A 140184-nucleotide genomic window follows, 5' to 3' on the forward strand; every position below is an offset into this window, starting at 1 on the left:
GAGTGATGTGGAAGGAACAGCTTTCTCTCTGTCTTTCCTTCTCCCTATAAATCTGCCTTTCCAATAAAAAATAAATCTTTAAAAAAAGAATTTTAAAATTAGTGTAAAAATCCTCATCAGATACTATATTTTCAAGAACTCAAACTGAGATCATCTTTGTTATTAATAAGATATTTCATGTCTTTACCATAGTCATGTTGTAGAATGTAGAAGGCAAATTATTTTTGTTTAAAGATTTGTGTCTGAAAGGCAGAGTTTCAGAGAGAAGGAGAGATGGGGTGACAGAGCCCATTCAGGGGCCCAATGACTGGGGCCATCCTCTGCTGCGTCCCCAGGTCACTGGCAAGGAGCTGGATTGGATTTGGGGCAGCAGGACTCGAACCAGTGCCCACATGGCTGTTAGCCCCTCAGGCAGAAGCTTAGCCTACCACAACATGCTGCCGGCCCTAGAAGGCAAACTATTCTGTAGACTTTTATGAGGTATAAATACTTTACAAACAAAATTAAAAAGTCAGAATAATATATACTTATAATTTACTTGAGAACACAGGATAAAAATCAACTTCAAAAAATAAGAAAAGGGTAGGAAACAGTCTCTACAGAGGATAAAGTTTCTAAATGGAGGGAGTGTCTGTTTGCCTCAACAACACTGCGACTAATGGAAATTAACTTTATATAACTTTCAAGGAATGAAGCTTTTTTCACAACAGTGTTTCGCAGTGAGAGCAAAACTACATGAGGAGCCTCTGGGCATCACACGTCCTTCGGGTGCATTTCATATCCATCCTCCAAATCTTAACTTGTTGGGTAAATACACTCTGGAGAGGTAGTCGGCCGACAGGCAGGCCAAGGCTTGGATTTCCGCCTTCATGTTGGAGTCTGCCATTATCCGCATCTGTCAGTGAGAGCAAAGCCCGCTCAGAGCAGAGATCTCTGCTTCCTGCCCAGCATCGCGGCCACCAGCAAATCTAGACTGTGTCATCTCCAGACTTCAGGCAGTCATCCTTGGGGCCAGCGCTGCGACAGCCAGCAGGTGGCTGCCTCCCATAACAAGGAGTATTCTGGGCCTTTGATAATGATTTGCCATTTTTCCCGGTCCCACAGGCTATGACACAGCCATTGGAAATAGATCTATACCCATGACCGGGACAGACCAGCTCCCTTCAGCACACCTCTTTGTGGGATAACATTTCTAACACCACTTACTGTCAAGCACTGCTCCCGGGAGCTACTGGCTATGGAACATTCTAAAAGGGTATTTTCAAGACATCATGTGAACAAAGTCGGTCAGACATACCACACTTGACACACAGAGGGAAACTTACCTCTTCCCTCCAGGACGGCTGGCAGGTCATGTAAGGTCTCCTGCGCATACTGTCCAGTTTTATGAGATCCTGTTTTGTCAGTGGAATCAAACTGTCTTTGGGTAGATTTAATCTGGAGAAAAAAAAACAACAGATGAGGAAAAAAACCAGCATACATCATTCTATAACTTGAACATCACATACATTTCATATTTATTGTATATTTATTGTATGAGCTCAACAAACGGAACTGACAGCTAAGTTAGTACACATAACCTCCTAAATCTGGGATTTTTCCTTCTCAAACAAAGGTTCGGGATCTGGCTACCGGTGAAGCTCACCAGGCCTTGGGAGGAGGGTCCCATAGCGGGATTAACACAAGTGTTACAGCATCTCCTGAGTCGGAATAAATGATTTGTTGAATGGGTTATTTTAGCAATAACTGGACTTATTGCTGTTACGGCAACACCTGCGGCCTTCAGAGTGGCACTTCATTCACCGATCCAGACACATCAATTTGTCGAACAATGGCAAAAGGATGTGCACATACACCATGTACTCGGTAGGCTTGTATTGATGAGGAAATAGAGTAAAAGTTACAAGATATTCAAACTGCCATTCAGTGGTTGGGGGAACAAATTCCAGATTTGCATAAACAATTGTCATTACAATGTGATTGGAATGTGCCATATTACTGTGACACCCCTGCTCATTTTAACCATAGCCAGTGTCTGGGAAATGTTGAGATATCATCTTTAGGACCTCTGAGGAAGTCTACCCCTCAATGTCCATGCCTTACAAGAGGTATTTCAAACATTTACTAAACAACTTCCTTCCATAACAGGCCGCGGGTTGGCTGAAAGCAGTACCACTGCCCTTCGAGGGATGGCTTGAAGCCTGGTGGCAGGTGTCCGCCACAGCTCTCTTGCAGCTACTGTAGCTGTCTTATTTGTCTCGTTTTCAGCTTATAGAATGTAAATGGTTCCTAGGATAACCGGCTGTTCAGAGTAATAAGGGGGTGGACATCGCTCTGATGTGATTATCATTAAAAAATTTAAAAAGGGAGAGATGTCAGAACGTATCCAACGAGATAAGCTGGGGTGACACATGCAAGGCTGGGAATCTGTTGAGAGAGTCTCCAGGGGGAGGCGGCAAAGGGCCCCTCGCCCAGCGTGCGTGCTGCCCCCAGTGCATCCTTGGGAGTGTTTTCATGCTTTCCTTGGGAAAAGGCGAACATCTGTGCTCTGTCTAGCCAGCCAACCGAGGGCAGACGGGGCTTTTTACCAGTTGCCATTTCAACCATGCTTTGACCAAGGTGCCCTGTTAGCTGTCCTTGAACTCCCCGCTTACAGCCACGACCTAGGTCTGAGTTGCGTCTGAACTATTGTTTTGCTGAGTGTATAAAAACTGGAATCCTGGAAATAAACTTTTGTCAGCAGCCCACAAGATCACTGTCCCCCATTTCTTGTCAGCCACACTCCTGCACAGGGTCCACAGAACAAACCTACAGGGATTAGGTGGTGGGGGTTGTATGGGAAAGCGGAAATCTCTCATGTCCTGGGTCAGCAAGTTTTCAAGTTCACAGTGGAAGTTTTGTCTCAGTAGTAAGCAAGAGTCTGTTCTAAGTTTTTGTTTCCCTCCTGTCACATGCATTGCCTGATGGCGAGAAGACGGACATGAACTATTAAGCCAAGGCCGGCAGCACTGACATCCTGGAGGTCGCGGCTGAGCAGCTGGTGCCATTCAGCCTCCCAGAGCCCCTCACCCCCAGGAGGTGCCACCCGTGGCTGAGGCTGCTGGGGACCTTGACGGGCCACTGCAGATTTAATTCTTTACAATTCACGGGGATTCGAAGCCACAGAACGTAGTCTTGTCACTTTTCACTTGCATGTACAGCCCCTATCTTACTCTTTTACTTTTAAAAAAACAATTTATTTATTTTTATTGGAAAGTCAGATATACACAGAGGAGGAGAGACAGAGAACAAGATCTTCCATCCGTTGATTCACTCCCCAAGTGGCCACAATGGCCAGTACTGCGCCAATCCGAAGCCAGGAGCCTGGAGATTCTTCCAGGTCTCCCATGTAGGTGCAGGGTCCCAAGGCTTTGGGCCATCCTCTACTGCTTTCCCAGGCCACAAGCAGGCTCTCTTTTACTTTTTAAAGATTTAGCTGTTTGAAAGGCAGAAACATATATAGGGAAGGGAGAGCGGGAGAAAAAGAGAGAGAGAAGAGAGAGAGAGAAAGAAAATGAATCTTCTGAGATCTTCTGTTTGCTTTACTTTCCAAATGCCAGCCAGGCCAAATCAGAACCAAAGAATTACCTCTGAGTCTTCAATGTGGGAAACACGACTTGGATACTTTGGGGCAGGCTCTACTGCCCCCTCAAGGAAGCAGAGGATCTGGGACTGGAACCACCACTCCAAAATGGGATGCATTGTCACAAGTGGTGGCTTATCCCACTAACCACTATGCTATTTTAAAAGTAGAATGTGAGTGGTCCATGGTATATTTGTGACTTTTAGAAGTCACAAATCCTAGATTTTCCAGGAAAGCTCAAGTTTCAGTGTTTCCAGTGTCCCCATCATTCAGGCCATTTGCCAGGGGCAGCTCCTGGCCCGGTGTTAATTGGCTTGATAAGGAAGACCAGAGCACATCCCTTGAAGTGATGTTTGTGTCACTCCCACGCAGCCTTGCCTTTGACAGCGTACTTTTTGGAATGGCTTCTGAGGAAACAGCTGGAAATTATGAGACAAAACTAGACCTTCTCTAAGCACTCCACTCGCGGTCATCCTCAGTTGCTTGTCTTGAACATGTGTTAGAAAAGCCCTTCCAACAGGTGGATCACTCTCAGGGACATCAGCCAGATACCCAAATGCATACCATCATGAACAAAACATTAATTTATTACAGTGCAAATGTTCAAAAGTCAAAATGAAATGTCTCATTTTGCGTCGACTCTTGATACTTGCATTTAGGGAAAAAGCACCCGTGACCATAAATTGCTCACTGGTCAAATCCAGTAAGCATGTTGAAATTTGTTTCTCATGAGCCTGTGAAAATCGTAAGAAAACCTTTCAACTATGAGGACAGTGGCAGAGGTGAAACGCAGATCACAGTGTCATACTGAAGGACAGTGTGCTGTGTGAGATACCTGGTCTCCCAAGAAAGCAAAGGGATGGATTCCCAGGGGGCAGGTAAGTTCTAGCAACCGGGCACTCCTTACCAGCAGTTCTCAGGCAGTGTAGCCCGAGGGACTGAGTAAAGAGCCAGGTAAGAGTTAGTTACAAGGATGGTCTGCCAAGAGCTACTGGGCCAGCTGTGGAAACCATTGAAACATCCAACTCAGAACTCAGTAGCAGAATGTTCACATGAGGCCCTCCATGTGAAAGTATCCATTGAAACACTGTTGTGTGAGTCGAAGCAGGTTACAGTAGAACAATGGGACATGACTCCATCTCATGCAAGGGTAGGGTCGTACACTGAAGGGATCTAGAATGCCAGACTGCTCACCCGTCTGTTAGAACAACTGACCTTTTAATGTCGGAAGGGAGGAGACCAAGCCACCGGATAGCTGGAACTGTGAGATGATGCGCTTCAAAAGACATGGCCTGCCACAGCAACCACAAGACATCAGAGGAGGCTCCTCGGCAGAGCCCCCGCCCGCAAGGTTTCACAGCCTCTACCAGCAAGGCAAGAAGTAAGGGCACCATGAGGACCAGTGAAGCGGGGCTCTCAGGGGAGGGACTGGCCTCTGGGTTTCCCGTACTGCTCCTCTGTAGGGCAGAACTACCGAGAAACCTCCCCAGCAAGCGTCCATCACTACCTGGGACTCCACTCTCTTGTGCCCTGTCAGGCACTGTGACAGGGCCGTCCCTGGGATGCTGCTCCAGCAGCTGGGCAGGGACTCAGAGCGCAGCACAGACCAGGGCCAGGTGACGGATGCCAGGGCCCTCGAGCACACTTTGAGAACCAGTGCGTATGGAAGTCGCAGACTCTGGTCATGAATTTTGGTGGTGTGTGCATTTTTTTCTTACAGCGGGGAATAGGAGACTGGCCAAGCCAGAATCCAAGATGCCATGTAACATACGGGCAAACTTGGTGAGGGCACAGGAGCTGATGTGGGTGAGCGCCGAATGACCGCCTCTGCATGGCTCAGCCCACAGCTGTCTGTGCTGCTCCTGGGCGAGCTGGAGGCACAAGCACAGCCCCAGGAGCTCAGAGGGCCTTGACCAGGACCTGCCGTCCACTAGGAGAAATCTCCCCAACGGATACAAAGCGTCTCAACAGCAGAGAAAGGCAAACTTTTTCTTTACTTACCAAAGAGCCATACTTATAGATACACATTATTTCTATGCCTGTTAAAAGAAAGTTAGCCTTATAATTAGTCTGGTATATATTAAGTCTAGGTAATTTATACTTTCAAATCTTATGTAACATTTGAAATTTTATTTTTGTGGCTTGTCAGTGAAATTTTTAAATTATTCTTTTATTTTGATGATCTTTACATAGTTGATTAGGGCACAAAGGGTCAAAGGCTACAGGAAAGTGGATAAGACCATTGTTTCCACATTTTCTTTCTTTTTCTTCTCTGTATCTGGGGTAAGGGAGAAGCCCCACCCAGTAGTCAGTGAGCATTTTAAGGAGCTTGTTTCAATACAGCAGAAAAAACAGCTCAATCATTATAACTTAATATTAATGTATTAATTTTTTCAAAACTACTTTATCAAAATGTTCTAAGTGCGAAAATGCCCCGACCCCTGTGGTTCAGCCCTGACCCCTGTGGTTCAGCCCCGACCCCTGTGGTTCAGCCCCGACTGTCGTGCGCACAGGCCGGGCAGGTTACCGTAGGGGTCTGCATCCATAAGCGTGAAGATGGGCATGTGAAATGTGTCCCACAGTTTCTTGACCAGCAGTCTGGTGTTCAGGTCAGGCACTCCCTTTCCCTGAAAGCAAGCGACAAATGGCATTTTAACTCCAGTAGAACAAAGGGGATACAAGTACATTTTTATTGCATTGCTAACTTAAAAATTAGATTTCTCCACCAACACCATCTTGAGTTTCAGGTGGTAGAAGACTGGCATTGATTGCAAAAAAATATATCTAGACATGAAATCTAGCAGAGGGTGGAAGAGCCACACACAGGCATTTCTTTGCCTCTGTTGTTGTAATCCTAGGAAATGGACCCAGGGAAATATTTCAGCAGAAATAGAAACAAAATCCTTACAGATGCTTACTGCAATGTTGCTTGAACTTACACAAATAGACAAAATGTAAACAAGCAGAGACATGGAGAGGTGGCCCAGGGCAGTGGGGAAAGGTGTGGGGCAGACAGCCTGGGCTGGCCATTCAATCCTGGCCCTTCTGGCCAGAACCCCTGTGGTCCTGAGGCTCCGTCACCCCTTCTACACCTGCTATGGGAATTGCAGTAAGCGCCCATCACAGAGCACCGAGAAGGTCTGGGTGGGAGTTGTGGTGTAGCTGGTGAGGCAGCTGCTTGGGACACTCAGGTCTCGCATCTGCGTGCTTGGTCCAAGTGCCGGCCACTGCACTCCTGCCCTGACTTCCTGATAACGTGTGGGAGGAAGCAGGCCCTGCCACCCACAAGGACACGCAAATGAAGTTCGTGGCTCCTGGCTTCTGCCCGGCCTTGCTTTGACTGTGGTGGGCATTTGGAAACTGAGTCAGGAGGTGGAAGAGCTGTCCTCTCTTTCTCCCTGTCACATTGCCTTTCAACTAATTCTTTCTAAAAACAAACTTAGGGTCTAATAAGCCTTAAGTGTTGGAAAATATTTTGAGGTCATTAGAACTAATTATGTAGAAAATCTTTAAGAGCAGGACAACTGTGCTGAGAAAATCGTAAAGCAAACAGGGGAAGGCGGCCGAGTGCAGGGCGGTCTGAGAAGCCTTCGGGCAGGCAGCTCTACAACCAGGGCCCTTCTGCTCATCACTGGTGCTGTGCTATCAGGCACATTTTAGACTTTTGTGTTCCTGCTTTTTCTATAAAATCAGGATCATTCTACCTGCCACAAAGCATTAGTGTTGCATTATGAGAATCAAGTGCTAATTTCAGCCCGTCCCAGGACTGTGGGAAGACATCTTCTGCCCATGCAGGAACTGAGGTCAAGGTCGCATATGCCTGCAGTGCATGGCAGTGTGCAAAGGTCACTCAAGCATCAAAGGACAGCCTGTGAACCATGGAGAGGCAGCTGCTGTAGGTCAGCTTCTCAAGGCTTCATGGAGTCATGGCGGCAGCTGATACAGGCCACTGTAGTGGCCGTGCTGGGGGAACTATGTGCACGTGTTCCAGCCAGGGGCAAGCTAAAGCCAAGGCAGAGCAGGTGAGGATGTGTGACCTTCCCTCTCAAATCAGATCTCCCTGCAACCCAAGGGTACCAGAAAACCCTGCCTTAGGGGCACCTCCAAAGCAGGTGACCCAAATGCCAGGGGCAGTGTGGAGCCCAGGGTCACCTGTGGCCTCCTCCGGCTGGCCTGGCCTCTAGTCAGCTGGCCAGGAGGCTGTGAAGCAGGACTGGACCAAGAGCTAGCCCCAGGAGAGAGCTTGCCTTTCAGTGCGCCCCCTGTCGCTCATGAGCAGCTTTACACCCTCAGGGGGAAAGCAATTTAAAAGGTGTCTGTTTTGATGCAGAGAATGTCATCTGTGCCTACATACGAGCTCTTAGGTCTTGTTCCTGAATTTCAAATTAGGTAACCGCCACGCGGGTTTTCCGCTACCACCACAAGTTCACTTGGGTTTTGATTCTGAGAGCTGAGTGGCCACCGGCTCTGACTACAGTGGTGACCCTGTGGCAGGCATCCACATGTCCACGCCATTTTGACTCACTTGTCATATCCTGTAGTCAGCAAGTCCTTTCAAATTGGCTTTGGAACTGTCCTGTTTCAGCTCTTTCCCCTGGCGGCCTCCCCCATCAGCCCTGCATCCAGATAACCCCCTGGAGCTTCCTGCCAGGCTCCGCGACTCCAGGTCTCTCCTGTCGCCTCACTGCACCACACTAAGCTGTCATTTCCCTGCCCGCCGGGCCAGAAGCTTGCATCCAGCTCCTGGTGTGCCTGCACTAAACAGGCACCTCCGTGGCACTGTCAGGCTTCCACGGCTCCCACCAACTGCCCATGCCCTGCTTTCTCTCCAGGGAGTTTCGTCACTGCTTCCACAAGCACATTTCACAAACACCATACTTGCTTAATCCCATAAGCCAGAAGAATTTTAAGTAGATGAGCTTGTTTTTCCTTCAAAGAGCTAGGTTTTTACAAAGATTCATAAAAGCAGAAGCCTGGGGGAAGAGCTTTTCCAGAACACAACCTGTTCCCGCTCCTACAGCTGTAGTCCTTCCGCCTTATGCACGCCGAGCAGGCTTCCTGTGTGTTCAAGTCGGCCTGTCCTGCTCTAAGGGGTTTCACTGGTCACTCAGGTTCATGAGCTCCTTTCATACCACTGTAGCAGGGAGCTTACTACCTGCAGTGCAATGAATTTTTGAGCTCCTCAGATTCATAGGTTGAAAACCCCACTCCTGAGACTGAAAGGTGACTAGGTGTTGAGGCTGGAGCCCTCCCAATGGGACTGGTGCCCTCACAGCAGGGACCCCAGGCAGTTCTAACCTTTGAGATGATGAGCATCGATGAGGTGCTGGCCATCCAGGAGTCAGGAGGGGGACCTTGCTTCTGGGACACAACAATCTATAAGCAACCTGACGCTGGATGTGTCAGCCTGCAAACTCTCCAACACATGCCGGCCCTCTACGGCACCCAGGCCACAGCCTGTTAGAGGGGCCGGACTCACCGTGATGCTCCCCTTTGCTGACTGGTGAGTCTGTGCTACCTCAACCACAGTTTGTTTCTGTGTTCTTTGCTACTCTTCGCTTATTTATTTATTTATTTATTTATTTTAAAGCAAGCCCTTTTTGACTGAATTGGTAAAATCACCTGGTGTAAAATCCTGTGTGAGGAGAAATAAATAGCCCTTGTTTGTCAAAGCCCAAAGCCCTCGTGTTAACATTAAGACGGCTGAGTCAAGCAGTCCCTGCAGCCGTGCTGTGAGAATGGTCTCAGGGCACCTTGGTGTTGAAAACCTGATGGTATTTAAGAATGACATTCAAGATGTAGAATATGAAAGTACTTCAAAAAGTTCTTGGGAAAAATAGAATTAAGAGCTTTATTTGGGTTCAAGAAAAAAATCTTGAAATCCCCACACAGCCTTTTCAAATACGCGTTTTTGCAACACACATATTTCATGTGCCTTTGGAGACCCTTCCTAGGCTGGTCTTGGAGTCGGTCAGGGTGGGTGGCATTACCGTGACCATGATGCATGGGGACATCCTGCTACAAAAGTTGTCATCCAGGAGTCGCTGAAATGTTGCATCCTTTTCTACAATTAATAGAAATCTCGCATCTGTAACTAAATCTGCGATGTTAAGGTTGAGAACTGAAGATGAGCATTTCAATGTAATTATACGTGGCCAAAAGCAACAGTAGATAGAATATTCTCATTTTACCTTCAAATATATGTACACCTATTCATAAATTTAGACTTCAACCCCTCCCTAGGTGCTGGGGTATTCATCTTGAGTGCTGAGGACCTAACTCAGTTTTTACACATGATGAAGGCTTGGTTTATCAAAGGAATGAATGAATGGACATTCCAGAAGCTTAAATGGCTTCCCCACTGAAAGGATACTATGAATTCCTTGAATATTAGATGGCACAGCAGCAACCTAAGTTAAAAAAAATGTTTTAAGTGAAAATCAAGTATAATCATAGTTGATAACTTAAGCACAGAATCTTACACTTTTCCTACTACACCAGTCATTGAAGACTTACTTCTCAGTAAGAAAACAGCAGGAAACAGATTTATCGCTCAGTAGCAAAACAGATACACGGGGAAATGGCTGGCACGTGCACAGTGGCTAAGCCACTGCCTGTAATGCTAGCATCCCACACGAGGGCCTGTTCAAGTCTCGGCTGTTCTATTCCCATCCAGCTCCCTGCCGACGCACTTGGAAGAGCAGCAGGTGACGGTCCAAGGGCTTGGGCCCTGCTCCCATGTGGGAGACCCCCACGGAGCTCTGAGCTCCTGGCGTTGGCTTGGCCCAGCCCCAGCTTTGAGGCCATTTTAGACAGAGGGTCAATCTCTGTTTTTCCCTCTTCTCTTTGTAACTCTTTTAGATAAATAAATCTAACAAAAACAACCATCATAGATCACCCACACTACTTCTCAGCAGGGAGAATTTCTTGGATGCTTTGTGCGTGTGCAGCCTCAAAGGACAATTCATGAGGAGAAGCTTCCTGTTATAGGCCCTCACTCCATCATCTTCCTCCTTCTTCCTCCTCTCCTAACTGCTAGGTTGTTCCCTCCCAGTGCTGCAATCTTTTAGTATAGTCAAGTCTTTACACACCTCAGCCCAGCATGAATTATAGCAGTTCAGGGGTGGCGCGGGCCAAGTGCCTAAGGCGCTGTTTCAGACACCCACATTTCATACTGGCATGTGTGGGTTCAAGACCCATCTCCTGCTAACAAACACTCTGAGAGGCAGCAGGTGTTGGCTCAGGCAGTCAGGTCCCTGCAAGCCCCTGGATGACCTGGATGCAGAGCCGAGCCACCAGCTTCGGCCTGGCCTGGTCTGAAGAGTGAACAAGTGGAGGGTGCCCTGCTTCTCTCTTTCCATTTGCCCTTCAAATACCATGCTGAAACGTCACACCGCACAGTGCTTGGAAAGGGCAGTGTGCTTTAAAACGGAAAGCGCATGGCTGCCAGCCTCTACAGGTCACAGATGTCTATTTGTAAGCCATGTCAGATTCAACCCCATAAAGCATGTGTCCATTCACCCACAGGCTAAGCCCTAACCTACACAACAGCAAGAAATTAAAACACCTGTACTCTCAAGCCCAAGGGACTGGACGTGAGCGAAAGCCTGTGGTGCTTACCGTGGCCCCGCAGGTGCAGCTCACTTTGGTGCCGTCTTCCTCCAAGTAGCTGAGATTGCCAGCAATTAACCCTTTCGACGTGGACAACTGAGAAAAGCACACACATGCAGCTGACGCTTCCTCAACAACCAGTTTATGCTTACAAATGACTCCTCATGTTCACCTGCTGTTTTGTTTTAACTCAGATTAGAATTTAAAAAATGAAGGAGAAACACATATTTATGGGTATTTAGAAACTTCAAATTATCTGGCAATTCATCTGCTTTGCCTTAAGCTAAAGGAATCCACTGAGAATAGATTACTTAAATCTGTAGTGAGCAAAATATGGCATCAATCCCAGAAGGCAAAGTTGATAATTCTATTACAGCTTTTCTGCTTAAATGCTACTTACTATATGGAGACTCCTCCTGGGCACTTTCAACATACAAGAGATGTCATTGATAATACTGTCCACGACAGTCTGACTGCCAAAGAGTTTGCTGTCAGTGTAATAGATGTCTCTATGGAAATTTAAACAATATATTTTTTAGTTAACTACTACTTCTTTGATTATGGCAAATATTAATTTTTTAAGAAAGCTCTAACTGAATGAACTCTAGAATGTATAAACACAGTGATATGTTAAAAGTAGGCTGGTCTTACCTAACTTTTCAAAGCATATATAGTAAAAAAGTTAATGAAACAAAATCATTAAAGAATGGCTTTGTCAAAACAATATATTTACCTTTTGGTTGCGTAAGTGTTGCTCTGTGCTAATTTATAAACCATGGACAGAACCTTAAGAATTAGAGCTGGAAAATGAGACACAACAAGTCAGGAATGTGGCGCTTACTTTCTTAGTTCAACTGATCCTGCCATCAAGCTGTTAACTGCCCCCAGTTACTTCCCACACCATTTAAGAAAACTCGTTCCAAAACAGAGGGGTTAAGCAAAGCATAACTGCCTGAAGAATCAGATAACATTAATTGTTCTCTGGGCAATAAAACAGAGAGAACAATTTTCCATCGGCCCTTATACCTTGAAATCATATTTATTTTAGATGACAATCTACTTCTATGGTTACTGACCATGTAAAATTCTAGAAATAAATTTGGAATACAAAGGTGGCATATTAAAGAAAAGCATAATTAATGAACTAGAAACAACTAAAAGCTAGACTGTAACAAAATTAATTCTTTATTACTAAAAGCTAAGAAAGACTTTTACCAAATTTCTGAACTGATGCTAGTGAATCGCTTTTGATTTTTCTCATGGCGCAGTGAGGTGCCATCTGGAGGCCCACTGAAGCGTCAAACCTGGGATTTTGTTGAAAGCAAGGGAATAAAATGAGAAGACTCATCTACTGAGCAGCAGACAGAACGCATCTCACACCTTTCTTGGCACATCACGAGGCTCCCACTTCTCTTCTTCTATCAGCACTAAAATGACAGAATCACCTGTGTTGTACAAGCAGAAGACTTCAGTGCTATGATAGGTAATTAATTTTGTGACATACAGAGGTACCAAGATCAAGTGTTTAAAATAAATAAATTCCTCGGCCCAGCACTTTGGCTTAGAGGCCAAACCCTCACCTGCAAGTGCCAGGATCCCACTGGGTGCCAGTCCCTGTCCTAAGTGGCTGCTCCACTTCCCCTCCAGCTCCCTGCTGATGGCCTGGAAAAGCAGCAGAGAACGGCCCAAAGTCTTGGGAGTCTGCACCCATGTGGGAGACCTGGAGGAAGTTTCTGGCTCTTGGCTTTGGATCAGCTCAGCTCTGACCGTTGGCGGCCATTAGGGGGTGAATCAGTGAATGGAAGATCTTTCTGTCTCTCCTCCCTGTAAACCCGCCTTTCCAATAAAAATAAACAAAATCTTTTAAAATGAACAAATTAATTCCTTTGATTATGGAGTGTGTGTGTATGCTCGGGTATTTCTTAGGAAGATAATTAGTATATAAAATGTTTCAAATATTCCATAGTTTTATTAACATTTATTTTAATGCTTTACTGATTTAATAATTACATTGATAGTAAAAAGTTTTGAAATATCTCATTTCTAATTTAACTGCAAAGTCAAATTATATAAAATAACAACTTGCACTCCCTTGTAAACTGAGCTGCCATGCCTCTCCTAAGGGCAGCAGAAGGTCCCAGGCCCAGACGCCAGGTGTCAGCTGCTGCAAGGCTGGGTGAACTGTGCCCGAGGCAGGCAGCCTGTGAGTTGCTTTCATTACAAAGTGACCAGGGAGTTTCAAACTCCTTTTACCTCCTTGAACTAAGTCCTTTTCCAGCTCTCACAAAGTACAGGAGAGCCATTATCACAATGTCTTCTGCATTTAGGGAGATTTTGGAGGCTGGAAAAAAACAAAAGCTTTTCTCCCTAGGCTCATGGACTGTGGTGAAGCTGTTTTTGAAGATGGTTTAGCAGGGCCTACAACCCCGCAGGCAGCTGACAGACTGCTCAGTGTGCTGCCTGTCCAAGAACCTGGTGCCTCAAGCTGGCTCTCGTCTCTGACCAGCCACATGCAGCTTGCTTCCACAGGTGGATGAAGGAGGAGCCGCCACACCACCCACACCCAAGCAAGCTCAGTGCCAAGCCTTTACACAGGCGTCTCAGATGGAACCTCTTAGGGCACTCCAGTCTGTGTTAGTGGCTGGCATCGTGTTCCTTTGCCTTATAGTTCACACCTACTCCTAGCTTCCAGTAGGTATTTTGTAAACTTTTACATCTTTCCTAGGCAGGGTGGAGACAGTAACAAGAATTTAATCTGACTACAGCTCAAGGAAATTCAAATTGACAAGAAAGACACTGCATAAAAACATCAATCCAAAACACCCACTTCATATTTTTCCAGCTGGATCTGTCTTCTATTGTGAACACAGGTGCCTCTTTGCTTGCCAGGCTAGCGACGATGTCTTGGATAACATTTTCTATAGCTGCACAGACCTCAGAACTGAAACCACAAACACACAGTGATTCAATCTTAATTATAAAGTTCATGTTCGCAATATAAACCACTTCCCAAGATCAATACTAAAAGTACTTTTTAAAATTGTCATTTTTTAACATTAGGTAATTCATCTTAATAATTCTTTCTCCCTCTAAATTCTGACATAAGTACTGCACTAAAACAGCTGTGTTTTTGGTGAAAAAAATTTCATTTGCTTTCATTCCTCAAATTACCAGTTGAATCATATTTCCTTTTTACACAAATGACTAGATAATGTAATTTGCAAATATACTTTTTATCTTTTCACATTAACCTACTTTAACCTAGTTGAGTTGCCAACACAAACTTGTTGGCTTGAAATACTGCTGATAAATGTTTTAATTAAAAATGATGTAATATCAACTTTGAATTTCTTTCCCAAAAATGTCATGTAAATCTATTTTAGAAGAAATACTTCTGATTGTAGCACATTACCCTAACTGAGCTCAGGCATTCAAATAGACTCTTCTGAATTTCAGATACAAAAGGGGAAAATTTTAATCAAGACCACGAAAAAAAATCATGAGATGTGCATTAAATGGCTGATTTGGCAGCTGTTACACCACTTTGCAGCAAAATATTAAGCCCAAGCCCAGATTTCTGTCAGATGACTTTCAATTTCACAAGCCATCAGCTTCAAAAAATGTTGCTCTAAGTAACATTAGCGTATTGTCTATGAAGGGAATACCAATCTAGAAAATTAGTACGAGTTTGAAATATTACGCACTCACAAAATGAATTTTAAAACAGTTAACATTGTCTAATGTTGACAGGCAATATCTGACCCAAACACAACACTCCGTTTGTCTTTTGGGGGGGGGGGGGGGAGGAGAGTATGGCCCAGCTGAGCTGTAATTAACAGTGTCTGCAGTGTGGACACGGGGTTGCCCTTTCTCTGCAGTTCCTAACCCCTCCCTTCAACTAAACCATCTCCTAAGACTTTGGTTGTGGGGTTTTCATTCTTTTTTTCTGTGTTAATTCATGCAGGATGAAAATACTGCTGATAAACCAGAAAAACGGAGCGAGGAAGCAAAGCAACAGGGCATTTAAGCCAAAGTGGACGGTAATACAAACATTTTCTGTAATTCCGACAGCTCGCTGGGGAAACCTGAGCCGATGCTAAACAAACCATTTAAAAGAGATTCTGCTCACTTCCAAGTTTTAAAAAAAGTTGTATTATAAACTACTTAAAACTCGTTGACATCTTGTCAATTTTAAGAACTCCACTAGCTTATTGTATAAAAACTCGCAAAATTTTCTTCCCCCAAACATCCTGAAAGCGCTTCAAGTTTTAAAATACTTGTAGAATTTTTAAAATGAAATTATAAAGACAAAAGGTGCCTCAAACTCGCTGCCTGGAAGAGAAAACCCGCAAACTCGGAGGTGGAGAACGCTCCTAGAACATTCTAGAACACTCTGGAAAACACCAATTGTTTTCTGTTCAATAAGAGGACTGAAAGCAGAAAAGTGGTGGCGAGGTGTAAGCAGGGTTCTCTGCCGGGGAGATGACGGGGCCGCCAGCGGACATCCCCACGTTTTCCAGGACTCCTGGGGTTGCTGTACCTGGAGGCCAGGCGGTCTGGGGGCTCCCCACTATCTCTCTTTTGTGTGGCCAACAGGGAAGCCCTATGCCGCTCCAAAACCTCAAAGAATGAAGCGTCCGGCCCCATGGGCGCAAAAGCCATGAGGGAAGCCGGCAGCGAAAACCTCTCCAAGCCAGCTCTGCCTTGCTTCCTGTATTCCACAAGAGCACTCCTGGGCAAGATGGCGCCTTGCGGTACAAGGGTGGGCTGGGTCAGTGCGCGTGCGCGCACACTTCCTGTGGGGGCGGGCCTGAGCAGACGCATGCGCCTGGCATAGCCCTGACAAGCCTGGGTGAGCTGGCAGTTGACAGCGTTCGGGGTGAGCTCGGTTGTGGCTTGAATAGGTTGTTGGACCTGGATTTCCTGAGGCAGTTCACTTTGTTTTACAGGGGCGGCTGTTTAAGACAGGAGCGTCAGTGAATTTTCATCAAATCAAGTCATTGTGAAGCTCTAAGTTCAGTTTTGATCCTGGCAAACGGCCCCCCGCCGCTTGCTAAGGCTTAGCCAGTAGCTGAGGGTGGGCAAAGCTGCCCTCACTCAGCTCCTCTCCTCTGGTTTTTCCACAGCCCACCGCGGGTCCCCACGCACTGGTCTGCCCCATGAGGAGGGCATGGGTGAAAACCTCGGGCTCCCTGCCCTTGGGGAGGGCCGCCATACAGCAAGTCAGAACGCGGGACACTCAGATAAATGCGGGTTTCAAACCCTCGCCTCCCCTTTTAAGGATAACTATGCCCCATATAACATTTGTTGAAAGATGGGGAGGGAGCTGGCATTTGGACGCAGTGGGTTAAACCATTGATTGTAATGCTGGCATCCCATACCCAAGTGAGGGCTCTAGCCCCTGCTGGTCTGGTGCTGCTACTCATGAACACGTGTGTGCATGCACACGTGTGTCCTGCACGTGCCACGTGCTGTGCCCAGAGCCTTGTATGGTTGTGTTCTCACACAAACGGCCTCACTGTGGACCGTGCCCTTAGGACCCAGCTGTGAATAGGCAGCGGTCCTTACCCTCAGGGAGCACACAGCCCAGGGCAGGGAAGGCAGGAGGAGAGATGCCACACTCCACAAGTAGAGGGACTGGAGCTGGGAGAGGCTGAGCCCCTCGGGCAGGATGGTGTCTCCAGGGAGTGACCTAGCTGGGTGGTCAGCCTTCACTCCAGCTCATGTTCTTAGCCGCTAGGACTGGAGGCACCTGTACCTGTCCCAAAGGGGAGGGGGACTTCCATGGTGAAGTGGCCTTGCCTCCTGGGCCTCCATTTTCTTAGATTCTCTGGAAGGGCAGGTGGGTTCACCCTTCTTGGCCCCAAGAGAAGCCGATAAGCCAAAGCCCTTAATGGAGGACTGGTCTGGGACAGGAGTCCCTGCTGTCCACTCTGTTGCTGGCTGCGGACAGATATTCGAGCATCAGGTTTGCCCTAGAGCCCACCAAAAGCCAGCAACGGAAGGGCCCACCCTGGGTGGTGGTTCAGCAGGGCTTCAACATTCGGCGAGAACAAACGTGTAACAATCTGGCATCCCCGTAGGGAGAACTTGCCAGGTAGAGCTTGAAAGCATCTGCAAAAGGATCCTACCCTTCCCACAGCTGCACCCCGCCTCTGCACACCTGTGGGGCCCCAGCAACTGTTGGCAGTACCTCTACATCAAAGCCACAGGCCCCAGTCCGAGGCTGTGAGAAGCAAAGTGAAGAACGTACTCTGCCCCGATACACCCCCTCTCCCCCGTAGCTCCCCAGTGAGCCTGGCAGCTGGGAAGGACACCCTTGCAGGGCAGCTGCCCAGCCCTCCCCCAGGCCCCACTAGTGGATGCTTCTCCCACTCTGGGCCTGAGGTCAGACACCTGAGGGCCAAGACTTCCTTGCAGAAGAGGAAGTGTCCTTCAGAGTGGGCTCAGTTCTCGTCCCATCTCTGACACATGCCCCAAAAGGAGGTAGGCAGGGATGAGGAAGCCCTTCCGATAGTGGGGACAGGCGAGGTGTGCTCTGCTGCACTTGGACCAGGTGCTGCCCAGCCGACAAATTCTGGAGCAGGTGCTGGGATGCAGCAGATGCTGTTGCCACTTGGGGTGCCTGCATCTCTATCAGTGTCTGAGTCCCGCCTCTGCCTCTGAGTCAGCTTCCTGCTAATGTGCTCCCTGATCGGCGAGGGGTGGGGGGGGCGGGAGGGGGCCAGCCCTTGGGTTGCCCGTGGGTGCCGGAAGCCAGGATGGCTTTGTTGCCAAGGTTCAAGGCCTCCCATCTGTCCCTTGTGGCACATCCTCCTCCCCACCCCCTCCCAATTATCTCTGGGTCTTATTAGAGTTTGGCGTGGGCAACAGGAGCTGGGGACAAGGAAAGAGCCCTGCCTTGGGCCCAGTTGTTTACTGGAGAAATAAATAGAGAAAATCAACCCTGCAGGTGCGTGGCCAAACATGGCAGCCCTGGGAGGCTCAGGCGGTGGAGCCAGCTGTCATAACACACAGAGCTGATGAGGAGCACTGAGAAAGTCAGTCCAAGCCCCAGACAATGAGGATGTGCAGCCCAAAGCAGAGGGGCCAGTGTGGGGGCTGGAAGGGCACAGCCCAGCCAGCCACAGCCTGTGGGGCATGGGAGTGGTTACTGCCCAAGCTAGCTTCTCTTTGGTAGAATTAGAAATGATCAGACTTGGGACTGGCATTGTGACTCAACAGGCTAATCCTTCACCTTCAAATACCAGCATCCCATATGGGCACCGGTCTGTGTCCCAGCAGCTCCATATCGGATCAAGCTCCTTGTTTATGGCCTGGGAAAGCAGTAGGGGATCGATCAAGTCCTTGGGCTCCAGCACCTGCATGGGAGATCTGAAGGGGTGTCTGGCTTTGGGTTGGCTCACTTTTGGCTGCTGAGGCCATTTGGGGAGTGAACCAAATGGATGCAAGATCTTTCTCTCTGTATCTCTCCTTCTTTCTATAAAATCTGCCTTTCAAACAAAAAGAATGATAATTAAAACCGAAATGACTGGACTTGCAGTGCCCTGAAATTGATTGGACTTGTAATGGCTTGCAAGGATGTTCTCGGCGGCCCCTCCTTGACCCCGCTTCTGAAGCCAGGCAGGCCTTGTAGCTGGTTGTCAGGCAGTGCGGGTCCAGGTTGTCTCAGGGCCTTTGCACCTACTGTTTCTTCTGCTTGCGGCACTGGCCGGTCCTTCCCTGGACGCCTGCATGCTGCCTCTCTTCCCTTCAGTTTTGCTCAAGTGCAGTGAGTCAGTGGGCAGAGAAGGAGGCTGGGCTCACACTGCCTGAGCTCAGCAGCTGAGTGGCCACGTGATGGCAGGGGTCACTCAGCAGAAATCCCTCCTTTACTGGGTTCTCAGGAAGGCACGTGATCCTCATTTCATGCTCAGAAAACTTACAGGACCAGGCAGGAACTGTGGGAACCTCCATAGAGCAGAGGAGGATGCTGGAGTCCTGTCGGTGCTGGTTTTCCAGGGCAGCTGGGGTCCTGGCCATCCATGGAGGCCAGAGAGCTCAGCTCCAGCTGTCCTACCTCCTATGCACATGCACCTCTGGGCACTTCAGAAAGACATGCTGACCCCTTGGCTCTGTGTCTGAGCTCTCCCTCTCCCGAGTTCATGGAGTCCCAGGCGGGGTGCATGCCAGGCGTGGCCTCCTTGCCTATGGCCTTGCTGTGCTGCTGGAATGGAAGGGCCAGCTGTCCACGTTGTCCTGCCCTGGCTTTGGGTTCTGCTGCCCGCCCTCTGCCTGCAGGTTGCAAACCCGGCATGATTCACAGAGGAGGCTCCCTCGTCACTGCTGCCCTGGCCTCACTACTCCCATCCTGGTGACACGGAGCGAGATTTTCAGCCTCTCTGGGCTCAGTTTGCCCCATCTGTGAAGCAAGTCCTGATTGACAGGTTTGCAAGATTGATCGCACTGGTGAAGACGCACGGCAGGCACTCAGTCAGCAGGAGCAATCATGAATTCGTTATTTTTAATGGTACTTACTTGTTTTACTTGAAAGGCAGAGAGGGAAGGAGGAGTCTTGGGGTTCCCTCTAGCTGGGACTAGGACTCAAGGTGTGACGTCCGTGCCAAGAATTTGGACACAGGGGTTGCAGAGGCAAGACGAACCAATGCACACTTTATTGAATTTTTCTGGGGGATCTTATACCAAATTTTTGCAAAGCAAGCAGACTAGTAAACATCACAAGTTAACTAAACAACAGCACATAAGTTGCTTCGAATGGTAGGTCACAAGGGATTAGGGGAATGATCACCAGGCTCTGAGCTGCTGTCTGAGCAAACAAGAGTTACAGGAATCAACGCCAGTAAGCAGATCTAACTAGAAAAGGAATCTAACAGAACTATGTTTGCACTCAGACACATTCATGCCACAATCACTAAAGGAAGAGGAAGATGATAATGAAGATGTCTCACACATCCCCAGGCATGCTTTATCAACAAAGTAACCTGAAAGTTTCAGCAGAAAGTCTGCCTTCTGCAAAATTCTGTCTGCCGGGAACGTTTGAGGTTTAGGGTCCCTTGGACATTTGGTGGTCTGGTTCAGGGGACAGATCTCCACAATTAATAAATCTCCACAGAGGGAGAAAGAGAAAAGGAGGGAGAGCTGCTCCCTCTGCTGATTCACTCTCAAAATGTGCACACCAGCCGGAGAGAGCTTGGCCAGGCTGAAGCCAGGAGCCAGGAACTCTGTCACGTGTGTGTGAGCGGCCCAAGGACTGGAGGCGTCACGGCTGCCCTTCAGGTGCACGTTAGCAGGAAGCTGGAGTCGGGCACGGGGTCAGGACTGGAACCCCGCCATCCCGATGGCGCCTTATCTGCTGTGCCAAGTGGGCACTCCCGCAGTCTGTTTCCCAGACCTCTAGTGACACCAAATGTCTCCTCAAAAACATTTGGTGCCCATAAAAATTGGCACAATGCTATGCATTGCCTCACTGTTTGGAAAAGCAGGAAAAACTGCAAACATTCATTCTGCTCTACAAGGTTGACTCACTCACCCCTGCCCCCCTATGCAAACTCGACAGCCACCAGTCCAGGGGTGGCTGGGGTCGGCCCTGACGGCCTGGGGTCGGCCCTGTCGGCCGGAACACCAGTGTGAAGGCACACTCCTTAGTAGTGAATTACATCTGGAGGGGGACTTAACCTGCTAGGCTACAGTTAAGTTTGTCATCAGGTGATTTTGTAACCGGACTAAGGCAGGAGTGGTGACTTCTGTGTAATGGGAGTCAAGCAAAGAGGCGGGACTTCCGTGCCCTGATTGTCGCCATCCTGACAGCTCCGAGCGCCGCCTTGCTGCTGTTCGGGAACTCTGGTGTGTGGCTCCTTTGTGGTTTCTGCTAGTTTCCCCTGCCTGGTGTAGACGCTTAGTTCAACCCACCTTCCACCAAGAACTTCAAACAAGTGTGGTCCAGTGACACCTGTGGGAACTGTCCTGTCACCTGACCCCGGTGTCCTTGAGGTGGTTGTGGAGACAGCATCTCTGTCCCTTCCACTGTTCCCTTCTACCTGGTGGAGCCACAGTTGCGTGACCTTGTCCTTAGCCCTGTGTAGAGGTGCTGCTGGTGGCTGGGCGTTCCTTGACTGCAGCCACCTCAGTGTCCCCCGTTTCCGGTCACCAGCTTTCTGTAGAGTGGGTGGGTTTCATTAGCCAGCGCTCTCAACAATCGGACTTCCTCCGCGAATGCGTGGTCCAGACACAGGACGATGGAGCTTACCCGCTTCGAGGAGGTCAGAGGCTGGCACTAGGGCAAACTGGCTGGCAACCCACGAGGACTCCTGTGCTTCTCAGCTGAAAGGGGTCTTGAGTAGCTAGGCTGCCACCGACAGAGGAGGCCTGCATACACTCCCAGGCTCTTGGCTTCACTCTGGCCAAACCCTGGCCATTGCAGTCATGTGGACAGTATGAGTGGAAGGGAGACTTTCTCTCTCTCTGACTCTCCCTCTTTCTATAACTTCCTTTCAAAAAAAAAAAAAAGCTTAAAAAAGAAGTTCCTTTCAGCTTTAGTAAAAAGCTGGCTGGCCTGCCTCCCTGGCAGACGGGAGTCCCACTCTTACATTACTGCATCCCTAGGTCTCCCCTGCCACACTCTCACACCCTCATCAGAAATGTACCACCGTCCATAAGGCTTGGCTGCCCCTGAGGGTGGCCCTTCTGTGTGGTCCTCTTCTGTCCTGGGCCTCTGTCCCTCCCACATGCTCAACTCCTAGGGACTCAGTATACCTACAGACATGCAGATGAAAGTTTCTGTGGGGACCCAGCTGCCTCTGCTTCGCACTGCTAGAGGCTGGCTGGATCCCAGCATCTCATCCGATGGGGGCTATTTGGAATACAATTCCAAAGCCACCTGGTGAGGTCTTCATGGAGAAAAAGAAATATATCTCAAGATAGTATATGAGGACCTGAAAGTGGTCCGAGGTATGAAGAAGCTTGCCGTAGACTTGAGGGCAGGCCCCAACAGTCATGGAACAGTCTGTGCCCAAGCAACAGAAGCCCAGTCATTGTTCTTGGATCTGAATGCAACCTACGGATTCAAACACTCATGGAAAAACGAAAGGCTAAGAACAGCCTAGACGATGCGGGAGAACAACTTGGGAAGACCTAAAGTTCTGGATCTCAAGAGAGATTGACATTGAAAATTCACAGAGAAATGGACACGGATGAAGAAAACAGAATGGAAATTTGCTCCAAGACTTAGCTGACCAGGAAGACAAGGGGGAAAGAGGGCCAGGTGACAAAGCAGTGCCAGGACCATTTTTCCACATGTTAAAAAACAGCCTGGTTCCTGCCCTATATCGTATTCAAAATTTAACTGAAGACCTTCCTGTGATAAACTTTTAGAAGACAATGCTGAAGAATGTGACTTCTGAGCTTAGGGACATTTCTTCAATCCTCCTGGTAGGGAAGGCAGGAGCAGGGGATACCTCCCACCCCACCCACCCCACCCACCTGCCCGGTGGCATCAGACATGCACCTTTCGGCCTTTTGGGGCACTCATGTGGTAATTTGCTGCCTATCCAGGTGCACAGTAGTAGGAAGGTGGAATTGGAAGTGGAACTGGGACTCAAACCAAGGCTCTGGGATATGGATGTGGAGTCCTAAGAAGAATTTTTTTTTTTTGCTAGAGTTTACTTATTTATTTGAAAAGCAGAATCAGAGAAAGAGAGAGTAAGAAAGAAGGAGGAAAGGGAGAAAAAGGAGGAGTGAGAGATGGGGAGAGGGAGAGAGGGAGAGATCTTCCCTTCTCTGGTTACTTTCCAAATACCTGCAGTAGCCAGGACTGAGACTGGCTGAAGCCAGGAGCCCAGAATTCCATCTGTGCCTCCCAAGCAGGTGGAAGAGCCCTAAGTACCTGAACTATCATCTATTGCCTCGGGAAGAGCATATGCAGGACGCTGGGTCAGAAGTGGAGGTGGGCCCTGCTGCCAGGCACTGTGGTATGGGAGCCAAGTGGGCTCTGCTGGGCTATGATGCCCTCCCAGGCCTCTCTCTTTTTTGCCAGGAAAGCCCAGCCCCCACCCAGGGAGATGAACAGGCTGGTGAATGCCTTCTTGTATGGGGTCAGATACAGGCACAGATACGAGGATGAGACCAGGATGTGATGGCTGCTGATGTGGTGGCTGTGATGTTGGAATTACAGCAGTGTCTGGTTATTCCAGGGATAAGCTGGTCAACACAGATAGACAAGCAAAAAGATGGGAAGGGCCTGAGTCCAGACACATGGGTCCTGCCTGGATATGCCCACCAGCACACATGCATGCTCTGGCCTGTCTTTCAGCCCACAGCTGACGGACTGGCCAGTGACCTGATGCTTGGTCCATCCTGTCCAGGGTAGCAACTGTGCCTTGGCAGGGCATTGCTGGGGGAAGCAGCAGTGTTTGTAATGCCCTTAGTAGTCCCTGGCACCAGTGAGCTCTTGCTTCAGTCAGTCATACGCTTGCTGGCACCCAGAAGCCTTCCATGCCGGGAGTGCACTGGAGGTGGGTGTGTCCACTGCGCACCCCATACACCTGCTCTGTGTGCGGCTCCTGCTCCCAATCGCACTTTACATAAATCCTCCTACCGGGGAAGCTGATAACCTCAGAGCATCTAAAGACCCTGCCCTAGGCTCCACAGCCAGACAGGGGCCCGGCTGGGACCAGTGTCCAAGGCTGTGTGCCAAACTCCAGTGTCCTCAAGGAGTCCCTTCTTCCAGGGCAGTGGCCCAGCCCTTCCCCGCCCCCACGTGGAAGCCCTCATGGCAATTGATCAGTCAACAAAACCCACAGCTCTTGGCTCCCCTGAGCATGCTCTGGCTCTCCCTGTGTTGTGGTTGGTCCTGGTGTGCTCCCTGGGGAGGTAGGGGAGAGCCAAATTCCCCTGGCTCGGCTGCCTCGCTAATAGAACTAGAATGTTCTTGTCAAGAAGGATTTCTTTTGGGGATGGCCAAGCCAGCCACGTCCTCAGCTGCCGGAGGAGGAGGCTGAGGACAAATGCGATGTGTCATGAGCGGCCCAGCCTCAACAGCTGACATTTCTCGGGGCTGGGCACAGGAAGCTGGGCGTGCTGGGTGCACACCCCATCACGGGGCAGGGAGGGACGCGGAGCCTTTCTGCTGACTTGGAGCCTTTCTCTCAACGTGCTGTGCTCTCCCCCTCTTCTCCTGAGGCCACCCTCAGCGTCAGCTCGCCAGACCTCACTGGCCAGGACAGTCAGATTGGGTTGACGGTCCCCTTTTCTTTGGGACCCTGCAACCTAACCAGGGCGGGGGCCCCTGGTGGTCATGTCCAACCACCTTCACAACTCCTGCTTGAGGGAACCCTGCAGGCTGTGGGGGTTCAGCCAGCCTCTGCCCTTACTGTTTCCTTGCAGAATCTTCCTTCGGTTCTCTCCCAGACTGGCACCTGCATGCCTTGTGACTCGGGCCTGGGAGCTAATTGCACGCAGGTATGTTTTCCTCTCCCCCTTATCGGGGCATCTACAACTCAGGATGGCCTGCCCTCTTTTGTATGATGTGCAACAAGGAGAGCTGTTGCTGGCCTCCCAGGCCAGTGCCCTCCCATGTTCATTAACTTCTTGGTTGAGGGTCTGTTGCTGCCAGAGATGATGCGGCATCCACCCTTGGGACCCGGTGAATGCTCTGTCTGGAGCCCACTGGTTCTGAGTGCTTGGCACAGACACATGGTTTCAGGAGAGCATAGGTTGTTTTGATCTTTTTATCATTCACTCAAAATCAGGTCCAATATAAAAGAACACCCGAAAGTTTAGGGGTAAATGGAGCTAAAAAATAAATTCAGGAGCAGCTTTTTTGCCTGATGGCTTTTGTCTGGTCCAAGCATGACGTGACAGCCATGTCAGAGCATCCAGCTTTCATTCCCAGCTCAGACTGCTGGTTCTGGCTTCCCACAGTGCAGGCCATAAGAGGCAGCAGCTGAGGGCTCAAGCAGCTGGGTCCCTGACACCCTCATGGGAGACTAGGATAGAGTCCCTGCTTTCTGGCCTTGGTGTGGCCAGCCCTGGCCATTAAGGGCCTTTTGGGAATGGGTCAGTGGGTTACAACTTTGCCTATTTGAGAGAGCTCAAACAAAAACGTTTTCCTTTTCAAAATAAAATAACGTTTTCCTTTTGGTGCAAAACATTTTGGTTGTTTGATTTTTTTCTCATGATATGCATTTTCCATGAGCCTTTTGTGCAGATCTGAGAGGTCCCTTCCTAAGTCAGCTAGGCTGCTGCAGAGGTCCATGTGGGAAGTCCCAGCTGGAGGCTGGTCCCTGGCCCCACGCTGCACTGTCAACTCAAAGCCGGGACTCCCTCCTCACTCCCAAACTGCGATCCATCAGTTTTTGGCTCCTGTCTGTGTCTCTCACCCCACCCTCTTCTGATAGGCTGTTGGATCGGACGATGCTCGATGCTCCGACTGTTGCCTATGGTCTTGGGAATCGTTGGCTGCCTCATTCCCCGTGTCAAAACCAACACCGTAGATTTCTGTGTGTTTCAGTCTGCACGCTATGAACTGCTGCACTTATCCACTCACTAAATAGTTGTTACTGGGTGTTCCAGGAGGCCTTGAGTTCCGTGGAAGACACAGATAATGGTTCAAAGGAGACAGCTTGTGGATTGTACCCTGTTTCCCTCATTCGTGTTTGAGTCAATATGAACAGGAAGGGGCAGGTGGCCAGAAGGTGGGGCTCTCACCACCTGTGCCCCAGGATGTGGCAGCCTCTGTCCACGCTGAGTTTGCCCGGCTCCCTCTGTGTCAGTTGGCACATCGGTGAGATGGGACTCCTAGGAGTACCTGCTCATCAAGACACAGCTGGAACTCAATGAGGTGACGCCTGGAAAGCACTCAGAAGGCGTCCTGTGCGGGACATAGCACAGCAATGAAGCTGTTGCTCGCCCTGGCCATAGCCCCATGGAGCAGAAGCATTTGATCCTTATTTGTCAGATTAGAAACTGGGAGGGCACCTCAGCCCTCATAGCTGCGAGCGATGCAGAGCTAAGCAAGATCCAGCTCGCCCTCTCAGAGCTGCCGTGTGGAGGCAGAGCAGGTACCTTCGCCCACAACTGCGCCAGAAACACCCACGGTGCCTCCTTCCCGCCTTGAGAGCTCTCCCTCCTGGAGCGCTACCTGCATCTTCTACCAAGGAGAGCCGCCGAGGCTGCGCTCCGTGCCCTCCCTGGACCTCGGGGCAGCTGCTTGACTCTTCATCCCAGGCAATCCTCTGTGCAGCAGGACCAGGCTGGGCCAAGAGCTCAGGGTCAAGTATTGTGACGTGTGTAAAGCAAACTGCAGGATGTGTGAGGATGACCAGTGACAGTGACCCCAGTCCCTTCGCAGAGGCACGCCTGGGGCTGACTGAGGGCGGGCCTGGGTCCGTTTTGCCGCTGGCAAGTGGCCACGTGCTGGCTGTGGCTCATGTCTGCCTTCCCCAGCATGCAGCCCAGGAGCAGCAAGACAGAGCAGCCCCTTTGCGCTTCCTCTTCCGCAGGCCAAGAGGGACGGCTCCTGTTTGAAACAGCCTCGCCCACGAGAGGCCCCATTGCTTGTGTCGCAAGCCGAGACCTGTCCCGGACTAGGGGCCCATTAGGGGTAGTCATTACCAGGCCCTTGTCTTTGAACCTTGCCGATGGTGGTATTTATAGTCTTAAAAGTGGGCTGAGCAGGCAGGCCTTTCAGTGGGTAGGCCTTGTTTGAGGCATTAAGTCATGAACTAACAGAGTTTGCAGGTGACTTCACAGAATCCTCCAAGCGGAGGTCAAGGGCTGCTGTCCTTTTCTGCACCCAGGGTCACTGATGGCCATGGGTGCCAGCTACATGGTGGGGAGAGACGGGGAGGTTTGGCAATGGTGTCAGGGTTAATGGGTGCTTTCTACATGCTAGGCACTATGCAGGACTTGGTGAAGAGCCCTCCCAAACAGGAATCATTATCCCCATTTTATAGGAAGGGAAACCGAGTCTCAGAGAGATTGGGTAATGTGCCTACTCCCACCGCTGGCATGCCTTGCACCACACATCTTGCTTGTCCGGGACGTGACTGCATACTCCCACCTTGTGCCATAACTGGAACACAGGAAAGAAGGCGCGAAGAGGGGTCCAGTAGGAGGAGGGAAGAGACACAAGGGTGAGGAGTGAGTTTGGGTGGTTGGCATGATGAGCCCAACCTGCTGGCACGAGGGCCAGCTGGCAGCCCCGCGCAGAATTCCCCAGGGCTCATCACGGCCACATGGCGGGGGAGCGGCTCCCAAAGCGGCCACACGCGTTCTGCACTGAGGCTCCTATAGGGACAGGAGCCTCAGAAAACCTTCCCAGCAGAAAAAGCTCCGGTACGTTCCGGACCGAAAGAGGAGGGTAGCTGAGGGCTTCAGGTGGCGCTGTCTCCAGGATACCAGGCAGTTCTGGGCTCATCCGCAGGGGCCTCAGCTCCTCCAGGGGGCAGTGTATCTCCCAGTGGCAATCCCAGGACTCCCCGAGGCTGGCTCATGCACCCATTCCTGCTCCAATCGCCAGGAGGGACAGAGGTGGCTAATACAAACAGGAAACCTGTAAGGAGGGGGAGGGTTACAGGGCTGCAGCAATGTGGCACCTCGGCAGGTGGTTTCAACCCCAGAAATTGGTCTCCCCCATTCTGGAGGCTGAGCATCTTGGGATCAGGATGCCAGTGCGGTCAGGGCCTGGCTGGGACTCCCTTCTGGGCTTGCGGATGGCTGCCCATCAGCTGTGTCTCCCTCTCAACCTTCCTCGGGGTGTGTGTGTGTGTGTGTGTGTGTGTGTGTGTGGAAGGGCAATGACGTGCCTGCTCCCTGGGGTCTCTTAATACCACAGAGCAGACCCTAGGACCCACATGTGTCACCTCGTCTGCCTCTGATCCCCTCCTAGAAACACTGGCTCCAAATCCCACCACAGGGGGCTGCAGAGCCCCAGCAGATGAACTGGGGTTGGGGCAGAGCACAAGCATGCAGTGCCAAACAAATTTTAAGGCAACTTTCCCGAAGGTGTTAAGTATGGTGAGAACAACAGAATCTCACGTCTACCTCAGAGATGTTTTTCTTTTCTACTAAAACAAAAAACAAAAAACAACCAATCTACTTTTCTGTGTATTTCCTCTCACTGCAGCCACCCAAGGCCTCACGTGACTGCCCACAGCCCTGCTGGCCCTGTGTGTCCACCACAGCTCCCCTGTCCTTCCTGTTTCTGACACATTAGGCTGGCTTGCAGCACCTGGCCCTTGGGTGTGAAGCTGTTCTGAGCAGTCAGAGGAGGCGGGCACACCCTTGCCCTGCGTGTGCCGGAGGGGGCAGCTGCCGGTGCCTCGGAGCCCTGGGGTAGACTCCGTGGGGCCCTCACATCAGCAGCACTGGTTGTTCCATGGTATCACCAACACAGAGAAGGGCAAGTCCTTGTGTTTTCAAGCAGCTCCTGAAAGAATTCCAAGAAAATGCAGTAAAAATAATTTCAATAAATTTAACACTTTGAATGGGTATGGTGTTTGGACAGCTCAAAGTTCAAAAAATGTCTCAAGGTAAACAGTAACTCCGTCCACGCCCCCCAGTTCCCCATTGCAACAGGAAAGCCTACTAGTAGCTGCTCATGGTTAATCTCTCAGGCATAGATTATTTTCAAGATTGATTTGTTGAAAGGTAGCACTTCAGAGCAGCAGGGAGAGAGAGGGGAGACAGATCTTGCATTCCCCGGTTCAGTCCCCATGTGCCGTCTGGGTCAGGCAAAACCCAGAATTCTGGAACTCCCTCTAGGTTTCCCATGTGGGTAGCAGAAACCCAAGCACTTGAGCCATCACCTACTGCCTCCGTGGAGGAGCCAGGACTTGCATAGACACTCTAATATAAACTGTGGGCACTTCACGCTGCTGGGCCACAACACCCAGTCCAGGACTAATATCTGCAAGCAGCAAGGCTGGCCCAAAGTGCCTCTGAACCTACCAGCAGCACTGGTCCTGGAGCCCTGTCAGTGCAACATGTTACCTATTTCCATCCCCTTGCTGAGGAGGCAGAGGGAAGAGGTGAAGACAAAAGCAGATCGCTCCACTGAGTGCGTCCTCGGCAGACGTTTTTCTCATCTGCTCACCCAGTCACCCCTGCCTGTGGAGGAAGCTGGGACAAGCATTGTCCACAGGAGCGGGTTTTCATCACGGCAATGTATTGTGCAGAGCCCAAGGAAGGAGGTGGGGTAGAGGTGGGCAGCAGCGACGCTGCCCCTAGGGCAAGGCCCCCTTCAGTGGCCCCTGACAAAAACGAACCCAAGACACATAGCTTGGGAGCCTCACACAAGTTTCCTAAATATTTGGAGTCATTGCAAGCCTTGAAGCCGAAGGTGATGTCAAACAAAAATCAAGAGTTTTCACTTTTTAGAATGGTGGGCAACTCTGGGTCCAGATTACTGTGGGCAGGTACCAGCTGCTGGACCTGGGTCCTGTGAGCTGCTGGTGGATCTTTGCTCTGCTCATTCCCACCTGCCTGGACCCTGTAGGCCCTGGCCTAAAGGCCTTGGGATTTTATTGTTGAGATGAGAAGGTCAAAGAGTAATGTGAGGATCTAATGGATCAGCGGTCAGCCTTTCTCATACAGTCTGCTGGTGTTTCCCCTCCTCCCCGCTGCCATGCCCTGGCTGCGCCTACAAGTGCTAAGACTACCTGGTGAAGCCCCCAGGAAGTACATCCTGCAGCACCAGCTCTATAGGGATGTGCCTTCCCGAATGGGCTGAAAAGAAATCTGAGTGTTTGCTTCCTGGGCCACATAAGGACCCACAGCAGGGACCTTGATTGCCTCTCCAGCGTCCAGACCTATTGCCTATCTACTAGCAGCCCAAGGCGTATCACATAGCAAGGTAGCTGGCTGACCAAGACAATTCCCGCAGAAACCAGAGCAAAGCCAAACCGGTCCCTTGTGTTAGCTCTTTGACCTTGCAAAGCAAAAGACTAAAATTTTGACAGCTTAAAGCCGTATATATTTGCATATTTAAAGTCTTATTTGAGAGGCAGGGAAATGGAGAAAGAAAGCTCCAAATTGCTACTTCATGCTTCCAAAGCCTGCCATGGTTGAGGACTGGCTGTGGCCAGAGCCAGGAGCCAGGAATTCAATCTAGGAAGCTTATTGACTGAATCATTGCCGCTGCCTCCCAGAGTCTGCACAGACAGGAAGCTGGACTGGGGAGCAGGAGCCAGTCATTGGAGTCAAGCTCTCACACGTGGCAGGTGTCTATCTTAGCTTTCCCCCATGGCACGTGGCAGGTGTCTATCTTAGCTGCCCTCCATGGCACGTGGCAGGTGTCTATCTTAGCTGTCCTCCGTGGCACGTGGCAGGCGTCTATCTTAGCTGTCCTCCATGGCACGTGGCAGGTGTCTATCTTAGCTTTCCCCCATGGCACGTGGCAGGTGTCTATCTTAGCTGCCCCACGACACGTGTGGCATGTGGCTATGTTAGTTGCCCCCATGGTGCAGTTCATTATCTCACAGGCTTTAGCTGAGGAACTGACAGAGCTTGGCTGCATGCTCTGCTCAATGCTGCTGTCATGGTACAGTTTGGGGCTGAGGTCTCACCTGAAAGCACCACTGGGTGTGGATGAACTTCATGCTGTCTGCCGCTGTTGGCAGGGCTTGGTGCCTTGCAGGCTGCTGGATTGAAGACCTCAGATCCTTGTCACACAGCATTCCCAGTGGGGTTGTTTACTTCATCCAAGCACAGATGCCCAGAAGGCAACAGAATGAGTCAGCGAGAGCATCTGCTAGCAAGTGTATGGTCTCTCATCACCCAAACAGGAAATGGTACGGCCACATCACGGCCACGCCCTAATTGGCTAAAAGCAAGTCTCTGCATTAGCCCTTATGTGGGAGTTCTGATCAGACAGGCAGGAAGACCAGGACTGGGGAGAGCAGGGGCTGTCTCACCACCAGCTTCCTTGGAGCCAGCATCGTGGTGCAGTGGCTGAAGTCCTTACCTGCGAGGCCAGTGTCTCCTGTGAGCGCTGGTTCAAGTCCTGGCTACTCCAATTACAATCAAGCTCCTCACTAAAGCACTTGGGAAAGCAGGAAGGATGTCTGGGCCCCTGGGTGAGTCCCTGCCACCCCCGTGGGAGATCCTGATGGAGGTTCAGGATCTTGGCTGGAGTCTGGCTCAGCCCAGGAAATTGCAGACATTTGGGGAGTGAACTAGTAGGTGGAAGAGTTCTCTCTCCCTCTCTCTAACCCTGTCTTTCAAGCAAATAAAATAAGCACACACACACACACAAAAGATGCAGGGCAGGCAAAAGGAAGGACATCACAGAAAGATTACTAATTTTGGGAAATGATTGGGGTGAGATCCTTTCAAAGAGGGGTTTTAACAACAGAAGGTTTTCATGCTGGCTGCTCCAAGGCTGAGGGGCTCCCCCATCAGCACCCATCCCCACCCCTTACTATGGTCCTACCAGCCAATGAACATGCTAGGCTGCCACAGCTCTGGGGGCAGCACAGTGACCTACAGCAAATGGTGAGCCCAGCCCTCCTGCTCACCCCGTGACATGGGCAGAGCTCAGCAAGCCCTCAGCAACTGGACAACTGATGGTGTTCACATGGAAGGTTGTGTCTGGCTTCGTCCTGCGGGGCGGAATGTCTTCACTTCCCTGTCATGTGCTCTTTGAGTCATAAGATGAAAAGCAGTTTATGATCATTAGCTCATGATCAGAGCCATCGGCCTGAGCCGGCAGGCAGACACACCTCAAGATGCTGCTGCAAGGCTTGGCTTTGGATCATGACGATTTCCAAAGACGTAAAAAAGTGGGAAACATGTGAAAGCCCATAGCCTAGGTTGTCCCATTAATTAGCATTTTCTTAGGCTCTCTTTATCTCCCATGCATTCATATAGCCATTTCTTTTTTTTTAAGATTTATTTATTTTTATTGGGAAGTCAGATATACACAGAGGAGGAGAGACAGAGAGGAAGATCTTCCATCCAATGGTTCACTCCCCAAGCGGCCGCATGGTTGGAGCTGAGCCAACCCTAAGCCAGAAGCCAGGAGCTCTTACGGGTCTCCCACGCAGGTGCAGGGTCCCAAGGCTTTGGGCTGTCCTCAATTGCTTTCCCAGGCCACGAGCAGGGAGCTGGATGGGAAGTGGAGCCACCGGGATTAGAACCGGCATCCATATGGGATCCCGACATGTGCAAGGCAAGGACTTTAACCACTAAGCTATTGCGCTGGGCCCCATATAGCCATCTCTATTTTCACTGTCACTCATCTTAGTGTTTTGGAAATGTATTGAAGTCCAATTGTGAGTCATTGTAAATAATTCTGGATAAATTCTGAAACCCAACAGGTGGAAATTCTTATAAGATTAGGAGACAGATTTATATCGTTTACTCATTGACATTAAAAAAAAATTGTATTGTCAAGGCTAGAGTTGTGGCAAGTGGGTTAATATGCTGCCCACGGTGCAGGCATATCATACGGGTGCCAGTTAAGCCCTGGCTACTCCATTTCCAATCCAGCTCGCTGTGAATGCACCTGGGAAAGCAGCAGAAGCTAGCCCAAGTACTTGTGCCCTCCCGCCCATACGGGAGACCTGGATGGAATTCTGGGTCACTGGCCCAGCCCCAGCAGTTTCAGTTGTTTGGGGAGTGAACCAACAGACGAAAGATCTCTATCTCTCCTCTCTCTCTGCATTTCTGTCTTCAAATAAATAAGTAAATAAATCTTTTTTTAAGTATTGACATTGCCTTTAAGACAAATCCATCCCTTCTTCTCCTCTCTCCTCCCTCCACCCTTGGCCAGGTCATCAAATTGACTAGATAATTGAGATAAGAATTTTAGGGTAATTTTCAGTGCTGAAAGTATTCACCAGAGTAATCGTTGAAACTCACTCCTTTGTTCAAACATCTGAGGGAAAGTCACGTGAGCTGTCAGGCTGTTACAAGTCCCACCAGAAATGGGGACCTGAGCCATGAGCCTGGGGCTGGGGGGTGGCACGTGCAGACAGACCCAGGAACCTCGAGGTGTGGGGTCAGACCCCTACAGAATGCTACAGTACTTCACCCTCTCTGTTGGCTGGCTTGCTTATTGTTTTGTGATGGTTTTAGTATCTAATGCACAGAAGTTCCTGCTTTCAAAACTTGGGAGGATTACAATTTTTACAAAAAGTACAAATACCTAATGTGTGAATTGCACCATTCATGATCTGTGTGGTTGGAATAACTTATTTAAATCTGCAAGCCTCGGGTTCTCAATGGTACAAAGGCAGACAAGCACAAAACCCGCACTTCCTTACCTGTGGGAGCTAAAACAAAAAAAGAAAGAAAAAAGTTCCCTTGTGTATCAGTTTTGCTGCAAATGCACTGTTCTGTCAAACTTGATTTAAAATCTTTGTCAAACAAACTGTTAATCACATTCCACCATAGTTTGCACGATTTGGTACTGTTGTAAAATTTCATTTCTGTGAGTGAACTTGAACGTCTTTTCATTTGGTTAGTTTTGTAGTCCTTGACTATTTGCCTGCTGAATCAAGATCCTTTTGCTTTTTCATTGTTGAGTTCTTAATTGGTAGACCTATCAAGCCTTTTGGCTACAAGGAAAATTACAAATAAGTTGTTTCAAAAATAATCAATGAAATGTTAAGTTTAAAAAAAAGCTAAAAAAAGAAAAAGAAAAAAGAAGATAACCTACAGGTTTATTTGGTGGCAAAGCCCGTTGGCTTGGGGCACCAAGCCCGCTTGTGGAGGACTCTGCCCTCCAGCCTGGAAGCTCCTGTCTGCTGGCAGGCGGGAGGAGGGTGGCCCCCTTGGCCTTCCACCCGGTTGTGTTGTTCCTACTCACCTGGAAGCGGCCACATCCAGAGGCAGAGCAATGCCATGTGTTACTTCTGCGCCCAAAGTTCCCTTGGCTGAGCAGGGGTCTGCTTCCTGGGCAACTGACACCCCTGATGAGCGAGACCCCAGCCCCCGCCTGTAGGTCACCTGTGTGAGACCACTCTCGGAGCCCCAAGATGCCTTTCGCGAAGGACCAGAGAGCCCTCTCCGGGTCATGGCCGTGGGATTTGCCCGCCAGAGGAGGCAGGCTCTGTCCCTTGGCAGAGCTATGGTATTCCTCTGTTCTTTCCTACCATGCTCTGAGGGGCACAGCTATGACCATTTTTGTAGATGAGCGTGGGAATTCCCTGCCCCATGCAATGAGGAGTTTGACACACATTCCCTTAGGAGGTTCCTGCTTTTTAAACAGAACACATGAATGCGCCTTCTGCCCGGGGCTGACTTTCCTTTCCCAGTTGGGCTGCTCCTCCGGACACTCCTGCAGGTTAAGTTCTGCTAAGGACACTGTTCCCACTCCTGTGTGGCCATACCATGGTGACTGGCCCTTCTCTGCTGTGACAAACTCTGTAGCCACAGCGGTGCAGCGTGTCCATCACCCAGGGAACTATGAAACAAAACGATGGACTTCGTGTTGGAAAGTAGAATTGCACCGTCAAGTAAGTGGGTGGCGAAACCCAGGCCATGAGGTTCCATGCTGGCTTGAGACCATCCAGCTGGTCTGGGGCTGGGACAAGGTTGGGATTATGCTATCTGTGTACTTTCCTAATGAAAGGGAATTTATGTGAAAGTGATCATAGAAAGCCCAAGGCTCCCTAAGGGGCTTCCGGGCTGCTCTGGAGACCCCTGTCCCTGGGTTATGATTTGGTGGACTTGGGGCATGTGATTGGGGTATAGATGTGTATGCTGGGTCAGACCTGGCTTAAGGATGGTGAGGCCTCGCTGGCTGCTAGCAGGAGCAGGGGCCAGGAAGGAGCAAGAGTAACTCCCTCCTTCTGGGCACATGGGTCCAGCTCAGCAGCCCCCTTTAGTGGCCGCCAGCCTCCCCCGCAGGTCAGGCCCACCAGCCACTCACACCTTGGTGTGAATTGCTTTACTCAGCTAAGGAGATCAGCACCCGGCCTTCCCCGAGTACCTCCTAGATGCCCACATGTACGCTTGGCTGGGTAGAAATGGAGAGACAGCCCCAAGGGCTTATCAGGCTGGAGGCAGACTGATGGTTAGGGCAAGATAGTGTAGGGGGAAGGGTCTCATCAGTGGAGATGTTCTCAGTGGGGGAAGGAGCTGCTTCCCGGGCACTTAGAAGGAGGTCATTGGCACCAGTGGGGGCATCCATGAAGCCCAGGCTTCACCTCCCAGCAAACCTGTGGGTTATCTTCTTTTTCTGTGGCTTTTCTTTTTTTTTTAACTTAACATTTTTTGATTATTCTTTGAGACAACCTATTTGTAATTTTGCTTCTAGTCAAAAGTTTTAATAACTAACATGTTCAACAATGAAAAAGCAAAAAGATCTTGGTCCAGCAGGAGAAGTGGCTACAAACAATAATCAAACGGAAAGATGTTCAAGTTCACTCACAGAAATGAAATTTTACAACAGTCCCCAAATCATGAAAATCATGGTGGCATATAAATCATAAGTTTGTTGACAGAGATTTTAACTCAAGTTTGACAGAACAGTGCATTTGCAGCAAAACTGATACCCACGGAGGAGGACCCTGGGAACCTCCTGGGTGCTCCTGTCTGTGTGTCATGTCCACCCCACCTGCCCCGACCTGCAACTGGCAGTCACATGGACTTTGTGCCTCCCACAGTGCCCCCGCCCCAGTGAACTCATTACTTTCTGCTCCGCACTCTTGCATCAGCTGATTCCTCTGCCCTGAGCACTGTTGCCCTCCTCCCGGGACCCTGAGTCACTCTGCAGAGCAGGTATGTGCCCCATGGCACCTGCCCCTCACCAACTCCTTCTGAGGGGGAGCCAACTGTCTGCCGTGGGTGGGCACAGGAGGTCAGAAGGTGAAATGAACCCCTTGTTTCATGAGCATGTGGGAGGCTGGGTGAAGGAGCTAAAGGAATTCTGCTGTTAGCAACTTTGCTGCAAACTTCAGATCACCTCCAAGGCAAAAGATGAACAAGCCATGTGGATGCTCCTTCCGGCACTCCAAGCACAGACTCATGGACTCATGGGGCAGCCACTCAAAATACACACCTGCAGGGCCGCTGTCCACACACACACACACACCTGCTTTTGGCTTCCAACAGTGAGCGCTGTGTGGAAACAGTGCTCTACCAGTGTGAGGGCAAGTTCCCCTGGGCAGAGACTAGGCACTGAGGCTATTCACAGGCCGGTGATTTGGTGGGGAAGCAGGCCCAGGAATGGAGGAAGTGAATGGGGATGTGATTTCAGGTGCAGTCCCAGGCCCACCTGACCCCAGGGATGCTCTGAGCTGAGGGCCAGGACTGCAGGAGGGAAAGCACCAGGTGCTCCAGGCAGTCTGCACCTGAGCAGAGTGGCCTGTGTGCACGGCAGGAAGCCAGGAAACCGAGGGTTCCCTGAAGAGGTAGGTGCTGACACCCGGGGTTTCCTGAAGAGCCAGGAGGACATGCAAGACCACGTGGATACAAAACTGGGGCAGCAGGCACGGCCGGAAGCTTCACACATAGAAGGAGGCTGGGAGAAGAGCTGGGCACTGCTCCGGGCCTTTCAGCTTGTGCCCCGGTGACCAGGGTGTCCTCGGAGACCAGGCCCTTCTTGGTGAGCTGAGCACACATCTGCCCAGCAGATGGAGAAGCTGCAGTGAGAACAGGGCAGGGGGGCAACTGCAGGTTCAGTACCTGCCTGGACCGAGAGGGGGAAGCAGTGAGGAGCTGCTGCAGGAGAGAGCCATGGTGCTGGGACCTCATGGACTAGTCCTCAGCTAACACGGAAATTGCTCTTGGGGTGAGTTGGATTTGTTCCCCAAACACACAGTGGAGGCCTCACCTCAGTATCTCCTACGTGAGCTTATCTGGGAGCAGGGCAGCAGGTGTGATGAGACTGGAGGGTGGGGTGGCTCCACCCGGTGGGACTGGTGACTGTTCCCCTCCCTTTTTTTTTTTTTTTTTTTTTAAGATTTAGTTATTTTTATTGAAAAGGCAGATTTACAGAGAGAATGAGAGACAAAAAGATCTTCCATCTGCTAGTTTACTCCCCTAGTGGCTGCAACAGCTGGAGCTGAGCCGATCTGAAGCCAGGAGCAAGGAGCTCCTTCCGGGTCTCCCGCATGGGTGTAGGGTTTAAAGGCCTTGGGCCAGCCTCTACTGTTTTTTCAGACCAAAAGCAGAGTTGGATGGGAAGTGGAGCAGCTGGGAAGTAAGTTGGGGTCAGTATGGGATGCTGATGTTTTCAGGAGAAAGATTAGCCAGTTAAGCTGTGGCACCAGGCCGGGCGGGTGACCTCTTAAGGAAGAGGCACCTCACACACAGATGCTTGCTGAGGCAGTGGCAGGGGTGGCTGTGGTGCCAGGGGCTCCAGGGCTGCGGGAGCTGGGCAGGATGCGATGGGCTGGGAAGACTTCTCTTGTGTGAGCTTCTTAGCACAGCCCAGCCCCGCAGACACAGGGATTTGGGCCTCCAGGCCTCCCAAGAAAGAACACATTTCAGGCTGCCATGTTTTGGGAACCTTATGCAGTGGCCCCAGGAATCTAATTCAAGTGCCAGCAGGCACTGGTTGAAATGGGTTTTCTGCGAGGTATGGCTTAGCCTGGCTTCTGGGGTGTCTCAGAGACCTCCAGGCCAATCAGGGGAGCGCCTCTCCTCTTGAGTACTCACCCAATTGGGCCAGGGCCTGGCCTGGCCTCTTCTGCAGGAGCCACCACAGTGTGCTGCAGCCCTGGACAGCCCTGCCCAGCTCCTGGGAGCCTGTGGACTCCTTAACGACCTGCACCTGTTCCCTCTTCACCCACAGTCCCAGCACACGAGGCCAGGCCTTGCAGCTGGTGGAGGAGCGCAAAAGTTTGCATGACAGGAGGCACCTGCTGTGGGCTGGCATTGCAGCTGGGGGCGAAGTCTCCTGCCTCTGCCTGCACTGGGTCCTGCTGGGCAGCCAGCCCCACGCCCCAGCTTGGCAGCTTCCTGTGAGCTCATTTATCAGGACAATAATAATCCTGCTATGATTTAGGGTTTGCAGGGATTCTCAGACTGCAGTAGTGGGACTGCTAGGCGTTTATTACCTGCTTAACCATTTCAGTAAAATGAGAAAGAAAATCCGTGTTGCCCAAAAGCGATGAATGTGTCTGTGAAACATCCTAATAAAATGCTTCATTCACGTGACACAGTCGCTGGTCCCACACATGTGGGAGGTGGGAGGGTTCCTGGAGTGCAGGAGACAAGTATTGCTCCTTCTCTACTCGTTGTTGATGGGGAGGTACTGCACAGTCATAGCCCTGCGGCCGCAGAGTGTGGGTCATTAAGACCCCGGAGTCATCCTCTGCTGCCAACCATGTCCCCAAGGGAGTGAGAACCACTCCCTAGAATCCAAGAGGTTCCTTCAAGTCTGCCCCCAGATGAAGCAGCTGTGGAGCCGGTGCTGTTAGAGTAGTGGCATCCCTATGGATGCTAGTTTGAGTCCTGGCTGCTCTATTTTCTGTCCAGCTCCCTGATAATGTTCCTGGGAAGGCAGCAGAAGGCCTGAGTCCTTGGGCCCTCATGGCTACATGAGAGTGCAGAAAGGAGTTCAAGGCTCCTGGCTCCAGCCCGATCCAGCTTTGGCCTTTGGGACCATTTGGAGAGTGAAGCATTAGATGTTCAATTTCTGCTTCTCTCTTCTTCCCTTCTCCCATTGTCTCTGCAGCTTGGCCTTTCAAATAAATCAATGCGTTTTATTGTTTTGAAAGTCACTTGTTTTCTTGTCTGGCCTCAGCTGCACTGCCCGATGCTGAGTTAGATCTCTCATTGGTTGATCTGTGGTGGGGGAGGTCACAGCACTTGGAGGTGTTTCAGAGGGCTGGGAAGGCAGTGCAGTTCTTTGGTCTGGCCTTGGTTTAAATTCTCACTATCACACCTGTGCCATGTGGTTCTGAAAAGGTGACTCCTCTCTGAGCCTTGGCTTATTCACATGCTAGATGGAGCACACACAGAACAGCGGCCCATCTCCTAGGGCAGTTCAATGGAGAAGACCAGTGGGGACAGAACAGAGCTGTGTTCCACTCCCATAAAATGCTGATCGACACACCTCTGGGTGGCAGCCGGGGTCACGCCTCTGGTTCCGGCCAAGGTCCTGTGGTCTGCGCTCGTCTCCCTCAACCATCCCTGCAGTTTTGTCAGCTTCTTGGGAAATTTTATTTTATTTTGTTTTTATTGGAAAGTCATATATTCAGAGAGGAGGAGAGGCAGAAAGATCTTCTGTCCTTTGATTCACTCCCCAAGCGGCCACAAAGGCTGGAGCTGTGCCAATCCAAAGTCAGGAGCCTCTTCTGGGTCTCCCACATGGATGCAGGGTCCCAAGGCTTTGGGCCATCCTCTGCTGCTTTCCCAGATCACAAGCAGGGAGCTGGATGGGAAGTAGGGCAGCCAGGATGTGAACTGGTGCCCATATGGGATCCTGGCTAGTGCAAGGCGAGGACTTTACCTGCTAGATTACCGCGCCGGGCCCCTTGGGGGATTTTTAGACAAGACAGCTGACTCTCCTTCTGCCTTGAAGTCTTGCCTCTGCCCCATAAGGTGTGCCCTACCACACGTTCCATTTTCCAGATTAGCACTGAGGCTCAGAAAGGGTTAAAGCACTCATCTGTGATCATATGACCCTAATCTTTCAGAAGCTTTGCCACAGGCATTTACACGTGTGTCTTGCCAGGTGGGAGAGGCAGGAAGTGGGCCAGTGTTTGTTTCTTGAGGAATCACCAACTAGAATCTTTCCTGCCTCCGTTTTATCTCCCTGAATCACACAGCAGCACTTCAAAGGGCAGGTCCTGCTCGGCTTGACTTCCAGCTGCCTGCTCTTGGCAGGGCCAGCAGCCAGCCTGGACTCCTTTGGGGATCCTTCGGAGTCTGACTTCTCTCTGTGACCTGGGGATCCCTGCTTAACCCCTCTGTGCTGCGGCTCCTCCACTGGCGAGCCTGGTGGCCGCCTTGGAGGGTGGTCTGAGGCTTCCTGTGTTTTCATCCCCAACAGGCTCAGCTCCCCTGGCCCGGTTCACGGCTCCGGACCTGCTACCTGGGGCTGAGGGGCTGTGCCAGCCTGGCTCCCTGCTTCTGTCCAGAGGGTCGCAGGAACCCAAGGGCCTTCCATGGCTGGAAACAGTCCGCACTGATATCAATGCCCAACTTGGTGCCTCCCCCGTCCTCTCTTGTTTGAAGATGAAATTCATATTTCCACTATCTCCCGTAGGTGTGTCTGTGGGACTGAAGAGAGCTTTACAGATTGGAATTTAAAACCCGTAACCTTTGAAGCTGCAGCCAGCGGACCAGCTTGCAGTGCCCTGTAGTCACTCATGGTTATCAGGGGCTTGGGGGTGGGCAGGGGGGAGAGCAACGGTTTCCTGGGAACAAAAGCCCTTCCCCGTGAAGGAAACTATGAGAGGCATTCGGCCCTGCGCTGCCCTCGCTTCAAGTCTGCCTCTGAGCTGCTTACCCAGCACGGCGCTCCCCCGGCCCGCCAAGTTATTAAGTTGAAAATAATTAAGGTTGCCAAGGGATTGCACCCCTTGTGAAACTGCCAGAAAGGAATCCTGTCACTGTTTAATTAAAAAAAGGAAGAAAAAAAATGGAGAGAGGGGAGTGGGGGGGACAGGAGGGGAGAGAAGGGCAGGGCAGGGCAGGGCAGGGCAGGGCAGGGTAGGGAAGGGCAGAAGTAAGGAAGTGTGTGATGTGCTGGCAGACAGGCCCGGGAGGCCAGCTGAGACCGTCTCCTCTACTCACGTGGGTGTGGTACAGTGGTCCTGGCCTCCGCCTCCTCTTGGAGCTAGCTGCTCCTGCTTGTTGGCCCCCAGCTTGGGCAGCTACTCTGCCAGCACTCAGGGAAACCAGAGTGGCCATGGAATCTTCCTGCTTCTGTGCCCACCTCTCTTGAGTGTGTGGGGCCCTGCAAGAGCCCAGCTGTAAATTCTGATCCTGCACCAGCTACAGCCAGCTCAGCTGTGTGGCCCGGGGGACAAGTCCCTTGTGCTGGCTTGGCTGAAGTTAACTTCTCTGTTGCAAAGGAGCAGTAAGGCCTGAGCCTGCTTATTTAGAATAAACCCTGTGAAGCCACTGTCCCTGTGGCTGGGCTGGCCAGATAGCCGCAGACCCCTCAGGCTCTCCCTTGGCCAGCTAACAGGAAGGTGGGCAGCAGAGCGGTGTGTACACCTAGCCTAGACTCCCTTCATATGCATCCCCGTGTAGCTGGACTTGGCCCTTGCAGTGGCCCTGGGGGCAGAGACGTCTTTTTTCTTGTGGATGAGGACACTGAGGTCCGTTTGGCCAAGACAGAGTGTCTTGGGTCATTGGCCTGCAAGGAGGAGCAGCCAGGAGCTGCTGCCAGGCTGAGAGGCTGGGCTGAGTCTGCCTCTCCCCCACCATTGGGAATTTCAATGAGAATGTTTGTTAATTCAGGGAATGGTTAGACAAAATTTTTTTCCCTTGGACCAGGAACTGCTCTGGGTATTAAGAATAGAGTAGCAGGGCCAGCATAGTGGTATAGCAAGCTAATCTTCTACCCATATGAGCACCAGTTTAAGTCCAGGATGCTTCACCCCTGAGCTAGTTCCCTGTTTACGGCTTGGGAAAGCAGCAGATCACGGCTCAAGTCCTTTGGATCCTATAAGCATGTGGGCAACATGGAGGAACTTCCTGGCTCCCAGCTTCAGCTCAGCTCAGCGCTGGCTGTTGTAGCCATCTGGGGCGTGAACCATGGATAGGAGAGCTTTCTTCCTCTCTTTATCTCTGAAATACCTACCTTTCAAATATAAGTAATTTTTCAAAAAAGGAATACTGTGGCAAGGACAATAAAAAGCCTTAGAGGCAGTGGTGGTAACAGTGTGTGTGTATGTGCACGTGCGCATAGGCTGGGGGGTGCTTGGATCAGACAGTGTGGGTGGTGATATTTGAGCAAGAGGCCTGACCATCTGGAATAGAACCAGGACAGCCAGGGTTGGGGTGATGGTGGACTGTAATATGGGTTCCTGGGACCAAGGGGAGGAAGCGATGGTAGGCTAGAGGTGGCAGGTGCAGGAAGTGGGCTGAGTCAGCAACATTTTCCTCAAAGGTGGAGGACCTGTTTACAGATTGCACATGTAGCACAGAAAGCAGTCAGCTCCCTGCAGCCTGTCAGTTGCAGAGAAGGGACTGGAAGCTCAGGACTCCAACATGGGGCCCAACAGTGATCCATGTCATGCGTCGTGTAGGGAGCCCTCCTTCTAGAAGCCGAAGCACACATCAGTTTGCTAGCGTTGTGTGAAAGAAAGAGTTGACCCAATATGCAGGCATGGAAAGGCGGGTACCCCAACCACACAGGGCAGAGGGTGGGGCCCGCGGAGGGACCAGGTGGTTCCCCAGTGTTGGCCAGCGCCTCCTGAACACTTCCCACGGGCCACGCTGCTGCGAGGAGCCAGTGCATGCCCTCCATCTCACTCCCAGCTTCCTACAGAGGCTGGGGGCAGGGACCACACTCTTTCCGGGCCAGAGCACTTGGAGCTCAGAGGGGTACAGGGCCTGGTCTCTGTGTTGGCCGTGGAATTGAGCCGCAAGTCGCAGCTCTGTCAACCTGCTATTTGCTGTGTGTCCAGCGCTCCCAACGTCAGCCTTGGGAGGATAGGGGGCGGGATTCATAAATCAGATTGTCAACTGGGAAGCCTGCTTGGCTGCTGGTCGTCCCCAGTGACGCGAGCAGGTGTGTTTGGTTTGGGGTCGGCTGCATGGAGCGTGAGCCCAATTCAATGAGCGTGTGCAGCGAGGTCCTGCGAAGTCTGCGCCACCCTTAATCACTCACAGACACGAGGAAGGATCCTGCCGCTGATTTATTCCCCTCCGTGAATGATCAGAAATAGAACCGCATTGTATGCCATCTCCCCACACAATTTAAGATGATTTAGTGCCAAATGAAGAGTGACCCCAAAGCTTTTCCTTAAAGAGCCTGGAGCTCCCTGGCGCTCTCACTGCAGGAAGGGGAGACAACACGGGCTCCCCGGCTGATGCAACCTGATCATCCCGGGCCCCAGCAAGTGAGAAACTGAGTCCCCATTCTTGTCCCCGGCACCTGCCCCTGCCTTCCACTCAGCATTGCTGAGGTCGTACTCCGGCACAGATAGGGACCCTGCTCTGCTCTGTACCCCACTTCCTTTTGCTAGGTGCCAGTAGCACCTCCTGCTCTCAGCTGGACAACACACAATGTCCCCAGAGACTGGCACACATCCAGATTTCAGTAGCCTGGGGAAGCGAGGTTGGTGGGTCAGAGGCGAACTTCACACCTCACCTGCGCTCAGGACAGAGAGTGGTGGTCCAATTACGTAGGAGTGGAGCCTGGAGGGGTGCCCCAGCTCCACAGGATGGGGTGGGCCCCCCAGAGGGAGGGACAGAGCTGGCACCAGCATCCATCCAAAGGTGGGAAGCCTTCTGTGAGAGCTGTGCCATAGCCTTGCCCCCTCATGTCCTGCACAACTCCTGGATGGCTGCTGCCCCACCAGGACCTGGAGCAGGCCTTGGAAGAGGCTGGTGCTCTCCAAGAACCCACGGGCTTTGGGGTTGCCTGGTAAGAAGCCAAGCTGCCAGGAATGCCACTCTTCAACACCGTCTGAGTCCTGGGCTGTATGGTTCCTGTTAGGACATTTTTCTAGCAACTTCTGGGTTTCCAGCTTTTGGAAACCCCCGCCCCACCAGGGTCTGGTTTACAGTTGCTGTATGTGAGAAAGCATGTGTATATGAGTGTAAGTGTGAATATGTGTTACTCTGTGTATGACTGAGTGTGAAGAGTGTGTGCATATGCTGGTGTGAATATGTAGGATTGTGTGTGAGAGTATGTGTGTCGTGTGTGTGTGTGTGTCAGGCACTAATTACGGAAATTTGTGGGACAGACCCCTGGTCTCCCACTCCGCAGAGCCCTGCCTGTTTTCCCCTCGTAGACAACAAACGAAGCGGCCCTGCTCCCAGGAGTGCCAGGACCACCAAGACTGAGCAAAGGGCCGCTGGCTGCGCCGCGAGGCTCTGCTAGCGCTCGGCCCCCCTCAGCTCTTCAAGAGCGCCTCAATGAGCAGCCTTGTTGAGACTTCCACTGTGGAAAACAGCTCCCGTGGAACAAAAGGAGCTCTGTTCTTACTGTCCCCCGGCTGCAGATCAGGCGCTGCTGCTGAAAATCTATCTGCATCCCAGCCGACCTGGGCCCCACTGGGCTGCGGAGCTCCCGCTCGGCCCAGCTGCCCGGCGGGGGGTGGGGGGATCCTGGGGACAGATAATTTACAGCAGAGGGAAAAGCCTGTTCGCTGGCTCGCCGGGCCCACGCGAATGTTTTCTATTAGGAGCCTTCGGAAGCCCCCGGTAACTGGAGCCCTATTCCTCCCACACAAGCTCAAGGTGATCACATTTAGACCCTTCAAAGAATTCCTGGGTTGGACGCTGATCCTGTCTGCGAGGCGGAGTGTGGTGTGGGGCTCTGCAAACAGAGACTGAGGCAGAAGCTTCTGGAAGGGGAGGGTCTTGGTGCTGATTTGAAATGCTTGCCCTGGAAGCTTTGTGGTTAGTGATTTTCTGCTGCTGAGAAGCACCGAGCAGGCAGGGGCACTGGTGGTAAACCGCTAGAACCTTCCGGAAACAGGAGAATTGCCCCAGAGTGGAGCTGTTTGTGTGCCATGGCAGGGATGGGAATGTCTGTAGCCAGTGTTCCGGGACAGCAGATGAGGCCAGCGGCCCCCTTGCTATGGAACGGATGGCCTAGAAGAAGTTCCTTGAGAAATTTTTTGTATTAAAAGATTTGTCTGGAAAGCAGAGAGCTAGAGAGAGAGAGAGGGAGATATATCTCCTGTTGGCTGGCTCGTTCCCCTAACAAGCAATTCTGGGCCAGGCTGAAGCCAGGAGCCAGATGTTCCATCTGGGTCCCCCATGTGGGTGGTGGGGACCCAAGTACTGGAGGCATCACTGCTGTTTCCAGGGTGCACTTAGCAGGCAAGACAGGGAAGAGTGGAACCGGCGGCGGGGGGAGCCCAGGCAGACACCCAGCTGTGGTATGCAAGAGCCCACACTGCTACAGCTAACAATCTGTTTTAATGAAACCTCGTTTTTGGTGTTTAGCAAGGATGACATTTCCAAGGACGGTCATATCTGGAAAGGATTTTAGTGCTAACCCCCTGGACTCCCATGGCTGTTTTCCTGGTGGCCCTTGCCCAGAACTGCCTTGAATCTGGCTGGGCAGGGCCAAGTGCAGCTTAGAATTGCTTCCTGCATGGAGGCTGCAGGGTAGATTGGAACAAAAGGAGTGAGAGGAACAGGCCCAGTGAAAACCCCAGGGATGAGGTCCCTTTGCGACAGGGACGTGGGTGCCTCCATGTCCCACAACTGCATGTGACTTAGGTGTGGACAGACTGACTTCATCCACAATGGAATCCTCCCAGCCACACAGCTGGTGTGAGTACAGCCTGGGTATCAGAAGTCATTTCTTACATAACAGCGCCTCGCTCTTTGTAGAGTGTCTCATGAATTCCTCCTGGGATTGTGAGGAAGATAAACCAGAAGGAATGGTGCCTGCTTTCCAAATGAGACACCGGAGACTGCCCAGGGCCCCGACAGGCGGGCAGGCGGGCAGGCAGGCAGCCGGCAGGTGTGGGGCGTGGGCCCGTGGCCCAAGGTTCTCCATGTGACGACAATGTCCAGCAGCCCCCCTCCGAGGAGCCAGGATGTGGTATAGAGACCAGCAGATGCTTTCTGGAGGGGGCCATGTTGCAAATGGTGTGACTGGGGACCATGAGGTGTCTGTCACAAGTTAATTCTGCTGTCATAGCTAAACACAAGCTTGGGTATCATGGAAGCCAACACTGCCATCATCTGTCAAAGAAACGCCCTTTCTTCTAATTTCAAATATTTACTGAAAAACAGCAGCAAAGAGAGGGAGAGACTGAGAGAGGCATTGTGCATTTGCTGCTTGACTCCCTGTGGTAGCCAGCCAGGGTTGGGCCAGACCACAGGTGGCAGGCAGGAACTCCACTGGGCTCTTCCACTGTAGCAGGGATCTGCTGGAAACCAATGTGCTCTGGTCACCTGCATTGCTCCCTAAGCATGAGGCCTCACCTGGCCCCTGCACACCCCAGGGAGCTTCTCTCCAGCGATCTGAGCGGCTGCCTCCCCACTGGCTTCAATATCTCTTCTCGAGTCGTGTCCCACCATAAGCCTTTCCTGGGCCCTGTGGTTCTTGTCCCTGGGCCTCTGCTGATCCTGCACTCTGTGTCTGGATGCCCTAGGGGAACAGGCCCATGAGTAAGGAGTTGTGATTTGTGTCAGATGCACCAGGATGGAACGAACCCCAAGCAGTCACCCAAGCAGAGGCGGGATGGGCGAGGGAAGCCTGTGGGCAAGCTGATCTCTCTGATGGGGGAGCATCTGCCATGTGCCAGGTACTGTCTCGGCTGATAAAGGCGACAAGTGCGATGCAGGAGGGGTCTGAGGAATTGGGAGCCATCCTAGACAGGTGGGTTTGGCTGGGGTGGGACAAGCGCAGGGACTGTGGGAGCACCTTTTCAACCAGCTGAGCCGAACACAGCCTAAGCACAAGCCTTCTTGCTAAATACAGAGTACAGGGCCTGGTGTAGTAACCTAGCAGCTGAAGTCCTCGCCTTAAAACTGCCGGGTTCTAATTCCAGCAACTCCCTGCCTGTGACCTGGGAAAGCAGTAGAGGATGGCCCAAAACCTTGGGACTCTGCACCCACATAGGAGACCTGGAAGAGGTTCCAGGCTCCTGGTTTTGGATTGGCTCAGCTCCCACTTGTTGCAGCCACTTGGGGAGTGAATCAACAGACAAAAGATCTTCTCCTGTCTCTCCTCCTCTGTATACCTGACTTCGCAATGAAAAGGAATAAATTTTCAAAAAATAAACACAGAGTACAGAGTGAGCATGTGTGTCCTCTGTGGGCTCAGAAACTCACGGGCAGGGGTCTCATGCTGACCGTGAACCACAGCCAGGTTAGGGCATGTGTCCTTGGCTGAGCAGCTGGGCCCCCAGAGGCTTCATCTCCCAGTCTGCAAAAGCCCAGATCACATCAGTGTGACTCTTCAGAGGTTTTGTTTCCCCTTCATAGCACCCAGCTACCTGCCTCTTTTGCTGCCAGGACCCGCTACCCCCAGCTTTGAGAAATGGCTGCTTCCCAGGACTTGGGTCTTTGCCCGGGCGCCCATCCCGACCCAGGTGCAAGCTGGATCTTGGCTGGGAAACACAGGTGTGCTGTTTCTCTGTTCACCACCTCTGGTTTGCCGGGCCACAGGAGCCCTGGTTGACTCCACCGTTTCCCCAGAGAAGCCACACAGACGCTGGAGCCTATGGGGAGCCAGAGGAGAACAAAGCCAGGAGGCAGGGTCACCAGCGAGGACTTCCTGGCTGCACTGACCTCCGCTGGGCCCTAGGGACCAAGCTGTTTTCTTTGGGCCCCTGCCACTTGCACTTGACCCACGGTGGACTTAGCAGAGCAGCTAGGAAAGCAAGGCTCGCCCTCCCTGATTATAGGCTCCTGTGGGGGGAACTTGTTTGCCTGCCCTGAACCCAGTGTGACAGGAAGTGCTTTGCCCCCACGTGGTGTGTGGGTGTCCTCCCAGGCAGGGGGCAAAGAAGCCCTGCCACAGGGACCCCATGTGCACACAGAGACAGCGAGCTCCTTGGGTCGCCACAAACTGGCTTCTCCAAGCCCCATTGAGTCATTTTGGCTACAAAAACTGCCTTGGAGAGGGTCCCACCTTCGAAATGTGGGCCAGTTGTATCTGCTCGGCCTGTTATATTGCTGCAAGCCAAGAGGACTGGTGGAAAGCCTCCTGGAGGCCTCCATGGGAGGCCACCCTCAATCCGTTTTTTTCCTCTTCTTCATAAATGGGAACCAAAGAACCAAATGTCTGCAAATTGAATTTTCTGCTTATAATGAGGCGTTTGAACCCCTGTCAATCATCCTTTTGTTTCCCCAGTTCCCACCCCACCCCCAGCAAATTCCCACATGGCATCTGGGAATCAAAGACGATGAGGCCTGAAACACAACAAGCCAGGACCTCGCCGCTGGGGACCTGGAGGGCTGGGGCTGGGGCGGGGGCGTCATCTGTGGCTCCCACCTGCGGGGAAGCCCCAGCTAGATGCCCCAGTGTCTACACTGTGGCCCGGGGGCGGGGGGGCCTGGATCACAGTCAAGCGCAAAGCTCTGCATGCCCCAGCTGTGGAGGGACCCAGCTCCCTGGCTCTGTGGCTCCACATAGCTCCTGGGGAGCAAGCCGGGACAGAGGTGGCCCAGGAAGGGCTAATTCAGGAGGATGCTACGCTCGCTCCACCGGTCAGGAGAAGATGGTGGCCCAGCAGTGGCCGTGTCATTTCTGGCTGGGAGTGTGGGCTGAATGCTTCTAGCTCCAACAACAAGGCACAAGAATGAGTAGCATGGTAGAATCCTCTAGACACAGGTGTCTAGGGCTCCAGGCACAGTGGCGGCTTTGGAGAAAGCCAGGTGGGACAGATGCCTATGGCATGCACCTGCCATGGCCTCCACCAGTGGTATCCTCCCTGTTGATCTCATAGTTACCTTCCTCTCCAACTTTACCTGCTCAGCTCGGCTCTCAGCCCTGGCCTTGGCTTCCTTTCCTCGGTGTCACTGTGGCTCACGCCTATATCTCATCTCTCTCTACCCCGACCTCCAAACCCAAGCTATATGGGATCTGACAGTTCTCTGCACCGCAGCCAGCTCAGAACTTGGGCAGATGCTGTGAGATGTCAGGGAAAGAAATCAACATGTAACGGAGTCAGTGACAGAACCAAGTTCCAGTGCTGGCTATGAGGCATTGCGCGTTAAGGCCTGGTCGGTGGAGCCGGCATTCCAGGAGTGCTGGTTCAAGTTCCAACTGCTCTACTTCTGACCCAGTTCTCTGATCATGCACCTGGAAAAGCAGCAGAAGACAGCACAGGGCATTGGATCTATCACCCACATGGAGGACTTGGATGAAGCTTCTAGCTTCTGCCTGGCTTAACCCTGGCCATATGGGGAGTGAACCAGGGGTGGAAGATCTCTTTTGCTCACTTTCAAATAAGTAAATCTTAAAAAGGAATAAAAGCACAGGGCTTCTGCCCACAGTTGCTCGGGGTGTATACTGCACAACTCTGGGGTCACCCTTCTCACAGGCAGGAATGGGAAGCCTGACCCATGAGAGTGCCAGGTGTAACCTGCCCCACCTGATGCTGGGGCTCCGGGCTCCTACCTGTGCCAACCTGCTGCTCATCCACGGTGGTCGTGCTGGCTCCACTCTCTACCCACACTCGGTATTTTCCCAGAATTGTCTTCTCCAAACATCAGGGGAAGTTGAATCTTGCTAGTTGTCTTGCTTTGAGCCATGCCGTTGTTTCCTCCAGCTGACCTGGGACGAAAGCCCTAACGGGGCATCCTATGGCCTCATCACTTGTGACTCCCGAGGCAGCAAGATTGCTTATGGTGGCCACGAGCATTTACTGCCAGCCAGGGCTTGTCCATGTCCTTCACACACATGCCATCTGTTTCATGGGTCAAGGTCTCCAGAAGGAAGTGCTGCTGTTACACCTGCTGTACATGTGAGGATGTGGACTCGGGTACTGCTGTCCCGGCTGAGTTAAAAAATGACTCTGTGGTGTTCTGGCATTCTTTAACCATAAAAGAGGCACACAAATACCAATTTCAAGATTGCATGACTGGCATTGTGGTGCAACGGGTTAAGCCACTGCCTATGACGCTGGATCTCATCTGAGCACTGGTTTGAGTCCCTGCTGCTCCACCTCCAATCCAGGTTCCCGCTATTGCATCTGGGAAAGCAGTGGACGATGGTCCGAGTCCTTGGTCCTCTGTGGGAGGCTCAGATGAAGCTCCACGTAGATCCTGGCTTCGGCTTGGCCCAGCCCCATCTGTGACAGCCACTCAGGGAGTGAACAAGCAAATGGAAGCTCTCTCTATGTAACTCTGCTTTTCAAATAAATAAATCTTCATTTGGATGAAATGAAATGATGCTGATATCGTGGCTGGAGCATGAGGCTGCTGCCAGGTGTTGCCAGCAGCGTGGGTGTGCCTTATACCGCTGTCTGCACACACTGGAGCAGGGAGCCTGCGTAGGTGCTACAGCCTGAGTGGAAATGCAGAGTCGTTTCTTAGGGTCTGAGTTTTGGGGTGCAGGTGTCCTGGGCAGGAGTCTTTGAGTGAGGAAAGGCAACCCTCCTTTGGCAGCTCGAACACCTCTAGTTCAAGTCCACTTGAACTAGCAGGGCTGTTTTGTCACCTGATCTCGTGGCACAAGGCTGTTAGGGAGCCCCATCCAAGGACTGGGGAGCTCAGCAGGTGACAATCTGGGCCCTCATTCCTATGGAGTTAGAAAGGATGATAAACAGATATACACATAAATGTGCACTGTTTCAGGGGTGCTAAGCATGAGTGAGTGAAGGAAGGCACAGGTGGTTTCTGGGAAGACCTCACTGGAGCAGAGACCTGGAGGAGGTAGAGGAGGGAGACATGTGGATTTGGGCAGATGAGGCTTCCAGCTCTCTGGAACAGCATGTGTAAAGGCCCGGGGATAGGCATTCTGCTATAAGCCAGAATGGGACAGAGCTAATGTGTCTTACTTGACCTGTTTATGCAGAGGAGTCCCTTATTGTGGAACTGCCAGATCAAACACAAGATGACCAACACAACCTGCATTTCAATCAATAATGACTATTTTTAGCATATGTACCTCAATGTAATTTGGGATCTATTTCTAGTTTAAAAGAAGCCATAATTCATCTGAAAATCAAAGTTACCCAAAGGTCTTGCATATTTATTTGCTAAGTCTGGCAATGCGACTTTGTGCTGGGTCACCACGGGAGCTTTGAAAATAAAAACCTTATGCTGACCTCAGGATGGGGCTGCTTGAGAGAAGGAGGGAGTCAGAGTCAGGGGATGCTGGGCTGGTCACCGAGCAGCAGGTGACCAGCTCTCTAGGCTCTGAGCCACCACGTCCTCATCCTGCGAAGCTTCGGAACCAGTGCCTGTGCAGCCCGTGTAAACTGAGCTCGCTTCTGCTCATCTTCTCTGATTACCTTTTTAGCAAGAGTCAGAACTAACCTAGTTAGAGTGAGGGTGAACCCGACAGGCAAGCAGGAAAGATAAAACCCAGAGCAGAGAAAAAGAGCAAAGCACACTGAGGAAGCAGAGAGAGCGAAGGGAGGGCCAGGCAGAAAGTGCACTGTGTCAGGCCACGCACCCGAATTCTAAGCCCACCTCTGCCTGGTCTCGCCAGAGGACTGCGGGCCCCAGGGTTTGTTTCTGTACCCAGTTTCTCCATCATCACAATGAAGACACTGAAAGCTACCCTTGCAGAATACCCACATGGTTGATGAAGATACAGCGCCCAAGGGCTTAAACCTGTAAATCTGGAGGGAGCCGGGCTTCAGGCACAGCAGGCTCCAGGAGCTCACAATGCTATCTGTCTCACCTTCTCCGGCTCTGCTCTCCCTTGTGGCTCTGCCCTGCAGGGAGGAGAGACATTGCCAGCAGCCCCTGACATTGTAACCACATTGCAAGGGGAGCCCCTCTTAGCCCAGCCAGTTAAAGTTCTAACTTGAGGCTTGCTGACTTACATCGGATTAAGTGACCATCACAGAACCAATCACAGAGGCTCCATGGGGAGGAGAGGAGAGGTGTCCAAGCCCTCTGCATTTGCTGGATGCTGCTGGGCCACTGGGAACCAGAAAGCCCTCTGCTGGACACTCCCCCAGTATGCTGGAACACTCAGCCGCCGTGTTGGAATCTGGTTTGAACATTCACTTGTGGGTGATGTGGCTTTGGCAAGGTTTTTGCAAGTACCCAGGCCTCAATTTTCCTATCTATGCAATGGGGAAAGCAACCAGTGTTTGCCAGGGTGGTCGGGAAGAGTGATCATCGGGAATCATAGCCGGCAGATACTGAAGCTTTGATTTGAAGCCTCAAATGACTTACTTGTTTTAATTTTAGAACTTCTTAGCTTGGCTCCTCCATGTGCAGTGTACCTGTAGCCCAGGTAGGAGTGCAGCCTTCCAGGCCACAGCATCTTTCCAGGTCCCAGGGATCTGTGTGCACAGTCAGCTTGGCCAAGGGGTGCTCTGGGATCAAAACCAGGAGAAGGGGCACCCCCAAACCACGCCATGTACACCCACACTTGAGCACCTGGCTGTGTAAACGGATGTGACCGTGGATCCTGATTCATCAGGCATTTTCTGTGTGACTTGACTAAGTCTCCAGCTTCTGTCTCTGTGGTCTGAGACGTGAATAGGCCCCTGGGGGAGCAGGGTGTCATGGGCTGCAGCACCTGGAGGCTCCCTGGGAGACTTGGAAGGGGGAGAGGAAGACCGCTGGGGAAGCTGACCAGGCAGAGTGCACACTCAGAACCCAAGCTGACTCTGGCCTCCAAGGGAGAAGTGACAGCCACAGCAGCTCCCGAGGCACTGCTCAGCCCCCAGACTTGTGGCATCAGCTTGTTCTGCGTGTGTGTGTGTGTGTGTGTGTGTGTGTGCATTTTTCATGTGGAATTAAGGCTCTGCCACACTTACTTAAAACCGATGAAAGACGTTTTTGTCTCTTTCTCTGCTGTTTAAAGAAAATCCCAGCACGAGCAGGTGTGAGTGTCTGGTGTTTCTTGAGGGAAGGGGAAGCGGAAGGGAGCACAGGTGTTCCGATGCAGCTTCGCCAGTCAAGGCCGCACCGGGAGGCTCTTGGCCCCGTGGTTCCTGCTGAGGCACAGGGCCGGCCAGGCAGGTGGACCGAGGGAGCAGCCGGGGATTCCAGCTGTGCTAGGGAGTCTCGGGGCTCTAGGCTGGCAGCGCCTCCTCGGGCAACCCTGAGTTCTGCAGATTGAGGCGAACAGTGTGAGTGTCAGCAGAAAGCGTCTCAGTGCCGTGCAGACATATGCTGACTCGCTCAAAATCACTTCTGCACGGTATGACTGATGATGTATGAGACGAAAACTCCTAGGCCAGCGCCAGGAGGCCATCAGAAAAGGGGTGTGGACAAGGAGCTGGGGCCACCCCACACCATTCCCGCCGCCTTTCATCTAGACACAGGGCCCCAGGTGTGGAGCAGACCGGGCAGATCGGATTACGGCCCCAGAGCCCGCCTAGGGCCGGGCGCCCTTGGTCTGGGGAATCAGGGCTGGTGGGGGTGGGGGAGGTGGATGGAAGGGGACTGGGGAAAGGAGAAGGGGCCCAGGGAAACCCCTTCCTCAAGACGGCTCCCGCTTTCAGCATGCTCTGCACCCCGGCTCCCTGTCCTTGGAGTCCTCTGCTTTCCTAGCGTGGCCAAATGCAGGCCATCTGACTAGCACTTTGTTGCTGTTTTCACAGGCGGCCCACTGACCTGTGAACACACGTTCTTTTAAAATCCAGATGGGAATGAACCTTTATCAAGGGCTTGCGCTAGGCCCAGCACTGGGCAAAGCCCCTTGATGGGATTCCCTTTGAGTCCTGCAGAACCCCCAGGAGTCTTCCTTTCACTCCTCCTTCTCCCCCCCACCCCTCCATGTTCTCACAATCAAGAAACGGAGATGCGGAGGTTAAGTCCCCTGTCCGCAGGGGCCACGGTGGAGCCGCGTCTGAATCCAGGCCAGCGGGCTCCCCAGCCCACACTGTTGCCTAAGGCATCTCAAGGCCTTCCCCACTGGGGGCCTCAGCTCCCAAGCCAGCACCTGATGTCCTCCTAGCTAGCTAGTTCTTGTTTGCAGTCACACCACCCGCCCCTCTACCCCGCATCCACTGGGGCAGTCTTTGGGGGAGGAGAAGGAGAAAGGAGGCCATTCCCTCCCCCAGCAGGGATCACACAGAGATAAGGTGACCTGGGGAATTGTGGGAAGTGAGAGCACCTGGGAAGAGCTGGCTGCCTCCTGTCTTGCATGAGAAAAGATGGTGACTCAAAGGAAGAGACCTGGGCGGTGCGCCAGCCAGCGCGGGCAGCCCCCTGATCAGCAGGCCCCTGGGCCACTGCCTCTGTTTAACACAGGTGACTGTTGAGCAACTGCCCGGAGCCAGGCCCAGAGCAGAGGCACAAAGAGGCGCTCACCAGGACCCTCATCTCCAGGACTTTCTGAGGCTAAGAGGGGACAAGAGTGACCGCCAGGGATTTGTTGTTTTCATGTGCAGATCAGCTCTAGGGACACCTGTCATTCTAGCCTGCCTGCCTGCCACCTCTCTGGCTGGTGCAGCCCCTTCCAATCCAAAGATTTGAGAATGGATTTCAAAGCAGCAGAAGCCTCAGCCCAGCACTGGTGTGTCTTGACTCTTTCATCTTAGAAGGATGCTGCCTCGGCCATCTCACCGGTCTGGCAGTGGCTCCGCCCGTGGAGGGTAGTTTGTGCAGGATCCACAAACTGCTGCTTCTCCTGGGATGTCCTTCCTTGGCAAGTCTGGCTCCTTCTCAGCCTTCAAGGGCTCAGGTCAGTGGTATCTTTGGAAGCCCCTGTCCCCACTTCCCCACCACATCATCCTAAGGTTCTCCCTGTGCCTACTGTCCAGTGGACCTGGGCTGCCCGCAGCATTCCTGCACGCTCCCAGCCATGGACAAGCACTACTGCACTGCTGTCCACGAGCCCAGCTGAGCTGCCCGAGAGACAGCCTTGACAAGGCTGCCCCGTGCTGTGTCCTTCTGCCCAGTGCAGTGCCTGGCATCAGGACCTGCTGCAAGGTGAGAGCGGGCACCCAGCCAAGTGCAGCTGTATAGGCTGCAGTTCAGGCAGCACCCCCTGAGTGACTTCCAGGGCTCAACTGTCCTGAGTGATGCAGGCAGGTGGAGGAGCGTCCAGGCCCAGTCATGTTGCATGCTGGAGCCATGTGTGAGTGGCGGGGCTGCAGACCTGCCTTCCCTCTCCTGCTGGGCCTCAGGCCTCCATCTCTGCCAGGGAGTGCTCAGACCCAGACTGCCTAGGCGTAACTCCCAGGGACTCTCAGCTCCCAAGAGAGGCTCTGTGGGAGCCTAAGCTTAGTCCTGGCTGCCCATTTCAAGAAGGGACGGACGAGGTTGAACTTTCAGCCCATGGCCATTGGGGTGAGCTGTTGTTTTGCTCCTTTTTGACTGTGGGCCGAGGATGCTGGAGGGTCCTGAGTCGCCTGGGCCCAGAATGGCACAGGAGACGAGAAAGCTGGGGGAGGAGGTGGGCTTAGGCACAGACCTCAGCAAGTGGACTGGATACAAAGGCCTGCCCCTCCCCAGGCTGAACCAGGAGGCAGACACTGGGGGTGGGGAAGACGGGAGGTGGCTGGACACATTCCTGCCCCAGAGGGAGTCTGGGAAGAGCTCCCTGGCTCACGTGGGCTTCACGTATTCATTCAGCAAACATTGACTACAGCCGGTGGCAGCCAGGTACTGGGTTTAAAGCCCAGCACTGCATGACTAAAAGGGCTACAAGAGATGGCTGGCCTGGGTTCCCAGGGCGTAGGGTCCCTATGGGGGCAGCAGGGACAATAAAAAGGGCGCTATTCCACACAGTGAGAGAAATGAAAGAAAAGATTGCATGGGGTCTAAAAGGACCTACGGAGGCTCCCTAGGGCCCTGACTCCCGTCGGGGGAAGAAGCGCGGCTGCAAGACCAGGTGTGGGGGTATTGAGGGAACAGATGGAGGTCTTCCTCCATCTACCCCCTCCCCCGACGCATCCCACACTCCGCGAGGCCCGAATTCTGTCTTCTGGCTGATGTCGACTGTGAGCCCCGACGGCGTCAGGCCGCCTCCGGGTCCCCCCCCACCTTTGCAACTCGTGCGGTACAGTACCGCGGCACCCCGCGGCCACTCGGTAAATATTTGTCCAGCGCGCTTGGAAAATGAATGAACCCATTGGGCACAGCCTGGGCGGAGGGCGGGGCCGAGGGCAGGTGGGAGGCCGGCGCGGGAGGGGCCCCGGGAGCCGGTCCTACGCCTCCTGTTCGCAGGCCCCAGCGCGCACCGTTCGGCGGCTCCCGAGGCAGCCTCTCCAGCGGCCAGGGGCGCGTGGGGCTGGGGGTGTGACTCGGGGCCTGGTTGTCCGCACCTGGGGTCTGCAGAGGGTGGGTCGCGGCGGCCTGCGGCGAGAGCAGCTGGAGGAAGCAGCGTTCCCTTTCTCGCCCGCCCGCCGCCTCGCTGCCTCCTCGGCGCTCTCTCGCTCTCCGGACGCCTAAGGTTGGCTGACTGCTCCTCCCACCCGCGCCCGCCTCCTCGCTCGTCTGCTCTCCAGCTCGCCGGAGCTGGTTTCCCAGCCTTGCGGTGCGCCCGGACGAGTGCGGGGCCAGGGCGCCCCCGGGGCAGAGCCGAACAGGGGGGCGGGGGTCAGGGCAGAGAGCAGCCGGCCGGGGAGGGGCCATGTCTGGCGCGGGCGCAGCGGGCCCCGTCTGCAGCAAGTGACCAAGCGGTGTGGACGGCCGCCTGCCCCCCTCTGCCACCTGGGGCGGCGCGGCCCCTGGTGCCCGGAGCCCGGAGCCCCGAGCCCGGGGTGGCGCGGAGAGCCGGCGCGATGCACGTGCGCTCGCTGCGAGCTGCGGCGCCGCACAGCTTCGTGGCGCTCTGGGCGCCCCTGTTCCTGCTGCGCTCCGCCCTGGCCGACTTCAGCTTGGACAACGAGGTGCACTCGAGTTTCATCCACCGGCGCCTCCGCAGCCAGGAGCGGCGCGAGATGCAGCGGGAGATTCTCTCCATCTTGGGCTTGCCGCACCGCCCGCGCCCCCACCTCCAGGGCAAGCACAACTCCGCGCCTATGTTCATGCTGGACCTGTACAATGCCATGGCGGTGGAAGAGGGCGGCGGGCCCGACGGCCAGGGCTTTTCCTACCCCTACAAGGCCGTATTCAGCACTCAGGGCCCCCCTCTGGCCAGCCTGCAAGATAGCCGCTTCCTCACCGACGCCGACATGGTCATGAGCTTCGTCAACCTCGGTGAGTGAAGGCAGCGCGGGAGTGCGCCTCTCGGTCAGGGGGTGCTTGGGGACGGAGAGGGGGCCGCTCCTTCGATTCAGACCGCTCATCTTTCCACTCGCGGTCGTTTGTAACACGGCAGGGTCTCCCAGGTCCCTTGCAACTCCCTGCCCCCGGCCCCGGCGGACCCCGCGCTGTGCGCGCCCCCTCAGGTGAGGCGAGCCGGACTTAGCTGGCCTGTGTGGGTTCTGGGACAGAAGGGACCCGCCCGGAGCCCCTAGGTGTACGGTCACCCTCCTAGCCGCAGATCAGTTCAAAGCGCAGGGTTCGGTCATGTGAGCCGTCCCAGGCGGGCGCGGCCCGCGCTACCTGAATTTAAAGGGCCCGGCTCGGCGCGAAGCCGCCTTCCCGCCCCTCGGCCCCTCGCAGCCCTGCCGTGCCCTGGCACCGCGGGATGTCGCATTCCCTTATCTGCCCCGGCCAGCCCTACCTGTCCGGGTGCCGCGCGCCCGCCTCGGCGTGCCGTGCGCTCCGGGCGCCTCCGGGCCCCTCTCCCGGCCGCCGGGAGGCCCCTCTCTCTCCAGGCTCCCAAGGTTAGAGCCGGGGAAAGAGCCGTTGCCATTGCGAGCTTTCTATTTTAAATATGTAATGATAGGTCCCGGGCGGGCAGAATCCATTTTCAGCGTTTATCACGTGTGGCGCGCAAACCACCGGTTTTGGCGATTGGGTGGCGGGCGATCTCCCGTGCAGACACCCTCCGGGGGCGGCGTGGCCCCCAAGTTCCCTACTGGAGCGGCAGGGAGCGGGTTAAGGCGGGGGGCGGGGGAAAGGCACGAGGTACCATCTTTGCGCGCACATCCACCAGACTCACTTAAACTCACCCCTGGCCGCGCGCTGTGAGGGCTGACGATCAAATATTTGGTTTCCGAGATAACACGCCCCGATAGCGCCGTTTCCTGAGCCTCTTTTATTCTATTTGTGTAACTCGCTGCAAAACCCCCGAGTCGAGACGGGGCAGACTCAGCGCGCACTGGCGCCGTCAACGCGGAAATGAGGGACGCGGGAGCCCCGCGCTGGGCACCAGGGGCGCGGCGGCGGGGGGCGGCTCTGGGACGCGCTGGTCCGCCTCCCGCGCTTCCTGCTCCAGATAAGGTCCCCGGAGTTCCGGGAGGCCATTGTCCTTAATAACAGCGAAGATCAAATTGTGGACCGAGCTTTTGCGAACCAGGGGGGTGGAAGGGTTTAGATGCCAGAATCACTTGGAGAAAGTTTGGATTACACTCAGCAGTGGGCTAAGAGGGAGGTGGCTTCCTGCGTCTTGATCGGGTGGTTTCCCAGGAGGCGGAGGAGGCGGCAGAGGGCAAGGTGCAGAGCCCCAGGGTCACCGCGGTGCTCGCTCATCCTCCCTCATCCTCCTTCGGGGTGACACTGGAGGAAGACGCAGGGACTTGGAACAAGATCTCCCCGGTGCAGGGGCGGGAGCTGGGGGCTGAGTTTTCCTGCACGATTTCCTTTTCCTGTTTGTATTTGTTGAAAGGAACCTTCAGATATGTGCATAGCAGCCGGTCAGTGCAGTTGGAGCGCGTGGTCCTCCTGCGGTTCACCGCCGGCCGCCGATTCTGGGAGGCCAGGCAGGGTGAGGAGGTGGGGGTGGGGAGGTGGATTGTGATCTTGCTTTCTGCTGTGTAGTGGTGAGTCCCACCAAGGCAGCAGATCCCAGCAGCTGCCTTCAGAGGCTGGCCAGTCTTTCAAGAGGTATTTGTAATCCCCAGCTTCTGTGGAGGATCCTGTAAAAGCCCAGCAGAAAGTACCCTGCTGCCTGGCTGGTCAGGGGTGGGCCAGGGGAGAGCCAGTCTGCTCACTACCAAGGTGTCCCCCCCACCCCCACCCAACCCTGGCCAGCCCCTCCCCTCCGGCAGCAAAGCATGCTGAGACCTGTTTGGGAAGGCCGCAGCTGGGTGACTTCCCTCCTCTCGGCTACACACACACACACACACACACACACACACACACACCTTCCAATCCATTGCTCTCATCTCAAAAGGACAAAGACCTTCTTGTTTGAGCCTCTTAATCAGCAGGGCTGGCTCTGGGCTTTGTGGGAAGGTCCGACTTTCTCCGTCCAGCTTTCTGCCACATCGCTCCAAATTAGATGGCAGAGTGGCTTTGCACAGAGCACACCCTGATCTTGCGTTCTTTCGCCCCTGGTCCCTAACCTCGAGGTAATTAGGCAGCTGAAGACCTGGACTTGCACTTTGGCATGACGCTGCCTATGGACGCTTCTAAGGTTGGCCTGTAATTCCTGCAAGGTGATGGCTTGGGGGTCTAAGCCGCCAGTCCCTTCTCATCCATAGTGAAGGAGTCTTGGAAGTTCCCCATAGGGAGCGGGTGGCAGACAGGCTGGGATGGGTTGGGGGAGTGTGTGTAGCAGATGCGTTCAGACTCCAAAAGAGAGAGAGAGAGATGAGAAAGATACTGTTATCCTGGGATTGCAAAGCACAGTGATGTGTACTAGACAGTTTTCTGCTGCTGAGTTATTCTGACACACTTCGCCTAAGGGAGAGGAACCATTCATTCTTCTGAGTCCATGACTTATTCTCTCTCTGGGAGGACTCTGGGGACCATGGATGGGGACTGGGGGGATGTGGGGGCAGGCCCCATTGCCCCTCCCCCCACTGCATGCCTCCACCATGCTGCAGACCACGTGCGTCCGTGGGGAACCCCTGCCTGAATCCTGAAGGCTTTTGCAGGCCTGGTGCGTTTATTCTTCCTTCTGTCTGCAGCCAAACCAGGTTTTTTGTTCCTGTAAGTCTTTCCCTGTTGGAATTCAAGCAGTTTGCCAGGCTGAGTGGGATCTGGACTGGAGGGGGAGGCCGAAGGGGAATTTACGACAAAACCAGGTGCTGGGAAGGAGGGCCTGCGGTTGCCCCTGGGAGGAGAACACCTCCTTGCAGAGTGCTCCAGGAAGATGCACTGGGTTCAGCCTGGGCCCACAAGATTTGTGAACTGGTTTGGATTCATAAGTCTCCGTGCAGACTTAATTTGTGAATTCAAAACAGGCTTGGCCATCTTAAACAGTCCTGGGCTGGGGCACTTCTGCGGGATGTGTGTGTTGGGGAGGGTTGGGGGGGGATAGGACACACACAGAATTGCCCCTGGGCTGGGACAATTCTGGGGAATGTGTGTGTGTGTGTTGGGTGGGGGGACCTGTCTGTGGCCTTTCTCTGGCATCTTCTGAAGGAACAGGCTGGTATGGAATGGGCAACTAGGCTATGGAGGGACCACATTTGTTTAATCTTTGAAACTGAATTAAAAAAAAAGAAGAAGAAAGCTAGGGAAAGTTGGAAACCTATCATTATAGGAGTAGAAAAGTGGCTTTTGTGCGTGGAGCAGGGAAGTGGGACGGAGGCTGGGCAGTTTGCTTTTTGCTCCCTTCCATCTGGCTGTCCTTTTTGTTGACAAGTGTTTGGCATTAAGATCGCTGCTTTTTGCCCCTCCGAACAGGCCCTACCACTGTCGAGTATTAGAGAGAGATTCTGTTACAGTTTAGGAGTTTCCTTCGGGGAGTGCTTCGCGAGCGAGCAGGCGGCAGGCATCTGCAGCTGTCACCTGGCTTGTGTTAAAATTTGGAAGGGGCTGCTCTGCATTCCAGCGCGGCCCTGGCTGGTGAGCTGCCAGAGATGAATGCAGATGTCACAGCGGCCTCCCTGCCTTCGCCCTCCCCGCCAGCAGCTGTGTTTTTAGTAACCCTTTCCAAATTGCTTCTTTTAAACCTTGTTTTCCTGCTTCTATAAATCAGACACCCTGCCCCATCTACACACACACACACACACACCCCCGGGATCTGCATGACCAAAATTTGAACTGTTTTGATCTTGTGTGTCTGTCCCTTCTGGCTTCGAGACAGGTGGACCCCTCACTGCCAGCTTGGGTCAGTTGGTGGCAAAGTGTGGCCCCCACGGCAGGGAGAAGGCCTGGGCAAACATCACCTTCAGGGCTCCGAGGGTCGAGGCTGGGAGCTCTTTGAATGTATGGAGTAGAGAAGGGGTTTCTGAGAACCAGCCCTGGGGAGCTGCAATGCCGGTGGAACCTCAGCGTGCCGGCCGGTGCAGTCTCTGCCCAGATAAACACAGCTGGTGGACGGTCCCCCAGCCGCCAGCGTGCCTGCGATGTGAGCGAATCTCACATGGCCACTGAGCTCGGAGACTGGTGATTTCATTCCAGGGAGAGTCCTGGCGAGGTTGATTGATCATCACTATCGCCCTAATATCGCCCCGCCCCTACTGGGTAAGGTCATATTTGGCCCACTGCAGGAAGCACATGTCCTAACCCTGCCCCAGGCTGCCATTCCGAGGAGCCAGCTGGGGATTCCTCAATAGAGAGTGCTTTGCACCCAGCTGCAGACCACGCTGCCTTCCACGGGCTCTGGGGGCAAACTTGGTTGGGGCAGTGAACAGCTGCTGCGGGCATCACCTCAACGCTGCCCCCCAGTGTCCCTGGGGTGACTGTGCGGGTGGGTATTTGTGGGACCTGTGGGAAGGAATGAGAAGGCCAACCTTTGCCGCCGCAGGGGAGAGCTCTTCAGCTGAATACACTCACTCCACGAGATGGAAGTCCCCCTGGTAAAATCAATATATTGAATTGCACAGCCCCTCTGCTTTTAATTAGTTTAAATCAAGCGTGCTGGTGCCATTTTGCTGCCTCTCGCCTCCACGGGTTGAGGAATTACCAATATTTACATAGAAACTGTTAATTTGGGGTGAAAATGATAACACATTTAGCTTGACACACTTGAATTGCTCCAAGTTGATGGATCCCAGATCGACATGCGATGGGGAAGGGGTGGGGTAGGCCGGGGTGACATCACCGGGCGAGGCCGCGGGAGGAGACCAGGACAGGGCCTGCTGCTTGCCTGCCTTGGACGCGGATGGCCCGGATGGCCAAGCACAGCGGGGACGGCTAGGCATGTGGGGCCTGGCGTTGTTCTTGCTCCCTCTCCTTTTAAGATTTTTTATTTGAAAGGAGAGAGAGAATTCTTCCATCGACCACTGGTTCAATCCCCAGACGGCTGCAGTGGCTAGAGCTGGGCCAAATGGAAGCCAGGAGCCTCTTCTGGGTCTCCTATGCAGGTGTAGGGGCCCAAGCACTTGGGCCCTCCTCTGCTGCTTCCCCAGGCACACTAGCAAGGAGCTGGATGAGACGTGGAGCAGTGGAAACTCAAACTGGCACCTATATGGGATGCTGGTGCTGCAGGTGGCAGCTTTCCCTGCTATACAGCTACAGGGAAGCCCTGCTTCTCTTAGGCATTCTTCTAAGACTGTGAGACTGGCAAGTCCTTTTGGGATATCAGAGTCCGCTCTGTGCCCATGCTGGGCAGCTCAAGGCCCAGGGCCGCCTTTCCCAGCGCCCGATGCTTTTCTTGGCACTTTCTGAAGTGGCTGAGAAAGGCCTGAGGGTCCCACGGACGGCTAGCCCGGCTGTTACGTGAGCTGCAGGGTCTGAGCTGTGTGTTCTGCGGGGAGCAAACGCCGGGTTTCGTGGCAAATGGCATTTGACAAATAATCCCTGACAACAGCGTGACTTGGTTTTTCTTAATGTGGAACAGATACTTCACTGTGGTGAACCTTCCCCGGTGAAGCGGTTCCCGCATGACGGTGGGTCTCTCACGCTCCCAAGTGGGGTGTTAATGGTTGGGCAAGGGGGAGGTCCTCGGAGACACTTCCCTGGGAAGCCGGAAGAGCACTGCACTCTTGTGCTGCTGTTGTCATTGGGTGCGTTGTGTGATGTGCGCAAAGCCAAGGCTGAGCCCCGAGGATTGGATTGAATTAATGACAGTTCTGAGAGCGCTGGTTTTAGGGTAATTGCTTTATTGTTTGGGAGCTGGGGTGCTTCTAATCCAGTTCCTGTACAAACATGTTGAACGTGTGTTAATGCATTTCCAAATCAGAGGCTCTCGGAGCAGCCCTGCTTCTCATTAATTGCTGTCGGTAGCATGGTACAGTGTTTCAAAGGGCTGGCCGAGTCTCAACTGTGTTTCCAATTTCCTTCCTTTCCTGTGTTTGGAATGCCAATGTTAATTTGTTCCCAGGCCGGAGGGGGGTGGCTGCCAACTGAGGCCTTCTCTGAAGGCTTCTAGTCCTCACTCCTTCGCGGGACTGCCTGGCTGGGTTTCCTGACCCTGTGCAGCTAATGCTGGGTGATCTATGGAGCAGGGGGGCTGGGGAGCTGTGTGTTGGGGGGGCCTGCTGCTGTGGGAAGGAAGTTGGTGGTGACAGCGGTGGGTGTGGCCTGGCAGGGGAGATCATAGCTTCAGTGATCCTCTGTAAACCCAGCCTAAAGCTGTGGTTGCCTATGGGCTGTGTGACCTCTGGCAGGTTGGAGTTTCAGAATTGGCCAGGCAATATCCTACCACTGAGCGCCTATAGGTCCCTGCACATGGTGGTGTTTGCCTCTCTACGGAGATGGTCAGATCAACCATCACTTTGGGATGCCAGTTGAAATTTCAGTTCTTAAGTATGTTGTTTTCAGATTCTGGTGTTAAGCCATCTGGGTGATTTCAAAGATGTCAGAGGTATGTGTGAGAGTTCGCTCCCTCTGAGGTCAGTGGCATTCACACGAATGCAACAAAGTCACTGGAAGAGGCATGCAGTGGAATGCGGAATCTCTCCAGTTGTTGGCATCCAAGACTGTTGACAAGTTTTGTGGCCTGGAAGACTAGAACAGAGTAAGGGGGAGGGTATGCAGGAACTATCTATACCATTTTGGCAACTGGAAGTCAAAAATTATTCCCAAAGAAAAAGAGTCTAGATTTTTATTTTTTAAAAAAGGCAAAAAAAAAAAAAAAAAAAAAAAAAGCTCACTCGCATTGCTGAGACATTTCTTTCTGCCTGTTTCTGGAAGATGGTCAAAGTACAAATTGTCTTTCCTTTCCAGGGAGTGACAACCCAAAGCATTCATTAACAGAGTGGCACGCTCCCCCACCCCATGGTTGAACAGGTGCAAGTCTTCCTACTGCTCCTGCAGCTGGGGTCCAGAACAAAGCCCTGTGTTCAGCAGCCTCCACACGCTGCAGGACGGTGCAGTGTCTCCAAGGTCAGCGCCCGGCAATGGGCTTTCTGCCTCAAAGCTGCCTATAAGTTCCCTTCGGCTCTTTCTCAACTGTTTGAAAAATCCGTGGCAGCCAGTATTGAGTTTCCCTTGCATCTTAGAGATCATGTGTTCAATTCCCTCTTTATCTCTATGGTGTAGCTTTCAAGTTTGCATCTTTTGTTGTCTGGCTTAATTAAATTTGGCTGTGATTAGAAACTTGCACTGTTTCCAAAATCCGGGATCTGCCTGTTTTGAACGCACTGGATTTGGGCCTGTGCTGTCTTGTAACCTCAGCCTCTCTGTTGCTTTCATTTAGTTTTGAAAAAACAAAAGTGTAGAGATCTAAGTGTGAGCCTGATGCTAGGCATACAATGGCCCAGTGCTTGCCTGCCCAGTAGCTGAACGTGCACGCACACACAGGTACGTTCCAGTTGTGCCTGGGGCTTTGAGCAAGGGACTCTGCTTGGCCACCTGCTCCTGTTGTGACTGGCAGAGCTCTCATGGCACGCAAGCTGCTCAGGGATGGGCCGTGCTGTACATAAACGGACGCAGGACTCCAGGCAGTGTCCTCCTAGGTGCTTGCTCGCAGATACCTGCTAGTCGATTCTAGCCTGCTTGGAGACACCATCCATGACTACTGTGATGTTAGGGTATTTCATGCTTTATACAACCCAGGGTGAAGGTAGACATTGGAGTCGGAGGCATTAAAGGTGAAAACAGTATGGAATTTTGGTATTCATTAAATAATTTGCATCTCAGCTGATCCAGCAAAACGGTTTTTAACTGACAGGCTTTAATTAATAAAGAAGATGCATTTAATTAACTTTCCTGCCACTGAAATTGGCAATGGGATGGGATGTTCTTACATGTTTTCCTAAGATGTGGGTTAGTCCTTTGGGATTGCTAAGCTACAGATCTGGCCCCCAGTTGCAATGAGTTAATTCCTAGTCCAGTCAGCATGAATGAAGTTACCGTGTAGTTACCAAGAGCCTGTGACCTCGGGAACTTGGAATCCAAGCTTCACTTGCTTTAAATTCCGGCCCCGTGGTGGGTTGGTGAGGTTTGCCCCCACAATGTCACAGCTACAATGCCAGCCTGAAAGATATTAAAAGATTGTCAGTTCTCTTCCTGGGACGAGTTTTTGGCGTAGTGGGGCAGAGGTTGGTTTGGATACCCAAGTCCCATGTCCTGGTCCCTGAGTTTGAGCTCAAGACCTGTTCCTGACCCGGGGTGCAAATGTGCACGTGGGAAGCACAGGTGATGGGTTCAAGTGCTTGGGTTTCTGCCATCTGCTTGGGAGGCATGGGTGGAGTTCCCGGCCCTGCCTTTGATGTGGCTGGCTCCGGTGTGTGGCAGGCCTTTGGGGAATGAGCCAGCGGGTGGGGGGCATCTCTTTGTTTCTCTGCCTTTGACTCTCCCTGCCTTTCAAGTTCCTTAGTTAATGAATGAACCTGGAAGAGACAGCGCTCCCATGTTGGCTCCATGGCTACACTGACCCAAGTAGGTGGGAGACCACAGCCCTATTACACAGAGGGAAGGCAGCAGCTCAGACAGAGCCCGGAGCCGTGCTTACCCATCACGTGCCATGAGTCGAGGCCATCTTCAGATGCGGGCAGCCTGGAGCAAGTGGCCGTGTTGCAGAAGCCGCCCCACGTGTCAGTTTTACGATTTCAAAGCTCAGCTCTTGAATTTCTATGCTATCAACCACTGGTTTTTGAAAAGCTCTTGTATTTATTTTCATGTTTACTTGAAAAAACGGAGAGTCAGTTCCATCTGTTGGTTCCTCCCCCAAGTTCCTGCAATAGCCAAGGCTGGACCAAGCCAAAGGCAGGAGCCCAGAATTCAATCTAGTTCTCCCAGGTGCGCGGCAGGGATCCGGGGACCTGCACTGTCCCTTGCTGCCTCCTAGGGCAACTGTGAGTAGGAAGCTGGACTCTGAAGTGGAGTCGAGCCTGGAAGTGGGCATCGCAGGCCACCCGCCCAGTGTCAGTTCTGGCTGACCGTCACTTTTGAAGTTCACTGAACCAGGACAAGCCCCATGTGTTTCTGTGCATCCCAGTGACTCCAGCTTGCCGTCCTGCATGTTGAAGACCAGTATTTCTGGAAGCTTCAGAATGTGTCTCCTTTTGTGATGGCTGGCAGTTCCCTTCCTAACAGACTGACCAGGCGATACCCTACCCCTAAGCTCAGTTAGAACAGTCACTTCCTCCTGGCCCCACATGTAACGTGACTTTAAAACTTGCTTTTCAGCAGGAGTGAGCATCAGCGGCAGCCTCGTTCTCCGGCTGGAGACTAATGGAGCCCTTCTTGATTCTGGGTGGGCAGGGAGGAAGGGGAGTCAAGTTATTCCCATGTCGGGAGGAAGGGATTGAAAGCTTGCATGGCTGGGCTTGCTGGGCACACTGCGCTGGTGAGCAAACTGAGCTTGCAAGTGCAATGCCATCTCTCCTGGACCAGCACGGCGGGGCACAGGAACTGAGCCCATGATCTTGGCCTGGAGAGAAAAATGAAGAGAAGCAGGTGTATTCCTTTCCCTTGGGCTGTTCATCATCTCTCCTCTGCACTTACAATTTAAAAGTCATTTTCCAGGGCAAAGGGTCTCCTACCACAAGTGATCACATGTGAGGCTCCCCAGGTACACCCCACCCCTGTGCAAGGGAAGCTCCAGTAGGAGCTGTAGACTGAGGTCTTAGCAGCACCGTCTCAAGATGCCACGTGGAAAAGAGCAGGATCTTCCGCAGACGTGGCATGTTGGTCTAGCTTCCCAGAGAGGGGGACTGGGACCTAGACCGGTGTCTTTCCAGGAGGATGCAGCAGAATGTGGATTGGGAATCCCTAACCTGAAACCGGAAATGCTCCAAAATCACTTCCAATGCTCCAAGTGGAAAATTCCACACGGCGGAGTTTTGTTTCATGCATGGAATCACTTGGAATCTGGTGACCTCCAGGCTAGTGTAGAAGGTGTGCATTTACTGGTGGTGTGCTCCTCAGTATCCTAGTAACACTATGGAAAGATGACAGGAAGGACTCAGTACCTTTGGGTGACAGCAGTCTCTGGAAAGCCAGAGATGGGGCTTGGGAGAATTTAGAGAAAGTGTGCGCGTTCCCAGTGACTGGGGCTGGACCACGCCCAAAACTGCAAAGTGGGGACTCAGTGCAGGCCTCCTGTGTGAGTGACAGGAGCCCAGCTCTTGGAGCCACCACCTGCTGCTTTCCAGGGAGGGCATTAGCAGCAACGGGGTGGGAGAGGAGCAGGCACTGGAACCCAGTGCCCCGCGTGGGATGCAGGCATTCCCAGTGTTTGGCCAAAAACCTACCCTGGGGAGAAGCCTTAAAGCGATTCTGTGTGTTCCTGTCAAGTCTCTTTCTTTTCACGCTGGGACACCTGAAGGAAGTACAGAGTGGTACTGGGGCAGAACAGGGTGTTCACCAAGACGTGGGCTCACATCTCAGCCGGGCCGGGGGAGGGGTCCTGGCAGTGCCCGCAGCTGTGCGACTTTCTTGAGATCTACAGTGACTTCTGTAGCCAAAAGAGACAGCGACAGGCATCAGGGTGCTCACGCTGCACAGCTGGTGGGTCTTGCTCTGTGTACAGTCCCGTGGCTACACTTTCCCCCAGCAAACCAGAAACCCCCCTTGGATGCCACCTGCAGAGCTTGGGGGTGCCACCCCTGTGTGCCCTGAAGAGCAGAGACACAGCCACTGACAGAGCGCAGAGGGCACAGTCGGGACCCAGTGCCAACTCCTGAAAAGCCTTCAGGGCCCATCAGCTGGCTCTGCCATGCTCACAAGGTGCCCCACTCCACACAGCCCTGGTTGACGGGCAGAGAGGGGAAAGGGGAGCTGGCGCGGGCCATGCAGCCTTGCCCTAATCCGTGCAGCCCTGGTTCATGGGTGGAGAGCCCTGCTGGTCCAGGAGAGACGGGGAAAGGGGAGCTGGCGCGGGCCATGAAGCCTTGCCCTTGACTCTGAACTCTGAGAAGCAGTCTCTGTTCTTTGCTGCCTTCTCAAATTCCCTTTTCTGACTTACTCGAGCTGGAGTCTGTGGAGAAGGGGTAGCCCTTAAAAATGGCAGCAGAGCCTTGGAACCTTCCGGGGCTAGTAAATGTTTATGGGATGGAGGCACTGGTTGGTCATTTCCTTTAGGAGGAAACAATAAATGCTGTGACTTTGCCTTTTACCTCCTCAAACCCTGAGTGTCTAATTATTTTAATATGCAGGCCAGGAGGTTGGGAACGGAGGCAGGGGGCAGATGGCCAGGAGTTTTTGGGCATCTGGTGACTGTATGACCCTGGGACTGGGGGGTGCCCCTCTCTTTTGCAGTGTTGCCTTTAATTAGGAAGAAATAATGTATTTATTTATGTGAAAGCAGAGTGAGAGACAGAGAAAAAGAGAGAATCTTCCATCTGCTAGTTCCCTCTCTAAGTGCGAAGCAACAGCCGGGAGAAAGCTGGGAGCCAGGAACTCCTTCTGGACCTGCCATGTGGATGGCAGGGACCCAAGTCCTTGGGTCATCCTTGCTGCCTTCCAGATGCTGGGAGTTGGATGGAGGAGGAAGAGCAGGGACTTGAACCGGAGTTCTGATACAGGATGTTAGCAACCCAAGAGAGGCTTAGCCACTGCACCTGCCTGCCCCTGGGAGGGGCCCTTTTTGGTTAGTTTCTGGGCAGGGCCCTGGTCATCCCATGCGTCATCGCTGAAGGCATCACTGGTCCCAGCCCATTGCTCCCGCCCCTCTTCTGAACTGTCACAACCAAATGTCCAAAATGGCTCTCTGTGGCTTCAAACCTGACACAAGGGGCCTGCTTTCTGTAGACCCTAGTCCTCGAAGTTGGCAGCCTGGGGCCGGCCCAGTCTGTGAGTCAGGCTGGTTCCTACTGGGAGATCAATAGAGAAAGGAGTCAGAGTTCAGGGGCCGCAGAAGAGCCAGGAAATGCAGATTCCAGAGGCTGTAAACAAAGCCTTGCCGGCACTTATTGGTGCGTCTGTATCATCCAGGCCCCAGATTTCCCAGCCTGGAATGGCCAAAGCCTGGGCCTGTCACTGGCCGTTCCTAGAGGCATGCAGTACCGTGACCCTGGCCGTCTGTAATGCCACCTGCAAGATGCAAGAAATAGGGCCTGGCGTGGTAGATCTAATCTTCCATGTCCAAGTGCCAGCATCCCATTTGGGCACTGGTTCATGTCTTGGCTGCTCCATTTCCCTTCCAGCTCCCCCTGCTTGTGACCTGGGAAAGCAGTAGAGTACGGCCCAGAGCCTTGGGACCCTACACCCATGTGGGAGACCCAGAAGCTCCTGTCTCCTGGCTTTAGATTGACTCAGCTCTGGCTGTTGTGGCCACTTGGAGAGTGAACCAGTGGACAAAAGATTTTTCTCTTTGTTTCCCTTTCTCTCTCTGAATCTACCTTTACAATAGAAATAAATATATCTTAAAAAAAAAAAGACACAGGAAATGAACAAAGTCTGAATGTCTGCCCCTATGTCCTGCAGGTGTCCAGTGGTTCAGATGGGCCTCTCTGCCCCCACTGTGCATCGGGGAGAGGGTCCTCTGGGGCTTTCAGGTGACTCCCCTGAGGACAAGGCGCACATGCCATGACAGTGCCCGAGTTTTCTTTATTCCAGCACCTACTTCCCCAAATTTTCTTTTTCTTAAAAGATATATTTTACTTATTTGAAAGTCAGAGTTACAGAAAGAGGGAGTGATTCTCTTGTACCGCTGGTTTGTTCCCCAAATGGCTGACATGGCCAGAGCAAAGCCCAGGCTGAAGCCACGAGCCAGAAAATAGGGGCTTCATCCTGTTCTTCCACACAGGTGGCAGGAGCCCAAGCACTTAGGCTTTTCCAGGCTATCGGCAGGGAGCTGGATAGGAAGTGGAGCAGCCGGGTCTTGAACTGGCGTCCGTAAGAGATGTTGGCATTGTAGGCAGACTTTACCTGCTATACCACAGCACCATCCCCTTGCAAATTTTCACCCAAAACGTCTCAGGTGGTTATTGGAGCTTTGGCTCTGGGTCACATGTTAACCCTATGACCTTGGGCAAGCTGTTGAATCCGGGGCTCTGTTGGTGCCTGTCCCCTGTGAAGGTGCCATGGGAGGGAGTCAGGAGGAGAGCCGAGTGTGGTCCCTGCAGGCTGCTGGGAGGCTGCCACCTGCCCACTCTGAGGCTCCTCCGTGGTTGGCCTCTTGTGCCTGTGAGCTGCACCTGCGGCCTGGGCACAGCTGAGCACGTGGCCCAAGCCTGGGGCGGGTGACCCAAGCCCTGACTTTAGGGGATTTGGGTCAGGTGACCATCCCTGGGCTGTGACACCCCAGCCTGAAACGGGCAGCTCCGTGTTGGCTAGGCATGCAGTACAACAGGAAGCTGGAGTGCTGTGATGGATCCTGCTATTCTAGAACGTTCCTGTCTCCGATTAGGATCTGTGTTTATTGGCACAGGGTTTTAAGGAAACACTGAAGCACCAGGACCGGCTCTGGGTGTTCCCCCTGCCAGCCTCGGGCATAGGCAGCCTGTCAGATTCAGACATCTGGCTGTGAGCGGACCAACACCATGTAGATAAAACTTCACTGCAAAACTGCCACAAAAAATTGCTTTTTGTCTCTCTGGATACCATTTACACTGGATGTGGAGGTAGGGCCTGTCTTCTTGGCATTGTTGGATTGAGGCAGCTGATGCTCTCCCCCGTTCCTGCGTTTTCTCTTTAAGACTTATTTATGCATTTGAAAGATTTACAGAAAGAGAGAGAGAGAGAGGTCTCTTCTAAATGTCTACAGTGGCCAGGGCCAACCAGGCCAAAGCCAGGACCCAGGAACTTCATTATGTTCTGTGACGTGGGTGCAGGGGCTCGTACACTTGGGCCATCCCAGTCTCAAAGGCTTCTTGGACAGAGGCCCAAGAACTCGGGTCATCTGCTGCTGCTTTCCCAGGCACATCAGCAGGGAGCTGGATGGGAAATAGAATAGCTGAGACACAAATTGGCACTCACAAGGTATGTTGGCGTTGCAGGTGGTAGCTTGGCCCACCAAGCCACAGTGTTGCTTCTGTATTCTCCCCTTAAGTGAAGACCCGCCTTCTTGAGCGTGCTGAGCCCACATTTGTTTCGGGGTGTATGGAGACAGGGTTCGAGATGACAAATCCCTCTCTTTGCTTTGGGCATAGCCAGTTCCTGGGCACCTGAGCTCGGGGGAGGGAAGGGATGGGGGTGGTGAGTGGCCTCGGGGGAGTGACTGTGGAGCCCATGTACTCAGAGACTTAGTGTGAACGTCACAAGGTGTGTGAAGTTTTTCAGCTCCCTGGGTTGATTTTGAGTAGAAGCCTGGCATTTGATAGAATGTATGCCAGAAGGACCCCTGTTTGGGGTCAGGCTCGAGGCAGCGGGCAGGGCAGACTCGGCAGAGTAAAGAGGACAAAATGCTGGCTGGTGTCAGGGCTGTGCGCCTGCGTGTTGCGGAGCACCTGCCCAGAGCGTCTTGAGTGCAGAACTGTGCTAGCACTTCCTGTAATGGCAAGCCTTGTCCAGCTAGAGCTTCCACCTGCACCCTCTCATGCTCACATTCTCCGTGCCCGCGACCACGTGGGTGCGTGACAGCTGCTGATCCCCAAATGTTGCATCTTACACAGACTCGTATTGAAGACAGGAGGAGGGGCTGGATCCCCTTTCTGGCCTGTGTCTGCATTTCCTGGGCGTTCCCTACAAGACTTCTCCTGGAGTCTCATGGACCCAAGTGGGTCGTAGGCCCGATTTGTTGCAAGGCATGAGAATAAGAGAGTCGAGGGCTGCTAGCCAACACAGGGCAAGGTGGCTGATGGAGGGGTGGGTACATCCGGTGGCCACATTCAGATCTGGATGATCTCCCCCACTTTGATGTTGTTTATTTCTTTTTAATTTTTAAATGTTTTTAAAGATTTATTTATTTTTATTGGAAATGCAGATATACAGAGAGGAGGAGAGACAGAGAGGAAGATCTTCCATCCGATGATTCACTCCCCAAGCGACTGCAACGGCTGGAGCCAAGCCAATCCAAAGCCAGGAGCCAGGAGCTCGTCCGGGTCTCCCACGCGGGTGCAGGGTCCCAAGCCTTTGGGTGATCCTTGACTGCTTTCCCAGGTCACAAGCAGGGGGAAACGGGGATGCCGGGATTAGAACCGGCGACCATATGGGATCCCGGCGTGTGCAAGGCGAAGACCTTAACCACTACGCTAACGTGCCAGGCCCCTAATTTTTAAATTTTTAAAGGTTTATTTATTTTTATTGGAAAGTCAGATTTATAGAGAAAGGGAGAGACAGAAAGATATTCTGTCTGCTGGTTCGCTCCCCAAGTGGCTGCAACAACCAGAGCTAAGCCAATCCAAAGACAGGAGCCAGGAACTTCTTCCCTGTCTCTGGTAAAAGGGTCCCAAGATGTTGGGCCATCCTCTGTTGCTTTCCCAGGCCATAAGCCAGGTGCTGGATGGAAGTGGAGCAGCCATGACATGAACCGGTGCCCACATGGGATCCTGGCACTTCCAAGGTGAGGATTTAGCCAGTAGGCCATCATGCCTGGCTCTCTTCTTTATTTTGATTTTTAAAGATTTATTGATTTATTTGAAAGGCAGAATCACAGAGAGAGAGGAAAGAGAGAAAGAGAGAGAAGGAGAGACAGAGATAAGAGCGAGTAAGAGAGATCTTTCATTTAACAAACTTTTATTTTTCAAACTCGGGTGCCATGGCTTTCTTTGGGTCACTCCCATGGGTGAAAGAGCCCAGTGTCTTGGGTCATTTCCTTCTGTTTTTCCCAGGACATTATCAGGGAGCTGGATTGAAGGTAGAGCAGCTGAGACTTGAACAGATGCCCATGTGGGATGCCAGCTCTGCAGGCGGCAGCTCATCTTGCTGAGCCACTGTGTCGGCTCCTGCTCTGCTTTCTGTGTTGCCTCCTTCTGATGCTGGAGTCGCACCTGCTGTTAGAAGCATGAGTGTGTGGAGGTCTGCATCAGCATCCCAGCCTCCCCGTTGGAGTTCCCCAGTGAGGACCTGCAGAGGGTGGACTACTTGGTGATGTTAAAGATCTGAGTTTCTCTCTGAATCATACCTTACAGGCAGGACCCACTTTAGCACCAGCTGTGAAGACTGGACAGGACACCAACCCACAGCTAGTTTTTCGATGGAGAAAAGTCTGCTTCATGCATTTAACCCTCAGATTTCCTTGGACAAGAACATTTTCCTGCAAAGGACCCAAGAAGCTCAGGAGTTGTCTCTTTGGAGGAAGTGGGGCTAGGGTAGAGCTTGACCAGCATTCTGCCTGCCTTTGGGACAGGCGGCTTCTGTTTCTTCTGGGTTGGGGACAGACAGAGTAAAAGATCTGGAGCACTTTCAGAAAGTGTTTGTGTCTGTGAACCACGGTTGGGAGCTGCCTGGGAGGAGGCCTGCCTGTCCCCTGAGAGCCCTGTAGGACTTTGTCTTATCAATAAAGTGGATTCCTGTGTTGCTCTGGGAGCATGATGTGACAGAGCAGGGGTGGGGAACCTGTCCTCCGCCAAGGGCCATGTGGATATTTGCAACACCATTCATTGGTCATACAAAATTGTCAACTTGGGGCCCGGCGTGATAGTGCAGCAGTTAAAGTCCTTGCCTTAAACATGCTGGGATCCCATATGGGCGCTGGTTCTAATCCCGGCAGCTCCGCTTCCCATCCAGCTCCCTGCTTGTGGCCTGGGAAAGCAGTCATGGATGGTCCAAAGCCTTGGGACCCTGCACTCACATGGGAGACCCAAAAGAAGCTCCTGGCTCCCAGCTTTGGACTGGCTCAGCTCCAGCCATTGTGGCCACTTGGGAAGTGAATCATCAGACAGAAGCTCTTCTCTGTCTCTCCTCCTCTCTGTATATCTGCCTTTCCAATTAAAAAAAAATTGTCAACTTGCACATGAGCCTGCTAGAGTTTCGTTGAATTTTGAGTCCTGCCTGCAGTTGCCTTGTTAGGGCCAGGCCAAATGACTGTGCCTGCCTTATATGACCCAGGGGAAGGGCATGAGAGGGTTGGTGTGCCCCACTGAGGTTCACTGGAAGAGATGCTTGGGGAGAAGAAGCAGTATTTTTAGGAGTTGTTGGAATTCTCTGGTTGAGGCAATGAAAATCTATTTCAATGAGAGCAAGCGGGTGGAGTGGTGGTGGGGCAAAGAAGCGAAGGAAGAGGAAACCATGGACCCGCAGGCCTTGGGCAAAGATGCCTAGGCCACAACTGGAAGTTCTGGAGCATGCATGGGTTATTCTGTCCACATCTGTTACTGACCAACTTCACTCATTTTTTGCAGCTTACCAGTGTGTCCACCATCTGGCTTCTGGGAGGGAAGGCGGCCATCCATAGCAGCTTGTAGCCCAGCTCTCTAGCCAGCCACACACTTGCTTCCTGGGATGCTTCCTTCTTCTCGGGACACACGAGGAAGTCTGCTGCGGGTACAATGGGCTGGGAGATGGTTCTAAAAAATATTTAGCTTGTCAGTGAACAACAGTTGAAGGTTCCAGACCCCAATTTCATTTAATTGAAATTCTTGGGGGGCCACTCCTAGGCAGCGTAAGTCAGGAAATACTTAGAGCCACTGGGTCTAGAAGCTAGATCATGCTGCATCAAGTTGCCAGGGGCTGCTTCTGGCCGCCTGGCTGGATTGGATATGTCTCTTCTCTAATTATGACTGCATTTGCCATTCTAATGAGCGCTTAGTAGAAAGGCTTCCTGTGTGCTAAAAACTTGTTTAATTTGCATAGTAACCCTTCTAACTGGGGGCTGTACTGTTGTCATCTCTAGTTTACCAACCAGAAAACAGAACCCGGAGCAGTGCGGGAGCTGGCCAGGGATATATTGCAAGCAGGTTTGTTGGGTTTGAGCCTTGCTTCTTAAACTTGATTCTCAGCTGCTCTTGGGGCTGGACAGATTGGCTTGGAGATGCCAGCTCAGCAGTCTTGCCAAGGGAACACTCCCATGGGAAGCTGCACTGTGGTGTTACAGACAACAAGACACTCCTGAGGGTGCCCGCCTTTCATGCAGGAGCCCCTGGGTTCCACTCCTGATTCAGCCCCCTACCTGATGCACGCTCCGAGAGCCGGCAGGTGAGGGCTCAGACACCTGGGTTCCTGCCAACTGAGATCGCTGTCTGGGCTCTGGCTTTGCCTGGCCCAGTATTGGCTTTTGAGACATTTGGGGAGTGACCCAGCAGATGGAATACCTCTCAGTTCCTCTACCTTTCACGTGTGATGAAATGAAATCAGAACTTTAAACAAAAGTTAGAATGGTGGCCAGGCAATGCAGAAGGCTCTTGAAGGCTCCTGCATTCTGCCCACCCTCCCCCGCCAGTCCCTGGGCAGTGTCTCCCAGCTCTGTGTAGCCAGGTCCACAGGACTGCAGGAATGCTGCTGACCACTCTGTCTTCTGAATGTTGGTCTGACTTTAGAGAAGACTTTTATTTTGACAAGGATCTGGGAGCGGGGCAGGAGGGCCCTGCTCTGCCTTTGCTGCACCTGCACCTCTCGGCCCAGGGAGTTTGGGCTGATGGAACCCAGACCTCAGGAAGGGCTATAAATTCTCATTTGATTTGATTTGCTTCTAAAATACCTGGAACCAGCTGTGCCTGCCCAGCTGACCCAGGCTGCTCTGACTGCTGCGGTGGGGAGAGGTTCGGGCAGGCACATCCCTGGCGGTAGACCGCCACCCCCACCCCTTGGCTCTCCGGGGCCTGCTGGCGCTGGCTGGGAGGAGGAAGGCCCTGTAGTGTCTGCCTCAGCCTGTGTCACAGACGTTGAAGCAGCATCTTGCCGAGGTGAGCTGGTGTTCCTCATGGCATGTGCTTTATCCCCACCCTCCTGTCACTGCGTGAGGCCATAAGGGGTTTCTTCCTTCTTCTGGACCCACGGGAGGCTTACAAAGGCTCCGCATGACAGGAGGAGGGCACTCAGCAGTGGCCTAGTGGGCACGGCCAGTGGCAGAGGTATTCAGAAACAGCCGAGTGGGCATGGTAGGAGGCAGGGGCAGTCAGCAGCAGAGAAGTTAACAGCTGCATCCTCCAAGATTCTCCCCATGCCAAGTGTGCCACGGACAGCCTCTGGGCTGGTGTGTGCCTGAATGGGGGTCACCACCCACTGTGAGAGATCCTGTTTCTGAGTCGCACCCCAGGCCTGTGAGAAATCCTGTGAGTGTACTCTCAGGCTCCAGATGCTGCCACAGCCTAGGGAGGCAGTGCTGCCTGCTGGCCCTGCACTGGCCACTGGCAGGGCCACGCACCTCAGGAGCCAGGGCACTTGCACTTGCCCTGCAGGTTAGCAGCATTGTGGAGGCCTGTTGCATCCTGTTCTTGGGCCCTGTTCTGGCTCTCCTGCATTGGAATTTACTAGAAAGAATGGTGAGCAAACAGCAAGCCAGGCCGGTCAGCGCACAGATCCCCATGGTTCTGGGAAGGAAGTTAGCTGCCATGGACATGCCCAGGATGGATGTGAGCTGAGGAGAGAAATGGGGGTCCTGGAGCAGGGACCACCCTCCCCCTTTTCACCCCACTGCCCGCCTGCTGCGTTCCTGAACTTGGCATGTGTGATGGCTGCCCAGTGTAATGTCATTGGCAGGTGCCTGGGGGTGACTGTGGCCAGTGTCTGTTTATAGACACAACATAGGGTCTCAGCCATGTGCATCCCCAGCCCCCAACACCTACCCCGGGCCTCAAACCTATAGCTCTGGAGTGGACATCTTCCTGCTTGGGTGGAATTTCTTGTACTCAGCCTCTTTAAGAAGAGGGGTGGGGGCCGCAGGGGCTGGGCAGGGGTGAGTGAGGCATCCCTTACTTCTTCAGGATGAGACAGCTCTGGGGTGCACCTGGGTGAGGGGTGCTGTGTGCACCAGGCTGCATGCAGAATTCATATCCATTTTTGCTTTGTTTTATTTTGTTTTGCCACACTTTGGCATAAAAGCCGGAGCTGGGGGCTGTTGCTAGCTTGGGTTGCACAGGTACAGTCAAAAGGTGCCTCTCAGTGCTGGGCCATTCAAGAACCCCCACCATTTTTTATGTCGGTGTCTCATCCTATTTCTCATGGCAGTGTCAGTGTGGCCTCTGCAGATGTAACCCCATCCATGGTATCAGAATGGCTTCATGGTAAAGCGGTCAGGGACTGCTGTGTGCTTTCCCTAGCTTCTAAGAGGTCACATGCTGCTGGCAGCTTTTCTAAGCTCCTTCATTGTCACGTTTCACATCCCTGTAGCTGCAAGCTGTGCATCTGCCAGGTGCAGGGCACCTCACTCAGCCAGCTCGGTGAATTCCCGTATGTGCTGGCACATTCTGGATGAGCTGATCTGCTGGGGTGGCAGGGTGGGCAGCTCTTGGGATATGTGCAAAAATTTGGTTCTAGAGATTCAGCTCTGGCTTCTGGTTAGGATGTGGGCTGGGTTGATCCTGCTGGTTCCTTGAGCCTCCTTCGCCACAGGGGGCCAGGAGTCTGTCTCCCACCCCTCACTGATGCTCAGAAACCTCATGGGTGGGTCTGAACCTGGTGAAGACCCAAGCGGAGCCAGGAGTGGAAGGTTCTACTGCTCTCTTGGAGCGGGAGGGTGTCTTTCCTGATGGATGGTGGGTGAGCAGGGGTGCCCACCTAGGTAGACAGCTTGTTGTTACGTGTGCACCTAGCGCTCTCTTGGCATGTTCCAGCCCAGAACTTCCCCTCTGAGGGTCAGTTTTGGGGTTGTTTGTGGCATTTGTAGGGAAGGTCCTGGAGTTGGCTGGGGTGTGACTGTCAACCAGTGAGCAGTGATGAGCCCAAGTCTAAGCAAGGTCCTCCTCTGCTTCCCAGAGCTTGCTTTCCTTCGGGAGCCCCTCCCAGAGTGGCATCTGTGGACAGTCACACCGAGTTCTTTTAGGAAGCTTGGATGCTGTGGGTGTCAGGAAGGATGGAATACAGCGGGTCGTGCCCCTGCCGTCTCCAAGCAGTAGAATGTGTCATCTCAGGGACGCCTCTCTTCGCATGAGCTCCTTTTAGAGAAAGAGACCGTAGAAGCCCAAGAACTTACGGCAGCTGAGAAACCGTTTCTCTCCTACATGAAAGCAGATTTGTCTGCTGCCCCCCACCCCACGTTTATCATTGAACGCCATGGTTTCTTTCTTCACTGGGCGTCACCTCGAGGAAGGCACCTATGTTTGTGTCATGCTCATTCAAACGTGACTCCATTGTTTGGTCTGGTGTGATTTTTTTTTTTTCCCATTGCTGAGATCTCAGCTTGAAAAAGGCGGGTCTCCGCGCAGATGTCCATGCTGCCAGCCAGCAGTGAGGTCCCTCGGGGACTAAGCTGGCAGATGTCAAGTGTGGTGCCTCACCCAGGCTCGCCGAAGACGGGGTTATGGCATGATGTTGGCAGCCGTTTTGCTGCCCACTGCTGTAATTCTTCTTCTTCCCTTTTGTTTTCTTTCCAAGTAAAGTCATGAACTGAAAGATCTAAATCCCCCCACTTCTCTTGCCCCTACTGTCAGGGTCCTGACTCATTGCCTTGGCAGCCCTTGCCAGGTAGGTGCCCACGATGTGGTCTTCACACCACTCCCTGGGAAAGGGTCATAGGACTAAGGGGAGGCACAGAGCAGTTCAGTAACTTGGCCAAGGTAACACTGCTGGTGAGGATGCCCTGTGTTTCAGCCTTAGGCCACCTGGCCACTAAGAGTGTCCCCTGATGTCCCCAGCTGCATGGTCACCCCCCATAGTGAGCATCTGTCGTCCCTGCTGGTGGAGTCCCAGGCTGCTCCCCAACCCCAGGTTAGCCAGAGAGAAAGGAATGGATTGAGGAGCTAAGACCCCAGGCCTAGTGTGACAGGTGGAGTGTGACAGGGTGACTAGGAGGACTCTGATGGGGCAGCAATGTGGGTGAGAACCCCACTTCACCAAATGAGGGGATTTGGAGACTTGGTAGGAAGGAATTCTGGAATGGCTTTGGAAATGAACTTGGGGTGGTTTTGGTGTTCTGCAATGATAGTTGGTGAGGAGGCCCTAGGTAAAGAGCTTGCAGTTCAGAGAGGCATCTAGGCCAAAGAGGGGGTGGGCGCCAACATCAAGAGGGTGACCATTGTATGGAGACCAGTTGCATGTAGGGAACACTTTGTATGCAGGGGCTGTCCACAGTTGGGGACCGTCTGCAGGTGGGGGTGGTCTGCAGGTGGGAGTGGTCTGCAGGTGGCACCTGCAGGTGGGAGCCTTCCACAGGTGGGTCATCACCACAGTGTCTGGGAGGGCGAGCTTTCTGGGGGAGGCTCTGATGTATGAAGAGGGTCAGGCCTGAACCTGCAGGGCGGTACCCAGTGTGCAGGGAGGGTTCACTGAGGGTTCTCTCTGTGTGGTGGGAAGAGGTGCTGCTGAGTGCCATCATCTGCAGGTCCAGCAAGAGCAGGGCCACTGTTGCCTCAATGTAGGCGCTGGGGCTGCAGGTGCTATGGGAGTCCACCCTGGAAGTCCTTCCCTGCGGTGCCAGGGTGGAGGCACTGACCGTGCCCTGAGGGGACAGGACTGGCTACTCCCTGGGAGGCATAGGGGTGGTCTCTGGAATTATTGGCATCTCCTGGGTCTCCAGCCCCTGTAGTTTGCATCTGTCCTTGTCTCCTCTTGAGGCTGCGGCTGTCCCCAGCCTTGCCCACTCTCCTTGTCAGGCAGCCCTGCCCTGTCCACTGCTCCCCTGACACACTCTTCAGAGCTCTCTGGTAATCTCGTCTCGGTGGCATTCTGAAAGGGGGATTGCTCAGCTGCACTGTGGGGGCTCATGCCCGCGGTCACCACACACGCACTCTGGGCAAGAGGCCAGGCGCCAGACTGGAGAGCGCAGCCTGCGCTAATGGGCCTGCTGTGTCTGTCTCCCCTTGCAGTGGAACATGACAAGGAGTTCTTCCACCCGCGCTACCACCACCGCGAGTTCCGGTTTGATCTCTCCAAGATCCCAGAGGGGGAAGCGGTGACGGCCGCTGAGTTCCGGATCTACAAGGACTACATCCGGGAGCGCTTCGACAACCAGACGTTCCGCATCCGTGTGTACCAGGTGCTCCAGGAGCACTTGGGCAGGTGGGTGCTGAGGGGCGACGGTGCGGCTGGGGCGGGTGGGATGTCTTCTTGAAGGAAGATGCCTGGTGATGCTTCTCAGGAGTAAGCTGGCGAGAGGCATGGTAGGGAGCAGTGGGAGAGGGGAACAGGGACTTGTGGTAGATCCTTCCCTGACTCCCCAACCCCAAAGCAGTCTGTACTGTCAGCAACCCCGGAAAGCGGCCTCTGGAGATGAAATGTTAGGGAAGCAAACCCTGAAGCCAGCCTGGGCAGTGAACCCTCAGCCTCCCACGTATCCCAAGGGCTGGAGCAGGAGAAGCTGCTGTTGGGAGACTCTGATTTCCAGGGACCCTTGACCTTCAAGGTCTGCTGGAAAGTCAGGAGACACAGTGAGGGCTGGGATGTCTCTCTGGCCCTGAGGTGCAGGGGGCAGGCCTTCTGGGGTGGTGGCTGGGCGTTTGTGTTCCCCAGGCTGCTGGCATTTCCCTGCTCCAAGGTCAGGACATGGGCACCAGTGGAGAAAGGCTGTGGCGCCTGTGGAGCGACCCTGTTCCTGCAGACACGGACGGGTCTCTCCCAGCCCTGCAGACCCTGGTGAACACTCTGGAGTGTTTCTGTTGTCTCCTCTGTGTTCGTGCTGGCTTCCATGGCCACAGTGGGTGGACACGACCTGCTTCCCTAGCAGGAGGAGAGAGGTATGTCACCAGCAATTGTGAAGGCCACACTCCCCAGGCTGGGCTCGTAGCAAAGCCAGGGGAGGCCTGTGGGTCCAAGACCACCCATAAGCTGCCTCCCACATGCTTAGAAAGTACAGAGGCTCTGGTTGAAGGCAGCTGCATCAGGATGGTCCACTGCTGGCTGGCATTGTGTGTCCCTGGTGCCTCCTCCACCCTGCCTGCGGGAGGGATCCCCAGGCTTGCAGGGGAGGGAGACGCTTGAGTCACTGTGGTTGGGATGGGTGGGACAGGCATCCTCCACTCCTGTGCAGGTGGGCGGGCAGCCGGGGTGGGCCACACAGACATCAGAGATGGCAAGGTGTCTCAGATCTGGCCACAGGTGACCCTTTGGTGGAGTTCTGTGCATCTGCCACTTGCTGGGCACTGGGCGCTTGTCAAAACTCTTCAGGCCCTGGCCTCATGGAGCTACCATGAAGGCACCACTACCTGGTGGTGCAGGTGCCATGACCTGGCAAGTGGGAGATGTAACAGTGGGTGTGGTAACACCGGGGCAGTGAGAAGAAAAAAAAAGGAATCACTTTCGTAGTTTTCTAAGTGTTCTTCCGCATCTGAAAGAGAACACAAGGCTGCTGTTCTCTCAAGTGAAAACTCCTAAAGGAGGTCACCTGGGCGTTTTCTGGCCTGGTGGCCATGTTTCCGGCAGCTCTCGCATGTAACTCTCCTAAGCCAGTTGGTGTGAATGACCTCAGCTTGGGTTTGCTGCTCTGTGATGCGTCACGCAGAGCAGGTGGAACGCATGGGCTGTGCTCTCCACCCTCCTCACAGCTTTCTCAGGAGGCTGGGCAGCCAGCCAGCACCAGACTTTGGCCATCACTGCTTCCCCAGTGTGTTTCAACCGTGCTGCCTCCCTCAATGTTGGTCGCCCTTGGAGACCAGAGCTGGGCTTCGGAGTTGACAGGGAGCCTCTCAATTAAATTGGGGGTGGGGAATGAATGTTGACATCTCTTGACAGGCTGCTGGGGTGCCCTCTGAGTTCTGCTTGCCTCCCTGAGAAGGTGTGTGGGGCTCAGGGTAGAAGCAGGTGCATTGTAGCCCCCACAGCCCAGGCTGGCTTTGGGGAGGTGGCACATAAGGATCCTCACTCAGCCTGGTCCTCCTCTGGGAACTTGCAGGTGGCAGCCCCATAGCTTGCGCCTGGGGACTTGGTGGCAAGACACAGGGCAGGTCTGAGTTGATCTTGGTGAAGGTGAGTGAGCTGGGCAGGGAACTGTCCTGGCCCAGCACAGCTCCAGCTGGGGTTGCAGCTTGTTATTTGGTGCTTGCTCTGCAGCCATGTGCTGGATCCTTCACCTGCGTGTGAGCCTGGGCTATGGCCCCACACATCCAGCACAGGTTCTGGCTCGCACCACTGGTTCGCAGCCATGGGGTATGGCTGTGCAGCCCACATCAGGGGTTTCCTCACCTGGGCACCCTGCAGGTCAGGTGCTACCTCCCACACTGTGGTTTCTGGCCCTGGCCATGAACTAGATCTCCTGGGGCTTAGGAGGCTCCTGGTACCCACGATGAGGCAGGTGCTGACATTTCAAAGTGTGGCAGGGCTTTGAGTGGCACAGACCACAATTGTCAGTCTCCATGCTGCAGGAAAGGGAGGAGCTCGGGGTGGAGATCCCTCCAGCCTCTGGCACTGGAGGCTTCTGGGAGCTTCCAGAGCCTTCTCACCACTCCTGAAGGCCTACGTGCCTAGTTCCACGTCTCCTGGCTTCCATGCCACTGTTCTGCACCTCTGCCCCAGGGCGGGAGTGCTCCTTAGAGGATGTGGCACCTCAGCTCCCAAGTGCCTCGGCATGCCAGGTGGTTGCAGCCGCCAGAGCCCGTGGGGATTCCCTGGGGGTCACGGAGAGCCGTGGGGGCGGGGCGACTTGACGTTTCTTCTTGCCACCCTTTGCTCGCCCGCTCTCCAAACCCCATCTCGGCGTCGCTTGAGCCTCTGTGCTCTGTGCTTTCTTGCACAGTCCTCTCTGGAAAAAGCCTGCATTCAGTGCCACCCAGCCAGGCAGAGCCAGGAAGCCACCGCGTCCACCCTGTTAGTGCTTGAGCCGCAGACATGCAGCACCCTGCAGCCACATGCCCGCTGGCTTCCTGGCCTGTGGGCTGAGGCCATCTGCTGGGCCTGGGTGGCTTTGATCTTTTTGCCTTTTATTTTCTTCCATAATCCGTCCCAAGCCCAGCTCTGCAGGGAGACTACGGGTGGCGGGTGGGGTTCTGCTTGCTGAGTGTTGGTGGCGGAGCTGCCTCATGCTCCCGGCTATGAGGCGTCGTCCCAGGTTCTTTGCAAGTGTTGAGTTGTGTGGGATCTGGTGAGCCTGTGTCCCCATGGGGTGGAGTGGTTGGTCCTGCTGCTCTCTAAGATGTGCCAGACCCTCAGCCTGCCAGCCGGAAGCAAGGCCAAAGCCCAGTCTAAACTGCTGGCCCTTGGCCTACTTCCTATAACACCATTCCCCCCACCAGGGGGGTACTTTGTCTGTCCCATTTCACAGAAAGGAAAACTGAGGTTAGCAATCGAGACAAAGAAGCTTGTGTGTTCTCTATCAGTTGAGTAACCATGGGGCAGGTTACACTTTCCAGGCAGGGAATCAGACAAGAAGACAAGTACCCTGCTCAGCGTATCCCAGCTGTGCTGTGTGGCAGGGAGGTGAAGGCCGTGTCATTGGAGGCACACGTGGAGCCGCCCTGCCTCTACTACTTGGCAGTTGGAAGGATTGGGCAGCTGGCAGGCTCTGGCTGGCCTCACTGAGCTTCATAGGAAACATCCAAGTGGGAGCCGTCAGGGGAGGCGACAGGCATCCGTGTGGCAGGAACTTTGTTTTGGTTGCTGGCATACCCTGTTATGCCAAGAACCTGGCACACGGTAGCCACTCTGTGAACGTCTGTTCTGGGACTGGGATCTGGCCTTCCCATGAGCACATGGGCGCCCCGAGGTCACGGACCCAGCTGTGCCCTGCACGGAGCTGTCCCGCAGTCCCACCTTGATGGTACCTGCTGGGCGAGAGGTTGTTGGCTGGTGTTTTGCCCTCTTGCCAGTCAGTTGGTCGCTGCACATTTTGCAGCATGCTCTCGCTCTGAGAACTGAAACCCAAGAATGCGTTGTTTGCAACCTTTTTTCAGCATCTGAGCTCCATTTCCAACAAGTGAAAATTGCCCATAATTATACTGCTTTCCATCCTTTGGAAGGTTCCCTGCGATGATTGTAATTACATTATTCGGAGCCTGTGGGCCAGCGAGGACCCCAGGGTGGGGACTGACACCGGCTGGTGGGCTGTGGCCTGGGCCCTGCTGGAATGCACCCCGGGAGAACGGGGCTGCAGGACAGGCTGTGCGCACCACTTGAGCCAGCGCCTTCATTCCAAAGAGCACTTCATGCTTGGCCCCAGACCTCTGCTCGCCTATAGGAGCCTGTTTTTCCAAATGTATTCACATCTGTGTTTCATATCAGGGCCTGTAATTGCTTTAGCCTTTTTTTGGCAGGAGACAAAGAGAATTAATATTTTTCAATTTGGTCCTAAGCAGTCATCTGTAGCTGGGAAGGAAAAGGCCTGCCCGGATGTTAACTGCAGGGATGGGCAGTGCAGGCTCACCAGGAAGGTCTTTTAGTTTTTAAAATGTTTTTATTTGAAAGCTTGATTTTACTTATTTGAAAGGCAAAGTTAGGGAGAGACACAGATCTTCCATCTGCTGGTTCTCTTCCCAAATGGCTGCCAATGCCGGGGCTGGACCAGACTGAGACCAAGGGCTGGAAGACTGCTCCAGGTCTCCCACATCAGTGCTGGAGCCTAAACACTTGGGCCATTCTCTGCTGCTTTCCCAGGCACGTTAGCAGGGAGCGGGGTCAGAAGTGGGACAGCTGGGACTGGAACCGGTACTCGCCCCTCAGTGGCACAAAACTGGCCCTTGCCAGGGACACCTTTTAAAGGAGGCTACCATTGGGGCCCGGCGGCGTGGCCTAGCGGCTAAAGTCCTTGCCTTGAAAGCCCCGGGATCCCATATGGGCGCCAGTTCTAATCCCGGCAGCACCACTTCCCATCCAGCTCCCTGCTTGTGGCCTGGGAAAGCAGTTGAGGACGGCCCAAAGCATTGGGACACTGCACCTGCGTGGGAGACCTGGAAGAGGTTCCAGGTTCCCAGCTTTGCATCGGCCCGTTGAGGCTCACTTGGGGAGTGAATCATCGGACGGAAGATCTTCCTCTCTGTCTCTCCTCCTCTGTGTGTATCTGGCTGTAATAAAATGAATAAATCTTTTTTTTTTTTTTAAAAAAAGGAGGCTACCATGGCTGATGAAGTTGTAGTTGATTTGAGTCCAGGCCGGAAGTAGGCATCCAGATAGACGCTCAGACTTTCCTGTGCACTGGTTCTTCCTCGGTCACCTGGCCTTGCTCAGCAATGCCTGTGGAATTCCCCTTTGCCTCTCCAAGAACGGAGGAGAGAAAGCTGACTCTTGCCCTGCACCCTATCATGCGCCCCCATTCTCCCTCTGGAACCAAGGCAGGCATTGCTAATCCAGCAGTTTCCTTCCTGCGGAGCCAGGCTCTTCCTGAACCATCAGGACAGCACCATGCCTGAGCCAGGCATTGCTAATTGAGTGAGGTTGCCCTCGAGGGAAACCTGCTGACTGCTGGTCTGAGGTCAGGTCCTTCCAAAGCCAGCCTTGAGATGGTGTGGCTGTGAAAGCTGAACTAAGGAAGGATTGGGAGAGGACAGTCCCACATGGTGTCCCCAGAGGGTGTCTGTTGGGGTTCTGGGACAAAATAGTACCCCTCACCCTAGCCGAGGTACTTAAAACAGTTTCTGAGCCACAGCAGGATGCTAAGCAGTGTCTGTGGTGCTGTGGTCTGGATAATAGTTCAGGGTTCCAAAAAGGTCCCCGTGTCACTGGCTTGATAACCCAGAATTCTGTTTATGGATGAAGAATAGACATTAAGACATTTTTAGTGTCTGCAGGTGGAGCTGTAGTGAGCAGTGGGCAGCCTCTTGGAGAGGCATGTGAGCATAGGCTATGAGTGCCCTGTCCCTCTGTTTCCTGGTTCCACATGCCACTCTGTGCACGCATGTTACTGAACATAACCCTCACCGGCTGCCTGACAGATGGGGTGGCTGATCTCGGCCTATAGGCCTTTGTGGGGGGCCACAGGCGTTTTCCTTAAAAGCTGGCCACCTTCCTACTGGTCTTTACCTCTGCCTATCCCCAGCACCACTACAGCACCTGACTCCTGCACTTTGGGCCAGGACAGGGGCACCCAGGGTTGGTTGCTGTGTGAGCCACCTAGGAGGAGGTTGAAAGAGGCCACACTGCACAGCCCGGGCAGGGCTGGAAGCCTTGGTCACTGAGGTTTCAAGCCCAGCTCTGGGCACTGGAGGCGTCCTTTGCAGGGCTCCTGGTGTGGGCAGTGACATCAGCCTATGCCTGCCTTCCTCTGCGTGCCTGTCGTCTGTGCTTCCGGATTGCTGTGATCTGCGACTTCAGCCTCACACCCAACTGTCCCTGTGTGCGTGGCCGCTCGGGGAAGCCAGACAAACAACTGCAAATGTGGCCTCTTTGGGGCCCGTGAGTGGGGTGCGTTCACTGTAAAGAAGGACCCCACATTGGTGTGTCTATAGGCATGATGTGTTCACTTGGGCGTCTCTCTCCCTGTCCAGCGTCTGTCTCCAGGCCCTACCCTGGACACTCTCGTGGCTTACAGGCGTTGATGGGCTCAGGATGGCTCTTCTGGGATAAAAGCAACAGGGGAAGCAGCACCTGGGGCTCTGAATTTGGGGCTTTGCCTGGGCTAGCCCCATGCAGTTTGATTCTGTCTGTGACGCTGAGCAGTGGAGGCGAGCTCGGCTCCCAGGCCCCAGCGTGAGCACCTGACTTGCCCCAGGGTTCTGCACATTCCAGACCCTTCTGACTTCTGCTGTTTTCAACTGTTGATGGGTTTGTCAGTATGTAGCCCCGTGGTGAAGGCGAGCAGCATCTGTAGTGCCCATCACTCTCATGGTGTCTCTTGCCTGTGAGTTCGTGCCACTTGTTTCTGGTGAGCTTGACAGTCAGCCAGTTTGACGGTGAGTGGCCATGAAGTTCTGTCTCCTGGTCCATTCCCCGAATGGTTGCGGCAGCTGAGGCTGGGCCCTGCCAAAGACAGGAGTCAGGAGCTCTTCCCAGGTCTCCCATGTGGATAGCAGGAGCTCAAGAACTTAAACCACCCTTTGCTGCCTCCCAGCCACATTAGCAGGGAGCTGGATCAGAAGTGGAGTAACCAGGGCCTGAACTGGAGCTCTGATAGGAGATATGGATATCTCAAATGGCAGCTCAGTGTGCTGTGTCGCAGTGCTGGCCCCGACGGCAGCACCCGTCCTCTGCCTGGACATGTAGGCAAGTGCCTACAGTTCCTCGATGCTCAGCCCGCAGCCCTTGGCATCCATGCGCAGCTGGAGTGCAGCACATGGCATTGCTCCTTGAAGGGAGGCCGGGTAAAAAGAGCTTATTCCCACCTGAGGTTTTTCCTTCTCTCTTCCTCTGGGCCTGGGTAAGCCCTGACATCTGGGGCTTCTTGTTCCCCTCCGTGTTGGGATTTGGGGTTTGGGCTCTGCCTCGTTCTTAGAGGTTGGGTAGCCGCGTCCTGGAAGCAGGCAGTGAGTAGACAGAGTGGTTCGAGTCAGGTGTGCTGTGGAACTAACAGCTGAACCTGGGAGCCTTCCTGGAAACCTGTGGTTGGCAAAGCAAAGGCCCCAGTGGAGGGGGGGTCTCTGGGGTGCGTTTTCCTGCAGAGCCCACCTCAACATCCTTAGGCTCCAGATGTCACTCACAGGTGCCTGGCTACATCCCCAGGGCCCGAGTCCCCGGGAGCCAGTGGTCCTAGGTGACTGACTAGCGGCCCCTATCTCGCTGTGGCAGGTGTGTTCTGTCTGCAGCCCCAGCCCTCAGGGCATCTTGGTGGGGTTCCCCTGGGAGTCTAGGAAGCGACCATTCTGGCAGCTCACATCTGCTTCCCAGGGTGAGCTTGCCTGACCCTGTGAGTTGCGCTGGCTTTGACATGGGTTTGGGCTCCAGACTGGCAGCTTCTCGGCCAGTGTTTCTCCCTGCAAGGGGACCCTGCTCAGCTGCCCTGATAGACTCCCTGGGCTGTTGGGGCCCTGAAGGCAGGAGGTAGTGATTAACCTCACAGGGTACTGGTGGGCTGGGCTCCCAGATGCTCACTGTTCCGTGTAGGGCTGTTTTCCACCCCATCTTCTCTTCCCCACCCTGACCCCCTGCACAAGGTTCCTGGTCACCTCTCCAATCAACCCTTTGCTGTGAAGTGCATGACTCAGATCTGCTTCTGGGGGGTCCTCAAGACACGACAGAGACAGAGCGTCCTCCACACAGGGCAGCCAGCGGGAGGCCGTGGCGTGAAGCACGTAGGCACCTGGCACATCTCCTGGCACCCAACAAGTGCCTAACAAGTGGGAACTGTTTCTGTAGCTGTCCCTTGTACTGGCGCCACCCTGGATTAAAGAAGCGAGGGTCGGGCTGAAACCTCGACACCCCCGCCACCCTGCCCTGACCATGGGAATTCTTGCATTTAGGAATCCGACCGCTTGCTTCTGTCTGCAAACCCCACGGTTAAGTTCATTTCCTCTGCCCGTTGTGTGTGCCTCTTTCCTGTCTCTGTGTTTGGGATCCTAAAACAGCCTGTGGTCCTGTCTCTTTTAAGTTGGGCAGCTGACCCAGCATGTGGCCCGTGTTCAGTTGGTTTGTTTATTCCTTGAGTGTGCGTGGAAGAGGCTGAGTTGGCCGCGTGGATTCTATTTTGGTCTGGGGCTGGAGGCTGGAGGAAGTGAGGCAAACAGGGAAAGTCTAGAAAGCTGAGTGTCCCAGCCCAGTGGCCCGCCTGTCTCCGTGAAGCCAGGCATCCGCCTGCCCGCCCATGGGGCTTTCCCAGGACACTGAGCGCTCCCCACAAGGCTCGATTTCTCTGAGGAATCCCTGTGATGGCGTGGTGGTCTGCAGCACAGCCTTCGTGCCTGGACTCCAGTGTACCACATGGGCCCACTGCCATGGCAGGTTCACAGTAAGGCCCTGGGCCCAGGGAACCAGTGATGGCAGGGCCCAAGGCTCTGGGTTCAGGGAACAGGTAGGGCAGGAGGTAGGTCGGAGACCTGCTTTCGTCCCAGCCCTGACTCTGCCCCAGGAGATCCTCTTGGTTTGTCTTGATGTTTGGAAAAAGGGCGTGCCTGATCCAGCAGCCCAGCTGTGGCAGAGGAGTTGTGGAGGTGCCCAGGGGCTGCTTTGGGCTCCTACCAGCAGACAGCAGTGCCCATGGCAGGACAGGCTGGTTGAGACACCCGGCAGCTGGGAGGCAGCTCTCCCAGCTTTCATCATAGTTTCCACGAGGGACCACTGAATCCCCCTCCCCCACTCCCATAGCTGGACAGAAGTCACCGGCACACACGTTCATGGCAGCAAGCAGGCAATGGCCACGAGAAGCTTCAACTCCTACGGGGGACAAGAGTGCCAGCAAGTGTGCCCTCTGACCTGGGCTGCACCCTGTGGACTTGGGCTGTGTGGTGCCAGGGGCTGTGCTGTGGCGGTGTCGGTGGGGATTTCCCTAGGGAGCCGGAGGATGCCTGGGGGGGAGGAGTGGTGTTGCAGCAGGGAATAGCGTGTGCAGAGGCCAGTGTGGGCTGGAGTGTGGCAGGCAGGAGGGCCTGAGTAGGGCTGGGGTGGGAGGATGATGCGGCTCGGGGGGCGGGGAAAGCCCTCCTGGGTTCGTCTTGGGGCCTCCTTGCTCCAGCCAGGGCTTCCCAGGTTGGACTCTCTGTCATCACTGCCCTCCCTTCCTGTGCAATTCCCAGCAAAGTGTGAGACTGTCCTGGTCTTTCTTGCTTTCTCCCCTAAGAACATGAAAGGTTTTAAGACAGTTCCAGCCTACTTCAGCCTGTGCATGTGTCGCTGTCCCGCAGCGATGGACTTGGTGCACGGAGCCGATAATAACACGCGTGGACCCTGACTGATGGTCAAAAGCCGTAGTTTATTAGTAGCATCAGACTTTATACACTGAGGTTCATACAGGATTAGGGAGGAAGTATTGAGCACATCAACAAAACCATCAATGCTTTTGTTTGGAACTCTTTTGTATATTCCACCAGGTGATCTCATATACATACTGTCCACTCAACTGTTCTTATGCAAATGATATCCAATAAGGTCCAACCAACTGTAATCCTGTGCTCACTGACCTTCTACGGTCACAATGTCCTCCTACATGCATGAGCTGGGAACCAGGCTGGGGTGTGGAGTGAGGGGCCTGGGGCAAGGCAAGACAGGTGAAGTGTGACCTTGGTGGGGCTGAGCGGCAGCTTGCGCTCCATGGTCACCGTTGTCCCAGCCTGCACGGCAGGTGCCTTGCAGATGTAGGAGCGCTCCAGGTTGGCTCCGTGTACACCTGCGCACACTGCTGAACGTCTCTGTTGGGGGAGACCCCAGGCATGTGGCAGGGGCTTGCTCAGTGTCAGGCCTGTTCTCTGTAGGCATCTCCATCCACAATGTGGACGTGGCCTGCTGGCTTTGGGGCAGGACTTGCAGCACAGTGGAAGGTTCATACTGCCTGTGCTGGTCTTGGGGCTATGTCACACAGTTCATCTGGCCCTCAGAACAGGCTCTCAAATTCAGGAAACTGATGGACAGAGGTGGACGTATCCAGCTGGGATTCACACTGTGGTCACACATGTGACCATCCTGGGGAATGTCACCATAGACACCATGGGGACCCGGGCCAGCCCTCTGATGGGGCAACAGCCTCCCAGTGTTGACTGGAATCCTCAGGGAGTATCCAGGTTGGCAGGACTGCTCTGAGCCCCTTACTGAGCTGATGTGCAGCCTGCAGGCAGCAGGGCGCCAGACTGCATGCAGCCCCAGAGCCATTTTGCTCTCTGACCCTCCTGCTGTCCTCTTGCACAGTTCTATCAAGGAGAGGTGATTTCCAAGCCCTTGGCAAGTGGCAGATCCTTCCTCCTGTTACTGGGAGAGCAGAGGCACAAAATCTCAGGGTGGCTGTCTGCCCCCTGACCATGACAGCACCAGACTGCAATGTGCTTGCCCACCCTCCCCCCACCGAGAGCCCTGGTGGGCCCTGCCTGAGAGAAGGGGGCTGCTGGTGTGGGAGCGAGCCGGGCGCCACAGGCAATGCTGTAGAGCCAAGGTGAGCAGGTGTGGCTTGTCCAAGCAGAGCGTGTGCCTGCACCCAAGCACGGTGGGCAGTGCCTGTGGACTGAGGCCTGATCTTGACTGTGACAGTGAAAGCGTTTTCCAGCACATACCTCAGGTCCTGACCTTGGAATCTGCTTGGCGCTAAGCCAGCGGCAGTTACCGACACATTGAGACTCACTCTCGGGTCTCCAGAGCCCGGAGCTCACGCATCAGAGTTCCAGTCTGTTCCTGGCCCCCAGCTCCAAGAGCATGGTTGACATGTGAGTCCCATCCACTGCCCAGGGACCAGGTCCAGAGATCAGAGGCGGCCCGGGACCAAGTGCCCCCAGGGCCCAGGGTTTCCTGAGCTGGGCAAGTGCCTTCCCGGAGGTTGGTGGGGTTGCGTCTGGAAGCTGTGGGGATCCTCTTCTTCCATGAACAGGATGTGGGTGGGGCCCTCAGGGTCAGTCTCTGAATAACCTCTAAGTAGTCTAGAAGCCAGAAAAAAAAAAAAAGATTTTTCCACCTTCCCACGTTCGAGATGTTAAAATATCCATTTTTCCATCGTGGTCGATCTTTCCAGGGAAAGGCGGCTGGGAGACACAAGGGGCTGTTCCTGCCAGGATTAGCTTTCAGTGGTCAGGGAAGGGGAGTGCCTGGTGGGGGGAGGGTCTCCCCCTCCCAGTGGTCCCTGTCCCCATGCTGCTGGTTACGTAATAATAGTCCCTAGGCAGGAGAGTAGGGGTGGTCACGCTCTGCAGTGCTGGGTTGGGGGAACCTGGTGACAGGAACTGTGAAAGCTTGCTGGGTTGCTTGCTGGGTCTCTTTCTGGCATTTCTTTCCTTAAGAATCAGGGCCGGGGAGGGATGGTGGGGGACATTAGGTGGAAAGGTGCGAGGGACCTCAGTGGAGGGGTGTGAGCCCTGCTGACCGCCTGGCCAGGTTTATTCCACTGCTCAGGTTACACATTGCGAGGGATGCCCTGTGCAACCGGTGGTTCTCTCGGACAAGGGAGACCTTGCTTGCGTGGACACGGGGGGGACCCCAGGTGAGGGCACTGCCCCAGAGTGGATGGTGTTGGCATCCCACCATCTGTCCTTATGCTCTCTGTGCACCTGTGGGGCCCGTACCATGGCACAGTGTGTTACACAACAGACTGTGACACCAGCATCCTGTCTGGGAGTGGCAGGGCCATGGCCCGTTCCAGCCACTCTGCTTCCCATTCATCTCCCTGCTAATGTGCCTGGAGTGGTGGTGGATGATGACCCAAGCGCTTGGGCCACTGCACCCATGTGGGAGAGCTGGATGGAGTTCGAGGCTCCTGGCTTCTGCCTGGTTCAGGCCGAGTTTTTGAAGAAAGAGTAGATGGAATGTACTTTCTTTCTCTCTCCCTCTCCCCAGCCCCGCCCTCTCTTTATGTGTGTGTCTTTCTCAGTCATCTGTCTTTTAAGGAAATAAGTATTTAAAAGCAATTTAAAAAGAAATGTGAATAATTTAGTAACTTAGAGCTGTGTTCTAAATGAGGTCTTAGCTTGGCCTCAACCATTGAAAAAAATACAGGCGTATTGAGAAGCAATTTGCATGCATACCCTTGACTCTTAGAAGGGAGATGGTGATTTGGAGGTTTTTAACATGTTCTGCATCCCTCATCATGAACAAATGTCAGCAGTTTTCCTTCTCCCAAAAGGAAACACCACCCCCATCAGCAGTCACTCCCACTTCCTCTCTCCTTAGCTGTTGGTAGCCCTGAACCCCGACTCCATGAGTCCACACGCTATGGGGTCTGACTTCTTTTACTTTTTTTTCGTAAATATTTTAAAATTTAATTTGAAAGGCAGGGTTATGAGGGTTGAGGAGAGGGAGAAATCTTCCACCTGCTGGTTCATTCCCGACATAGCCACAGTGGCCAGTGCTGGGCGTAGCCCAGTCCAGGAGTCTGGAACTCCATCCTGGTTTTCCATGTGGGTGGAAGAGGTCTGAGCACTCAGGCCATCTTTGCATTGCTCTCCCAGGCACACCAGCAGGGAGCTGGATAGGAAGTGGAGCAGTTGGGACTTGAACCGGTGCTCATACGGGATGCCGACATTGCAAGCAGCAACTTCGCCACAAGGCCACAATGCCAACTCCCTCCTGTGACTTTTTTGTTGTTGTTGTTATTTGTTGTTAAAGATTTATTTATTTTTATCGGAAAGCAGATGTATAGAGAGGAGGAGAGACAGAGAGGAAGATCTTCTGTCTGATGGTTCACTCTCCAAGCAGCCACAACGGTTGGAGCTGAGCCAACCCGGAACCAGGAGACAGGAGCTCCTTCTGGGTCTCCCACGCGGGTGCAGGGTCCCAAGGCATTGGGCCATCCTTGACTGCTTTCCCAGGCCACAAGCAGGGAGCTGGATGGGAAGTAGGGCTGTCGGGATTAGAACCAGTGCCCATATGGGATCCCAGTGTGCTCAAGGCAAGGACTTTAGCCACTAGGCTACCACCCCGGGCTCCCCTCCTATGACTTTTAACATAATTATTTCAGGGTCCCTCTGTGTGCTAGCAGGTACCTGTGCTTCCTTTCATGGCCCATCGTCATAAGGATCTACCGTGTTGTTTATCCCTGCATCAGCTGGAAGTCTCATTCCCCTTCAGTGGCTGCTGTTAGCAATGCTGTTGTGAAGGTGGTTGTTTGTGTACGCCATCTTCTTAGGACACCACTGTTCATTTCCTTGGGTCATGTGAGGAAGCCATCTTTCTGGAATCTCAGGACTGTTCCAAGGTAGCTCCGCCACATCTCGCGTGTGGGGTGCCATTTCCCCGCATCCTTGCCCGTGCTGGCTCCTGTCTCTGACTTTTCCCTAGCCGTCTCGGTGGGTGGGCGGTGCTGTGTGTGTTCTGACTTTGTCCCCTGTCTCGTGCTGGGCTTGCCGGTCATCAGACACCTCTCCTCACATGGGCCTCTTTCATTTGCTTGGCCAGCTTGTCAAGGAAGAAATTACGGTGATAATTTGGTAATTTTAGTAAAATTGCAGTCTGCAGCCACCTGGGGTTAGAGTGGGGAAAGCCTTTTGTTCCTACACTCCATTTTGGACTCCAGTACTTTGTGCGTGGAGTTGAGCGTGTCGGGTTTCCCAGGGCATTCACATCCTGCTCGGCTGTTTTGTCGCACCTGCTGCTTCGCACGCATTTCCCCCTTGGCAGTGGTGGGTTGTGGGGCCTTTGAAGCAGCGGGTATGAGGCTCTGTGCCTGGGACACTACAGTCACCCTCGGGTAGGCGGCTGGGTTTCGGTTTTTCGGTTATAAACAGTGTTGGCTGTTGTTTGGGTTGTCTATCTCTGGAGCCAGCCACCCACACGGAGTGGCTTGGAACAACAATCATTTTATTGCTCAGGAATTTGGGCTGGGTCTTCTGTCTTTGTAGTGTCTGCTGTGGTCACCGGTGATGCCTGGAGCCTGGCTGGGGCTGGGCTGCCGAGGTTGGCACCTCACCTGGGGATTGGTGTGGTTTCCCCTCTGTGGCCCCCAGTCCTTCAGAGTGTCTGCCTGCTTCCCCTCCATGTGGTCACACTCATCAGCAGTACAGTCAGAATTCTGTTTTTAAGACTTAGTCACTTTCATATTGGAAAAGCAAAGTGACCAGAAGGAGGGAGAGAAGGAAGAAGAGGGGAAAGGTATGGGCCGTTTCTCAAAGCACAGCAACAACCCTGGCTGGGCCAGGCCAAAGTCAGCAGCCCAAAGCCAGCAGCTTGGAACTCTGGGTCTCCCACATTGGTGGCAGGGGCTGTCCTCTGCTGCCTCTCCAGGTGCATGAGCTGGGAGCTGGCTCAGAGACAGAACTCCCAGGTGGAATGCCATTGTCACAGGTGGCAGCTTGGCCAGCTGTGCCCAGGCCAGCCACCACAGTCTTGATTTGGTGTTTGACTTCCAGGACTGCCAGGACTCTGCTTGGCCCTAAACCCAGGCCTGGCAGGGCTCCCCAGGTCACCCCTGCTCACAAGGCCCCTCCAGCTGGCGGAGAGGGGGAACAGCAGCCCCCTCCAGCCCTGTGGGAGGGGAGTGTGTGGGTTCCAAGATGGGAGGAGTTGGCGGTGGCTGTAATGGTGGAAAAATCTCACACAACTGCCAGATACCAGATCTTGCCCACCTGTCTGAGGGGTTTTGGAGTCCACAGTGAAGGTTTTCTGAAGGCAGGTATGTGCACGACAGGGGGTGGATTGGAGACTTGGCACTGTCCCATCGCCTCCATAGTGAAGGCATGAAAAGCCCCTCTCCTGGAGCGGCCTGTGGTGCAGCTGGGAGCAGGTCCTGAGGCAGCCTGGTGGGGCCCTGGGTGCTCTCTGGATCCCCAGGCCTTGAGGAAGAGGGCGACTTCTCCGTTTCTCAGCAGGGGAGAGTGGCTCCAGGGTGAGCTTTGTCCATTGCTCCCCTCCTGTGTTCTCTGCCTCCCACCGTGCCGTGGGCTGGCATGCGACATGTAGGAGTCAGCGGCTTCCTGTGTTGCTCTTGTCCCCAGGGACCTGACAGGGCCACAGTGTCCCAGCGTCTTGAGTCGGCTTTCCCAGCTCTGCCACCCACAAGGTCTTTTGCAGGGGACAGTGGCGTCGCCTCCCTGGCCCTTGCTTTCCTTATCTGAACCGGGAAACAACTGGTCCTTCCAGCATGTAGGGCTGTCGGGGAGATTCAGAGGGGAAGCTTGGAAAGCACCTACATTTTCAGGGGTGACAAAGGTGAAAGAAGGCATTTCACTTCCTGGGGGCCCTTCCCCCACCACGCCTCAACCACCTCTGCTCTCCCCTGGCCTGGGTCACACAGGCCACTGTATTTAGTATCACTACAAATGTCACAGAGCCCTAGCCCGGAGCTCTCCTGCCTACACGGACTCTTCAAAGATGTTGGAGGCAGCAGCTGCTACTGCCCACTTGCCCAGCTATTGGCCTGCACTGGCCACTAGTCGTGGCTCCAGGCCCCCTTCCTGGGCGGGGATCTCCCCTTCTCAGGGAGGCTCCCCTCTGCCAGACCTTCAGAGGTAGGGATGGCTCTCTGAAGTGTGCTCAGAACACGGTACAGACACCATGACTTGGGGGCGAGGAGCCAGCGTCTTCACGTTGAATCATGGGTGAGTCAGCGCCAGCCTGTCACATCCGGCCCTGGGTGTCCTGGCCCGCAGCGCACCATGGTTAGTATCGCCTGGCAGGGCGCACTGTGTTGAAAGGCCGCATGTGGTTCCCCGGGTGACCATTCATTGTTTGATTGTCTGCGAGGGCTTGTCCTGAGAGCTGATCACATTTTCCTGTAAACACCAATTTTCCAGCAAAATCACTCCCCAGGTTTGTGACTTCTGTGCTGTGCCGTGGGCGTTCCCGGCAGGGCCCCCGGAGCTCCCCGGAGGCTGAGTCAGGACGAGATGTTGTCTTGACCTGGGGTGATGACTTTTGTCTCCACTGTGTTGTGCAGAGCAGCTGGCTGCCGCCAGGGCCATGCTGGAGGTCCCCTGGCCTGGGACAGTCACCCAGAGATGGAGATGGACACTCATGTTTGCAGTTGAAGTTCCATGTAGATATCCCCCACATTGATTCCCTGTCTGCCTCTGCCTGGTTGTTGAGAAGGAATAGACCTCAGTGGGCATGAGCTATGTTCTTGGGATCTTGATTCCATTTGAACTTGGACATCTAATTTGCAGTCTTCAGGGGTCTGTGTAGCTCTCAGGAGACTGCCCAGGTCACCTCCCCGTGTTAAAGCCAGGAACACCTCTCGTGGGGCTCATGGCTGGCTGGGGGCAGTGGGCTGTGTGAGGGACACAAAGTCTCCAATCCTAGCGATGGTGTGACCAGGATCTTCAGAGGTTGGTTCCAAGACATGTGGAGTGGGGCTTCTAGAACAGGGCTTCTGAGGCGTGTGGTGGGGTGCCCCCTGCATCCATCAGGAGGGCCTGGTGGTACTGCCTGGGGCAGCTCCAGGCTATGCCCCTGGACTTTGAGATGTGGAAGTGCAGCTCGTTGTGCCTGAGGAGACTACCACATGCCACCCTCCTACCACGGCTCCTGTTCCCCAAGCCTGGCTCTTCATCCCTGTATGGGTATCTGTAAGTTAGAGACACTGGCTAAGGTTGCAGGTGTATTTCCTTGCACTTTCTCTTCATCTGCCTGTCGAACGGATTCTGGCTCAGCCCTGAGTCACAGTCTGCAGGTGTGGAGGTCTGCGGGCTGCACAGCAGCACTCGGGATGCTTGGCAGCCGTGTCTAAGGAGGCTGGGGCCGACTGAAGGGGACATCTCCTGCCTGGCTCCAGCCATGTTGGAGCGTGTTGTGTCACGGTGAGCTGGATGTGCCAAAGGCTTGGAAATAGTGACAACTGGCCCCGGGCAAGGGTAATATCCAGAGAGCTGACTTGGTGTGTGGTTGCAAGCTTGGGCTTGCCGTTGGCCTGGCTGAGCTCCAGTCCTGCCTGGGTTCTGTCCTCATGGTGTAACCTTGGCCAAGCAGCTCCGCCTTTCCGAGCCTCAGTGTGAGAGTTGCCTGGTGGCGTGGGCAAAGTGACACGTTTCATGGAATTGTCAGGACTCAAATGACTCGATGCCACTCCGGCAGTGCAGCCCAGAGCCTGGCTTCGTGTGAGGGCTCAGTGTAGAGTCGACATGTCTGATGTCTACACATGTGAACAGAAAGTGCCTTAGGGTTCCCAGGAATATTAGGGGACTCCGTGAATGATAGAGCATGTCAGGGCCTCAGGGTCGTCCATTGTTTTACCACCTGCTTGGCTCACTCTGATGGATCAAATGTGCTGACTGACTATTGAAGGAGTCAAAGTATTGAAACTGAATCCTAATAATTAAAAGTGCTACGAAGACCTATATACCAGAATTCTATTATGCGGGGAATATAAAATGCACCTGTCTACCCATCCAGTCATCCCCCCACCCAGTTATCACCCCCATCCAGTCATCCCCCCATCCAGTCATCCCCCATCCAGTCATCCCCCCACCCAGTTATCACCCCCATCCAGTCATCCCCCCATCCAGTCATCCCCCATCCAATCATCCACCCATCCATCCCCCCATCCAGTCATCCCCCCATCCAGTCATTCATCCACCCTCCCCCATCCATCTAGCCACCTGCCTGTCTGCCATCCATCCATCATCCTACCCATCTAGGAAGCTTGGCAGCTTCCTAGCTAACTGGCCTTGGGCAAGTCACAGGTTCCCTGTGTCCTGAGTGGAGATGCTAGTCCCACAATTCAGGGCCGTGAGAATCGAGAGGGATGGCATACGGAGAGTACGTGGGGCAGTGCCAGGCTCATGAGAAGTCATGCAGTCGCTGTTGTGTTTTGCTCCCCTGCCTGCCTGTAATCTGTCCGCTGGGATCCCCTGACCACTTGCAAGGTGAACTTGGCTCATAGCAGCCCCATGTGTGTCTCTAAGTCTCTTCCACTTTCTTTCCATAGCTCTTTAGGAACCTTGGTGTCTGGATTTGTGGTCCATCAACCTGGGGCACAAGGGGCTCCATAGAGGAGTCCCTGGCATCCCTGGAGGCCCTGACCTGGCTAACGCAGAGCCTGTGTCTCTCCTCTCTCACAGGGATTCAGACCTCTTCCTGCTCGACAGCCGCACGCTCTGGGCCTCGGAGGAGGGGTGGCTGGTGTTCGACATCACAGCCACCAGCAACCACTGGGTGGTCAACCCGCGCCACAACCTGGGCCTGCAGCTTTCAGTGGAGACTCTGGATGGTGAGTCCCTGGCAGTGCCACCACGGACTGGCCTGCGCTCATGCCACTGCACGTCGGGAGGATCTCGGCTGTGTGTCTGCCTGTTTCCCTGCAAGCAGGCTGCCCTGGCCTCTCCGAACTGACACCTACTCACCAGTCTTTGGACAGCACCCTCCCCCTGGCTCCAGGTGTCTCCCAGCCGCAGCAGCAAACCTGGGTCTTCGGCAGCTTTTCAAACTCGGATCAGGTTCTGGAAGTGTTGTTGTCTTCTTGGGGCTACAATAAGCTTGTCAGCTTGCCCTCTTGGGGCTGTTCATTTGTGCACACATGCACACAAGCGTGTGTTCACGCACTCACAAGCACACCCAACAATGCCTGAGGGTCCTTTCACTCCGCCTTGCCGGTTCAAGGTCTCAGAATTGTCTGACTTCCCCTCCTGTCTGCATGAGATGGAGCCCTACCCCCGGGGAGTGGTCTGTGTGAGGTGGAGCCCCTGGGGTCCCAGTACAGACTCCTTTTTTTTTAAAGATTTATTTATTTGAAAGGCAGAGTGACAGAAAGAGAAACAGAGAATGATATGTTGCATCTGTTGGTACACTCCCCACACGGCTGCATCAGCTAGAGCTGGGCCTGGCTGAAGCCGGGAGCTCTATTCAGGTCTCCCACATGGGTGGCAGGGACCCAGTCACTTGGACCATCCTGTGCCGCCTTCCCAGGGAGCTGCCTTAGCAGGCAGCTGGAGAAGCAGAAGCTTAACCTACAAGGTCACAGCACCAGCCCCTCACCTGTTTGTTTTGGTTTTGCCCGTGGGAAGAACTGTTTGATGGAAAAAATTGGAAGAATGCTATCTCATCATATGTAGCATGACATGACATCCACAGTTCGGCATCCACACATGTGCCAGTGGCACGCAGCCACGCTCACTTGCTGACATACCATCTAGGGATAAATGCTTTTTTCTAAATAGAGTTGAGGAATGATAACAAAGATCCTATGCCATGCCAAACTGAAAATATGAGTTATTTTTGGAAATAGATTTACAGGAAAAGTTGGTGGCCACTACTGTAGGCCAGACTTTCTCCAACTGTGTTCCATGCCATGTGAGCAGGTACTCCAGGGACAAGAGAAAGGCTTCATGGTCATGTCAGCATGAAGAATGCCAAGGCATGTAAACTAAACAGGTCTCTGCAGGACTTATCAGAGCCTTTTTAAAAAAGGCTTTTAATTTTCAAAGGCAGAGAAAAGGAGAGACAGAAAGATCTTCCATCCCCTGCTTCACTCCTCAAATGGCCATAATGGCTAGAGCTGAGCTAATCTGAAGCCAGGAGCTGCTTCTAGGTCTCCCACACAGATGCAGGATCCCAAGGCTTTGGGCCATCCTCAACTGCTTTCCCAGGCCACAAACAGAGAGCTGATTGGGAACTGGGACTGCCAGACACAAACTGGCACCCATATGGGATCTTGGCACATTCAAGGCGAGGACTTTAGCCACTAGGCTACTGCGCTGGGCCCCATCAGAGCTTTTCTGTGTCCACCTTCTGTTGTGACTCGCTGTTGTGGAACAGTGGATGGAGGAGCCTGAGTTAGCAGGTGCTTCACAGTCCTGCAATTGCTTCTCCTTCAAGGCACCTGCAGGAAATATTGGGAAGAACTAAAAATGAAGTTATGTAACTGGGGTGAGCTTGAGTGCCACTGTCCGTGACCTGTGGCTTCTGGCCTCCAACTTGACCCTGGTGAGGCCTGTGTGTCTGTCCGGCCTGCCCATTGGCTCAGGGAAGCCTGGTTTCTGTGGCCAGTTCCTCTTGGTGTCAGGCCTGCTGTCCTCTTTCTCTCCTAAACCAGTCCATGAGCCCCTTTGCTTCCAGCTTCTGTTTCCCCTGAGGCTGTGGACAAGGCTTGGTATCTGCTGAGGCAGCGCAGCCTAGGGGTCAGAGTCCAGTTCGGAAGCAAATGCCCAGGTTCGAGTCCCAGCTTGGGCAGGTGCGCTGCAGCAATGCCCAGCCTGTGCTGGCTGTGGTGGGACTCAGTGTGCCGTCATCACTGTCTCCTCTTGTGTCCACTTGGCAGGTAGATACTGTCATCAGCACCCTGGGGATGGAGGGTGGCAGAGGCTCCTGGGGACCCCTCTCCGTGCTCTGCGGCACACTGTCTGGTATGAGGGCAAGGCTTCCATGCTAGGTGCAAGATACCCATGACATGCTGCCCCTGTCTCTTTCATTCCTGGTTAGGGCACCGGGGTTGGGTGTGGGTGCTGTCCCTGGGGACCTAGCTTGTCCAGGGACTGTGCATGCTCAGGAGGCCTGGGTTGGGCAGGGACCACCCCCGGGGTGGTTGGGTTGCCAGCTGAAAGAGGTTTCCATTCCCTGGGGATGAGTGGAGATGCACTGAGCCTGCACGGAAGGCTGTGGAAGCTTTGCTTTCCCCCGTTTGGTTCTTGAGCATGGAGGTGCACTGAGCATGCCTGGGCACTGACACAGGGCCCAGAAACATGTGAGCTTCCTGGGTACCTGGGGCCTGGCCAGGGACAACTCTGGCAAAGCTGAGCCTGGTGTTGGTTGTCCCTGTTGGCAAGTCGGTGGCACCTGAGCTGACGGACGCCCCACAAGTCCTGGCTCCAGACTCTCCCATTAGATGCCTCCCAGTGAGAGGTGCTGGCTGTGCTGGGAAGGCCAAGGTCATCGCACAGCTTGGAACACACACGCCAAGGCTGGACTGGCTGCAGAGGCCCAGTCCCTGCTGAGGCCCTCCTCCCAGGACTAACTCAGCATTGCAGCCTCAACACCCTCGAGGCAGCAGCACTGGAGCTATGGTCCTGTCGGGGGTGCAAGGAGCCTTACCCTGGGCAGCCCCTCGTAGCCACTGGGGTACATTGTTCCCACAGGCAGAGGGGTCCTCACGTGGCTGCAGGGACATGGGGTCTGACTCCTGTAGGGTCCTCATTTCCCCACCCAGACAATGGGTGCATGCATGATGGCCGTCTAGGCCAGCTGCCTTCATCCTAGCCGGTGGGCACACATACCATGCTTGGGAGGCCTGACTTTCCATGAGCCCCACATACCTGCAGCCTCAAAGCTCCAAGACCCCACAGAGCCCTCCTTTCCTTTCCATCTGGCCCCGGCGGGAGGTCTCAGGGTCAGAGGTGCCCTCCTGAGACCACCCGGGAAGCGTGGGAGGCGTGCGTGCCTTCCCTCTTCCCAGCTGCGGCCCTCCTGTGACTCACCCCTGCAGCACAGCTGGCTTCCGCTCTGGCTCCCTGTGCCCCCATGGCGGGGGAGGCAGGGAGTCCGGAAACTCCGCAGCACCTGCGGCTCATCATCTCCCCAGGGAGGGGGCGGCCCCCTGTCTGCACATCTCTTCCTAAGGAAGACTGAAGGACAGGCAGCACATGGCTGAGCTGCAGGGGCAGCTGTGTCCTGCACCCCACATGGGTGCTGGGGACTCAGGGCCAGCAGAACGCTGCCCAGGGGGTGGGGAGGGGCACTAGCGCAGGTAGAGAGGATGACTTTTCAGAAGGTGCCGGGCCCCAGGCCTGGTATACTCCATACTCCTGACATCACTGCTGGGGTTGCTGTGTGGTCCCCACATGAGCCCTTGCCAGCTGCACGGCTGTCACATCTCCAAGGTTGCACTCCAGGGAGCTGATGAGCTCCTGACTCTGGGGAAGAGTCTGGCCCCAGCCCCTCCCTCTGCAGGGAACTCAAACTCAGGGTGGGGCTGTTAGCTTGGGGAGCCCAGGACCCTGTTGATCCTTCTCCTGTCCTGGGAGGTGGTTTCCTACAGCACGGATCTTGGAAAACCCCAGGGCCTTCTCGCTGCAGGAAGAGAGTGTTGGAACGGCATCCTTTACACCCATGTTGATTCAGAGATGGACAGAATCCTGGTTTGATTGACAGTTGATTTCCTTTGACACTGAGGGGTTTTTTTGTTTTGTTTTGTTTTGTTTTGGTCCTCTGATTTTAAGGGACACCCACATGTTTCTACAGGTTTTTGGCCCTGGACCCTGCTTCTTGGGGAAGGAAGCAAGGTTGGGGCTCACCCTGGCACCACATCTCAGGGTCTGACACAGCTCATGGGGCCTCTTTGCCCTCTCTGGAAGCATTCCCTCCACAAGAACCTGTGTGCACCTGCTGTGGACAGGGTCTGTAACAGGTGCTGCAAGAACAGCTGGAAGGGAGAACAGACTCGCTGTGCCCATGTTGTGGGGCAGGGGTGGGGCCCTGTCAGGTGCTGTGAGAATGGGAGGCGCTTGTCGCTGTCCTGCTGATGATCCATCCGTGTCCTGGGCCACCCTTCTCCTCTTCCCTGCCCTCGCGGGCGTGACACGCACAGTCGTTTGCTGCCGGCACCTCGACTCCAGCATCTTACCCTGGCTCACAGGGTCCTTCTCCCCCTGATCTCAGAAGAAAGCCGCGTCCATCAGCCCCACTTGTCTGGCCCTGACTTTGGCTGCCCCGTCACACCTGCTTATTCAACCTGTCCTCACTCCAAGGCTATGGGCAGCTTCTCTCACATCCCATCATGGACAGCAGATACATGTGTGATTGGGGAGTCTGTGTGCCAAGATCCCCCTCAAGCATCTCTCCATGAGAGAGGGCTTGTCCCACTTCTTGGCCACCCTGGACTCAGTGGGTGGGATTACACTGTGTTTCGAGGCTCAGAGGCTGTGGACTGTCTCAGCAGGCTCCCCGGCTGGGGGAGGTCAGGCTCTGCCCCGTGGCGCCTGCGTAAACAGCCTGTAAAGCCGCCTGGCAGGCAAGCCCGCCCACGGTGCCGCTGCCTCCAAGGTGCCTTGGCTGCCGTGATTGCCTCACATCCTGTTTGTCCAGAGGCCGGAGATGGAGCGAGAGGGCCTGTTACTAGCAGCAAGGTTGGATCCTGCCAGGGCTGGTGGGCAGCGGTGGTGGTGAGCATGAGGCCGGTTCTGGGCGTTGGAGGCCATGCAGATGTCACGAGTGTTAACAGTGTCCTCGCTTGTCCCTCGGCCTGGGTCCATCGAGAGAAGTGGCTGGAAAGCATGTGTTTTCCACAATTAATGAGGAACATTCTTGCGCTGTGGGCCTCCAAGGGGCAGCCAATGGCCCCGGGCCTGGAAAACAAAGAAGCCGCAAGAGAGCCGGGAGGCTGCGCTCTCTGTGGGCGGCTTGTGTCCCTTCCTCTCTGCTCTCGGTGCCTTCCCAGGATTCGCTGGGCCCCACTGGGCTGGGTAAGCTGATTCTGCTGAGACCACCTGGGGGTGCCAGTGGGGTCTCCATGCACCAGCCACCCCTGTCCCCAGCTTACCTTCTGGCGCCTGCATGTGCTCACTCCCCTGGCCCTTGGAAGGCCTTTCCCGTCTCCACCTCTGGGTATCCTTGCCATTTTCAGCACCCAGAGGCCCTGCATCCATACCTGGGCATGCGCTCTGGGTCTTGGGATCCTTCCTGCTGACATCTGGCTGGACTCACTGGTGACGGTGCAGTGGTTAGATATGTGGGCTCTGTGCCTGCCCTGTGACCCAGCTGGCCAGGGTGCTTGGCTTCACACTTGTGCCACCACTTCCAGGTACAGTGCTGTCATTCCTACCTGGGGAGGTTACAGTGACGGGCAGGGCGTGGGACAGGCATCTGGCGTGGGGCACTCTCCTCTCGGGTTATTCATTTTTGCTGCAAACTGAGCATGATGAACGCAATGGCAGCTCATGTGGAGCATAACCGCATGGTGTCTCGGTTGATGGGCCGAGATACTCACTTGTACAACTCTGTCTTTTTTGCATCAAAATGCAGATGGTCGTGCCTGGGCTGTAATTTAAGAAGGTTTCATTTGCAGAAGCAGGCAGGGGTCTGGACGTGGCTGCGGACCGTGGTTTGCTCACCATTGGGCTGGAGGGTCAGTGGAGGTCAGGACTTGCCTGCTGTGGCTCTGTCATCCTGTGTGCTGGACCAAGGTCTGGAGCTTATCACGCTGCAGTCAGCCCAGTAGCTGGCCCCAGGTGTCCAGGCAAGGAAGAGGCAGGAGGAAGAAAGCCTGTGTCTTTGTGCACCTGCCTTCAACTGAGGCTCCTGTGGGATCTGGAATGGGCTGTTCCCAAAGCAGTAGGGGCCTGCTGCACAGCCTCCGAGGGTGGACGGAAGCCTGGGGAGCTGGAGGCAGGGCCTGCCTGCCAGGTGTGCACCTGGCGCACCTGCCTCATTCAGCTCTCCCCCACTTGGGCCTCAAGGCAGGGCCCCGTCAGGTGGTTTCCTGGGCCTCTCCAGGCTGTTGAACAGATGGCTCTGATGCCACAGCAGGGACTGAGCAGCACAAGTATACAAAGGGTGACTTACTCGTGCCTCATCAGGAAAATGACCAGAGCCCCATCTAAGATGTTTCCGAGCACTTCCTCAGCCCCCCAGACTGGACACAGCCAAATGTGCTTCCCCAGGAAACACAGGTTTTTCACATCCCTGAGAGTCCACTCAGTACTCAACAAGCATGACTGTGACATGTCACCACATGATCCCATCCCAGAGCCATCACTCAAGCTGGAAAAGGAGGGACAAGGTGCAGACTAGACAGACAACACTGGAGTGTTTAGAAGATGCACAGCTGTGGGGATGTCAGCTGGGTGTGCCTGAGGCTGGCATCTGGGCAAGGCATGACTGCCAAGCACAGCTTCTCCATCGGGACACACCCTGCGTGACAGGGAGGGCTGCTCTGTGTGTTGTTGGATGCTTACAACTTCCCTGGCTTCAACTCACTCAGTGTCAGTCACGGCTACCCAGCGACAGTCACCGCCACTGCCACCTGCCACCCGGGGAGCACGCCCTCCCTGGTTGAAAAGCCCAGCACGGAGCAATTGTTTGGGGGTGTAGGAGCTGCCCAGTGCCTGATGGGAATGGTGCTTGCGCAAAGCTGCACCTGTGCTGACGTGGGCTTGTGTGCCTTGCTTCATTGTGTGTTCATTTGTAAAAGGCAGAAAAATAAAAGTTAACCCTGTCAGGCAAGCTGGCAGGCAAGTCAAGAATCCCAGCAGAGAAGAAATTAATGACCCAACTTGTCCATACATTAGACCAGACACTGCCCACCCCACTCCCGGAGCAGAGGGCTCCCCCACCCCTAGCCCACCCTATCTGTCTCCACCCTAAGGAGGATTTCTTAGCAAATAAAATATGCCAGCTAGATATAAGTATTATTTCTTAAAATTTTCTTTTTTGAAAGAGTCACACACATATACACACAGGTCATTTCCCCAAGAAATAGTGTTATAACACATGCTCACAGCAGCCAGGCCAAGGCCGGGCTCGAGCTGGGAGCTGAGCATTGCACCTGGGACTCCACGGGGGTGACAGGGACCCCAGCACCTGGGCTGTCTGCTGCCTTAGCATTGCACCTGGGACTCCACGGGGGTGACAGGGACCCCAGCACCTGGGCTGTCTGCTGCGTTAGCAGAGGAGCCAAGACTCCAGTATGGGGTGTGGGTAATCCAAGCGCTGACTTGCTAAGTCACAACACCTGCCTTAAATTAGAATATTAGAATACAGGTAATTGCTCATTTTAACTATATCCCATTTATTGCAAACCTTTATCTAAAATTCAGATTTCAGCTTGGTATTCTTTTTTTGATTCATAAAATCTGGCAATTGGGAAGATCTTCAGATTTTTTTTAAGCTTACTATCAGCTACCATGTAAAACTTTCCCAGCTTTCCAAAGATGTGCATTTTGTATGTTTTGTCTTACTCCTTAGGCTAATTAATACCCTCTCTCAGTACTATGCCTTATACCGTGTTACCTCTACCCTTGGTATGATTCAAGTGAAACACAAGTACTTAGAAGAATTGACTGCACAGACTAGAGCTGAAATTGTCCGGCCCTCCGCACAGGCACTGGGTGCTGTGTGCACGCTTGTGTAGCAGCCTTCTCTCCCAAATATGCTTGTGCCAGTAGTGTGTGCTCTGCCCCTCTGCAGCCCATCCAGGGGCTTCCTGTCCATCATCCTCCCCAGAACCCTGGCTTGCTCAATTTCTTCTGGCTCTGAACTCGACTTGTTCGGACTTGGGGTAAAATTGGCGAGGGCAGCCTTTAGGCAGGAGGGGGCCATGTGTCTGGTTGATGAAGGGGATCGGCCCACGTGCATGTCACAAACAGGTCTATGTGGAATTACCCGTGCTTGTGTGTGGGTGCCAGCTGCATGGGGTGGGTGAATGCCTAAGGCCATGTGCTGGGTTTGATCTTCTGCTGTCACTGGTTTTGTTTTGCACTGTGCTGTGAATTCTGTGTCCACTCCCAGTGCCCAGGCATGTACAAGGGGCTGTTCCCCAAAATGAATTCTGAGTAGGGGATTCCTGTTTGCAGCCACGAGGTCACATAACCCCCAGCACTATAGGAGAAAGCTGGACTTGAGGGCAGGGGCTTACCCAGCTCAACGTCTTTTGCTCCATAGCATTCCAATGACCGTGGTTGAGTATTTGAACTTCCGAGGAGAGCCAGGCCGAAAAGAGGGCCGGTCGTGGGAGAGAGCCGGCCTTGTGGCCCTGAGCTTGCCAGTTCACTGTGGCTTGGTGCTCGCGTGGCTCCTGTCCCACGCTGAACAGCCTTCCACCCTACTTGGTTCCAACTATGTCAGTAGGCCTGCAAGGCAGTCCAGGAGGAGGCCTGGGCATGCGCAGAGCCCTGCAGTAGGCTGGCTGTGGCATGGTATTCCACAGGACAGCGTTCACGTCCTGCCTCTGCTGCTGGCTGGCTAAAGGTCTCAGTCCCCCAGAGTCTTGCTGCTTTTTCGAGAATGAAGTCCTGGGATGTTCACCCTCCGGGGCTGGGTTGAGCACAGGATGGTCTGCTGTCGGCAGTGCATTTAGTAGGTCATCATCAAGAGCCCCCGACGTCACCTGGAAGGCTGGGGCAGAGCTGCCTGTGGTACAGTGGGGCTGGCTACCCAGTCAGAGGGGATAGCTACATCCCCAGTTCCCAGATGAAGACACTGGGGCACTGCTGGAAGCCTCACTTCTCTCAGGCCACACACCCAATAACAGGTGCAGGTTTGCACCTCAATATCCTCTTCCTTCCCTGGACGTGGTTGTTCCAGCTCCTGCGAGAGCAAGGCAGATACCCTGGCCCAGAGGTGCAGAGGGGCTGTTGGCAGAGCCGGGCTCTCCAGTTTCTGGATCAGCATCAGGCTTCCAGGCCAGGCATTTTTATTTTACCCTAAAAGCCTTCCAAGGGGAAACACAATTCCTGGGGCTCAGCTTTAATGGGTTCTTTTATAGAATCGTGCAAATTATGGACTGATGAACTCAAAGAAACCCCGCACAAGAATGCAGGAAAGCCCAATGCTAACAGGGGAAATAGCATAGCAGGGGGGAATTTGTTTTAAATGTTAATTGGTGAAAAACCGAGGTGAAGCCCCAGTGTGACTCTAGTCTTGGAGGCTGGCTGTCTTGACTTCTGGCCCATCTGGGGGGCTCCAGGTGAAGTTGGTTCCAGATGTGGCCCCCCCCACAAGGCATGGCTGCTACTGGCCACCAGCCCTACTCACTGGCCCCGCTCCCTGAGCCAGGATGTCCTGACTGTACTGGTTAGACATCCTGGCTCAGTTAGCCTCGTCTGGCCTCAGATTCTGCTTGTGGCTTCTCACTGGGTAGATGGGTCACTCAGGCTCTCTGGGCTTGTTCTGTTGTGAGGCACAGGCTTTGGAATACTCCTCGACACAATATGAAACATGTTTTCCAATGGCTCATCATTGCCAAAGGGATGGATGGATGGACGGATGGATGGGAGGTCAGATGGGTAGATGGATGGATGAATGGAGAGATGGGGTGGATGGATAGATGAAGAGGTGGGTAGATGGATGGACAAATGGCTGAATCTGTGGACAGAGTCCCTTCTTGGCCTCACTGGCAGAACACGGCATAGACTGTTCCCTCCACTGCCTCCTGGGTCTCTGGGACCCTACATCCTCCTGATGTCCCCTTCCTCCTACCCAAGCTCCATCCTGGTCTTTCAGTACTGGGCACTGCTGTGCAGTTGTAGCCATGTTGGCCTGACCTCCCTGACATCTGAGACACCTGGACCCCGCCCTCAACTGCCTGTCCAGCAACCTGCTTCTCCCATGTGAGCCGGCTCAGCCTCCCATCTTCAAACCCCATCTCCCTGAGGACGCCCATGTGCACATTCTTTGGCCAGACCACTGCTTTCCTGGAGCACTGCTGGAAGCTGCATTTGCTCTGTGACAGATGTAGGCTTTGGAGCCCAGGAAGTGTGGCCTGGAACCTGCTTACTGTTTCTGCAGGCCTACCAAGCATGGGCTCTGGATGCCCTGCAAGGGTCCTTGGGCGTCAGAGAGGTTTTCCAATTATGGCTGTAGAACCAACGTGGACTTGGTTGGCTGATTTGCTTCCCCACCTTGGTCAACTCTCCTCCCTATCCGCCACCCCCTTTCTCAGTCCCATGGGACCCTCTCTGCAAATCTGATCAATTTCCTTTCAAAATCTACCCAGAATTCATCCTGGGCCTGTTCAAGGCTATGTCAGTTGTTCTTTGGTTACCCAGGACTTCACTGGGTGAAGGGCTCACATCTCATTTCTCAGTGTCCTTTGAGTCCATAATTACTTCAAAACTAAGAGTTAACAGCAGAATAAAGTCTCAAGGTACATTTCTAAAGGCACTGTGATCATTTCTCTCTGACCTCATTCCAGCCTTGCTCCGGTACCATGGGGTCTGATATCCCTACTTCCGACTCAACTCTTGCTATCCATCTCCAGGGGGCAGCCAGAGGTGGTCCCTGCCCTCGCAGCATCCTTGGGAAGTCACGTCCCAAGTCTCAATGACAGGGCCCATGTGCTACAGCATGAGTTTGGCTATACTTCTAATAGCCAGATGCTCAATTTCTTCATCAAGACACATCCTGGGGCTCTGGGTAGATGTGGGTTCTAGGGATATGAACCAAGCCAGTTAACAACCCTCAGGAGATACCTGCTGGGATCTGAGACTGCCCCTGCCAGCTGCCTTCCTTACCCCCATCATCCCTCCGCCCCCGCTGCCTCCTCGCTCTTCCCCCGCCTCAAGTGCTCACAAGGCCCCTGTGTGGTCAGCTGGGTCCTTGGCCATGGTCCCCACCTTCCTTGGCGTGAAGCAGGGTTATGTGTCCACCCTTTGAAAGGAGGTGGGTTAGACTTGGATCTCACTATCCTGAGACTGTCTGGCTCAGTGTGGCTCCCTGTCCCTCCCTAGTTCTGTGTTGCTCTGCACACGTTTGTGTCCTTGTGGGATCCCTGCCGGAAGCACGGGAGCCTGGAGAATAGGTGTTCCTCGTTCTGTGGTCAGCTGCATTCCCTGTGCCTTCAGCAGCTCCTGGCCCTGCTGGGTGGCCAGTGTGCATGTGTGGACGTGTGATGAGGTATGTACAGCCTTCCCCTAACTGCTCTTTGTTGCTCTTAACTGTTTCCGCTCTAGGGCAGAGCATCAACCCCAAGTTGGCAGGCCTGGTCGGGCGGCACGGGCCCCAGAACAAGCAGCCCTTCATGGTGGCGTTCTTCAAGGCCACGGAGGTCCACTTGCGAAGCATCCGCTCCACAGGGGGCAAGCAGCGCAGCCAGAACCGCTCCAAGCCACCCAAGAACCAGGAGGCGCTGAGGGTGACCAATGTGGCGGGTATGACACAAGGCCCTGACACCTGGAGGAGGAGGGCTTGGAAATCTGTGCAGGGGCTCCCCAGGCAGGACCAGCAGAAAGCAAGGTCCCCACCGCCCCTCCTGCTCAGAGCTCACCATCTTCATTCTGTAGAAACAGTGCACTCATTTGAAACACAAGGAGCAAACCCTTGGTCATGTGTTGGCCACACAATGTGAAGGAGGCCTGTGGGGGGAGATTGCACTGGGATGCCTTGGGAGGAAGAAGAGGAGTTGCGAAGCAGCTGACGCCTGTGGCAGATTCTAGCACCTGCTAAATGTGGCTGGGAGGGCTTTCTGGTACCTGTTTTGGGGGGATATGTTAAGGTTTGCTTTACTGTAATTTTCAATTAAAAAGGTAACTTGTCATTGCACACAGTTCCAGGATGAACACAGGCAGAGCTTGGCAGCACATGTGCCCTGTAGTTCTTTCTTTTGTAAGATTTGGTTGATTTATTTGGAAGGCAGAGTGACCAAAAGAAAGGACACAAAGACACACACCCCATTTCACTCCCCAAATGGTTGCACCAGCCAGGGCTGAGCCAGGTGGAAGCCTGGATCCCAGAACTGCAATTGGGACCTAATGTGGGTGGGTAGGGGACCAAGGACTTGCGTCATCCTCTGCTGCTTTCCCATGCACATTAACAGAAAGTTAGACTGGAAATGGAGCAGCCAGGAGTTGAACCTATGCTCCAAGATGGGTGCCGTTGTCACTGAAAGCAGTCTGACACACTGCGCCGCCATGTGGGCCAGGCTGTGTAGTTCTTGAGTCTCCTGTTGTACAGAGGGTGCAGGGAGCTGGTCCGAGAGCACAGAGCAAGCCTGTAGCAGCCCGGGGATGGGTACCCCGAGCCCGGGCAGTCCTTTGTACTCCATCAGCCTCCCCACAACCCTGGGGGCTGGTTCTGATTCTGCTGAGGCTTGGCGGGATGTGGTCCTTCCCCAGCAGACCAACTGGGCACTTGGATGCCCCTGGTGGCCTGAGATTGCTAGGTTGCATTCAGATCTTGAGTTTAGGGGCCAAGGCATGGGCACAGCCTTCCTGCACCAGGGTCAGCTGAGGCCTCCTCCCCCAGCACCTGTCTCGTGCTCTGTAAGGGTCAGTGCCCCCATTTGTCCGAGATGCATTTGATTCTCCCTGGGGACTGGAGATAAGGCTTTCAGTAAATTACTGCCTCCCCACAGTCTGCTTCCCAGGGGACTACACAGACGAGCAGCCGGATCAAGGCTGTCCTGTGTGTGGCTCTCCACATCTGTCACCCCTGGTTCAGGGAATGGCCACCTGGGGCTCTTCGTCCTGATTCCTGGGAAGCTGTTTGAGAACGAGCAGAATAACAGCCCTGAGACGTATCTCCATGCTCATCTGTGGAGCCTGTGAACACGCTGCCGTACCGGGCAAGGCAGAGTTAAGGCTGCCCGTGGAGAGTTGGCTTTCAGCTGACCTTGAAATCAGCTCTGGTCACCCAGGCTGATCCAGGTGATCCTGAAGTCTGGTATCTTTCTCGGAGAGCACAGTTGCTCCCCGTGATCAGAGATGTGAGGGTGCTGGGTGCTATTCTGCTGGCTGAGGCGACAATGGGGTCCTCCAGATGAGGAAGGTGGGCAGGCTCTCTCCCCTGAGCCCCCTGACGCTACTGTCACCCAGTGTTGCCCAGGCCTCGGGTGGGTTCGGAGGCAGCTCCTGATCCTGCCCATGGGTTCCAGCTGAACCTGAGGCAGGGTGGGTCTGGGCACCAACCAGCTTAGCCAGTCACAGGGGGCCCTATGCTGGCTCCAGCTCGCACCACCTTGCCTGGCATCTGCCTCTTTGCTGGGTGGGTCTGCTCCCTGGCCCTGCTGCACGTTCTAAAGCCCACCTGGAAGTTTGCTTTCTTAGGGCAGTGCTGAGGCCTAGGCCCTGGGCTTAGCTTCGCCAGCCTTGCCTGCGTGGGAGGGTGCACACATACGCTATGCCATTTGAAGCGCTCCCAGCCAGGAATCCTGCTGCGGGGCTACACAGGTTGATGACGCTGGCTTGGTGGGTGTCTGTGCCGGGCAGGGGACACGTGTCCCAGCCTGTGCTGCCACCCTCGCCCCGGCCCTACCCCAGATCCACTCAGGTGATGGCTCAGGCTCTAGAAACTGCGGCCCTTGCCTCCCTTTGGAGCCAAAGTCCTTGTGACCAACGGGCCAGCCAGCTGAGCGCGGGGGCGGCAGCACAGGCAGAGTGCAGGCTGGGACTTGCTGGCCACCCGGGCAGGTCTTGGAGGGAGGTGGAGGAAGCAGCCTCTGGCTTCACTTCCTGCTCACCTGCTCTCTGTTGTGGGTGGGTGGGGCTGAGGAGGTTTGTGCCAGCTCCCTTTCCTTGCTTTGCCAACGGACACGAGCCCACTGAGACACAGGCGTTCTGGCCTGGTTCTGCTGGGACAGCCACGAGCCGAGGTCTGGCAGGGCCGGGTGGCAACGTCCAGGCTCCCAGCAGGTCTGCAAGCAGCTTCGTGGGCTGCTGTCTGCCCCAGTCTGCTGGGCTTCAGCTTGGACGTTGAGCCTTGCAAGGCTTCTAGACTGGGTGTGGGAGACACTTGGGTACCTGAGCCGGGCCCTGGGGTGGGCTGTCCCTACTCTACCATCCCCCTGCTGCGTCCTCCTCCCATTGTAACTTCCTCACGTCGAGTGAGCAGCTTTTTTAGGACTGTGGGAACTGTAGATTTGTTTGTTTTGTTTTTAAGATTTATTTATTTCAAGGGCCTGTCCAATGGTTCAACTGACTAATTCTCTACCTCCAAGCTCCAGTATCCCACAGGGACACCGGTTTGTGTCCTGGCTGCTGCATCTCCCATCCAGCATGTGGCCTGGATCCTTCTGTCTCTCCTTCTCTCTGTAAATCTGTCTTTCTAATAATAATAAATAAATCTTTAAAAAAAAAGATATCCATTTGAAAGAGTTATAGAGAGGGAGGGAGAGACAGAGTGATCTTCCATCTGCTGGTTCAGTCTTCAAATGACTGCAAAGGAAAGGACTACGCTGATCCAAGCCTGGGAACCAGGAGCTTCTTCCACGTGGGTGCAGGGACCAAAGGTCTTGGGCTGTCCTCCACTGCTCTCCCAGGCCATTGGAAGAGAGCTGGACTGGAAATGGAGCAGTTGGGACTAGAACCCATACCTGTACGGGATGCCAGCATTGCAGGCATAGGACTAGTTTGCTATGTCATCACACCAGTCCCTGCAGGCACTGTTGCCCACAGCCCCATTCCCCTGCTGTACTGTGGGTGCCTGTCCTGCCCTGGGCCTCCAGTGGCAGGGAATGGGCTCATGGCTTAGGCCTGAGGCTCTGACATTGCCTGGGGAGGGGAAGAGGCTGCCAGGAGGCCATCCCCGCACTCCCTGAGAGAGGGCAACTGGGCACACCTGGCAGGGCTGGTGGGCAGGGCTAGCCTCTGTGTGCCTCTGCCCTCACCCGTGCCCGCCCTGCCTTAGCGGGTCTTAGCAGCATGGCCAGAGACCAGGCCTTGCCCCTGCTGTTGTGTGCCTGTATGTTCATGCTGCCGACAAGGGGGCACACCAGGCTTGTGGCAGCCAGTGGTGACATCACAAGGCCTCTTGGCAGAGGTGGCCTTGGAAGGAAGGCTTGACTGCTACCTGATGCAGACATGCAGAGATGACGGGAAGGGACAGCCGAGGGCATCTCAGGTGGAGAGAAGACTGGTGGGTAAGGGAGAAGCCAGTGCCAGTTGCTATGCTGTGTGTCCATATGCACACAGATTTGTGTGTGTGAAAGAGGCAGGTATTACAGCAGGCTTGCAGCTGTGCAGTCCCTGACCTAAACACTGATAGCCCGTGTCCCCACTGGAAAATGCCAGGGTGTCCCTCCTCATTCCTCAGAGAGACCTCAGGAGTGTTCGTCTAGGTCAGTGGCATTGCACTCCCAGGCTCCTCATTTCTTCTTGATGGTCATGGCGGAGGGACCTTGACTGACCGCCCACAGGGGTGGCCTGGGGGCCACCAGGCAGGGGGAGCAGGGGCTGATCCCTGCCAGCAGCGCCCCTGCTGCCGGCAGGGGTGGGGGGGCACGTGGGTGGGGAGCAAATCTGGGCAGGTGATGACATTCCGACACGTATGCGTCTCACAGACACCCACAGGAGGACCCAGGAGGGGCTGTGAGCCAGGACTCGGTGCGAGCAGGGCAGGCACTAGGCCAGGCATTGGTCTGAAGCCGCTCCCCAGGAGGGCTGTTACACAGAGGGAGCCTGACCTGTGTCTTTTTCCTCCTTGGGTTCTGCTTCTTGGCCTCGTCCTCAGAAAACAGCAGCAGTGACCAGAGGCAGGCGTGTAAGAAGCATGAGCTGTATGTCAGCTTCCGCGACCTGGGCTGGCAGGTAAGGGGTGTCTTGTGCAGGCTGGCGCGTCCTGCCTGGCAGAAGCCACTGGTTCCAGTCCCACACCGGGCCCTGCCTGTGGTGCTGCCAGGAGCCACAGCACGAGGGGGCCATCATGGCACATCTGCTGTGTTCGTTACTATGTTCCGCGTGTGCTAGATCCCTTGCTCAGCAAGTGTGGCTGAACCTTTGCCCTCTGATTTTGGGCCCGCATGGTGGTGCCTGGCCACAGGGGGACGTTGACGGTGAGGGCACCTTGTGCGGGGCAAGGCCTGCGACGGGCCTCACACTGTCCTGCCTGCTGCAGGACTGGATCATCGCGCCTGAGGGCTACGCCGCCTACTACTGCGAGGGGGAGTGCGCCTTCCCACTCAACTCCTACATGAATGCCACCAACCACGCCATCGTGCAGACCCTGGTAGGTGGCATGGGGTCAGCTGAGCGCAGGCTGGGCTGCAGAGCCCCTCAGATGCGCCTCGGGGGGCAGGGGGGAAGGTTAGATTGACAGCTGGCCCGAGGCCGCTGTGTGAATTTCATGGGCATCCTTGCACGATTTTTTTTTTTAAATCACATTTTGTGCATTAATTGGCATAAGGATGCATATGGTCTTGACTGGGGTTCTTGTTGTATAAGAAGCTGAACAGCTCCCGGAGCTCCTAGGAGCTCATGGGAGGGGCGGGCCTGCCCTGTGTCAGTGTGGGGTCTGTTGTCTTTGGCTGAGGGGTGTGTTCACCCCTCCTCAGTCGTGGCCTCCCCACCCCCACACCTGGAGGACCTGAGGAGCAGCCTGTCCCCACAGGGACAGCCTGTTGGCTCCCCATTGGCGCTCTCGTGACCCCTGCAAACATCTGAGTTTGCTCGCCTCTCTGCCTCCCTCTATACCTGTCGTCCGGCACGGGGCCTGGTGGGCAGGGGTCAAGAACACCGCCTGAGGGAAGCCACTGGGTCCCACTTGCCTGACTGCTTTAGCCGCTTCCCCCTCTGAAGCAGCCAGCACCCCCACTCAGCTCCCGTAGTGTGCTGTCTGTGTCACCTGCGGTCCCTGTGCCCCAGCTGTAAGCATGGCTCACTGACTACATCTGCCATGTTCCAGGTCCACTTCATCAACCCGGACACAGTGCCCAAGCCCTGCTGCGCGCCCACCCAGCTCAACGCCATCTCCGTCCTCTACTTTGACGACAGCTCCAATGTCATCCTGAAGAAATACAGAAACATGGTGGTGCGGGCCTGTGGTTGCCACTAGGCCCCCACACTGCCCCGGGGGGGGGCAGACCTGAGGGGACCGCGTCTTCCCATTCTCCCAGGGCCCTTGCCCAATGTCTCCCATGGCCTGGTGCCCCCACCACCTGCTTGGGCCAGGAGCTAGCTGACCACCTGTCTCCACAAGGCCTGCCCCAGCGCCCTGCAACTGCATACGTGAGAACGTTGAAGAACAGGAGCCTCCACCACTTTGCATCTGGTTGGTGCTGTGGGTGGCGTCCCCTGGGCAAGACCCTACAAGCTGCCGCGGGCCACGTGGGGCAGGAAGAATTCCCGGTTGACCAGATTGCACGGCTGCGGCCACTGGCTGTGCAGTGCAGAGCTGTGCATGGACTCGTCCCAGAGGGAACAGCACCGCTCAGCCAAGGCCTCCAGCAGGCAGGAAGGGGGTGTGGCCAGGGGGCACGTCGTTTTGTCTGCTGTAAGGGAAGCCTGACGTTAGACGTTCCTGTACTAAACGTCACAATAAAGCCAGTGGGTGGAAATGGTTAAGTTGTCACAGATCTGTTTCCCTGACCCCATTTCTTGGTGTGTCCTTATTTCATAAACAAGCATGGCTGGCGGAAGGCAGAGAGGCGTTCTTCCCAGTCCCGTTCTAGGGTAGAGCTAAACCTGAGGGGAGGAGGGGGTGTTTGCCTGGATGCACCCCCAAAGCCAGAGTTTGGTGAGGAAGGGAAGAGGGCGAGTGTTGACTTGAGGGGGATGTGTGTTATGTGTAATGGCCCGAGAAGCTAGTACCTGGCTGTCCAGTCCTCCCTGGGCCAGGCTGTGACCTGCGTGCAGCTGAAGCTGGAGGACCAAAGCCCCTCAGTAGGAAGGGGTGAACATGCTGAATGCTCCAGAAGCTTCTGGGGCTGGGCCACATCCACAGACTCCTGGGAAGGGGTCTGGCTGACCATGTGGCTCCCTGAAGTCAGAGAGAGGCAACGTGGTGGGGAGTGGCAGGAGTGCAGGGCCCGCAGGACTTGGATCACAGCAGAAGGTTCTAGAAGCTGTCCCAAGGACAGCTGCCCAACCAAGTAACCTGACTTGGTGATGGCATTTCTGAGCCTGTTGGGTTCAGGCAGCTTCCAGTTGCAAACAGAACAGTCACAGGAGGGTGGCCACCCCCGTGTCAGTGGAGAGAACGAGGTAGTCTGGGCAGGACGGTGGCCCTGCGGGAGGAGTGCTGGGAGCGTTTGCTGGTGCCCTGACTCTCCTTTTTCTTCTTCAGTAGCGTGGGCCACAACCCTCCCTGGCCCTGGGCGTTTCAGGGAGAGTATTTATTGGTTGGGTTTAGTTTGTTGGCAAACACGGAGCATGGCATGTGGCAGATTCCCGATGCTCAGCTCTTAACCACACTGGTTGGCATCCCGTGTGTGTGCAAAACTGTGAGTCGCTGCTGCACAACAGAGAAATGGTTTCTTTGCGTCAAAGCCTGTTGAGCTTGTACTCCTCCCTCCTTGTCTTCCTTTTTAAGACAGTTAAGTGATGGTTCGCCACATGTACCCAGGATGCACAAGCAAAAAAGTCTATGCAGAGATAAGTGGCAGAGGGATTGATGAACAGAAAAAGGGCACATTTGCCCCAGGGTCTCAAGCTTGTGTGTCTGTGTGTCTGTGCATGTTGTGTGTGCTGTGTGTGTTTGTGTGTGTTGCGTCTGTGTTCTGTGCATGTCTGTGTGTGTTTGTGTGTGTTGTGTGTATCTATATGTGTCTGTGCTATGTGTGTGTGTATTGTGCATGTCTGGATGTGCTGTGTGTGCCATGCTTGTCTGTATGCTGTGTGTCTGTTCATATTGTGGGTTTCTGTGTGTGTGTGAGTGTGCTGTCTAGGTATATTGTATGTGTATGTGTCTTCATATTGTGGATTTCTGTGTCTGTATGTACTGTGTGTGTATGTTCATATTGTTGGTTTCTCTGTGCTGTGTGGGTCTGTGTGTCAGACGTGTCTGTGTTGTGCGTGTTTCTGTGTGTTGTGAGCGCTTGCCCCAGCTGCTGGGTGCTATGCACTGTGAGCTAACTGCTCCCCACCCTGGCACTGGGTTGGAGCAGACGCGCTGGCCAGTGTTTGGTGCATCTGTTTAGGGCTGCACGCAGGAGAGATGGAACCAAATAGCAAATGTGAACTTGGTAGGCTCCACTACAAAGCTCCTTGATTGAATTACAGTACAGCTGTCAGCAGCTGTTTCAAAGCGGCAGGGGGTAGATGCACTGTGTTTACTGCGAGCATAGCTGAGCGATTCAGTCATCCCAATAAACCAGAGGCAGAAGGGAAAGGGAAAAGGGGGGGAGGGGAGAGGAGATGCGGACACCCGCACTTGAACACCACGTAAGGCCGAGTTCGTCCGTCCGGTGCAGATTGCATGGGCAGTCTGGGGCCTCCCCTGGAGCCTGGCCCTGCATGGGAAGGCCGAGGGCAGACCTGGGGATGGTGACCAGGGCTGAGGCCGCCCGGCACTCAGAGCAGCACTTGCCAGGCCGCGGACAGCTGCGCTCAGGCTCCTTGGTGCTTTGAAGCGGCCGCGGAGGTCACTCAAGGGCTGCCGTTCGGACTGCAGCCGGGCCTTGGCCACACTGCTGGCCAGCTCTCTGCGCCTCCGACGACGCAGCCTCCCAAACAAGCTCCCGCCCTGCAATCTCCAAGCCCTCCTGTCACTGTACTGATGTGCTTCCAACTTTTGTTCTCCTTTCCAGGCTGCAGACCAGAGCGGCAAACCAGAGGCCCACATGCGGCTGCAGACGCACTTGCTCGCCCGGCGTGGTGTTCATAACATTTTTTTTTTTTAATGAGTTCTTTGCCAGCATGTTTTCTGAAGAATCAGAAGAGCCAGGTGAAAAAAAAATCCTCAAGTCTGGCTTCTCTTGAAAAATAGACAGCTCTGGCCACCTGGGTCCCTTTCTGGCTGGAGCAGGGGACAGCTGGTGCCGTGGTCACCACTGCTCCCTACTGCCTCCTACAGAGGGCATGTGTGGGCTGCAATGGCTTACTCCAGATACCCACTGACCTGTGAGCAGAGGATGCTGGGAAGACCAGCTCACCTGCTCCCTCCCGAGGCACACCTGTTCAGTGCAGAGCCACACAGCCTCAACCTCGGCCTTTGCCTTCCCCTCGCCCACTCTTGGTTGGCACCTGTCCTGCCCACTTGCAGTGGCATCACTTTCTGTGTTGCTTCTGCTTCCTGTCAAGTAGACAGGTGGCAGAACTTCCTACCAATCCTCCAGCTGGTGGTGGCTGAAACTGGAAGTTGGACTTCCAAAAGCCCGGGTTCAACCTTGTTCTTGCCTGAGTTGGAATCTCTTGGGGGCTTTGTGGGGAATGTGAGAATTCCTGGGCCCCAGCTCTGATCCTCCACAAGCCCCTTCCCCAGGCCCCGTGCCAGTTCCTCAATGGAGGCTGTGCTCCCAGACCAGGTCCCCAGGCCTGGAAATGCCCTTCCTGCTTCCCCCGGTATCAGACTCAGTGATGGAGCAAGGCTGTTGGCCTCGCCTGCTGCCCCGCTGCCCTGTGCACGTCCCAGTCCCTCCCCCCTGCTTTCTCTCACTTGTGGGCCTGGCAGAGCACTGACAGGTGTGGCGAGGGCTGCGAGACCTTTCTCTGCGTACAAGATTCACGTGGCGTCTTGAGCTCCTCCCTCGGCACAGGTCCTGTGCAGAATGCACAGAGCACCTGTACCTCCTGGGGCTGCCGGACGCAGCACTGCACACCTGTGGCTTAAAGCATTGTTGATGGAGGTGTTCACTCCCGGGAGTTGTGTCTGTAGGGACTGGCGGCCTCTCAGGGAGCCCCAAGCACCCCTTGTGCCTGTCTCACGGAGGACCCTTGGTCTTGGCTTGAGGGTCTGGACAGATGAGCCAGGCTGACCTCATCCTACCCGCTTAACTAAGAGCATCTGCAGACCTTTGTCTTGGCGAGGTTGTATTCATAATTCCTAGCTTGCCTTTCTTCTGGCCGCCGATCTGGCCATGAGGGCAAGGTCATCTGGTGCTCTCCTAGGCCCTGTCCCCTTTTCCCACCACCAGGGCTTTCCCACCCGGCCTCAGCTGGCCCTGACACTGCCCTGGTTGGCATCTCCATCTCTGTCAGTGCGGAACGGCAGGAATAGTGGCTGCAGGAGCCACTCCCAGGCACTGGCCCTTCCCCATCCCTTGTTGGCCTGCACTGGCTGCCAGGGGCCACCCTCAGGAGTAGGCAGGCCAATACATACAGATGGCCATGGCCAAGGGCGGCCAAACCTCCACGCCCCCTCCAGGAACAAGGCTTGCTGTGAGGACAGCACGAGCTTCCTGCCCTCATTCATTCATTCCGCATTCCCTGCACTGTGGTGGGTGGGAAACACAAAGTCGGGGCACCTGTTAACAAACTAACCAGCACCACCGCCCGACACAGAGGCCCTCCCTCCTCCAGGAGGAAGTGATGAAAACCTCTTTGATGTCTCGCTAGTATGGAGATGACAACAGACCACACTGGACTGCATCTGTTTCGCACCTTCCGATTTTTCAAGGAACTAGAATAATTTTGTGGATTCTAGGTCCTGGACCCTGGGCACTGTGGCTGCATTGTTCAATGCCAAAGCCAGGTCTGACAGTGAGCATTCATGCTGAGCAATTAGGAGTGGAGGAAGGGAGCTTTCTGGACAGCAGGTTTGAGGGGTGGTGGGGGCGGAGAGGTGGGGACAGACTTCCACAGGCAGTAGCCCTTCAGTCGGGATATGGCTAGGAGACAGAGCAGTCCGTGAAAAGGACAGCAAGTTTGCTGGTGCACAGGCCCCGAGGTGGGCTGGCTCGGTTCATCGGGGTCTCAGTGCAAGGGCCCGTGTGGCTGGCAAGAGACACATCAGGGAGGGCAGGGATAGGCTGGGCATGGCTTTGGGGCTGCAGAGTCAGTTGGGGGACAAAGTAAAGGAGGGCTTCCTGCAGGAAGCAGCATTCTAATTCTACCCGCCATGCCTAGGCTGAGCCTGTCTCCCTTCCCCCGGGGGCAGAAGCTGGCAGCAGTTGGGTATGGGGTGGGGTGCGTGTGAGCATCCCTGGGCAGGGGTTAGGGTAGGAAGTATCCATGTCACATTCACACGTACTGGTGGCTGAGGCCACAAATAGGCGTTACTCCCCGGGCAGGCATCTCCTGCTTTCCTACAGGGACAGAGGACTATCCTGCCAGGAGCAGGAAGCCATGCACACCGCGCAGGGGGCACAGGATCAGCTCCTGCCCCACACCGAGCCGGCTTGGCTCTTCCATCAGCCAGAGGACCTGCAGCTTCGGCAGCATCGCTCTCTCTGATTTCCTTATGCGCAGTGTGGGTGTGGCGCCAGCCCGCACTTGGGGGGCTCAGTTAGAGCACCTGCCTCTCACAGCAGTGGCTCCCAGGAGGTGATTTGCTTTCGCATTGGAAGGAAGCCTGAAGCTTCCTTCTCAAGGGGATGTTTGCAGCAATCATGTGCTGTTAAGGACCTAGGCCGTCTGGTCCAAGTGGCTGCTGCAGCTCCAAGCCATCGTGTTTCCCTGACATGACATTCCCTGACATGACATCAAACGTCACTGTGCCAGATACACACGTCCCCTCAACTTTCAGGCAGAAGTGCAGTCACGTGGACAGAGGAGCCCAGGAGCTGTCAGTTTGGAATATTGCAGCAATGGCCATAGTCCAGCATCCTCTCACCGCCGACATTTGATGGATGCGGTGACATGCAGTCTTTTGCTTATACTGGCCCTCTGTGAGGTATGACATAACTATGAGCCTGGTGGCTTCAATCATTGCCCATTTCCTGTCACAACTCCCACGGCCCAGCTAGGTCTGCTGCTCAGGATGACGGTAAGCCAGAAGCAGCTCCACTGGGGCTGTGCCCACCTGCAGCCCAGGGCTGACCAACACAGTTCCCTGCAGCCGAGGGACCCAGGCCCCATGTTCCCATTGGGGCAGGCCCTCTGCTGAAGTGTCCTCAGGGCCAGCCCGGAACCTGGCGGCCTCAGAGTTCCCGTGACTTGGAAGTCATGCTACCATGGGCTGGGTGTTGGCAGAGGCGGGCTCTGCCCCTAGCAGCCTAGGACATGGCTTCCTCATGGCTTGGGGGCTCCTCATTTTAGATGAAGGCCAAAGGTGAAGAGTCATGGATCAGTCACCTCCGTCTGGTGGCTCCAGGTCCAAGACTGGGATCACAGGAGTCATTTATGCAGGTGTGCCCTCGCAACAGCGGGGCCTCTCCTCCTGGCTGTTCCCTCAACCCTGAGGCCTCTGCCTCCACCTTCTGTGCTGAGCAGAGCAGTGGCTGGGGAGAGAAAGGCTCAAGACCAGTGTTAGATTGTTTGTCCAAAGCCACGTCATTATTGAATGCCATGACGCTGCTGAGCAACAAACTAAATCATTCCCAGGAGAAGTTTACATGTGGGTATGGGGGATGGAGAGTGGGATATGGGGGGAAGGGCAGCAGGGTAGGGGTAGAGGCCTGGACCACAGTGGGCTCCGAGGCCCATCCCATGAGGCCCACCTGGGTGATGCAAACCCAGCTTAGTTTGATGCTGGACAAAGTTCTGAAGTTGCTAAAGTCAGCGGAGCTGTGACGTGTTGAACACTGACCCATTCTAACTGAATCCAGACCCTGGCTCTCTCTATTTTAGGAGGCTTTAACATAAGTCCTAGCACATGCCCACATGGCCTGTGCCTGGGAGGGGGCTGGAAATGGCTGTTCAAAGTGAAGCCACTTCCCAGCTGCCTTCTGGGAGTCACTTTTGTCCCTCCAAAGGGCCCCTGAAGCCCGCAGACAAGAGCTGGTCTTTGCTCGACCTTGGTTGAGCTTGATGATGAAGGAAAGGATGAGAGATGGCTGGCCCTCAGCCCAGCCCAAGGGCTGAGTGGTCCCTAAAATAACACCATTAATGGGCCAGGCCATCACTGCTTATCTGCAAAGTGGGCCTGCTGATAAGGATCCCAGGGCCGTGGGTGAATTACAGTCTTTGCTTCCGGCCAGCTTTTGTCATTCCAGGAATATAAATAGTCTGGGTGGAGGACTAACGTGCCAGCAGGATTTCTGCAGCAGGGACCCTCACAGCAGGTGCACAACACCCACGTTAAGCCACATGTGCAGAGCCCTGCTGTCTCCACTGTCCATGTGTCTTTATCTAGAGCCGGGACCTGTGAGCTCTGGGGACCTGCAGCACACTCTTCCTACCCAGGCTGTCGGCTGTGGAATGTCCCCTTCAAGGTCACCCCTCAAACGTCCTGGCTGCTGGCAGACCATCACTACGAGGCTCCTCTCATGCACAATGGCTACTTTTGACTTGGAAATAAAGAATGGACCCAATGGAAAAATAAAGAGCTGACCATAATTCCAAGCTCCCACTGGATGCAAAAATCTACAAATCAATGCCGTAGTTACTTCTGGCTCTTCTTTCTTATCTGCACTTGTCTGTTTTGTGGGTGTGAGTAACACAAAAGGAATTTTGCCTATTGTTGAAGCCTTCTTGTGGCATTGACACAGGTGTTGTCCTAGATGTCCGGTCCCCCCTTAGCATCACCTCTGATGGTTGCCAGCCCCCTAGACTTGGCACTCTGACTGGCACCAACTGCCTGGCTTTTCATCTCAACTCCATCTCTTACCACTGTGTGTCTTTAGGTTGTTCTCTCTCTCTCTCTCTCTCACTCTCTCTCTCTCTCTCTCACTCTCTCACTCTCTCTCTCTCTCTCTCACTCTCAATTTTACCACATGTGAAATGGGTTTATAAACATTTCTTTTTTTTAAGACTTATTTATTTTTATTGGAAAGTCAGACTTACAGAGAAAAGAGACAGAAAGAAAGATCTTCCATCTGCTGGTTCACTCCCCAAGTGCCCACAACTGATGGAGCTGAGACAATCTAAAGCCATGAGCTATGTGTCCCGCCCCAGTCTCCGCGCTGTCCCCATGGGCTGTGCCTGTCTTCTCTTGCTCTTGCTCCTTGCTGGGACACTTGCACATCACCTTCTAAGAGAGCCCAAGCACTAGGGCTTCCCAGAGCCCCGAGGCCTGCAGGGACAGGGCCTGGACTGGGTGTGTTTCAAAGCCCCAGTCCTCATCCCAAGGAAGACCCTCGTCCCAGGGAGAGCTCTTCCACAGCCGCAGTGTCCGAGCCTCTCCAGCTACACGGGGTTTCTTGGACCTTGGGTGTAGCCTGGGGTTCCCAGAGTAGCCCCTGTCTGTGCCCCCGCACATTGAGGGTGTACAGCCTCACAGCTGCCCGGGGGAGCCGTGCATCCCGGATCCCTCATGCACAAACTCGCAAGTGTCTGGAAAAGTCCCTGTATTTCTGGAAACCCCAAAGATAAACGGCACGCACGGCTGTCATTACTGAAATTGCTGGTGCCGCAGAGACACGCACACCCCCCACCTCCTGGGGCGCAGCCCCCGCCCGAGTGGCCTCCATAATTATAGGACAGCGCCTGCAGTGGGCCCCATCCAAACAAGACCTGGGCGCGGGCAAGGCGGCCTGGCGGTTGGGGCTGGACAGCTACGGCTGCTGAGGCAGGGCCTGGAAGAACTTAGTCACTGCAGTCAAGGCCCCACTGGAGGGGGCTTTCCCGCCACCCCCGCTGCAATGTGGTTTGTCCTGGAGGGGGAGATGGCAGGTTGGGCCCACGAGGGTGGGTGGGTGCACTAGACCGAGGTGGAACTCAGCAGGCACTCACACACTAGAGTAAATGAATCAACCTGAAAGGAGGGGAACGCAGAACAAGGCAGCCGCTAGAGGGCGGAGCAGGAGCTGGGGGCTAGACAGGGCACGGGTGCTTGCCTTGATGGTGAAGCCCAGCAGCCCCGCCTGGCCCCGGAGTCTCTTTTCTCATCTGCACAATGAGTATGATCGCAGCTCTGACTTCATGGCATGCTGTGAACGGAAGACAAGGAGCAGGTGCCTGATGGACCAGGAGAACAGGTGCATGGCAGGTGCACAGTGACTATCATTACTGCTGTTGCTATGGTGCTTTCCTCTGCTATTCTTCTAGAAGCCCAACTATTCTGTGCCAACCTGTGGTCAGCTGTTTTGTCTGACGGGGACTGTCCAGGCCCTGTAGCTGAGGGAGGTCACATGCCAGGGAAATCTGGCCCTTTGGTCTGCTGACCTGATCCTGTGTCTGGCTAGCGCTGATCCCGGGAAAGGGGCCTGCCAGGGTGCAAGGCAGAGCCCAAAGCTTTGTAAGAGCTGCAGGTACCACAGGGAGGCCCCTCTGAACAAGAGGATGTTGCGTACAGCCTGAGACAGCCCAAGGTGTCTCAGCAAGATGTCCCATGCCAGGGTTTGTGGAGAGTGGCGGACAGGAGTGATCACTGTTCCTGTCACCTCTGCTCCATCTGTTTGTGATTGGCCAGGCTGCTAGCTCAGCTTCTTCCTTGGGAGATCATGGTACGGTCCCCGCCTCTTCTCCTCGGCTCAACATGGCTGCTGGTCAGGGTGGGATTCAGGAGCTTAGAGTCTTAGGGCACAGGTGAGCCCAAGATTGCCACACTGGGGCCCTAGGAGGGCACAGGGGAGCCCTGGTACCCACAAATAGAAGCAAGGGAATAAATAAGTAAACGGACCCCAGAGTGAGTGAATGAGTGAATGAATGAAATTGAGTTCTTGCTGTGGCATGAGGTAGTGCAGGTGGAAACCAGAAATGTGGATGGAGCCAACTGCCTGAGTCCTTGAGCTGAGCTGGTACCCTGTACCCCTGGCTCCCTGACCCTCCCTGAGCCCCCACTGGCATTTCTCAGAAGCCCAGGAATCTGCCGGGCTACATTTGGAGCACAGAGAGGGTGAGCAAACTGGATGGTGAACCAGGCAGTCCTCCCTGGGGCTCCAGGTAATGGAAGAGCACTCAAACCCTTGCCAGGTTTTGGTCTTTCATGGCTATCTAGAGAAACACGTTAAGGCCAGCTCATGCGGATGCGATGGCCACCTTACAGCTGAGAGATGAAATGTAGAGGATTAGAGAGAGACCGACACAAACTCTGGAGGGAAGAGAGGAAAGAGAAGGAGAGACAGAGGGAGAAGGAGGGAGAGGAACGGAGGGAGGAGGGAGGGGAGGAGGGAGAGGAACGGAGGGAGGAGGGAGGGGAGGAGGGAGGAGGAACGGAGGGAGGAGGGAGGGGAGGAGGAGGGAGAGGAGCATGGAGGCACTCCGTGAGTCATGGCAGTTGTGTTTGGCTACTGTTTGCTCTGTGAAGTCCCCATGTATCCAGCCCTGTCCTGAGCCCTCTGTTGTCTGCACCTGGACAAGACAGGAAGCCTCTGCCCTTGGCTGTCTCGGAAAGTTGGTGGAGTCCATGTTAGGTCCACGGCCCAGGCTGCCCACCAGTATCTTCGCTGCTCCCTGGGGGACCTCTCCCAGCTGAGTGGGCAATGGGCCTATTTTCCCAAGCAGCAGATCCAGCAGAACTCTGTGTGTGTGTACACAGAAGTTCCATCCAATCCTCATTGCCAGCATGTGATACTCCAGGGTTTGGAAAAGGCTTTCAAGTGCAGACATGCGTGCAGCAGCTTACCGAGCCGTGAGGAAAAGTCTGCCCACTGCACACGTGCACCCGCTCTTTGCACAACAACACAGGCGTGGGCCACCATCACTACATTTGCTTCTGACTCTTGTCTGTTCTGCCCCTACAAAGAGCCCTGTGTCTGTCCCCGGTCCCTCCTGGGGATGGGCAATGTCTGTATCCCCTGCAGACCCCATGCAAGTCTCCAGTGTGGCCATGATGGGAGATGGTGCCCTGGGGAGATAGTCAGGCTGTGAGGCTGGGGCCTTCTTGGGTGGGCTGATGAGGTCAGAGAGACCCCTGACCCTCATTGTGGGCAAGCCATGGAAACTCAGCAGCCTGCAACCTGGGGAGCCCTTAGCAGCCCCTGACTGCACTGACCGCTGATCCAGGACTCCCAAGCCTCCAGAACTGTAAGTGATGTGTTCTGTGGTTCTATGATATTTTATACAGATGTCCACATGGATTGAGCCCCCCCTATTTCTCCATACACTGCCCCTTGACCCTGCAACCACTCATCTCCCCCATGCCTGTGAACTGTCCAATTTGGGACATTTCAGGGGTGCAGTCCTGGGACCAGCCCCCGCATGTGCTGTGGCGTGTCCCAGCCATGGTGCTGTCCCTGCTGCTATCCTGCCGACTGTACACCACCACTCCTCCACCTGTTTCTCCGCTGGTAGGCTGGTGTCTACTGGCAGTTTTTGTAAATACTTGTGTGTGAGGCTTTGGCATGGAGAGGGCTTTTCACCTCTCTTGGGTCTCTGTTGGGGAGGGGACCTGCCAGGTCCTGCGTGGCTTCGCCTGGGCTCCTTCCTGAGTCAGCTGCACCCTTTCAGGCTCCCACCTGCACTGAATGAGGGCTCGGACTTTTTCACACCCTTCCAGGCAAGAAGGCACGTTAGTCCCCCATCGCTCTGGTCTTACCAATGAAGATGCAGGGGCCCCAGGAGCTCTTGGTTCACCATTTGTGGGGTGCAGGAAAGAATGGAAATGTTTTATCCCCCCAAATCATTAAGATGAGAAGACAGCCAAAGGAGCGCATGACACTAGGTGTGGGACCTATGTGCTAGCAAGTCCCTCTTGCCCATGCCACTGCCCCCTAGACAACCTGCAAGAAGAAGAACAGCTGAGGATTACTTAGGGGCTGCCAGGTGCCAGGACCTATAGAGCTGCCACTGTCCCCAGGCACCTGGGCAGCTCAGGCTCCCTCATCTCCCCGAGGCCAAGGCATGAGGCTGGAGTGCCTGAAAGCAGGGAAAGGAGACGGCGGGGCAGGATGCCATGTCGGACATGTTTGGGGCAGGGGGCCACATCCCACACATTCGGGGCAGGGCGCCGTGTTGCATGTGTTCAGGGACTCCAGGAGCAGTGCTGAGTGAGGGCTCAGGAGAGGGGAGGCCAGGGTGCATGTCAGGCAGATACTGTTAGTCCCACTGTGCAGATGGACAAGCTGAGGTCCAGGGAGACTAAGCAGCCTGGTGAAGGGGTGAACTGGGGCAAGCCCACAAGCTCTCTTGTCCAGGCTTCATACTCTGTGGCGCCTGTCTCTGCTTGGTCCAGGGCAGTGCAACCCTGCAGCAGCCCCCACGTTGATGAGCCTAGCCGTCCGGATGTCTCCCTGAGCCCAGCCTGCCTATGCTGCTGATCCATCGCCCTTCCTGGCCTGGTTTGGGTTTTTGTCACATGCTTCCTTTGTCCCCTTCTGCCTTGGCTACTTTGATGTGGTCCCGATGCCCTGTCCCACATCTGGCCTGCACATGCAGGGCAAATCTGGGCCTGTCCCCCGGCTTCCCCGCTGGCATTCCTCCCCAGCTGCTTGGGGTCCCTGCCTCTGGTGCTCGCCGTGGGACATGGGGCTGGAGTTAGGCTCCCAGAAGGAGCACAGGCTTTGGGAGAAGCTACTGTTGGCAAAGCTGGCCCTGAGCCCTCCAGGGTCCCTGCTACCCTAACCCAAGCCCAGCAGCTGAAGGGGCAGCTAGCACCTGCTGGGGCCCACTGAGCAGCACACTCCAGGGGTGCCTGGTGAAACACACACTTAGGGAGCAAAGGGTAGTGGGGCAAGTCTCTGGTCAGACAGGCTGCACTGCCTGTGCACGGTCACGGTCACAGCCATGACCTTGGTCAGACTGTCACACCCCATCCGGCTGCTTCACGGAGCCCCTGGGCCATCTGGGATGGTGCCTCAGTTCCGTCATGCGTGCCTCCCCGATGGCTGTGGGTCTGGGCGAGGGGCTGTCTCCGCGGGAGGGCTGGACAGATGTGAGCTCTTATGCTGGGAAAAGCTGAGGACCACACCAGGAGCCAGAGTTCTTCAGGGCCAAGGCTGCCTTTGGGACAAGGCTGATAGTCACAGCACAGGGCAGCTCACATGGGGTGCTCCTGGGAGCTCTGAGGAGACCCTAGTCCAGGTTGAGTTAATGAAAATCACAGTTGGGACCACAGAGACTTAGTTTGGCAGGTGGATGAATTGATTTTTCAGCTGAGAGCTTAGAAGCCAGCCTCTTCGGCAGGCCTTGTAGCACAGCCGGTTAAGCCACTGTGGACTACATCCACACTTCGTATCAGAGTGTCAGCTGTTACTTCTGATCCAATTCCCTGCTAATGCTCTTGGGAGGAAGTGGATGATGGCTCAAGAAATTGGGTTTCTTCCTTCCTTCTTTCAGAATTATTCATTTTTAATGGAAATGCTGATATACAGAGAGAAGGCGAGACACAGAAAGATCTTCCATCTGCTGGTTCACTGCCCAAGCAGCTGCAATGGCCAGACTGGAGCCAATCCAAAATGAGAAGCCTCTTCCCAATCTCCCACACAGGCGCAGGGTCCTGAGGTTTTGGACCATCCTGTATTTTCCTAGGCCACAAACAGGAAGCTTTATAGGAAGTGGAGGAACCAGGACACAAACTGGCACCCTTATGTGGGGTGTTGGCGCTACAAGGTAGAGGATTAGCCAATTGAGCCATCACACTGGCCCCAAGAACTTGGTTTTCTACCATCCATGAGTCATTTGTACCCATGCTGAATGACACGACTCAAGGGACCTATGTGACCAGACTGTGTCCTGTTCTGCTTTCCTGCTACTGCCCACTCCCCTGTGTCTGCCACTTGGACATTGAGATGAGTCCACTGGCAGCAAGCGGGGGACCCGCCCAGCCCTGGCTCACAAGCAGTCCCCTGGCCTAGAAACTTGTCGCCCACACAGGAGAACTGCGGCCTGGACATCTCCTCCATGGCTCCTGGTTCCCTCCAGAAATCCTTTGGCTGGCCGGGCACCGCCCATCTGAGGAAGTGAGACTCTCAAATGGGCAGCGCAGGCCACCCTGCCGCCAAAGCAGAGGAAGCCGGGAGCAGAGAGCACCAGGCCCGGTTCTCTGAGGGAGGCCATGGCTCTGGGGCTGTGCTCACAGGTACTCCAACTTCCCACCCCGTTCCTAGCCTTCCCCCTTCCCCCAATAAGAACAGAACAAGTCTGGAATAGGCTCCTTCCCAGCCTCCCCCACACCTCCCATTCCCAGGAGCACAGGCCCAACCCAAGATCAGCCCGTGGGCAGCCATGTTTGTGCTTCATCCCCCCAGCCTGAGTAGCTGTAGCCGATAGGCTAAGGGGAGACACGTGATCCGTGCTGGGCCAATCAGAGGCTCTCGGGGTTTGACCTGGGAGAACTATGGCCTCTCACCAACCTGCCCACGTTGGTGCTTGGTGAGAGAGGGTTCTCTGGCTCCAGACTCCTCACGAACGTGGTTCTAAACCCAGCTCTGACCGCTCCATACACACGCTTGTCGCTCTACTCGAGCTGTCACCAGGAAGCCTGAAGCAAGCAGCAGAGCTCAAATACAGGCTCCCAGCCTGGGACGAGGGCATCCCAGCCAGGGTCCAACATTGTGAACACCAGCCCTTACCAAAATCAAATTCTTGCCAAAAAAAAAAAAAAAATGATAGTGAGCAAAATAACCAAAAATGTAAAGTAAGACAGTCGTAATCCCTAGGTAGTTTGGGGGTCAAAGGCGAGGCTGCGGTGTGGACCCGGTGTTTAATCATCTCGGCTCCTGCATCGGTTAGCAGTCAGTCCCCTCTCACGGACCTGGGGCTGGAGACAAATGCCTCACCCGCCTTGCCTCGCCCCAGCCCAACCCTGGTGTGGTCCATGCTCGCTCCAGCCACCTGCCTTTCTTCATTGCAGGCTCCTGCAGGCGGCTGTCCTGAGGGAATGGCCCCAATAGTTGGGCTCTTCTCCACCCTGGACCGGGAAGAGGCTTCCGGATGCGAATGAAACCCCTCTCCTACTCAGAGCCTCATGGTGGCTTCTTGCGCTAAGCTGGGGGACCCTTGGCACTGTGATCATGCGTCCCCTCTTCTCCCAGCCTCCTCCTGCTCCCTGGGAGGACTTCACTGCCAGAGCACTGGCCGTGACTCCTATGGGAACCTTCTTCCTCAGCCATTTGACTCAGACTCCGCTACCGGGTCCCTGCCCTACCCCGTCCCTGTCTCCCTGCTGTCTGTCCTGTCAGATCTCTTCATGCCTGTCTCAAGCTCGGAGCTTCTCGGGTGTTACTGTGTTTCCTTCCTGGGGTAGGGTTTGTCCGGAGGGCAGTGGAGGCCCAGTTCCTGCCTGCTATATGACCAGCCAGGCCCTGGGGCATTCGCACCACGGGTGAACACATGGAGCCCATTTTTCAGATGGAGCAACCAACCCTGGCACTAATCCTACTCTCTAGTAGTTGCCCGGAAGTCTTGTCCAGCACCCCCTTTTTGTTGGGCTCCTGGAGTATCCTATTGAAAGATTCCTGACCCCCCATGTCTCCACCGCCCGCACCCCGAGTCTGGCTCTGATTACTGTTGGCTGCCACCCACCAGCAGACCCAAAACGTGGACCAGCTGTGTCATAGGAAATCGCCCCTGAGGCCGCCCCGATGGCGCAGGGATGTCTGGAGTTAACACAAATCAGCTTTTAACGTTCATTTTTTTTCCTTTGTGTAAAATGCCTATCATTAATTCTGACTCGCGAGATCAGTTAACAACGTGTTGATCCTAGCTTACTCGCGAGTGATGTATCATTTCTGAGACTTACGGGGGATTGGTACTTTCCTGGACTAACACACCATAGCCCTGAGCGAGGGGCTCCCCAGCGTCCCAGGGAAGGAAACAATTAACAGCTTCCAGGGTCTGCCGGCCCAAGCCTGCTACAGCACGCCTCCACGTTCTGCCGAACACTGCTGCCTTCTTTTGCTTTCTGGCATTTTTCTTTTTCTCTTCAACCAGAGGAAATGAGCATCTGATTCATCAGTGGGTGAGCTGAAAGAAAAGGACCTGCTGCACATTGCAGAATCATGGGTCTTGCTTTGGTTTTAGACCTCCGTGCAGGATCAGCTCATGAATACTTTCTTTCTCTCTCTCTTTCATTGAGGCCCAATCTGTCTTCCCAGAGAGGACCCTGTGGCTTGTCAGTCATTTTTTTTTTTTTTTACCCCAAATAGCAGCAGCTCCCAGATTAGCACACATGAAAATGACTCCAGGGTGCAGGTGACTACATAAGCTAGTGATGTAAGCTAGGTAGAGGATGCTAGAGTGGTGGGTACCTACCACCCAACCTGAAGGGGCTGCCACTACTCAGAGCCAGCCTGGTTCCCTCCCAAATGGATACATCCGCCTGAAACAGGCTGGTACCAGGAGCCAGGAACTTCAGCTCAGTCCCCCACGGGGGTACAGGGACCCAAGCACTTGGGCCATCTTCTGCTGCCTGCACAGGCGCATTAACAGGGAGCTAGATGGGAAAGTGGAGCAGCCAGGCCTTGAACCAGCACCTTGACCTTCTCTGGCATCAGTGCTGGTTTGTGGCATCTGGCCTGGAGTGGCTGTCTGGGTTGGCTGTCGAGCTTAGAGACTGGGCTTCCTGCTGGCTCCAAGCAGCAGCTGACCTCTTCTGCTTGCCCCCCTTCATGCACTCTGTCCTCTGTAGCACTGCGAAGGAGGTCCCACCCTGTCTTCACTCCAGCTGCCTGACTCAAGCACGACAAGGATAACACTTGGAATTGACCTTGGAGTCCATCTTCTTTCTGCATAGCAGATTTCTGATTTCCACCCACCTCATCCAGCAGCACTAGCCATGCTGGTCCCAGCCCATCCCACCTGCGGGCTTCCCATCTGCAGATTTAACTGAAAATGTGGGAGGATGAGTGTCTCTGGGCTGAACATGACCAGATTCTTGCATTCATTGCTGCGTAAACACTACAGCAAACAGCAGCCATTTACATAACATTCACATGGCATTAGGATACCTGTGGGGCTCATGGAGACACTGCACTGCTTTCTCTAAGGGATGTGGGCTTCCTCAGATGTAGGTATCCATGGGGTGTCCTGAAGATGCTAAGGGACACCTGACTCCTTGAATGTCCCATTCTGCTTCTGGCTTCCCCTGGAAGTGGGACCACAGGGTGGACACAGCTCCACGACTCCTTCCATGCATATGCTAACACGCAGTTGGGGCAGGTCGGAGCCCAGTGGACATAAAAGGGTACTAAATTAGTCTCCTGGCCAAGCCAGACACCTTAGTGAAGTCCTTTCTGCCGGGATTTTGACGAAGTTTGGGTATGTTGGGTGGTTGACAGGACCATTAACCACGCACTGAATCAATCTTGCCTTTAAAAAATAAATAAAAGATGAGGGGTAGAGAAGTAACATCCTTAAGGGAAACCTGATGTCTCTGAGCTGGGCTGGAATCTTCCCCCAGGCAGGCCCGATGTTGCAGAGAAACCAGCTGCGGGGGTAACAGGAGCCCAGCCAGGCCATCGGAGTGTCACAGGCTGAGTGTTCCCCGAATCTTGCAAAATGTGCATCCAATTAGCTGCTCCTAAAGGGCCTTATTTATAAGATAATACTTCTGTGGTCAGGTTGCACTTTTTCCATTCGTTTCTGCTGCCCAGGGCTCGCCTTGCACGGTCGGCCTGTGATTAACAGAGACAGCTGTGGGCTGGCTGCTGGCAGTAGAGGCGCTGGGCGGAGTCATGCGCAGCTCAAACCTGGAAATTTGTTCTCTCCTTGAGGGGACAGCGGGGTGAGGGATCATGGTAAGAAGACCTCAGGGCAGGGAGGAGACCATGTGAGCAGGAGAACTGTGAGATGGGATCCAGGCTCCTACCCCACTGCCATTAAGACCCAGCTGGCAGGCTCTCTGGAGGGGGATCAGGAAGGTGCTCCCAGCTGTGCTGATGACACAGGAAGCAGAGACCCCAACACCTGGACCATCCTCTGCTGCTTCCCCAGGTGTGTTAGCGGGGAGGTGGGTGGAAAGTGGAGCAGCCAGGGCTCGATGTGCTGCATGTGGCAAGCTTTACTTGCTACACCGCCATGCAGGCTCCTCACGCAGCCTTTTCTAAAATGCCTATTTAGTGATCCTCACTTGATTTGCAAGGGAGAGAGACACACAAGGGAGGGAGAGAAACTTGCGTGACATAAACCCTTTTGAAAGGCACCGTTCAGTAGCGCTATCACATTGTGCAACTCTCACCTGGAGCTACTTTCCAACATTTTTTTTCTCCTCCCCAGAAAGAAGCCCTGAAAGGAGACGGTATGGGGCGTGTCTCCCGGTGTGTGTCCTGTCTGTGTGGTTTGTCCTGTGACCAGGGTTCACCATGCGTGGCCATTTGTGTCTGCTGCCTCTAGCCTGGTGCTGTGTTCTGGAGGCTGGAGCTCAGATTCTAACAGCCAGTGCTCTCAGAGGAGGGTGTCAGGAGGGCAGGTCCTCCCTTGCAGGCAGGTGTTACGTTCCCAGGGCAAGGCCTTTGAGCTGGGCAGGGCCAGGCCGGTTTCAGGGTCATCACCTGGTGGCACGGAGTGGTGGGAAGTCTCTGTATTTGTGGTATTTGGGGTCTTTAAAGGTTCACGTGCAATTCTGAGGATGCCCCCAGGCTGAGAGCCTCCTGGGAGACACAGCACTTCACACATTTCCTAATGGATCATTTATTTCATTACAGTAATTGCACACCGTCCACAGCCGTCATTGTGGCCTGGCGCACCCCTCCCCATTGCACAGATCAGGATGCTGAGTCAAGACCAAGCTGGCCAGAGGGGCCCTGTAGGATGTGTGTTCTCTCCCCATTTCCTTGTGCATTGATGGGAAAAGAGCCCACAGTGGGAGGACCCAGGAGCCCTGAGATCAACTGGGAGAACGGCGGCCTCCCATCATGAGAGCTCAGGGATGCCCTGTGAGCCGTGGCTGCTGGAAGCAAGGACCATGGAGCCCATGGCTTCAGATAGCACACAGACATTGTCCTGCAGCTCTGGGCCTGAACGTGAGACATGGCCGGGCCTGACTAGGGCAGAGTCCACCTCCCAGGCTGAGCCCCTGCCGGAGGCGCTCGCTCACAGCAGCATGACCGACAGGCATGTCCGACAGGCGTGTTTGTAGCCAAGGCCAAGCTTCTCCCTCTTCGAATTATGCCAGGCTGAGACCTGAACTTGAATCAAAGAAATGGTGACAGGTTTCCTTGGGGTGCTTTGGGGTGGCAGAATCATAGTGCCAGTGGCCATTAGGAGTCATTTTCCACCAGGGAGCCTTTTTACTTGCTTGCACAGTGAAGGGTTTAGCCAAGTCCTACAGCAGAAACACACACTTCCCCTACACCAGCATGTGTCCATGGCAGACATCGTTAATCAATCACAGCAAAGCCCTCCCCAACTATCCAGCTTCTACATCCTGCACTTGCACCCCAGTCAGGAGCCACTGCCATTGAGGGTCCTCCCCCGGGGTGACACCCACCTGTATCTGAAGCCAAGCCCTACCGTGTCTTTTGTCTTCCACGACACTGTGATTTTGTGAGCCACACAATCCTAGCAGGAGGAAGGTAAGCCAGGTCGGGGGTCTCAGAATATCCCCCACCCCCAAAAGTTAGGGTGCCTGGGCTCTGTGGCCTGCCTGAGAATTCCTCAGAACTTTCGTCCAGGAGTCAGACCCTCCCACTTGTAGCCCAGCTTCTAAATTACATGTTTCAAATTTCCGTCTCTCTGGTTCGGATGCCGCGGTTTGGAGGAGGGGGAAGGGCTATTAACTTTTACAACCGTGGGATACAAATAATATTTCTTTTGGAGAAACTTTCCTGTTCCCAAGGCCGTTTCCCTGAGAGCCAGCCGAGTGAGCTGGGAGTGTCACGGGGGGTTGGTGGGCTGTTCCTACAACCCACAGCTCCACCTTGCAGTGGTTGATCCAGACGCCCTCACGTCTGCTTCTCCCAGCTCGGCGTGACTCCCCCACCCCACCCCCTCGGGCCCTGCCATGGCCACTGGAAGGACCTCTCTGCCCCTGCCCGTGTCACCCAGTTCAGTCGGCCTCCAGAGCATACCATGGCCTGCGTGTCTGGAAGCACGGCTGCTGTGTGCAAACCCTGACCTTGCTTTTCTTTGCTGTCTGTGGCCCGGCTGTTAGCATTTGGCCTCTGTTTTTCTACACTCCCTATAATCATTAGTGTGTTTTACAGAGTGCTAACGTTTGGATATCTGGTTTCTGGATGTTGGGGATTTAAAAAAAAAAACAACAGTTTTCCAATCACCAGTTGCTACTTGCGGAGCTGACGGTGGTGAAGCTGCTTGGATGGAACGGTCACAGTGGCTGCTGCTGGTGCAGGCTCCGGGCTGGGCTGGGCGCATCGAAGGCTCCCCAGCGCCAATGCCATCTGAACACACGGATCTCACCTGCACCGCCTCCTGGTAGAATCTGCCGGTTGTCTCTCTCGCTGCTTGCGAGAAAAACTGATTCTCCCTGGACTGCACAGCCAGTTGGAACCAAAGCTTGGAGTTTGCAGTTTTTCCTGCACCTAGGTCAGGTGACTCAGTTCTGTTCGAGAGGCATAAATGGAAGTGTGCTTGCCTTGTTACTGGCTGGAGGTCCAGCAGCCTTGGTGGGTCATGGAGGGTGACCCTGAGTGTGGCTGCACATGGGGGGGGGGTGCCCAGAGTCCCAGCTTGGCATTGTTTTTTTTTTTAAAGATTAATTTTATTTTTATTACAAAGTCAGATATACAGAGAGGAGGAGAGATAGAGAGGAAGTGGAGCTGCCGGGATTAGAGCCAGCGACCATATGGGATCCCAGTACATTCAAGGCGAGGACCTTAGCCACTAGGCCACGCCACCAGGCCCGCCCAGCTTGGCATTGTGAGGACCGAGTTTTAAGAGCTCCTGTAAGTCACCGACATAGTCCGGGTTTCCTGTAACTCAATCTGGACTTTATCCTAATGGAAGATGCTCTTCTAAGTGGATTTTTGTGACGATTGAATGCTTTAATGGATGGGTTAGCATCTTTAAAGTATTGAGTCTGGAACGGAGTTGGCCCTCGTGTGCAGTAGCCATTCCTTTCATTATCTTTTTAAGCAAGGTTGCGTCTGAGTTGACATGCTTCTCACAGGCTGACCTGAGTGTAGGCTACGCTGCCGTGGTCTCCCAACATGGCCGCAGGCAACCTGCACCCCACATTCTCCACTCTGCGATCCTGCTAAGCCTGCCCAGGGCCAACCACTCTCTTTATGTGGCGAACTCAGCAGGATGATGGGAGGGATCTGGGATGAGGGGTTGTAGACTGGGCTGCGTGCCCTTCCCGCTCCTCCTCCCTACCTGATCTTGGGCCTCCCACCCACCTGCTCACCCACCTGATGCAGGTGACGGCTGCTGTGGGCCACCTTGCCGACCCCAGCTCTCTGGTCTCATTCTCCAACGGATCCTGCACTTGCACCCCGGTCAGGAGCCACTGCCACTGGGGGCCCTCCCCCGGGATGACACCCACCTGCATCTGAAGCCAAGCCCTACCGTGTCTTTTGCCTTCCACGACACTGATTTTGTGAGCCACACAATCCCAGCAGGCTGGCTATCGTTTTGAATTATTTGGGGAGGTCAGGGGCAGCTGGGGAGGGACTAGTGTTTCCCTCATGAGTCAGTCTCGCCCACACTCGTGCTGATTTATGTAAAATCCTTTATTGAGCATGTACTTGGCCCAAGGCCTTTCCACTGAATGTGTCATTTCATCCCACAAGAGTTCTGTGACCCTGCTGGTTGCAGTTCCTGACCTGTGGGTGACAGCAAGCTGGGTTGAAGTCCACACTACAGGAAAGCAAGCCAGGGGCTGGGGCTGGCAGTGAGGAGACCCCTGTGGTAATGGGGTAATTCTGTGTCGCTGCAGGTCCCACCTTCCTCCTCTCAAGCCACAGAGAATTATGGCAAAAAGAAACATCCACCATGCTCTGGCATCTCCTGTGAGAAAAAGGCATTGGCTCATTATTTTTAAAAAGATTTATGTATTTATATGAAAGACAGTTACGAAGAAGCTGGGACGGAGAGATCTTCCATCTGTGGGTTCACCCCATCACCAAATGGCCCAAGCTGGGCCAGGAGCTTTTTTCCAGACCTCCCACTAGAGTACAGGGGCCTACAAACTCGGATCATCTTCCGCTGTTTCTGAGGCCATTAGCAGGGAGCTGGAGTGGAAGTGGAGGAGCTGGGACTTGATCAGGCACCCCTGTGGAAAGCTGGCATTGCAGGTTGTAGCGTAATCCGTGAGTCACAGTGCCTGCCACCACTGGTGCTTTAAGGGTGATTTTGGGTTTGTAGTGAAAGAGAAAGTTTTGTTTCAGAAGTGGATCCTGAGTGAACCGGCGTCTTTTGTCACACACACCCCAAATTTCCTGCTTATTAGAAAACTCCCCTTTGTTGGTAGGCAGAACTCCCTGGGCAGGTGACAGGCCCGAGGACAATCTCAGATAAGCAGGTCTGATCTCAGAAGTGTTACCTGCTCGGCATCCAGGGAGGACATGGCCTCCGGAATCTCAGTCCAAGGCTGGCGTGCCTTATGAGGGCAGCAGTGTCCCCAGGTGGTGACCTCCCACCTGCCTGTGGTCACCGCACCCCTGTGGATTTGAACCAAGTCCTCCCTCCCTCCCAAGGTGGAGCATACGTCTGAGACTTGACCAGTGAGCACCTGTAGCCATTGGCTGTAGGCTGTGGGCATTGCCCAGCTGCGGCCAGTGACAAGTGTCTGAAGCAAGAACTGGAGGCCCATGTAGATAGAGCAGCTGGCAGCAGTTCTGTCCCTAAGAGGCAAGAGAAAGAGGAGAGAGAGAAATTGGATCTGGCTGACGTAACGTGGACTTCCAATTCCCACCCCAGTCTTGCCTGCCCAACTGACTTCTCAACTTTTTAGTTGCCAACTTTTTGTAAGCCAGATCAAAGTCCTTGTCATTCATGGAGCAGCATTGTCAACTGATCTGGAAGGGGAGGGGTTGGGATATCCCAGGGGAGAAAGGCGTTGGGCGCGGGCAGTGGGGCGGCTGTCCAGCCAGCCACGAGCGCCCCGCCTTGCTTTCTGGGTGTGGATGTGAAACTCCCACCAGTTTCAACAAAAGCCTTTGTCTTATTCTGGGGTCTAGAGGCAGCATGCGGCATCAGGGATGCTCCCTTTGCTGTTGCAAAGCGATGCCTCCCACCCCATTATGTCTCGTGATGTTTCATCCATGTCTGGACCTCCTGACAGATTGGCAAACGGTAGATTGGACCATTGGCAAATGCTGCTCTGATGCTGATTGATAAAGTTTCCATTCCAGCAGATGTCAAGGCTGTGAGTGAATGGGGGGTGGGGTGTGTGTAGGGGGGACCTTCTGCTCCTGAGGGACCCTCCCGGCCTGGAAAATGAAGAAGAGAAAGAAAATGCAGGAAGTTTTGTTCCACCTTTGAACTCCAAGGGAGGTCCCTGCTTTCCCACGATGAAGCGGAGCGGCCAGGACACCACCACCACCATCACCAACATCACCAAAACATTAACCTGCCAGAGCTGTCAGCACTGTCACCTCAACCAAGACCCCTGGCGGTGCTGACAACCAAACCACAACACACGACGTGATGACATCTCCACGCTGCTGCCCCCAGCTTGGCCCACGCTGACCACCCAGCTGGTCTCTGTCCCAAGGCCAAAAGTGCCCATCACTGCCTGAAAACCCCGAGGGTACCTCAGTGCCAGCTGAGTGCTCCTGCTGCAGCCCAGGCCTCTCCTTGCTGCCTCGCCACACCCCACTGCAAGCCCCTCCCTGCAGAGGTACCCCCATTTGCCTTCTGGGAATCTCTCTCAAGTTGTCCCGTCTGCAGGGTACACCCACTGGGCCCCCTGAGGACTCACAGAACCTTCCCTGGATGCCCAGCCTGATTCTGGCACCAGTGGTGTGGCTGATGGCCCCTCATGTCGCCTATCAGCCCTGCCTTGCCCTGAGGATACCCAGGCCCCGTAGGCTCCAGACTTGTGCTCCTGGCCTGGCACCTGCCAGTCTCAGAGGGACCAGAGAGCCTCAGAATCTGTAGTGTGGCTTGTAGGCAGGGGCTCGAGTGTCTGTTAGTGTCTCCAGGCCCGACAGAAGCCACAGAGAGCTCAGCGAAGTGAGCTCAGCGGCTGTGGGTGCAAGGTGGGTGTGCACACTGTGTGGCCCATGACCACAGTACTGTGTTCCTTGTGCCGCAGTGCAGCTGGCCCTGGGGGACAGGGTGCCTGGCAGGGGCACCTAGAGTTCAAGTCACAGGGATAGAAGGCAGAGTGGCAGCTGCAGGAGCTGGGAGTGGGGGGTGTAGGGGACAGGCAGGGTTAGGTAAACAATGAGTTCTTAAATTTTTTTAGATTTATTTATTATTTGAAAGGTAGAGAGAGAGAGAGAAATCTTCCATACGTTCACTGGTTCACTCCCCAAATGGTTGCACTGGTTAGAGCTGGGACAGGTCTAAGCCAGGAACCCCTTGTGGGTCTCCCATACAGTTGGCAGGGAC

General features: G+C 54.2%; 2 protein-coding genes across 2 annotated transcripts in view; one reads left to right on the top strand and one right to left on the bottom strand.

Annotated features, from left to right (window-relative positions):
- SPO11 (SPO11 initiator of meiotic double strand breaks) overlaps positions 1-15981 on the bottom strand; it is a 16287-nt gene extending 306 nt beyond the window's left edge. Inside the window, exons 1-13 of the mRNA XM_004585918.2 lie at positions 15774-15981; positions 14061-14174; positions 12449-12537; positions 11967-12033; positions 11634-11742; positions 11243-11329; positions 9996-10032; positions 9613-9722; positions 6150-6249; positions 5624-5661; positions 4838-4914; positions 1326-1437; positions 1-895 (exon numbers count right to left, since the gene is read on the bottom strand). The exon at positions 1-895 is cut by the window's left edge and continues 306 nt beyond it. Coding sequence (XP_004585975.2) covers positions 776-895; positions 1326-1437; positions 4838-4914; positions 5624-5661; positions 6150-6249; positions 9613-9722; positions 9996-10032; positions 11243-11329; positions 11634-11742; positions 11967-12033; positions 12449-12537; positions 14061-14174; positions 15774-15895 — 1182 coding nt within the window. The 5' untranslated portion in view covers positions 15896-15981 and the 3' untranslated portion in view covers positions 1-775. The remainder of the gene's footprint in view (positions 896-1325; positions 1438-4837; positions 4915-5623; positions 5662-6149; positions 6250-9612; positions 9723-9995; positions 10033-11242; positions 11330-11633; positions 11743-11966; positions 12034-12448; positions 12538-14060; positions 14175-15773) is intronic.
- Positions 15982-56057: 40076 nt separating this feature from the next.
- BMP7 (bone morphogenetic protein 7) lies at positions 56058-115992 on the top strand. Its single transcript, XM_004585917.2, has 7 exons — positions 56058-57061; positions 79978-80170; positions 98581-98729; positions 110116-110313; positions 114608-114684; positions 114992-115102; positions 115778-115992. The coding sequence occupies exons 1-7, from the start codon at positions 56644-56646 to the stop codon at positions 115925-115927; spliced, it is 1296 nt and encodes a 431-aa protein (XP_004585974.1). The 5' UTR covers positions 56058-56643; the 3' UTR covers positions 115928-115992.
- The last annotated feature ends 24192 nt before the right edge of the window (positions 115993-140184 follow it).

Source organism: Ochotona princeps, chromosome 22, assembly GCF_030435755.1.
Source record: "Ochotona princeps isolate mOchPri1 chromosome 22, mOchPri1.hap1, whole genome shotgun sequence".
In the NCBI taxonomy this organism is placed as follows: domain Eukaryota; kingdom Metazoa; phylum Chordata; class Mammalia; order Lagomorpha; family Ochotonidae; genus Ochotona; species Ochotona princeps.

Coding starts and splice junctions, on each gene's coding strand:
- BMP7 (XM_004585917.2), top strand. CDS start 56,644: ATGCACGTGCGCTCGCTGCGAGCTGCGGCGCCGCACAGCTTCGTGGCG. Junction 80,171..98,580: donor CTCCAGGAGCACTTGGGCAG/GTGGGTGCTGAG, acceptor CCTCTCTCACAG/GGATTCAGACCTCTTCCTGC. Junction 114,685..114,991: donor TCCGCGACCTGGGCTGGCAG/GTAAGGGGTGTC, acceptor TGCCTGCTGCAG/GACTGGATCATCGCGCCTGA.